The sequence below is a fragment of the Halichoerus grypus genome, chromosome 5, assembly GCF_964656455.1.
Source record: "Halichoerus grypus chromosome 5, mHalGry1.hap1.1, whole genome shotgun sequence".
In the NCBI taxonomy this organism is placed as follows: Eukaryota; Metazoa; Chordata; class Mammalia; order Carnivora; family Phocidae; genus Halichoerus; species Halichoerus grypus.
Window position 1 is genome coordinate 46,670,671 of NC_135716.1, and position 144,179 is coordinate 46,814,849.

The following is a 144,179-nucleotide window of genomic DNA, read 5'->3' on the forward strand; positions in this document are numbered from 1 at the left end:
AAGAATAGCTGAAGAAATTGGAAACAATTACTTGGAAAATGGCAAATTGAATTGGGTTTATAATAATTACTATTATATATTTTATAGACATGAAAAATAACTTAGTTAATATTTTCAAAATACTATATGCTAGGCTTTGTTCTAGGATATTAATATTAATTTAATCTTCAGAACAATCATATGAGTTAGATACTATTATTTTCCATAAAAAGTTAATTGAAGCGCAGAGAAGTTAAATAACTTGTCCCAAGGTCTTATGGCTACTAAGGGGGGGATGAGATTTGAACAGACACAGTGTAATTCCAAGACCTTTTATTCCTAACTAATATGCTATTCTGAGGGAGGGAACCCTTCTATTCTATGATTTCAAAGGAAAAAACTGGGATCTGAGAGGTAGAAATGACAATGATTTATACTAGCTCTGGTGAAAGAAGAAATGTTAAAGCACAAAGCTGTCAATAGTTAATTTAGTTGAGACATGATGCACATTGATTTGGTTGAGAAATGGTAGGGATGTAGTTGAGCAAAGGCAGAGATTTATTGCTAGAGAAGGAACCACCTGTGTCCCAAGTGAGAAAATCAGATGAAAGTGAAGAAGGTAAGTAGTGAAAGTGCCTGACTCCCTTGAAAGAGTAGAAAAGTAGTGGGAGAAAAGATCTGGGATGCTTCAGTTCCTGGTGCTGTCTCCAGAAAAATACAGTATGCCTGAAAGAACTTGATGACTGCCAGGAAAAGGGGAAAGGGAAAAAGCTGTAGAAAACTGGTTATTAGCATAAACAGAAACTTATTATCCATAAGCAATAACTCAAAGGAGTAATTCCATCACATATCCTAAGTTGAAAAATGAAGATTGATAGAGTCGCATTAATATATAGGAAGAAAACTTTGGTTTACACTAAATCTTCATCCTGAAAGCAGCTTTAGGTCAAAGGAGTATACTTTTATCTTGAATACTTACTATTGACCCTGTAATTTGCTGTGCTTATACCTGAAAAATGTAGCTGTAAATAAAGAATAAGGAACAATCCTTTAACAAAATCAATTAAAATTACTTTCATCCTGTAACATTTATAGGCTACATGAGACATAGACAAACTTTATTGACACTGGAAATTGGCATCTTCCTGGATTTGGAGTTAAGCAAATGATTTTTCCATTTCAGTGTCTTCCTTTCATTTAGGTTAAAATCTCCACTAAGAGGATTTTCCTTCCTCTTTGTTTGAAAACCCAACACATGCTAAGTATCAGGCAAGAGTAACATTTTTTGTCAATTCAGTTACAGTCCAAATATTATATTGACCACATTTATAGGATTTGGTTGTTTTGTTCTTACACCAAATAATAAATGTTCCCATTGGTATCCAGTAGGTGGCTTAATATTTTGGTTGGCAGATTATTTTCACTTGGAGAATTATTCATCTATTTTAAAATGTGTTGTAACTAAAACTGAATACTCAGGTGCAAGACCTATAGAACAGGGGTAAGATCTATTTCTTTGAAACAAAGTGCTTCAGGGCAAATGTTAAACTGATTTTACATGTGGCTACAAATGATCTGGACTTTTCCTTTAAATTGTTTATTAGAATTTGTATTTTTTTAAAGACCAGTCTTTGAAAAGTCATAAGACAAATTGATACCTCTTAATTTATCTCATTTTTGAAGATTGTGTGTGTGTGTGTGTGAGAGAGAGAGAGAGAGAGAGAGAGAGAGAACGAAGGAAAACTGGGAAGAAATCAGAGAGGGAGAAAAACCATTAGAGACTCTTGACTCTGGGGAAACAAACTGAGTGTTGCAGAAGGCAGGGGGTGGGGGGAGGAGGTAACCAGGTGATGGCATTAAGGAGGGCACGTGATCTGATGAACTCTGGGTGTTATATGCAACGAATGAATCATTGAACACTACATCAAAAACTAATGATGTACTATATGTTGGCTAATTTAAATTTTTTAAAAAAAGGAAAAAAAGGAAGCTATATAAGATGTGGGAGATTTGACACAAGAAAAGAGAAGTAACAAACCTATTTAACTAAAATTTATCCTAGTGTACCTTGAGTTCTTAAATTCTGTAATAGAACATGGATCTTAGAATTAGCCTGAAACTTAAAGAACCAGTAGATCTTTACCTATATGTAAATCAGTCTTCTAAGGGAATTATCGTAACCTAAAGGATAAATGAAAAATCAGTCACGTATTTTATTTGCCTGATCTCTAGGAAGACACTGTGAACTGGATCAGCCTTCTTCCCTCTCCCACATCTTCACAATTGGTGTCCCTCTTTGCTCAAACAGCTAGTTGTAAGATTTCTGCTCTAACATGTACTCAAAGTCTACTATAAGTACATTAAGAACATTCTTGAGATCAAAGATTTTTCCCCCCAGGAATGCAAACAGGGTACAGTTGGAACCTGTAGGGTGTGGTTTGTTCTTTAGATGTGTGTAGGGGAGTGAGTACAGTCCAGATGGAGGGCAGGGAGAGGATGGGCTGGTAGGTGCTGAGAGTCAGCAGTGGGTCAGAGGATGGCAGAATCAGGCCTGATTCCAGAGGAAGCCTGATTTCATGGAATATCAGGAGTTCTATGGGGGTGGGAGGAGAGTCCCAGGAAGAGAAACACCTGGGTTCTTCCCAGACTTGACCATGAGGCATCTGGCTCACATCACTTACCACACAAACCCTAGTCCTCGTGGATACCTTGCCCCCCACCCACCCTCACTTAAAGTTACAGTGCCACAGTGCCTTGCCCCAAGGGCCCAGCCAGGTGTGTCCTTGAGATCAAGGATGAAGTTATGAAAACTCAACATGTAACATTTATCTGGAACATGAAAGGCACTCAGTAAATGCTTATTGAATGAAGATGAGAAAAATTGATTTTTGAAAGCTAACCTGCAGTCTCATTATCTTTACAGAAATCGATCTATTTAATTAAACAAGAGACCTGGATCATCTCTGCAGTGTGGATGACCCTAAACAGGACATCCTAATAAATAACTGTATTATCTATCTACCAGCATTTCCTGTGTAGAATTTTAGGTTTTATTTTTATCAATAAATTGTTGATTTTCTGAGCTATTTCTATTAGTTGTGCTCTTATAGATAGTACCTAGTCTCTGAAGATGACCTCTAAACAATCTCTCCCCTCCTTTTATGCACATGCCTCTACTTACAGCTTGGCAGCTTACTTACATCAGAAAGTTGAGCATAACCTTCCTCACTCCCGCCAAATCTCCCAGCCTTGATTCTGTGATGGCCTTGTGACTGGTTTTAACCAAAAGAACGTGGCAGAAGTGACATTCTGGGAGTTCTGAACCAAGACTTTAAGAAGACTGGCAGCTTTACTTTCCTGACTTTTGGAACCTAGCCTTCATGCTGGGAGGAGCCCAAAGCACATGGAACAGTACTTAGTGGGTATCAAGGCTCTCTGATGGACACTCCTGCTGAGCTACCAGATGACAGTCAGAGCTCATTACCATCCATGTAAGTGAACTATCCTGACATACCAGTGCAGTTGAGTCCCCAGATGACTGCAGCCTCTGTTAACATCATGGGGAGCAAAACGGACCAGGTGAGCTCAGGATGCTTACAACATTGTAAGAGATAATAAAACAGTTGTTGTTTTAAGTTACTTAATTTTGGGATTGTTTGCTACACAACAAAAGACAACTGAAACTATAGGCTCCTTTCTTCTAGCACATCAAGATAGCTTAATTTAAAAAAAAAATTAATAACATATGACTTATAAATCCAAAAAATATTTGAGCTCCAGCATTGCTCTGTAGAAATTATAATATTAAGCTCTCTTATTAATATAACATGCAATAACTGTCTTATTAAAATAAAATACAAGAGGGGCGCATCGGTGGCTTAGTTAAGTGGCTGCCTTCAGCTCAGGTCATGATCTCAGGGTCCTGAGATCGAGCCCTACATTGGGCTCCCCGCTCAGTGGGGAGTCTGCTACCTCTCCCTCTTCTGATCCCCCTGCTTGTGCTCTCTTGCTCATGCACTCTCTCTCTCAAGTAAAAAATAAAATCTTAAAAAAAAATAAAATGCAAGAGAAAATTATTTCAATTATTGGTATTAGTCACAGAATTCATGTGTTTTCCTGTATGTGCATACTATGCATTGGCTTGTAGTAGAGATCATACTTTGCCCCCCAGTATTTGTTCTCTTCTAGTATCTGATTTTTGGTTGGACATATAGCAGCTCAGAATGGAGACTGCATTTCTCAACCTGCCAAGCTGCTATAATTTCTGCTCAAGAAGATATAAACAGGAATATCCTGTGCAAGCTTGTGGAGTCTACTTGCCTCTTCATCATTTCTTCCTACTGATGGAAGATGGGTAATGGATTTAGAACACATCTTAGATTAAGAGAACAAGGTCATATATAGGAAGGGGCCTGGCTCCCAGTGAGGTACCCTGTTCACCTTGCTCACCTTCTCACATGATAAAGAAACTGGTTCTAACTTGTTTGACCCATCATTATCAAGATTCTCTAATAAGTGTAGCTAGTCTTAATCCTTAATAACATATGAAGTGAACCAGTATTAGGCTGAAGCCATTTGCTAGTAGCCTACATTTTTATATGTATTTTTGCAACTGAGATTGCTATAGCACATTTTACCCCCTCAGTGCTCAGTTTCCTTTATATAAAATAGATATGATCATAACTACCTTCAACTAATTTTCTTCTTAAAATGCCATGGGGTCGGGGGGGGCGCCTGGGTGGCTCAGTCAGCTAAGTGTCTGCCTTTGGCTCAGGTCACGATTCTGGGGTCCTGGGATGAGCCTGAGTCAGGCTCCCTGCTCAGCAGGGAGTCTCCTTCTCCCTCTCCCTCTGCCTCTCCCCCTGCTCATGCTCTCTCTCTCAAATAAATCAATAAAATATTTTTAAAAATGCCATTAGGAAGTATGAATTATGTGATAACTAGCATCAAGATAACTCAGAATCTTCCCATTAACAAAATACTTCAACAGTTTTTCATCTCTAGTAACATATTTGAGTGTTAAACGGAGAGAATATAAGGAAAGAGAGGATACCAGTTTGGGGAAAGAAGATGTACGTTAATGTAAATGATAGAAAATGAAGCTGTCCAAAGTATTATATGGGCAAGTTGAATGATAATGTAGCATAAACATGCACGCACACAGAGGAGATGTGAAAGGACAGACATAACGGGGCAGATTAGACAATTAACTGTGAAGGCAGTAATTTTAACATTAAGATGCCTGTGGAGGATGTTACTTTAAGGCACTAGTGTAACACATTAGTATGTAATTAAAGCAGTATGTTGAGAGTGATAGTGCTTGCTTGTGTCTGTGGCAGAACATGACTGAGGCATAGGAGAGAATTAGGTTTAATATTACCATCTAAATTTAGTGAAAATAGTGAGTTTTCACTCTTCTGCAGAATAGGTGTATCCATGAGAGTGTTTTGGTACAAATGCTCAGCAGCCTAGTATCATTGCCACCTCTTACTTCCCTTACCTGTGGGAAGTACCTTTTCTAATTATAATTTTCCAATTACCATCATCTCATCTGCTGTTAGCTTCGTGTGAATGACGGTTGATAAATGCTTTATTTCCTGGATTGGTTACTATTCCCCAATGGCAAAATAATATGCATGAAAAAGGAGACACAAAAAGATACATTGAATTTATTTTTGTTTTGTTTTCTTCCAAGGTTTTTTTTTTTTTTATTTTATTATGTTATGTTAATACCCATACATTACATCATTAGTTTTTGATGTAGTGTTCCATGATTCATTGTTTGTGTATAACACCCAGTGCTCCATTCAGTACGTGCCCTCCTCAATACCCATCACCAGGCTAACCCATCCCCCCACCCTACCCCCCTCTAGAACCCTCAGTTTGTTTCTCAGAGTCCATAGTCTCTCATGGTTCATCTCCCCCTCCAATTTGCCCCCCTTCATTTTTCCCTTCCTGCTATCTTCTTCTTTTTTTTTTAACATATAATGTATTATTTGTTTCAGAGGTACAGGTCTGTGATTCAACAGTCTTACACAATTCACAGCACTCACCATAGCACATACCCTCCCCAATGTCTATCACCCAGCCACCCCATCCCTCCCACACCCCACCACTCCAGCAACCCTCAGTTTGTTTCCTGAGATTAAGAATTCCTCATATCAGTGAGATCATATGATACATGTCTTTCTCTGATTGACTTATTTCGCTCAGCATAATACACTCCAGTTCCATCCACGTCATTGCAAATGGCAAGATTTGATTCCTTTTGATGGCTTCATAATATTCCATTGAATATATATACCACATCTTCTTTATCCATTCATCTCTTGATGGACATCTTGGCTCTTTCCATAGTTTGGCTATTGTGGACATTGCTGCTATAAACATCGGGGTGCACGTACCACTTAGGATCCCTACATTTGTATCTTTGGGGTAAATACCCAGTAGTGCAATTGCTGGGTCATAGCTCTATTTTCAACTTTTTGAGGAACCTCCATACTGTTTTCCAGAGTGGCTGCACCACCTTGCATTCCCACCAACAGTGCTGGAGGGTTCCCCTTTCTCCGCATCCCCGCCAACATCTGTCATTTCCTGACTTGTTAATTTTAGCCATTCTGACTGGTGTGAGGTGGTATCTCATTGAGGTTTTGATTTGGATTTCCCTGATGCTGAGCGATGTTGAGCACTTTTTCATGTGTCTTTTGGCCATTTGGATGTCTTCTTTGGAAAAAATGTCTGTTCATGTCTTCTGCCCATCTCTTGATTGGATCATTTGTTCTTTGGGTGTTGAGTTTAAGAAGTTCTTTATAGATTTTGGATACTAGCCCTTTATCTGATATGTCATTTGCAAATATCTTCTCCCATTCTGTCAGTTGTCTTTTGGTTTTGTTGACTGTTTCTTTTGCTGTGCAAAAGCTTTTTATCTTGATGAAGTCCCAATAGTTCATTTTTGCCCTTGCTTCCCTTGCCTTTGGCGATGTTTCTAGAAAAAAGTTGCCGTGGCTGAGGTCGAAGAGGTTGCTGCCTGTGTTCTCCTTTAGGAGCTCTCAGGTTTTCCCCATTAAGAATGATATTCACTGTGGGTTTTTCATAGATGGCTTTTATGATATTGAGGTATGTACCCTCTATCCCTATACTCTGAAGAGTTTTGATCAAGAAAGGATGCTGTACTTTGTCAAATGCTTTTTCTGCATCTATTGAGAGGATCATATGGTTCTTGTTCTTTCTTTTATTAATGTATTGTATCACATTGATTGATTTGCGGATGTTGAACCAACCTTGCAGCCCAGGGATAAATCCAACTTGGTCGTGGTGAATAATCCTTTTAATGTACTGTTGGATCCCACTGGCTAGTATTTTGGTGAGAATTTTTGCATCCATGTTCATCAAGGATATTGGTCTGTAATTCTCCTTTTTGATGGGGTCTTCATCTGGTTTTGGGATCAAGGTAATGGTGGCCTCATAAAACGAGTTTGGAAGTTTTCCTTCTATTTCTATTTTTTGGAACAGTTTCAGAAGAATAGGTATTAATTCTTCTTTAAGTGTTTGGTAGAATTCCCCTGGGAAGCCATCTGGCCCTGGGCTTTTGTTTCTTGGGAGAATTTTGATGACTGCTTCAATTTCCTTAGTGGTTATAGGTCTGTTCAGGTTTTCTATTTCTTCCTGGTTCAGTTTTGGTAGTTGATACATCTCTAGGAATGCATCCATTTCTTCCAGGTTATCTAATTTGCTGGCATGTAGTTGCTCATAATATGTTCTTATAATTGTTTGTATTTCTTTGGTGTTGGTTGTGATCTCTCCTCTTTCATTCATGATTTTGTTGATTTGGGTCATTTCTCTTTTCTTTTTGATAAGTCTGGCCAGGGGTTTATCAATCTTGTTAATTCTTTCAAAGAACCAGCTCCTAGTTTCATTGATCTGTTCTACTGTTCTTTTGGTTTCTATTTCATTGATTTCTGCTCTGATCTTTATTATTTCTCTTCTCCTGCTGGGTTTAGGCTTTATTTGCTGTTCTTTCTCCAGCTCCTTTAGGTGTAGGTTTAGGTTGTGTACTTGAGACCTTTTTTATTTCTTGAGAAAGGCTTGTATTGCTATATACTTTCCTCTTAGGACTGCCTTTGCTGCATCCCACAGATTTTGAACAGTTGTGTTTTCATTTTCATTGGTTTCCATGAATTTTTTTAATCCTTCTTTAATTTCCTGGTTGACCCATTCATTCTTCAGTAGGATGCTCTTTAGCTTCCATGTATTTGAGTTCTTTATGACTTTCCTCTTGTGATTGAGTTCTAGTTTCAAAGCATTATGGTCTGAAAATATGCAGGGAATGATCCCAATCTTTTGGTACTGGTTGAGACCTGCTTTGTGACCTAGGATGTTATCTATTCTGGAGAATTTCCATGGGCACTAGTGAAGAATGTGTATTCTGTTGCTTTGGGATGGAATGTTCTGAATATATCTGTGAAGTCTATTTGGTCCAGTGTGTCGTTTAAAGTCTTTATTTCCTTGTTGATCTTTTGCTTAGATGATCTGTTCATTTCAGTGAGGGGGTTGTTAAAGTCCCTCACTATTATTGCATTGTTGTCGATGTGTTTCTTTGCTTTTGTTATTAATTGCCTTATATAATTGGCTGCTCCCATGTTAGGGGCATAGATATTTACAATTGTTAGATCTTCTTGTTGGATAGACCCTTTAAGTATTATATAGTGTCCTTCCTCATCTCTTATTATATTCTTTGGTTTAAAATCTAATTTGTCTGATATAAGGATTGCCACCCCAGCTTTCTTTTGGTGTCCTTTGGCATGGTAAATCGTTTCCCACCCCCTCACTTTCAATCTGGGGGTGTTTTGGGGTCTAAAATGAGTCTCTTGAAGACAGCATATCAATGGGTCTTTTTTTTTATCCAATCTGATACCCAGTGTCTTTTATTGGGGCATTTAGCCCATTTGCATTCAGGGTAACTTTTGAAAGATATGAATTTAGTGCCATTGTATTGCCTGTAAGGTGACTGTTACTGTATATTGTCTGTGTTCCTTTCTGGTCTGTGTTGCTTTTAGGCTCTCTCTTTGCTTAGAGGACCCCCTTCAATATTTCTTGTAGGGCTGGTTTCGTGTTTGCAAATTCCTTTAGTTTTTGTTTGTCCTGGAAGTTTTTTAGCTCTCCTTCTATTTTCAGTGACAGCCTAGCTGGATATAGTATTCTTGGCTGCATATTTTTCTCATTTAGTGCTCTGAATATATCATGCCAGTCCTTTCTGGCCTGCCAGGTCTCTGTGGATAGGTCTGTTGTCAAGCTAATGTTTCTACCATTGTAGGTTACAGACCTCTTGTCCCGAGCTGCTTTCAGGATTTTCTCTTTGTCTCTGAGACTCGTAAGTTTTACTATTAGATGTCGGGGTGTTGACCTATTTTTATTGATTTTGAAGGGGTTTCTCTGTGCCTCCTGGATTTTGATGCCTGTTTCCTTCCCCAGATTAGGGAAGTTCTCTGCTATAATTTGCTCCAATATACTTCTACCCCTCTCTCTCTTTCTTCTTCTGGAATCCCAATTATTCTAATATTGTTTCATCTTATGGTATCACTTATCTCTCGAATTCTGCCCTCGTGATCCAGTAGTTGTTTATCTCTTTTTTTTCAGCTTCTTTATTTTCCATCATTTGGTCTTCTGTATCACTAATTCTCTCTTCTGCCTCATTTATCCTAGCAGTTAGAGCCTCCATTTTTTATTGCACCTCATTAATAGCCTTTTTGATTTTGACTTGGTTAGATTTTAGTTCTTTTATTTCTCCAGAAAGGGTTTCTCTAATATCTTCCATGCTTTTTTCAAGCCCAGCTAGTATCTTTAAAATCGTCATTCTGAACTCTAGTCCAACATCTTACTAATGTCCATATTGATTAGGTCCCTGGCAGTCAGTACTGCCTCTTGTTCTTTTTTTGGGGGTGATTTTTTCCATCTTGTCATTTTGTCCAGAGGAGAACAGATAAATGAGAGAACAAAATGCTAACAGGGTAACAACAACCCCAGAAAAATATACACTAAACAAATCAGAAGAGACCTGAAACCAGGGGAAAAGAAAGGAAAAGAAAGAAAAAAGAAAAAAAGATAAAAACAAACAAACAAAAAAACAGAATATGATCAAATATGATCAGGCTGGTGCATAGATCAGTGCCACACATAGATTTTGGGCATATTTTGGTCTGTTAGAAGAAAGTGTCTCCCAAAATTTTAAAGAAAGAAAAACTTATATAAGTACAAAAATAAGGGTAAGTACAATGAAGGGATGAAATATGACTGTAAAGCTGAAAATTATAAAAGATTTTATAAAAGGAATTGATAAGAAGTTGGTTGAAAAAAAGAAGAGGATTTAAAAAAAAAAAAGGGGGAGAGAATGTGATCAGACAGGAGACTAGAACAAAGCCATACACTAGAGATTTAGGGTATATTCTAGTCTGTTAGAAGAAACTGTATCCCAAAATTTTAAAGAGAGAACAACTTATATATATATATATATATATATATATATATATATACACCAAAAATAAGATTAACTACTATGAAGGCATAGAATATGACTCTAAAAATGAAATATAAAAAAGATTTTTTAAAAAAGAGATTGATAAGGTGTTGGTTGAAAAAGGGAAAAAGAAAAATTTAAAAAAAATAGAAAAAGAAAAAAAAGAAAATTAAAAAAATTAACTTTGAAAGACTAAAGAATCATGGAAAAAAAGCCATGAATTCTATGTGCAGTATTCCCCTAGCGCTGGAGTTCTGCCAAACTTGGTCTTGGCTGGCGGTTCTTGCTGATCTTCTGGGGGAGGGGCCTGTTGCCATGGTTCCCAAATGTCTTTGCCCGAGTCGGAATTGCGCTGCCCTTGCTGCGTCCGGGCTAAGTAATCTGCTCGGGTTTGCTCTTGGGAGCTTTTGTTCCCTGCAAACTTTCCATACAGCTTTGGAGGAGGAGAGTGAAAATGGTGGCCTCCCAATCTCCACCCCGGAGGAGCCAAGAACTTGGGGCCCTGCTCCTCAGTGAGCCCCCAGAGAAAAGCAGTCACTCCCATCTCCCCAGTCTCCAGCTGCACTCTGTGCTCACCCGGCCTGTGACCGAGCATTTCTATCTCTGGCACACGACCCTGTGTGGAGTCTCCAAACCCAGCAGATCCCTGCGGTGCGCTCCTGCGCCGCTCCTCCCAGGGGAGGAAGGTGAGTCTCCCCGGATCTGCCACTTGTTGGGTCCCTGCTGGAGGAGCAGTGGCCTGACTGTGCCCCGGATCACGGTTTATGGCAACCCCGAGCTGAGAGCCCGCTCCTCAGCTCCGTCTCTGCAGCCGGCTTCCCTGCTCTGATACCTGGGAGCTCTGCCGCACTCAGGCACCCCAGGTCTTTCTGTGACCCCGAGGGTCCTGAGACCACACTGTCCCAGTGAGGGTTCCACCCCCTGCTTAGCCACTGGAGCAACGTTCCTCAGCAGAGCCGACTTCTAAAAGTTCCGATTTTGTGCTCTGCTGCTCTATCACTTGCTGGTAACGGCTGATGGAGGCTCCGTCCCCCACCATCTATCTTCCCAAATATTGGCTCGGATTCACTTCTCCACACATCCTACCTTCCAGAAAGCGGTCGCTTTTCTGTTCAGAGAGTTGCTCCTATTCTTTCCTTCGATCTCCTGTTGAGTTTGTAGATGTTCAGAATGATTTGATCCCTATCTAGCTGAATTCCTGGGACCAGATGAAATTTAGGTCTCCTACTCCTCCACCATCTTGTTCCTCCCTGCCAAAAAGATACATTTTAAATTATTTTTTAATATCAAGGGATTCTTTTTTACCATAGTACCCCCCATTTTTTAAATTACCACAATAGGGGCACCTGGGTGGCTCAGTCGGTTAAGCGACTGCCTTCAGCTCGGGTCATGATCTCAGGGTCCTGGGATCCAGCCCTGCATCGGGCTCCCCGCTCAGCGGAAAGCCTGCTTCTCCCTCTCCCACTCCCTCCACTTGTGTTCCCTCTCTTGCTATCTCTCTCTCTGTCAAATAAATAAATAAAATCTTAAAAAAATAAATAAATTACCACAATATACTCCCTCCTCACACACACACAGACATAAACACATAAGGATACATTCTCTTAATTTTATTCCATAATATGCTCAGCAGTGTTTTTCAAAAATTGAAGATGTCTCCATCTTGCATATATTAAATTTATTTCATAAAGCTCAAGTATACATAATTCTTGTCATTTTTTGTCTATTTAATATTATGACAAATGCCAGTTTTATCCCTATATGTATAAAATCGCTTTTCAATCCTTCTAAAATAGCTTATTGATTTCCTGTAGAAGTGAATTTCAAGCTTTGATTATATGCACATATCTCTTAAAATTTATCTTTCTGATTTATTGAAGCAACCTCCAGCTATTCCCTAGTTAACCATATTTTTGAAGCTAAACTGTATCTTGATGGAAATGCACAGTGTCAAAATATAGATGAGAAATATGTGGACATTTGCCTGGCTATCCATATCTTCTTAAAAATGGAAATGATTCACAAAAACCTGCGAAAGGAAAATTTGTGATTCAGGAAGAGTAACATTCAGACTGCTACAGATTGTTTCTGTCACTAAAGACTTCTCAGGCATATTGAAAGATGCAGTTTGGGATTCCCCTTTTTGTAGAGTAGAAGGAATTTCCCTGCTCCCTAACTCCCACATAGATATTTTTTCCCCAACATAGATATTAACTGGTGTCTGAATTCCTTTAAAAGTGGCGAGCTAATAAAAATGTGTTTATGGTTCCACTGTTCTTCATTCTTTGACAAAGTCGTACATTCTACTGCTAAGACCATTTGGTAATGTGGAAGTCTATAAAGGTTTTATATATGAAGAAGGCAGAGGTATCAGGTTTATAATTTCATGAACACTCTGATTGAAATCTGCACTTGATCCCGTGTTCCATCCTTGTTTTCATGAACTCACATCTTGATCCATTTCACTGCTACAGATCACAAAAGAAAGAACGACACAAGCCTAACAAGTGAGAATTTATAAATTTAGAAGAAATTAAAGAGAATAGTTTCAGTGCCATTAATTGTTTAGGTCATTCCAGGGGCACATTTTTCAAAATAACTATGATTTTAGTACTGGATTTCTTTGTAAAAATAGCATAGGTAAAATTTGTCAATTAGAAAAAATATGGTACCATGTCAAACTCATCTCATGGTACCTGCTAATCACCCATGAAGAAAAGAAGGAACTGTTCCCATGGCCATTCTCTTGTTTAACAAAGCCAATTGATTATTGTCTTTTGGGAACTTTCACCTCCAGGTTGGAATTTTTCACCAGTACTCTTGTTCACTGGCAGGTATTGGACTCCACACTGCCAACTTCGAAAAGATTCATTATTCTCCTGTGCATTACTAACTCTAGAGGCAGGCAAAAATGCCAGAACTCTCATGAACGAAATACAATCTCATGTGTTACATATTTTTTATCTGGTTCCAAGACTCCTAGAGTTAGATAAATGATGTAATTTTGAGAATTTTTTCCCTCTAAACTGAACCCCAATTTAAATCCTGAAGCTTTGGAAGCAAATGTGAAAGTGGAAATTATTTTCTCCTTATTTTGTGTAGTATTTTAAATTCTATCTGCTCTTATGTAGCTTAAAAGTATTATCTTTCCTTCAAGATCATCTATAGAGTGAGAAATGAGGTGGTATTTGGATAATGACATGTCTTAATTCATGAAGTTCATTGGCCAAAACAGATAATTAATGTCAACAAGTACATTTTTGGATTGCAGGTGGAATTCCATTAAATAATATAAGCTTACACGTTTGAGATGGTTTCAGGTGTTCGCTTGGGCAGCTGCAATGCCTTGCCTTTGCAGGTAGGGATAAGCCAGAGAGAGAGGACAAGGAGAGCAGAGAGGGAAGACTCACTTTAGCAGAGTCCTTAGGCTAGTCTTTTTATAGTGAAGAAACAAAATGTATTTGCTAGCCTGCTGAAATGTATTCCTTTTATTGATGGAAATTAGTTGTTTGATCATTAAAATGTGCACAACTTAAGTGTATTCCTGGTTGTGGTTATGTGTTTGCTTTTTACTTTTGGGTTCATAAAGACCATCAATAATTAAGCAACACCTGGAATCCCTATAGCAATTTTGAAAAGCATTGAAAGATCAAAAAAAAAATTAAAAGATCAAATATACTTTTTCTGTGAACCTGTGGAAGGGAAATGACAGCCTCATTTTCCCTTGAGGTGTTCAAAGGTAATGAATTATAAAAGTAGATAGCTAACATGGGTTTTACTTGGTTAGCTTGGGTTGTATTGCTGTTATAGTATACAGGCTATACTGCTGTAAATTCTATACTGTAAAAGAAAACACTCCTGTCTGATGGAGAAGGGGTTCAAACATTCTTATTGTATGCACAGTACACCCATCACTGATTTGTACACTACTATTCTCCTTTCCTAGAAACTCTAAAACCTATTTTCTATTATTCATATTTTGTCATTTCCCTGCCTCAATGAACTTTATGTAAAACTTTGGACTACAGATTTTGTAGGAAATATATATATATATATAATTTCCTAAAGTTGGAGTCATTTATCTAGACAGATGGTCATGCTAGTTGAACACATTGTGCATAAATGCTACATAGCATAACCAGAGTATAGAATGTTCTCTTTTATAAAAAGAGTTTGGTTGAGAAAAGTCACCATACATTATGGAAAAAAAACATACTTCACCTATGTGTTACAAATTTTTCAAAAAATTATTGAACACAAAGATCAGTGTGATAATGATTTATTTTCTTTGATTCAGTGGCTCATCATTATGTATAGTTGAGCTGAATTCTAGTTAATGGTTTATTTTAGTAATTTTTCACACAAATTTGCAGGTGGGGAAATAATATTGAGTCTGTGTTTATGTTAGGATTTGACATATGCTAAATCATTTTAATCTTATCTTTCTCATAGAATAGCTATGATTAATAGTTCAGTTTTACAGTTGAGAAAACAAACTCAGAAGCATTCAGTACTGTGCATAAAGATGTGAGTTTGAAGGCTGGTGCAGTGGTCTTACTTAAAGTACAGCTCTCATGCTATTCTTGTCCTCAGAACCTTTGGTGGTGTCCCATTATGAACCAAATAAAACACAGATCTTCAGGAGTTACCTCCATAAATGGATTTCATTCTGTTTTTCTTTACTTCCAACTTCTATAACCCAGCACTCCCTGAAAATATTCTGAGATTCCCTATCTTTGTTCCTGGTTCATGCTCCTCTCCACCTCCATATGGAATTCTTTTTGTCATCTCTGCCAATGAATATCCTCGCCCTCCTTCATGGTCCAGATCAATTGCCAGCTACCCATGAGTGTTCCTCAGTTCAGGTAGAATGAGTATTCCCTCCTCAAGAGAAAAAAATAATGTATCTTTATTACCAACAATCTTCTGTTCAGGAAATCAGTTGTATGTGTGTCTATTTCATTGCTTCTGATAAGTTATATTCTTTTAGAAAAAAGTTATGCTTTATTTATATGTATCTTTTGCTTTACCCATTATATCTTACATACAGTAAGCACTTAATATTTTTGAATTGGCTTTCTAGTTGATAGAATATTTTATAAATTAGCTTTTTGTATATTCAGAAATACTAGAAATGGCAAAGGTCTGATTAATATAGGAGTGCCACACTGATACATAATGCATATATTCTAGAGATCTTTACAATATGTAGCATGAATATTTGATAATTTTCTATTTTATTGTTATTATAAATTTAGTCCTTTGATTAATTTCTAGAAAGCAGCTCATCTAACATCAGTTATAAATATTGAAAACAATTAAAATTAGGTAGGTTTCCTGTTTATATTAAGGACATGTGGCGTATCTTTTTTTTTTAAGATTTTATTTGAGAGAGAAAGAGTGTGAGTGAGAGAGGTGGGGAAGGGAGGAGCAGAGCGGGGAGAGAGAAGGAGGGAGAAAGAATCTCAAGGTGACTCCACACTGAGCGGGGAACCCAATGCAGGGCTCAATCTTGATGACTTGATGACGTGAGCCAAAACCAAGAGTCCGATGCTTAACCAACTGAGTCTCCCAGGCTCCCTGACTCATGGTATATCTTTAGCTCTCTACACCATTCTTTCAAAACAAGATAAATTATTTATTTTTGTTATCCTAGATACTCCTTTGGCAGTGTTCAGTCATTTGTTCATAGTGACAATTGCCGGTTATAGAAATAATTTTTATAATCACTAATAGCAGTGACTTAGTATTTCAACAGTTTGTTAGGTCAGACTAAATTGTAGATCATAGAATCTTAAGGATCATTTAGTTAAGGACTTCTTAGTATTGGTTTATAGATTTAGAGATGTAGGTGATCCCTTTCAGTTTACATACAAAATGTTAGTATTTGTATGTTCTACCACTTTACTGCTGTAGCTTTTTGCATATTCTCATACATTGCTGTGACTTCCTAAAATGTCAATAACCAGTGAAATCATCCCACTAAATTTACATATCAGCCCCAGGGAGATGTAAAGACAATATACATCATTGGCATCCTGAAACCAGAACCCAGGTCTTTCAGTTTCATGTACAATTTTTCTAGATTTTATGCTAACTGATGGCATATTGAAAATTCATAACATTAAAGATAAACATAGGAAAATGATATATTGAATGACAATAAGAATCAAGCTTACTACTCATTTTTTTCATCCTTTTAATTCCTAAATTAATTCTGGAAACAATGTAGTACAAGACATGTAGTCACAACATGACAAATTCTTAGCCTTCTTTATTTCTGTTTATTTTTTTCATATTAAACATTTTCTTTGAAGCAAGTAGAAGCTCTGCATCTTGTGATAAGTCTCTGAAGTACAGAGGAAATGAGAAACTGGCAAACACCTCTAATGAAGTAAGCAATCATTTGAATTATTTTTTTGTTTAGGTAAAATATAAATGATTGTACTTTTGACTTGAACGAAATTCAGCATTTATTTTATCATTATGCATTCTGACAATGCATTTTTTAATACAACAAACAGCAAAGCCCCCACCCCCCAAAAAAAGGAAAGAAGAAAAAAGAAAAAAAAAATTAAGTGAACCAAAACAGGTATGACAAATATTAAGAACCTTACTCATTTTCTAGATAAAAAAAGGGGAAATGATTACTGTTGATGCTTCATACATATTAAGTTTTCAATGCATTTTATCAATTAAAATACTAAACAAACATTGTTACTTTATCCTATCACTATTATAGTAAACTAAAACTAACTTTAGATCAAAAATCCAATTCCCTAGAACAATTTGTTAAATGTCTGGTTCTCCAAAGGCCTGTTTGTACTCCTTCTGGTGATTTTTGTCTTGCACAAATTCATGACTCTACAATTTACAGTAATGATACATTATAAATAATACATTTTAAAATCAATGGTTCATAATCAAAAATGACCTTTTTCACATATATCCACCATCTGAGTTACTGATTGATTAAATTCCATATGTATTCTTTCTAAAACAGGAATTCAAGGTGGTTCATCTGTTTCCTGGGCTGGAAGGAGGTGATTTTCTTGAACTTTGCAAAAAATTGCAAATTTTCTGACTAGGACTAAGTATAAACTATGGCCACAAAACATATATGTATCCCTCTTTTCCTCTGTACCTCTCTTACTTTTTCACTTCCTCTCACTCTCCCTCCCACTACCTATGCCAAGTTCTCTAGCTCAGTGAAAGAAAGAATTGTTTGACTAACATGGCACTCTAGCCTAAAGCATTTCTAGAAGTATGTATATACTCCAGCAAATCTGTCCCTAAGACTCAGGTCAAGATCCATGTCAAGATCTTCTCTGAAGGGTGTGAGATTTTACCCTAATTGCAAGCTAACAAGTGAGCCTGCCAGTTTCATAGGTATTGATGCAAGATACAAGACTCTTGGCACAGAGACAAAGGACTTTATTACTTGCAATAGAGCAGACAACATTAACTTCATGTTTGCATTGTTACCCAAGTCCCATAGGCCTGGGTGAAGGGGCAACCAAGAAGGATGTATGCATGCAGTGGGGTTTGAGGAAAGTTGAGGAAACATGAGCTTAGGAAACCTCATTCCTTTAAAATGGCTGTAAGCAAACCTGCTGAACATTTGCCACAAACAGAAGTATCTCTTTATTATCTTGGAATGCAAACAAACCTCTCTTCTGCCCCAGAGGAAGACCCTATCTCTAACTAATGGTTATTCCCCATACAAGTATCTGTGAAAAGATAGTCCAGAACAAAAGCTGTCATAAGACATGTGGAAATGGGAGAGACCCTAAGAGTTTTCTTATATTGCCCAACAAATAGTGGCAGACATGATCCTGTTAGTAAGAGAGTATGTAGAGACATGAATTTATGTCCTCTGGTGTATGTTTGCATGCTGTTTTCATCTTAAGCAAAAATAATTGAAATGCAGAAGTATAATTAAAGTTGTTATGATAAAACTAGCAGAGATGAAATAATAATGCCCAGTGCTGGTGAGAATTTAGAAAACGGGTACTTCTGCTAATGTTAGTGTAATTGGGCACATTTTTTAATAGGCAAATTTGTCATTATGTATCAAAAGTCTTAAAATGCGTGTGACAAATGCTCTACGAGTTTTTCCAAACAAATCAATACAGATGTGGACCGTATTTATTAGTTATGTTTTCTATGAATTACTTATATCATAAATAAAAAGAGGTGATTTAAGCAAATTCTAGTTCACTCATATAATGTACTATAATATATAAAATAAAAACCATGTTATGGAAAAATTCTTATCACCATTGTAAAATATTCACAGTATAGGGCTAGAGGCTACAAAGCAATGTATACTACAATATTTTTTTAAAAGGAAGTACATATCTTTGTATGCAAGTATATAAATGTAGAATTACTGAGAAATTACATACTAAAATATTTATGTTAATGGTGATTGAAATGAAAAATTGAAATTACTGGTTATCTGTTAACAGATTTATTTGCTTTAGGCTTTCCTACTTTTCTAAGATTTTTATATTATTTTTGATAACTATTCATGTGTTATTTTATAATTAGAAATATGTTTTTTAACTTTGAAATCAGACTTTTTTTTTTTTTAAGATTTTATTTATTTATTTGACAGAGAGAGACACGGCAAGAGAGGGAACACAAGCAGGGGGAGTGGGAGAGGGAGAGTAGGCTTCCCACGGAGCAGGGAGCCCGATGTGGGGCTCGATTCCAGGATGCTGGGATCATGACCTGAGCTGAAGGCAAACACTTAATGACTGAGCCACCTAGGCGCCCCGAATTCAGACTTTCTGATGTGAACTAGAGTATTATTTATCCTGTATTTCTAAATGATTGGTTATAACAAAGGCATAAGAGATCAGTGTCTTTAGATCATACCTCACCATCCATCTTGGGTACAAACATGGTGTTGAAAAAAATAAGTTAATAATAAACTTAGAATAAAAATATATGAATTATTTCATAAATTGCATTTTCTTCTTTAGGAAAAAAAATTATATACTTCTGATCAAAATTACTGAATGAGATATCCAAATGTCCAGTATTTTAAATGCCAATGTTAAGAAGAGATAACGTACTAACAATTGTATGCAGTTTTGATTTTCGTTTTGGAAAAAAGGACTATTTATACCTCCATGGAATTGTTTTATGGAAAATGCTTATACATGGCAGCTTAGAGCATTATGTCATCATTTAGAATCAAATCACAAAAATTATAAAATCAAGTTAGTTTATATTTTTAAAACTAAAATATATGAATTTTAAATACTAGCAAGTGAAAAGGTTTTTTCTATTTCCAATACCATGAATTTTAATTTCAATACATACTTCACTATACTTTTGCCCATACACCAAATCTAACTTATTATTTTTTAGAAATAATAAATCATGCTTAGTCTTGCATAATTAATTCAAAGTTAATAAAATAGTGTTCACCACTGTAAAATGGGAAATATTAAAATTTGTACTATACTACAGATTTTACAAAATAATTTTAAAATAAAGTTTTAATAAAATACTAATTTAAATATTAACTTTAAATCACATCAAATTTGCTATAAAAATGATAAAATTAATTTTTAAATTCCTTACTGTGTTCAGAAATTATATATAATTCTGTAGGAAAGACCTTGGTATGCACACAAGACAGAGAAGGCATATATGTTTGGAGCACAGTGATTAAATGTGAATATTTTTTTAAACAAAAACACACACCCTAAGTACAACAAAAAGCTCATCCACCAAATCTCTTATCTTCAGCTCTTATAAAATTCATTGTCTTATGTGGTGAGCTAATGTGTTTTGTTTGCCCCCCACCCAGATGCACACTTTACTCTTCTTCCTATACTGTCTGCCCTAGCAAGCTGTCTGTCCCCTGTGAATGACATCCCGATAGCATACTCAATGATGTTTCATTCAGCCATGGTGGGAGTATTTACCCCATGGAAACCCAAACATGCTATAATTCAGAGGGGGTTTTTTTCCCCCTTCTATTCCCAAGAGCCAGTGGTTAAACATTTACCAGCATAAGGCTCTACCTCTTATATATACCCAAGGCTATTAATTACATAAATTATCAAAAAGTTTAATCTGAGAATTAGCATTAAGAGTGTGTGTGTATGTGTATGTGTGTGTGTAAAACTGAAAGGAAATCGAGGGAATTACCTGTTGATGAGAATCCCCACCACTCTTCTCCCGATAGAAAAAAAAAAAAAGTGATCAGATAGAATTTAAGATGAGGCACAGTGAAAGAGGAGAATTCCTGAACAAATGAAATAACTGACTGTTATTTGGTAGTATATTAACTCAAGTTAATGTTAAAGAGAGAATGTTAAAGGAAAGGAACTCTATTTAATCTTTATAACAGGGGAAATAAAATATGGTATTCTTGTCATCCTTACTAGTTCCTCAATATTTACTGAATCAAATCCAGCTTCCCCTCTTCCCTGGAATTTAATAGTTAGAACGAGGTCTGCTATAGTATCAATTACTTGAAGGACTATGTACAGTTATAAAAGTATTGGGAAGGACAAGAAAACAAGTATTAATCAAAACTCTTTGTAGTAATTCTTACTACTGAAAAAATATATACCTAGAACAAAAAGGGTAGATAATTCCTTTTACCACAGGTTTTTCTTTTCTTCAAATTAATACCCTTGAACATATAATGAACAGTAACTCCAAGGTTTCTGAAGGTATAATAATGTGCTTATCAAAGAAAAAAATAACTCCAGTTAAATACTTTCCTCCTTGTAACAAAAGCTGTAGTGAAGATATATCACAAACAGATGGTGCAGAGGATGTGAGCCGACTGGATGATGGCAGGATAATATCACTAAACCAGAATAAATTCCTGCTTGAGCCTGAGGATGGAACTGCTCAGAGAAATAGATAAGAAGCCAACATATTGGGGTTGGAAACACAGACATATCTGCTTAATATCCAAGTAACAGATCTCAAATTATAAGGAGAGGTTGAGGATGGAATTGAGTTGTAAGATAGGTCAAAGGGAGGTAGTCACATTCTTACTGTGATGGTAATGTAACGGCAATCCCAAGGAACTCTGTAGAGCCATGCAACCCTGCAAAGCTTTAAATAAATGCACATCTACAAATTCCACCAAGCACTCCACAGTTTCTGCAAGCCAGGATTGCTTAACATATGGCATGTGGGCATGCAGACCCTTTTATATGTGTAGATCTATATGCAAAAATGAGGAGGAATGTGGAATTGAAATGTGATAGTTGTCCTTTTGTGCTTGCTCTTTTGGGTGTGCCTATGTGTGTTAAGGATTAATGTGGGTGAGAAAGGAAGTAAGGAGAAGGCAGGAGGCCTGGTTCACTCTAATCTTCTACTTGTTGACTCCAATAGCAAAAAAAGCTGGACATCTGTATGCATTGATCCTTCCCTTACTGAAGTATAAGGCTAATGAAAAGCAAATAATGTTCAGTTGTGCAGAAGTTTAAATATAACATCAATAGAGTTTTAGATAGGTTAGGTGTAATATGTATATTTTTGCATGATTTATCATACAATTGAATTTTGAACTAAAAATGTACATATTAGAGATTTGAGATTTATTTCAGCATGAGTTCAACAACTGAATATAACTTAAAACAATTTATATATTTTATGTTTCAAATCTTTTAAACTCACTTTAAGCATCAAACAATATGGCTTAATTAAAAAACATGAGGCTATCATTAACTCATTTAGATTATTCATTCTCTCACTGACAGCTATATCTTAAATCATGTTATGATTCTATTCACCAAAATCCGTGATTTAAATTTTTTTAAAAGGTACTTTGATGGACATTAATACATTTTAAAACTCATCTGTGCATATATGAAAATGAAAGATGCTGTTAAGTTAGTATTTGGAGAAATTGAAAGAAAGAAATTTCAAGAGGCAGAGTCTGACAAAATGAATCATGAAAACAATCTGTTTTTAAGTATAAGATAATTTAAAAAGCCTAAAGATTGATGAGCAGTGCCATGCAAAAGTGTTAATTGACTACAGTAAATATTATGTGTAAGGCACAGAGCAGTTGATGGTGGGAGTGTCGAGAACTTTTTAAAAAAAATGTATTTTTATTGAAGTACAGCATACGTGTAGAAAGTGCTCAAATCACAATTACACAGCCTGATGAATTTTTGATGTGGGAGAAACCCACATAACCAGCACTCGGATCAAGAACCAGAATATTTCCAGCCCCCAGAGTTCCAACTTATGCACTGTTCGATCACGACATCTACTCCCAAGGGGTAACCTGTATCCTGAATTCTGCCACTGTGGATTAGTTTTGCCTAAAACACGTTCCTTTTCAAATCTCTCTTCTCATTCCATCCTTCTCCTCCTCTTTGTGCTCATCACCGTAACATTTATACAGCGTTTACCACATGCCAAGAGCCCTACATACGTTGTGTTATTCAGTCTTTAAGACAACCCTATAGAAAAATTTAAAAAAATTTTTTTTAAATCCTATAAAATAGATATCATTATTATTACCTACATTATATAAATGAAGAAATTGAGGCTTAGAGTATTTAAGTAAATATCCAGTAGTAAAACAGATCTTAGATTCTTATCACTCCAACTTTAAGACATCATACTAACAGCACCCACCTCGTTTCCACATGAGTAGTTTTACTCTTACAAAGCTTTCATTTCTTTGGAAAAAAAATATTTGTCAATGCACAGGCACAGAAGCTAAAATATTGAGTGTTATAGCACCTGCCTATACACACACATGCACATATCTATATATAGTATATATACATATATACATTAATTTCATTGCAGAGTTTATGTATATCTGGGGATATGAGAGAACACATTGTTGGAGAAAGATTCATGTAAGTTTTCTGTTGAGAATCACTGCAACATCAAATCAGTATTTCTAATGGGAATGTGTATATGTCAAGGCAGAAAAAGAATGGTTGAGAAAGACTGGTCTAACAGAAGAGAATGACACATTACAGTCACCTAAGGTATAATTCAGACTCTGAATTCCATGGTAGGATGTAAAAGAAGTATAATGTAGCTCAGCAAAGTGAGCATTTAGTTCTGTTGGGGTGGATGTGGGTAGACTCAGGAAGTCTTCAAAAAAAGATTATTTTTCTACTAGTTCTAGAAGGGATGATAGTGTTAAAAATAGAGTATTTGAGGCAGATAAATTAATTAGCATGATCAGGCACACAGGGCCACAATTTGGGGGGACTGCAAATAGTAAGGTGTGCATAAATTTGAAATGGAAAATGTAGAAAGGTCCATTGTAAGGCTGTGGATTTTCAGAACATAGATCCCAAACAGGTGGCCTCTTTGAACTAAAAGAGAGTCATGTCTAAATGCAGTGTGGCATCCTGAATTGGATCTTGGAACTGAAAAAAGACATGAGTGAAAAACTGGCAAAACCCAAGTAAAGTCTGGAGTTTAGGTCATATTAATGTACTATAGTTTTGACAAATATACCATAGTTTTATAAAATGTTAACATTAGGGATGAAGGATGGATGAAGAAGAGAAGGAACTCTGTGTACTATTTATGCAACTTTTCTGTAAATCTAAATTTATCCCCAAATTAAAATTTTATTCAAAATTTAAAAAGAGGGTTAGGTGTCAAAGAGATAGTTTTCTCATTTTGTTCTTTCCTCTTCTCACCATACCTTGGGCATATATTGACTTGCTCCATGGCCACTTGAAAGAGGAATATAGCAGAATAAACCCTTTACTAACAGGAGGCAACAAAAGAACCTTATGTAGCTGTTGCATCCTCATCATTTTGTCCCTTCCCACCTTCTCTCACCACTTACCCCAAGAAAAGCAAATCTTGAAAAGGAGCAGAGGAATGTGTTTGTCTTAATCAGCTCTATTACTATTACAATTACAAACTACCACAGACAGAGTGGTTTAAACAACAGGAATTTATAGCTCACAGTTCTGGAAACTGGAAGTGCAAGATCAAGGTGCCAGCAGGATTGGTATCTTCTGAGGAGTCTTTCCTTGGGTTGCAGATATCCTCATATGGTCTTTCCTCAGTGTGTATGGGGAGGGAGGGTGGGAGGGAGACAGAGCACAAACTCTTCAGCTTCTTTTTAAAAGGTCACTAATCCCATCATGAGGACCTCATCCCTCATGACCTCATCTAAATGTAATTACCTCTCAAGGTCCCCATCTACAAATATTATCAAATCGGGGGTTAGGGCTTCAAAATAAGAATTTAGGGAGGAACACAATTAGTCCATAACAGTATTAGGGCTAGGCTTACTGGGCAAATGGAGATAGATTACCTAACAGTAAGACCAGCCTCTCTACCCCAGGAGCACTCCCACCCATCCCAAACTCAAACATAACTCTGTGATTGATGAGGTGAATCAGATCCAGATGAGTTAGTCCCAAGCACATATCCATACAAATCTATTGCAGAATTGCCTAGAGTTATATATACAGGAAAAGACCTAAGGAGAAGTAAGTTTCTATAAGGGCTCATGTGGCTCTCCCCGTCTCAGACATTATCTTCAGTAACTATGTATCTCGCCAATGGGGAGATAATGTTGTAGATTGTGTCATGTATTCTGACGATACTTAACTCATTTTGAAATCCTTAAATAAGAAAATACTGTTGCCATATCCAAGCACTGCTCGTGTCTAATGCTTTTATCATTCTGAGCCTACCAGTGACATTTGTTGATACAATGGCCACTGAGATAAAAGATTTAACCACAATTGATAGGTTGAAATAGATATGTGGAGCTTTACTTCCAGTTAATACCAAACCACTCCTTTAGAGGCAAACATGGAACAATTGTGAAAGTCAAACTAAGCCATAAAGGAATACTTAATATCTAAAAAGTAAACATCCTATAGATTATGTTATTTAATGACAATATAATAAAATATTAAATTGAGGGGAGAAAAAACTAAAAAATCATTTCTGTTTGGAAACTAAAAGCATATACCATTATATTAAGGGATAGCATAAGGCAAATTAACAAACACTTAGAATTAAAAAACAAGAAAGGACAACATATTGAAATAAATACATAGATAAAACCAGTGAACTGAAGAACAATAACCATATACACATATAAAAATAAGTAACAAAACTGGAAGATAGTTCTTTAAAAATATTAATAGGGTTGTTGAATCTCTGGCAGAGCTGGTGCATGAAAAGAATAAAAGAAAAAAATCGAATGAAAGAACAGATATTACTTCAGAGAGAACAATAATCAAAAAACAATTGCAAGGATATTATGAATAACTACTAAGTAATAGTAGTACATTTGAAAACCTAGATGAAATGGATAATTTTCTCAGAAAATATACATTTCAATATTGGAATAAGAATAAAAAAAAACTGAATAGATCAGGGACTATGGATTTCACAATTCCAGAGCATTCAAGAAATAATAATAGCCAACATTTGTATAACATTTACATGTGTCAAGCACTGTTCTAAAACCTTTACATATATTAGTATATTTCTTCCCAACAGTTCTAAACATTATATGTTGTAATTGTTCCCATTTTACAGATAGGAAACTGGAGTCACAAATTGGTAAGTTGTCCACAGTCACACAGCCAACAAGAGGCAGAACAGTAATTTTATTGAATGAGGTCGTATCACACTCATCTTCTTACTCTATAGTACTGTCTCTCTAAATTGAAATACCTTAATTTGTTGATTCTAAAATGCATTTTTTCACAGTTTAACTTCTCCAAAATCAGGATACATCTAACACTGAAAACACCATTGCTTCCCATTGGCCTGGCACATTCTTTAAAAATATATCACAAATTTAGACGTTATTTCCAGTTTCATGAAAGGAAAAAAAAAATGCAACTTTCAGCATTTCAGTCAATCATTTGAGGAAGAAATATGAGTCTTAGCTATTTTCTGAAACACTTTTTTTTGAGACTTTCTAATAAAATCAAAAAGTGTCAGCATCAAAATTTACAGATGGTATTAGTGTCTTCGAAGAAATCATAAAGGTGAGACTGCTGCATCACCAATGCTTTTGTAAGCACAAAGGCTGGTGCTATACAGAAAACATAGGCCTTGAGGACTCAGTCAAAGTCTAATCATATATAGCTCTAAATAAGTCTGAAAGAATATTTTCCAAAAGATTTAAAATATTCAGGGATAAGAAATTCATTGTGGGGACGCCTGGGTGGCTCAGTCGGTTAAGCGTCTGCCTTCGGCTCAGGTCAGGATCCCAGGGTCCGGGGATCGAGCCCCGCATCGGGCTCCCTGCTCCGCGGGAAGCCTGCTTCTCCCTCTGCCTGCCGCTCCCCCTGCTTGTGCTCTTTCTCTCTCTCTCTCTGACGAATAAATAAAATCTTTAAAAAAAAAAAAAAGAAATTCATTGTGTAACTTTCTTTTCATAGTGTACATAAATTAATTGTACATTTTATAATTGTTGATATCTTGGCTTGGCTATAATGAAATGTGGTAATAGGCAAAGATTTCAATCCACATGACAGAGACTTTCACTAAATATCTATTATCCCTTTTTCCTTTAGAGACTGAATTACTTTGCTCTGCTCTACCTGTCTCTGCCTCTTGTCTCAATTTTGAGTATACTGAAACCAACTAAGACTACAGTTCCCAGTATCCCTTGAAGCTAAATGAGATCATGTGACCACATTCTGGCCAATGTTTATGGTGGAAGTGGTAGTGCAACTTCTAGGTTGTACTCCTAAGGAGAAGAGTCAGCTGTCTCATTTCTTTTCTCACATTCCTGTTTACTAGAATGTGGCAGCATTTCAAGCATCCATTTGAGACTGTGAGATGCCAGCCACATTCTGAGTTTGTGGAATCACAGAAAGAAGGAGCCAACTCTGTGTCTTACAATGAATCTGACAAGTATGTACTAAAGAATACCCAACTAAAGATTCCTGAGTTTTGATTGGTGGAAAAAGCGAAGACTTTTTTTTTTCTAGAAGGCCATATTTTATCTAGAGTTTATATGTTAATTAGGATTTATGTGTTCTGAAATTTACTAGCAAAGCATAAGAAACCAAGAAATACATTTTCAAGAGAAAGAGATATTTTCTAAAAAACAATACTCTTCAACTTTAGTTACACAGAAAACAGACGAAGGTTGAGATCACAGCCACTGTAGTTGATACTCTAATAAAAAACCAATCTCTTGGGGGCACCTGGGTGGCTCAGTTGGTTAAGCAACTGCCTTCGGCTCAGGTCATGATCCTGGAGTCCCCGGATCAAGTCCCACATCGGGCTCCCTGCTCAGCAGGGAGTCTGCTTCTCCCTCTGACCCTCCCCCCTCTCATGTGCTCTCTCTCGCTCTCTCGCTCTCTCATTCTCTCTCTCAAATAAATAAATAAAATCTTTAAAAAAAAAAAAAAAAAAAACCAATCTCTTGGGGCGCCTGGGTGGCTCAGTCGTTAAGCGTCTGCCTTCGGCTCAGGTCATGATCTCAGGGTCCTGGGATCGAGTCCCGCATCGGGCTCCCTGCTCAGCGGGAAGCCTGCTTCTCCCTCTGCCACTCCCCCTGCTTGTGTTCCCTCTCTTGCTCTTTCTGTCAAATAAATAAAGTCTTAAAAACAATATCTTAACCTTGTATCTTGCCCTGATTAAATTATGAAGACTTTAAAATATCTGAAACTTTGTCAGAGACATGGGAAGAAGAACTCCTCTAAAAGGAAACATTTTTTTCTCAATTGTTATAAAGTATAATTTATTATTAACTTTGGCAGGCTTGTGTATGGTGTGTATGGGTGTGGGTACATGCACACACATGTGCACGTGGGTGGGTATGAGACAGACCTAGGATTTAATAAAACATGTTTTAAGGTTTTAATTTAGCTTAATATTTCTAGTTTTAAAAATAGAGCCTTTTCATTCCGCCCTCCACCAAAGCATGTTGTTTTATAACATACCTTAAGGAAATGAGATGTAAGATTTTACTAAAGAGCTTATCTTGGCAAAATTAGAGTTGGGGCACTTCCAAGTTCCCACATGGAATATAAATTCTCATGAGAGATGACCTTTTCATTTGGAGTCAGATATTTGGCTAATATGAGGAGTCAGTGGATGAAGAATTACATCACAAACACGTGAAGTTTAGTAGGTGACACTGTATCACACCAGAATGAAATGCCAGTGAGTTACTTTGTTCCTTAAATTAATTATTGTCAAAAGGAACTCATTTTTATTTGCCTCAAAAAGTGTATGTTTTAGAGCAGAAATTATAACAGCTTTATATGAAAACAACCATATTTTTATAAATATAACTCTTTAGGGATCATATTAATATTAGCTATGATAATATTATTATAGATCATGATATTTGCAAAGTGTTGGGACTGATGTTAAGTACTTTGCATACATTTATGTTAATATTTTCATCTAACAATTTCTCAAGATGAGAAAACTGAGGTACATAGAAATTAACTTGCCCAGGGTCATACCAATAGTAAATGATAGTTATACAATTAAAAATCAGGTCCAAGGGGCGCCTAGTGGCTCGTCTGCCTTCTCTATTTTAAATATCCTTCTCCAGGGGGCACCTGAGTGGCTCAGTCAGTTAAGCGTCTGCCTTCTGCTCAGGTCGTGATCCCAGGGTCCTGGGATCGAGCCCCGCATCGGGCTCCCTGCTGAGTGGGGAGCCTGCTTCTCCCTTCCCTCTGCCTGCTACTCCCCTTGCTTGGTTCTCTCTCTCTCAATCTCTCTCTCTCTGTCAAATAAATAAATAGAATCTTAAAAAAAAAATCAGGTCCAAATTCAGTCTCTTCTGTATCACAAAGATTCATGTTTTGACTAAAAGCCAAATTAGAAGATATGAGGAATTTTAGTATATTTAAAATGAGAAAGGGGATTCTAGATTGATTGAAATACCTAAGGACTGCTTAGCCAAGGTACAGGAGGTATAAGTACATTTATTTAATGCTGCCTAAATACTATTTCGATCTAACCTTTCTATACATTTAACTGTTCATATTATACCTCCTGGCTATCTGAAAGCAATCACTCACATATAGACAGATAGGATTTTGTACTTGTTTTAGTAATTAGCTTTCCTCTTTTGGGCTTTAGATGTAAGCTATATAAATGTTTTTATGTATGTGTTTATACAAACATACTCAAAGATATTAAAATAACAGATGATGCTACTTATTGTCTAGAATTTTATCAAAAGAAAGTACAATTTGTGAGAAAAGGAGCATAAACATTAGTGTGGATTTGTTTTATTAGAAAAGGACATTTCTTCAAAGATAGTTCTAAATATATCTTGGGATAGAGGACATAGAAGAAAGCTAATATATCTATATTATAACAGGACAGCCCATTTAAAGCAATTTGACGCTCATTGAGTACATTCAAATGACTTTTTAAGATGATAAAACCTGCCTTGTCTTGTCAAGGACAAATGAATGGCCTGCTACTCAACCAACTGTGTTGTTTCATATAAGGATTAACATCCCTCCACCTAAATCATTAGCTTGTAAAATTGAAGACAATTTTTTGGCAGAAATTAGCTGAGGTTCCAGGCGGTATCTCTCTGCATTTTTATTGGCATGACAATTAAAACCACCTCTAATAATCAGAACATTATATTAAAAAATAAATATCGTAGTTAGGTAAATATAGAGGGTTTAAAAGGTCTGTGCTTTTTTGGTTCTAATATTAGGTGGAAAAATTTTATCAAGAGATTCTGATATTCAACAGTGATATTTTCAAATATTAATGGCTCTACTGTCCACAATTCTTCAGGAAAAATTGTTAGTCTCATATTCTATTAATACTTTATATTTGTGCTTAAAACCAAGATAAAAAATATCCTCTTCTATCAGTTTCTTTAATAGGCTATTTTTTAGAGCATTTTTAGGTTCACAGAAAACTTAGTGGATTTTTAGGGCAGTGCATTTGATACTATAATGGTGGGTTCTTCTCATTAGTCATTTGTCAAAACCCAAAGAATGTACAATACCAAAAAGGAACCCTAATATAAACTATAGACTTTGTGTGATAATAATGTGTCAATCAATGTAGGTTCATTGATTGTAACAAACGCACCACTGTGGTGCAGAATCTTGATAGTGGGAAAGGTTATGTGTGGTGTGGGAGTGTAGAGGGTGCAGTAAGGGGTAAATAGGAACTCTCAGTATTTTCCACTAAATTTTTCTGTAGATAACAGAGCAGGATCTAGTGGAATTAATTCCAGGAATGTAAATTTGGTTTAGCATTTGAAAATCAACCAGTTGGATATCATCACATTCATAGAAAGAAGTTAATAAGGTCTTTTCAAAAGATATAGAAAAAGGTTTTGATAAAATTTGACACCCATTCATGATTTAGCTTTTAGCAAACTAGTGCCAGACAGAACTTCCTTAATTTAATAAAGTTTTCTATAAAAAACCTACAGATAACATCATTTATACTGATGGAATATTATATACAGACAGTCCCTGATTTAGAATGGTTTGACTTACAGCTTTTTGACTTTATGATGGTGCAAAAGATATAAGCAAGCATTCAGTAGAAAGCGTAATTCAAATTTTGATTTTTGATCTTTTCCAGGGCTAGTGATATGTGGTATGATCAATACTCTGTCGTGATGCTGGGCAGCACCTAGCTGCAGCTCCCAGTCAGCCATACCATCACAAGGGTAAACAACCAATGCACTTATGACCATTCTGTACCCGTACAACCATTCTGTTTTTCACTTTCAGTACAATATTCAATAAATTACATGAGCTATTCAACATCTTATTTTTTTTATTATGTTATGTTAATCACCATACATTACATCATTAGTTTTTGGTGTAGTGTTCCATGATTCATTGTTTGCATGTAACACCCAGTGCTCCATGCAGTACGTGCCCTCTTTAATACCCATCACCAGGCTGACCCATCCCCCCACCCCCCTCCCCTCTAGAACCCTCAGTTTGTTTCTCAGAGTCCACAGTCTCTCATGGTTTGTCTCCCCCTCTGATTCCCCCCCCTTCATTTTTCCCTTCCTGCTTTTTTTTTTTTTTTAACATATAATGTATTATTTGTTTCAGAGGTACAGGTCTGTGATTCAACAGTCTTACACAATTCACAGCGCTCACCATAGCACATACCCTCCCCAATGTCTATCACCCAGCTACCCCATCCCTCCCACCCCCCACCACTCCAGCAACCCTCAGTTTGTTTCCTGAGATTAAGAATAGGCTTTCCAACAACCCAGACCCTTCCATGGGAACCAGGAGTCACCTTACCTTCTTGATACTACAAAGTTTGTTTCCCATAGTGCCTGATTATCCACTTTGTTCTTAAATGCAACTTGGGTGACTCTGTGTGATATGCAGTGTCTTCCCTTGGTCTTTGAATATATATATAATTATCAAACTGTTATCAATCTTATCTGTCCAGTGTTGGGAGTCATGTGTTCAGCCATTTCCCAACCTTGATGGGAATCCCTCCCTCATCAATAGGATGAATGGGAAAAGATTAAAACAGGCAGGTCTTGTACTTGAGTAAAACAGTGGGTGAGAGATTGGACCCCTAATGGAACTCAGGATACTCAAGATTCCTTCCAGGAATTGGAGAGAAGGAACAGAGGTCTGCCTTCTCTAAGCATATTGAGATTACTAATGTACAATGTGGGCAACTGACAGCTGGTAGAGCTGAGATGACTTCTGCTACTGGTAGCTGCATAGCTCTGGTAAAGTCCCTGGGCATGTGAGAATACACCACGTAGCTCCAGAAGGTGTCTAACATACCTAATGCTCCCAGGAATGTCCTCAGTATACATATATGGATGAATGAGGTTCAACTGATGGCTCTCTCCCTCATAAAGCCTACTTTCATAGCTTCTCTCTGATGGAAATCATTCCCTGCATTCCTAAGGCCTTTGTCCAGTGTGAATTTTCTGGTGCTGAAAAAAGGCCTTTGGCTGAAGGTGTTCCCCACATTCACTGCACTTACAAGGCCTGTCTGGGCTGTGAATTTTCTGGTGTTGAATTAGGAACACACATTTGGCCGAAGTCTTCTTCACATAATACATTTCTCTGTTGTAAACATTTGATGCCAAATGAGGTTAGACCTTTTGCTAAATCATATCCAATATTCACTTCATTCATAGGACCTTGTTGCAGGATGAACTCTCCAGTGTTGAATTGGGCTAGGGGTGTAGCTAAAGAATTTCCCACACTCACCACATTCATTTGGCCTTTTTCCATTGTGAATGCTTTGATGTTTAATTAGCTAGAGATTTTGTATTAACAAAAAAGTTGCCATATTCAAAATGCCTTTCTCCAGTGTGAATCCTCCAGTGCTCAATAAGGGTGGAGTTGTAGATAAAGGATTTCCCCCATTTGCTGCAGTCAAAAGTCTTTTCCCCAGTGTCAACACTTTGACGTTGAATGAGGTAGAAGCATTGGCCAAGGAAATTCCCACAACTGCTGCACTTGTAAGGTGTTTCTCCAATGTGGATTTCCCAATGTATGATTTATGGTGTATGGATTTATGGTTAAATAATTCCTGCATTCATAAGGATTTTATCCAGTGTGTATTCTCTAGTGCTGAACAAGTATCTATTGTGATTAAAGTTTCTTCCATACTCAGTGCATTTGTAATGCCTTTGTTCAGTGTGAAAGGCCTCTTTCCACTTGGTGTTCCCGTGTGGCTCTCCATGCTTCACTATGAGTAACCTGATGTTTGAGAAGACTTGAGTTGGTTGGGGAATCCTCACCCTCCCCACATGTGAAGGACTTCTATGAACATGGACTCTATAGTTCTTCAAATCTGACATCCTGCACTTCTGAAGGGTTTCTCTCCACTGTGTAGTTTCTGGTGTGGTGAAGGTTTACACTAAACCAGAAACCTCTCTCATATACACAATACATTATGACTGCCATCTGAATACACAGTTGGAAAATACCTTTCAAGAGAGGGCCACACATTGCAATGGAATAGATCTTCTGGTTAAACATATCTGCCTTGGGAGCCTTGACCTGTGACTCTCCATGTACAAAAACATTCAGCTCAGAAGGTGCTTCTTCAGCTTTTACTCTACACCAAGAACAGGTCAGGTCCCTCCAAGCCCTTCTTGCTATGGCTGGAATCATATCTGATTGGTCAGGTACTATATTAATGTCTAACAGGGTTGCCATTACAAAATACCACAAACTGAGTAGCTGAAACAACAGAAATTTATTTACTCACAATTCTGGAGGCTGGAAGTTCAAGATCAAGGTGCAGGTTTGGTTTCTCCTAAGACTTCTCTCCTTGGTTTGCAGAGACAGCCACCTTCTTGCTGTGTACTCACATGGCTTTTCCTCTATGTACATGCAACACTGATACCTTTTCCTCTTCCTATAAGGACATCAGTCATGTTGGATTAGAGCCTCACCCTTATGACCATATTTACCTTTCTAAAGGCCCTATTTCCAAATACAGTCACAGTGGGAATTGGGGCTTCAACATATAGATTTTGTAGGGACACAATTTAATCCATAACATGTGCCAAGAGCTCTCTCTGCTCCAGTTGGATAATTTCTAGGACCTGGAAGATGCAAGTCTTCTGCAGGTCCCTAAGTAGTTCTGCAGTCATAAGAACCAAAAAGCATCCAAAACGACCACTACTGTACAGTTGGATTTTTTTTTTTAAGATTTTATTTATTTATTTGACAGAGAGACACAGCAAGAGAGGGAACACAAGCAGGGAGAGTGGGAGAAAGAGAAGCAGGCTTCCCGCCGAGCAGGGAGCCCGATGCGGGGCTCGATCCCAGGACCCTGGGATCATGACCTGAGCCAAAGGCAGACGCTTAACGACTGAGCTACCCAGGCGCCCCTACAGTTGGGTTTTTTTAAGATAGAATTTGGATGGGAAAGGGAGAATGTGCCCCATACACATGAAGACTATAAAATCTAAATATTCTTCTGAAGATCCACTTGGCAAGAGGTAGCAAATTTCCGAATTTTGCATACTTTTTTGAGTCAAAATAATAATTACATTTCCAGGAATTTATTTCCAAAAAAAACCTAATGGACATGCCCAGAGATTTGTTGATTTTCTACTACTTTCCTATATGTAACATACAATTTGATACATAAAATATATGTAGGAATATATTTTGATAAGCGAATTGTTATATAACTCATATATCCCATACTGGAATATCACATCATTATTTGCAATTTGTCAATATAATAATAGCTTGTGGGGTAAATAAAAGGAATAGTATGCTAAAAGTAAATGATGTAATATGGCCCTAAGATGTCTACACATTAAAAAAATGCATTTTAGAGAGGAAAAAGTTTTTGTGTGTGTGTGTGTGTGTCTGTGTGTGTGTAGTAGAATGTCCATAGAGAGGAACTTTTGTTGTTGTTGTTAAGCAAGTGAACAAGTAATTGTGGCCAAATTGAGTCTGAAGGTCAAGTAAGTTACTTTTTTTTTGAACACAGATACCTTTGTTTTAGAAAAAATTATCAAGGGGCGCCTGGGTGGCTCAGTCGTTAAGTGTCTGCCTTCGGCTCAGGTCATGGTCCCAGGGTCCTGGGATCGAGCCCCACATCGGGCTCTCTGCTCGGCGGGAAGCCTGCTTCTCCCTCTCCCACTCCCCCTGCTTGTGTTCCCTCTCTCGCTGTGTCTCTCTCTGTCAAATAAATAAAATCTTTAAAAAAAAAAAAAAGAAAAGAAAAAATTATCAAGATAGTTACAAAAAAGCAAGATAATTACCCACCTACCTAATTCAGGAACAATAATTTCAAATGTAGATACTGTGGACTGAGACATAAAATGTGATGCAAATTGGGTTTATCTTCAGCCAAACTTTGACCTTGAAGAATTAGAGAAAATCTACTCCTAAATATTTAGATATTGAATTGTTTTTTCCCATATGGTTTTATTTTAGACAGAACAACACAAGATTTCAGGAAACATTGAAAATGATGAGACTTGCCTTGTCTATGCCAAAGGGGGGGGAAAAAGAAAGAACACATCCTGTGAGTGAGGGTGGGGGTTTCCCCTGAAGGAAATGGCCCTTCCCACTGTCCTTCCTGCTATGGAGAGAATGGGTGTGTTTTGGAAAACAAGGAGAGAAAAAACTTTTTCCACTGTCTAGGGCCAAAAGGTTGAGAGTCTTTGTGGTAAATGGGTCCACAGAGTTTCCTTGGTAATGTGTGGGAGTAATAACTAGTTATCTGACACATGGAAGTGATCAGGAGATAGCAGTGGCCCTCAGTCTATGTCAAGGTCCTTTGAGTTCAGAGAGTTACCACTGCTACTGCCAATGAAATACCGACCTCTTTCTGATTATTAAGATCAATTACTCCTGCTGGATGGAGACTCCTTTCCTTGCCTGCTGTCAGTGCTCTGCTGGTAAATGTTTAACAGCCAGTTCTGGGTGTAGGGGTAGCATTTGTAGCATTTGCAATTTGCAGCATTTGCAGTTTCCATGGTGTAACTACTCCTATTTTGGCTAATTTCAAGCTACTAATGCTAAATTACATGTTGAGAAGGGATGCACATAATTGGCTCTGGCAGCCAGTTTGAGCCTGCTGGTCTCCTGGCATGAGAAGCTTGAAGAAGAAGAAGAAGAAGAAAGATGAAAGAAGAAGAAGCTTGAAGTGACAGAACAGCAGCTCTAGTTTAATATTGAATGGGAATATTCCTGTGCCCCATTATAGATGCATTTCCTTTCTGAGAATCAGGATCTCTAGAATTGTCTCTGCAAATTAAATTTGCAAATTAAATTTGCAGGGACAAATTTTCCAAGTGAGTCCCAGAGAATGGTGGTAAGCTGGGTTGCTCCTTCTTCTACCCCTTAGTTCATGGACCTATAAACTCCACCTACTGGGGATACAGCACCATATAATGTTTGTTGATTTAGGGTACATACTGCATCTTAGAAGGTGGTTCCCTATGCTTGCAGTATCTTATCTCCAGGTTTGTACTTTAAGGGTATTGTCAAAAGGTCATTCCATTGATCTAACGTACTGCAGGGTTTTTTTGATAGAACCAGTGGATCCCTTAGTCATGTGCCCACTATTGTATCTCATTTGCCATGAAGTGTGACAAAGAGAGCCTTAATATTCCTTTCAGCTTGATTAAACTTTAGAAAGGCTCTAGGCCTTTACCTCCCTTTTCTTGTAGCATTTACTTTAGAAAAGTTATAAATTCTTTCTATATTCCTTTGACATGTAAATGTTTTTATTTTATTTTTTAAAGATGACATTTTTTTGAATGTATAGATTGCTCTAGGTAGCATTGACATTTTAACAATATTTGTTCTTCCAATCCATGAGCATGGAATATTTTTCCATTTTTTTGTGTCTTCCTCAATTTATTTCATAAGTGTTCTGTAGTTTTCAGAGTACAGATCCTTTACCTCTTTGGTTAGGTTTAGTCCTAGGTATCTTATGGTTTTTGGTGCAATTGTAAATGGGATGACTTCCTTAATTTCTCTTTCTTCTGTCTCATTATTAGTGTATAAAAATGCAACTGATTTCTGTGCATTGATATCTTGACATGTTGCTGAATTCCTGTATGAGATCTAGTAATTTTGGGGTGGAGTCTTTAGGGTTTTCCACATAAATGCAATCCCTATCAAAATACCATCAACATTTTTCACAGAGCTGGGACAATTAGTCCTAAAGTCTGTATGGAACCAGAAAAGACCTTGAATAGCCAAAGGAATGTTGAAAAAGAAAACCAAAACTGGTGGCATCATATTCCAGACTTCAAGCTCTATTACAAAGCTGTAATCATTGAACACTACATCAGAAACTAAAGATGTACTATATGTTGGCTAATTGAACTTGAGGGAAAAAAAAAAAAACAAAGCTGTAATCATCAAGACAGTATAGTACTGGCATAAAAACACAGAGATCAGTGGAACAGAATACAGAACCCAGAAGTGGACCCTCAACTCTATGGTCAACTAATCTTTGACAAAGCAGGAAAGAATATCCAATGGAAAAAAAAGTCTTTTTAACAAATGGTGCTGGGAAAATTGGACAGCCACATGCAGAAAAATGAAACTGAACCATTTCCTTACACCATACATAAAAATAAACTCAAAATGGATGAAAGACCTAACTGTGAGATAGGAATCCATCAGAATCCTAGAGGAGAACATGGGCAGCAACCTCTTTGACCTCAGCCACAGCAACTTCCTGCTAGACACATCTCCAAAGGCAAGAGAAACAAAAGCAAAAATGAACTATTGGGACTTCATGAAGATAAAAAGCTTCTGCACAACAAAGGAAACAGTTAACAGAACTAAAAGGCAACCTATGATATGGGAGAAGATATTTGCAAATGACATATCAGATAAAGGGCTAGTATCCAAAATCTATAAAGAACTTATCAAACTCAACACCCAAAAAACAAATAATCCAGTCAAGAAATGGGCAGAAGACCTGAACAGACATTTTTCCAAAGAAGACATACAAATGGCCAACAGACACAAGAAAAAATGTTCCACATCACTTGGCATCAGGGAAATACAAATCAAAACCACAATGAGATACCACTTCATACCAGTCAGAATGGCTAAAATTAACAAATCAGGAAACAACAGATGTTGGTGAGGATGCAGGGAAAAGGGAACCCTCTCACACTGTTGGTGGGAATGCAAGCTGGTACAGCCACTCTGGAAAACAGTATGGAGGTTCCTCAAGAAGTTAAAAATAGAGCTACCCTACAACCCAGCAATTGAACTACTAGGTATTTACCCCAAAGATACAAATGCATTGATCTGAAGGAGCACCTGTATCCCAATATTTATAGCAGCGATGTCCACAATAGCCAAACTATAGAAAGAACCCAGATGTCCATCGACAGATGAATGGATAAAGAAGACGTGGTATATACATATACAATGGAATATTACTCAGCCATCAGAAAAGATGAAATCTTATCATTTACAACGACGTGGATGGAACTGGAGGGTATTATGCTAAGCGAAATAAGTCAATCAAAGAAAGACAATTATCATATGGTTTCACTCATATGTGGAATTTAAGAAACAAAACAGAAGATCATAGGGGAAGGGATGGAAAAATAAAATAAGACAATCATAGAGGGAGACAAACTATAAGAGACTCTTAAGTATAAGAAACAAACTGAGGTTTGCTGGAGGGGAGAAGGGTGGAAGGATGGAGTAACTGGGTGATGGGCATTAAGGAGGTCATGTGATATGATGGGTGTTATGGGTGTTATATGCTACGGATGAATAACTGAACTGTACATCTGAAACTAATGATACACTATATACTGTATGTTAACTAATTGAATTTAAATAAGTTAAAAAAAAGATTACATTTTTTTAAGACAGCTCTACACCCAACGTGGGGCTCAAACTCATGACCCTGAGATTAAGATTCACGTGCTCCACTCATTGAGCCAGCCAGGCATCCCTGACATGTAAGTATTTTTTAAAAGCCTCCTACAAGGGGCGCCTGGATGGCAAAGTCAGTGGAGCATCTGACTCTTGGTTTCGGCTCAGGTCATGATCTCAAGTTCATGATCTAGGGGTTGTGGAATCGAGCCCCTCAATGAGCCCCTCACTGAGCCCCGCGTCAAGCCCCACTTTGAGCCCTGCGTCAGGCTCCGCTCTCAGTGTGAGATTGCTTAAGATTCCCGCCCCACCCCCAGTGTTCTTTCTCTCTCTTAAGTAAATAAACAAATCTTAAAAAAAAAAAGCCTCTTCCTGTTTTACAACCCAGGAGCCATTCTTTGAAATGTAGTCATCAAGGAAGGTAGGGCCTGTATCTCCCAGATTCTGTGGGAGGATAGGAGCCTAACTTCTGTGAACACTAATTAGCCAATATAGATGACTAATCGCAGAGAAAAACATTTGCAAATTCAAGAATAAGTCAGTGTGTTTGACATATCCCATTGATCAACCTTCCCAGTAATATCCTCTGGTATTTTTCCACTAGCTCACCCCAATACTTAAAAATCCTCCTGTCTTTTGTTTCAACAGAGTTGAGTTCATACTGAGCTTTGGCTTCTCTACTCTCTTGCAGCATTTAAAAAAGTCTTCCTTGACTATTTAACTTTGTTTAGTGCAATTTTTGCTGTGACACTGGGTCTCTTAGTCTGAGGTGATATTTTCTGAAATGCTGAGTAGGTGGCTCTAATATTGTAAACTTTTGGATTTTAGGGTTAGCTGAGGCCATGGAGGCAGGAAAGGCATGCAATACATGGAAAAAGATGGATCCTTTTTCCTTCCAGATTGAATGAGTCTAGTATAAGTCAACTTGCCACCAATAGTCTGGTACTTGCCTCAAGTGATGATTTTATATTTCAGCGTTTGTCCTTATGATTAGCACAGCAGATGTCAAGCAGACTTATTTTGGCATTATGAGTGGGACCCATGTTATTGAGCCCATACATAGCCTTTATCACTGCCGTCATAGTTACATGAGTACATTAGGACAGCACTGGGGAGGTTGATATCAATGACAAGTTGAGTTCAGCTGGCTGTTTTCTATTTGTTTGTTTAATGTCCCTCAGTGATGGATGTTCTCTGGTCCATGATACAAAGATCTTCATACTTGGTTCTCACCCAGTTAGGCATATTCACAGATCTCCTTTTCACCATTTTTTCCTCCAGATATCTGACCCATAAATAAAGCCATTTGCCAGGGCTAATGAGTCTGTATTTATTTTTACCTTAGGACAATCGCCTTTTCACACAAAGTAGATAACCAGGGGCACTGCCCAAAGCTTTGTTCATTTGATAGATTTCTCCTCATCACTCCCTTTCAAGTGGCTTTCTTAAGTGGGGCTTATAGAACTGTAATGCATTTTTGGGTTGGATCCATATTTTGGACCAACCTATCCATAAACCAAACTAGGCCTTTTCCTTCCTATTTCAGTTAGTCATAGGGAATCCTCATGCCACTCTAAATGTGGGCTGAAGAACAGTCTCTGGTATAGTGGCTGTAGGTACCATGGGTTTCTGGGCACCCTGCTCTCTCTATATATATAGGTCCATGGGATTGTGGTGGCTGGCAGTCCAAAATACACAGGACAGAACAGCCAGCTGGAAACTTAGGTAAAAACAAAAACAAACCTGAGAAACAAGAAAGAAAGAAAGAAAGAAAGAAAGAGAGAGAGAGAGAGAGAGAGAAAGAGAGAGAGAGAGAGAGAGAAAGAAAGAGAGAGAGAGAGAGAGAGAGGGAGAGAGAGAGAGAGAGAGAAAGAGAGAGAGAGAGAGAGAAAGAGAGAGAGAAAGAGAGAAAGAAAGAAAGAGAGAGAGAGAGAGAGAAAGAAAGAAAGAAAGAAAGAAAGAAAGAAAGAAAGGAAGGAAGGAAGGAAGGAAGGAAGAAAAGAAAGAAAGAAAAAGAAAGAAAGAAAGAAAGAAAAAGAAAGAAAGAAAGAAAGAAAAAGAAAGAACGAAAGAAGAAAAGAAAGAAAAAGAATGGAAACTTAGACAAAAGGTAAAGTCACAGTCCTGAGTCTGAAATCCATAGGTCAGACCAGCAGTCTGGAAACTCAGACAGGATTTCTATATTAATTTTGAGACAGAATTCCTTTTTCTGTAGAAAACCTCAGTTTTTACACTTAAGGGCTTCAACTGATTGGATGAAGTACACCCCCATCATGGAGGGTAATGTCCTTAAAGGCAACTGTTTTTAAATGTAAAATACCTTCATAGCAACATCTAGAATAGGGTTTAACCAAACTGGACACCGCCATAGCCTAACCAAGTTGATGCATAAAATTAACCATCAAGGTATTTATCTCCTTGTAGAAGGTAGGATTTTATTTACTTATTTAATTTTTCATGCTTTCAAACATTTGGACAGTTTTATCTAATAACACAAGAAACATCTCATTATATTGGTTCCCAAAGGCTTTTGGTGAAAGTCTTTTATTGTTTGTAATATAGGCCATTATTAATTCATCCTGCCTAGAATTTAGTGGAGGTTATAAGCAGAACTATCAAGTGAAGATAAATATTCCAGTAACTGGTAAAGTCTTAAGAAGAGAAGTTCAACAAACATCAAAATTATTTTAGGCATTATTAGGGCTAATAAATAGTTTTTTGATGGTGACATTTCAAGTTAATGACCAGGAAAATAAACATCTCTTATTTTTAATCCATACTTGATTTAAAACATGTCTTTGTTGATCATACACTCTGAGCGAGGCCACTGTGCTAAGTGTAGTAGAGTTTTCACAATTTCATGGCAATAAACTCTTATCCCCAAGGAGGGGAAATTAAAACACTGAAATGTACATTAAGAGTTGGTGTTACTACAGTATTTAAGAAATGCAAAAAAGAGAATTATGACCAGTCCCATTCCCATTACAGTCATCTAGTAAATCAGAATGCACATCTTCAGTAAATATCCTTACCTTGACTTCTCCGTACTGAGATGCTATTAGCCTCTGTTAAGGTAATGTTCTCCCTAATAGTGGTAAGCAATAAACTGAGCTTTTTCTCATCAACAAATTGTTCTAGTAACAAAGAATTAATTTTAAAGGGATTTGTAAAAAGGTGGGGAAAAGCGCTTAAAAATAAACCAAAGTCATTTCAACCCAAAATTTTAAAGCTGCCATTTATTTTAAACACAGTTTATGTAATGAATTCCCCTTCATTTCCCCCTCCCCTTCCAAAGGGTAGCTCTTAGATTTCATTAAAAATCAAATGGAGATTTTTTTCTGTTTTGAGACCCAGATTTTATCTGTACTTGGTGGGGTCCTGTTTGTTAATTAGCAAATTTACATGCAAATCATTTCTAGTTTCTAACACTAACATTTCTAGCTTCATTATTGGCAAATTTTTGTAGTAGTAGGGGGTGGGGATAGAATTAACATTTTCGCTTTTATTTTGTCAGGCAAATCTTGCAAAATTCCTAGGACTGATGAACAAGTAAGACCTTGCATGTATATCTGGAGGATAGAAATCAATTCCACATGTCTAGGAATAAACAACCAACTTTGGATGCAAAGAACATCAAGTGAAGTCTTTCAAAAGGTGTAATTTAAAGAGCATTTTTAGCTTCCTAATTACTTTATTGAACTTTTAACTTCCTTCTTAAGTAAAGATTGTTTCTTGTTACAAATGGCTTTCATTAGGAGACGTGTCCTTTTTACCTTCTGTTCTTGGGAAAAACAGACTATTCTGAGTAAATTGGCAGGAAAGAGAACATGGAAAACTGTCCTATTGGGGGATGAGTCAAGGCCTTGGCTTTATGTAGCTGATTTACATTAGCACTTGAAAATTGTACAAGAACCTTTAATAATCTGTTTAAGTTTTCATTAATTACTGACATCCTACTTTAGCTCAGCTATGTTTGTGATAGTTCATAATCACTATATTCCAGGATCTTCTTCCTTCTGGCTCACTACTAATTTTAATTTTTCATATATTCTTAATGGAGAAAAAAACACTTTTTCATGTGCTCTCATGACAGTGTCTCACACTAGAGAATAAAGGACAGTAAGAATAGTGTTAATCTGTATAAGATTTATGTAATATTATGTCTCTCTTTAGATTAAAAAATTGTCCAAGAAAAATTTACTGAAATATGATAGGACCAAGCTGATTAAAAGATTATTTTGGAATTGTGAGGCACTTGCAAGAGAGGTAATGTTCTTTAAAGCTGCTTCTATGCACACTCCATCCCTAATCATTCCTTACCTATTCTTTATTCCACCGTACCCTCACACACATCTACTATTGGTACAACCATCCTGCAGATAGCGTTCTTCTGGCATTAGTCACTATCAGTCTCCTAACATTAGTCAGTGCATTTCCTATAACTCGGAGAGAGCCCAATCCTTTAGTGAAACATCATGTTTTCATGGTAGCAGCTCTTAGTGGACTGTGTCCTTCATCCATCAGTATGATTACTCTACTTGTAAAGGCAAGTTATCTGTTCTGGGTAAAATTCTGTTTCCTCCTAATTCAAAAATATATGCTATTTGAAGGGTTTGTTATTACTTCTAAAAATATTTCAATGATTTCCTCTTCTTAAAATTTTAAAATCCTCACAAACCTTGCTAGGACTGCCTGATTTGGCTCCTGACCTCCTCTCTAAATTTGTCTCTTACTCCCATTCTCTCATCACTTTACTGAGATATAATTGACATACAATAAATGCACATAGTTAAAGCTTACAATCTGATGTTTTGACATAATTATACACCAATGAAACCATATCATTATTGTCAAGATAATAAACTTATGTATCACTCTCTGAAGTTTCTTAATGTCCTTTTATAATTCCTCCCTCCTAACCTCTTTTCTCTCCCTGGGAACCAGTGATCAGCTTTCTGTCACTGTAGGTTAGTTTTTACATTCCAGAGTTTTATATAAATGGAATAATACATTTATATACATTGTGTGTATTCTTTTTAATCTGGCTTCTTTAGCATAATTATGAGAGTCATTCATGTTAATTGTATCAATAGTTCATTTCTTGTGACTGCTAAGTTGGATTCCATTGTATGAATATGTCGTATTTGTTTATTCACCTGTTGATGGATATTTTTGTTGTTTCTAACTTTTGACTATTTCAAATAAAATTGGTATGAATATTTGCACAAGTTGTTGTATAGACATATCTTCCTTTTTGGGAGAATACTTAGGAGTAAAATGGCTGGATAATGTATTAGGTGCTTGCTTAGCAGTTTAACCTGCCAGGCTGTTTTTCAAGGTGTTTATATCATTTTGTACGTCTGCCAGTTGTGCATGAGAGTTTTATTTTCTCCACATTCTCACCAACACTTGATATAGTCAGTGTTTTAAACTTAGACATTGCTAATAGGTTTGCATTGGCATATTATAGCTTTAAGTTTTTTTCTTTAATTACCAGTGATGGTGAGCATCTTTTTATGTACTTATTTGAAATCCAGTATATATTTCTGATGATGTGTCTTTTCAAATTTTTATCCATTCTTTTAGTTTAGTTTTTTGTTGTCCATTGTCATCATTGTTTGGTTTCAAGTTTTCTTTACTCCAGATACAAGTTCTTTATCAGATCTATGCTTTGCAGATAGTTCTTACTAGTTTGTAGCTTACCTTTTCATTCTCCTATCAGTATCTTTAAAAGAACAGAAGTTTTTTTAATTTTAATGGAAGTCCAGTTTATTTTTCTTTTACAGATTTTGTTTTTGATATCATACTTAAGAATTCCCTAACCTAAGGTCACAAAGATTTTCCCTATGGTTTTTATAGTTTTAGGTTTTATACTTAAGTCTAGGATCAATTTTGAGTTAATTTGAATATCTGGTGCAAGGTATTGATCAAAATCCACTTTTTGCATAAGGATATTCAATTGTTTCAGTATAATTTGTTGAAAGACTATCCTTTGTCTACTGAATTGCCTTTCAATTTTGTCAAAAATCATTTCTCTATATACATGTGAATATATTTCTGGCCTCTATATTCAATTCCATTGATCTATTTATTTGTCTTGATGCAAATACCATGCTATATTGATTACTGCAGTTTTGTCTTAAAATCAGGTAGTATTAGCCCTCAGGCTTTGCTCTTCTTTTGCTAGGTTGTTTTGCCTATTCTAGGTCCTTTGAATTTCATTATAAATTCTACAATCAGCTTGTAAATTGCTAAAAAAAAAAAGTAATTTTTTTGTTTTATTGAGCTATAATTTACATACCATAAAATTCACACATTTTACATGTGCAGTTGAAAGAGTTTAAATATGTTAATAGAGTTGGGAAACCATCAAAATTGTTTTAAAATATGTTCAGGATCCCCAAAATATTCCTCTTACCTGTTGTCAGTCAGTTTCCTTTCCCACCACCAACCCTAAGTAACCACTAATTTTTTGTTGTTATGTTTCTCTAGATGTGTCTTTTCTGGACATTTTATATGAATGGAATCATATAATATGTGATGTTGCATCCAACTTCTTTTACTTTATCAGTACATCATTCATTTTTATTGTTGAATAGTAAGTATTCCATTGTATGGATAACCAGATACAGTTTATCCATTAACTTATTAGTGAACATTGGGGTTGTTTCCAATTTTTGGCATCTTTGAAGGATGCTATATGAACATTTGCATGCAAGTCTTCATGTGGACATATAGTTTCACTCTCTTGGATAGGTTCTTAGGAATGTAATTGTTGGGTCATAGGCTAACTTAACCTTTAAAAAATAGATTTCATTTTTCAGAGCATTTTTAGGTTCACAGCAAAATTGAGCACAAAATACACAGAGTCTCTATAAATCCCCTTCCCCACAAATGCATAACCTTCTCCACTATCAGCATCCCTCACTGGAGTGGTACATTTGTTACAGTTGATCAACCTACACTGACACATTATTGTCACCCAAACTCTATAGTTTATGTTGCGTTTCTTTTTGATGTTGTTAAGTTCTCTGGGTTTTGAGAGATGTACAATGACATATACCCACCATTGTAGTATCATACGAAGTATTTTCACTGCCCTAAATATCCTCTGTGCTCTGCCTATTCATTGCTCCCTCTCCCCTAATCCCTGGCAACCACTGATCTTTTTACTGTCTCCGTGGTTTCACCTTATCAGGATGTCCTATAGTCAGAATCATGCAGTCTTTTCAGATTCATTTCTTTCACTTAGTAATATGCATGTAAACTTCTTCCATCTCTTTTCATGGTTTGATAGCTCATTTGCTTTTATCACTGAATAATATTGTACTGACTGGATGTACCAGTTTGTTTATCCATTCATCTACTGAAGGGCATCTTTATTGTTCCAAGTTTTGGCATTTATGAATAGTAAAGCTACTATAAACATCTGTGTCCATGTTTTTGTGTGGACATAAGTTTTCAAGTTTTCAACTCATTTGGGTAAATACCAAGGAATGTGATAGTGGACTGTATGGTAAGAGTGTGTTTAATTTTGTAAGAAACCACCAAACTGTCTTCCAAAGTGGCTGTACACCTTGCATTCTCATCAGCTATGAATGAGAATTCCTGTTGCTCCACACCTCTTTCAGCTTTTGGTGAAATTACAGATTTTGGCCATTCTAATAGGTATATAGTAATAACTCATTATTGTTTTAATTTTCAATTCCCTAATGACATATGAGGTAGAGAATGTTTTCATATGCTTACATGCCATCTGTATATCTTCTTTGGTGAGGTGTCTGATCAGGTCTCTTGCCCATTTTTAAATCAGGTTTTTAATTTTCTTATTGTTGAGCTTTGAGGTCTTTGCATATTTTGGATTACAGTCTTTAATCAGACATGTATTTTGCAAATATGGGACACATTTCATTCTCTTGATAGCATCACTTGCAGAGCAGAGTTGTTCTTTTTTTTTTTTTTTTAAAGATTTTATTTATTTATTTGACAGATAGAGAGATAGCAGATAGCGAGAGCAGGAACACAAGCAGGGGGAGTGGGAGAGGGAGAAGCAGGCTTCCTGCCGAGCAGGGAGCCCGATGCAGGGCTCGATCCCAGGACCCCGGGATCATGACCTGAGCCGAAGGCAGACACTTAATGACTGAGCCACCCAGGCGCCCCCAGAGCAGGGTTTTTAAAATTATTTTAATGAAGCCAAGCTTATCAATTATTTCTTTCATGAACTGTGACTTTGTTGTTGCATCTAAAAAGTCGTTGCTGTACTCAAGGTCACTTAATTTTTTTCCTAAGTAATCTCTAGTAGTTTTATAGTTTCGTGTTTTACCTTTAGGCCTGTGATCCATTTTGAGTTAATTTTAGTGAAGGGTGTAGATCTGTGTCTGGATTCATTAATAAATTTTTTTTTAATTTGTCTGGTTTCACAAGTTCATATTTGGGGAAGAAATTTACTTTAGGATGAATTGTATTTTGAATGTCACTTATAACTGATTTAGATTATATTTAAATAAGACTCTAGGATGAATCAATACTGGAATGAGTTAAGACTTTTGGAGGGGCTGTTAGGGTGGAATGAAAGCATTTTGCATTTGAGAAAACCATGAATTTTGGGGAGTTCTGGGGTGGAATGATATGGATTCAATTGTGTCCCTCAAAATACATATATTGAAGCCCTATCCCCCAAAGTGTGATAGTATTTGGAGATAGGCCTTTGGGAGGTGATTAGGGTTAGATAAGATCATGAAAGTGGGTCTTTCATTATGGGATTAATGCCCTTATTGTATCTCTCTCCCTCCATGAGCACACACTGAGGAATTGCCATGTGAGCAGTGAGTTGGCACCTATCTACAAGTCAGGAAAGGAGTCCACACCAGAACCCAATCTACTAGCATCCTAATCTTGGACTTCCAGACTCTAGATCTGTAAGAAAATAAATTTCTGTTGTTTAAGCCACCCACTGTTTGGTATTTTGTTTTGGCAGCCTGAGCTGAGTCACCATCCATTTGCGAGGCATTATCTTTCCATAATCAGGAAAAGCCTAATGATTAAGCTCATGGTCCACTACTCTGTTTTGTTTCCTTTCTTTCTTTCTTTTTTTTTTTTTTTTTTAAGATTTTATTTATTTATTTGAGAGAGAGAGAGCACAAGCAGGGGGGAGCCACAGAGGGAGAGGGAGAGAAGCAGGCTTTCCACTGAGCAGGGAGGCTGATGCGGGGCTTGATCCCAGGACCCTGGGATCATGACCTGAGCCAAAGGCAGACTCTTAACTGATTGATCCACACAGGTGCCCACTCTGTTTTGTTTCTGTTTGCAGTAATCAGGACCCTCTTGGTTTTCTGTTTGTTTGTTTGTTTTTAGAGAGAGAGCAAGAGAGAGGGGAGGGTCAGAGGGAGAGGGAGAGAGAGAATCCCAAGCAGACTCCCTGCTGAGTGCAGAGCCCTACCCGGGGCTTGATCCTAGGACTCCAAGATCATTACCTGAGCAGAAACTAACAGCTAGCCGCTTAACGGACTGAGTCACCCAGGTGGCCCTGGACCCTTTTGGTTTTTATAGATAGAAACTGAACACACACACAAAAACTTAAAGCAATAAAGGAATCAACTGGGTTATGTAACTGGGACGTCTAAGGGAAGGCTGAATCATGAGGTTAAAAATATTATTAGAATTGCATCTCAGCCTCCTGTAACTCTAATGACCTATACCTGGAGACAGTCTCCTATGTAGAAGCAAAATGGGTACAGGACAAGTCTCTGTTTCAGATTCCCTGCTGAGCAGTATCATTCCTGTTGCCTTCTACACCCTCCCTCACATCATAATAGAGATACCTGAACCACATTTTCCTGAGCTCCTTATCAGCAGAGTTTCCTGTTAAGACTTTAACAATGAGTAGCACATTTTGAAGAGGTTTGAAAATTCTAAGAGAAGGAGAAGCACTATTCTCCAGCTGTAGGCAGGTGTGTGGGCAGGGAGTCTACAGACATGGGTTTTACCATCAACTTCCAGGCATCCTGTTAGAATCACCCACATTGTTGCTGCCAGCATCTGAAATGACTGGAAAGCTTTTCTGTAAATCTCATACTCCTAATTTCCATGAACTCTAGCAGTGGTCTTTCTGATCTTTATTTTCCAGCTTTTCCAAGGGCTGTGTAAGCCTCTCATAACCCATATCAGGGCCCTTCCTGCTTGAAATGCTTAGGAGAGTCTGTTTTCCTATCAGAATATTGGGGGATACAGTAAACACAATACATCCCTTATAGCTGTTGGTCTCAAAGAATAAGAAAAGGACCCCTTTTAGTATCCATATCGATTTCCTCAAATAAACATCTATTTTACTAATTATGTTATTTGCCCATATCTGCAAAAACTCACTGTGTTTAGGCTCTGCCTTTGGAAGTTCCCTATATTTACAGCATGGATGGTGGGACCCTTTGACTGTCAGACAAGAGTCACAAACAATGGAAAAGTGGAAGTTTCGAAAAGATCAGAATAGAAGTGATAACAGCAGAGCAAGATATCTACAGCACCGTTCTTTTGATCAATACATAATATCTACACTACTAAGTATTTTTGGTTTTGCCTGTTATAAAAAAATGGAATAAACTGTATTGTTCAATGAAGGTACATGGTACTTACTGGAAAGAGAGACTTCAAAATTCTGTTAGCTTTTGTATTTAAAAAAGAGCAGTTATATCCAGTTTAATTCATGTAATTATGTCTATCGATTCACTGACAGATTAATGAAGGGAGAGAAACATCCCATAACTTAAAAAAAAGAACTATAATCTTTCACCTCTCTAAAAGAGTTTAACATTTTTTTCACCTTAGCAACTAATTAATAAATAACTTCAATCACATAATTTTTATATACAGAAATGATGCACTTATTACAAACATCATAGCATTTTCTTATATGTTTCCTTATAAATTTTGAATTTTTAAAATTTGGTACATCAAATTACAAGAAATTGAGAAATAATAGAATATCACGTGCTATGCTATTTCTATTTTTATATTATAGAATATTTTAGACATAAAGTGCACTAACAATGTTTTAGTTAGGGTAAAAGCTGAAGAGTTCTTATAGAGACATAAAAACAAATGATATAAGCAAGATAGAAGTTTGTTTCTGCCTTTTATATTACTATTACAAAGCAGCTGTTAAAAATTGACACACAGTTCTTAGATTCATTCAGAAGGTCCCCAGATCTCTTCATTTTGTGTCTCTTCCATGTCTTATGGTATTATTTAAATTTTCTTGTTTGAGACTGGCCAATGCCATGTGTTGGTTGAAGCCCATTGTAAAAGAAAGATGTGGGTCCCAGAGGAGACATACCTGCTATAATTGACATATATTAATTTCAGCTGTACAATATAATGATTCAGTATCTGTATACGCCGCAAAATGATCACAATAAATCTAGTTCCCATCTGTCACCATGCAAAGATACACGATTTTTTGTTGTTGTAATGAGAATTTTAAAGATTTACTCTCTTAGCAGCATTAAGATATATAATACAGTATTATTGAATACAGTCCCTATGCTCTATATTATATCCCCATGATTTATTTATTTTATAACTGAAAGTTTGTACCTCTTGACCCCTTCTACCCATTTTGCCCACACCCAAAACCCCATTCCCCTAAGGCAACCACCAATCTGTTATCTGTATCCATTGGTTTAAGTTAGTTTGTTAATTTGTTTTGTATTTTAGATTCCATGTATACATGAAATCATATAGTATTGTCTCCGTCTAACTTCTCTTAGCACAATACCTTCAAGGTCCATCCATGTTGGATCTTGCAAATGGCAAGATTTCATTTTCTTAATGGTTCAGTAGTATTCCATTGTGTGTGTGTGTGTGTGTGTGTGTACACCCCTTCATTCATCAGTAGATGCTTAGGTTATTTCCGTGTCTTGGCTATTATAAATAATGCTGTGATAAACTTAGGGGTATATATATCTTTTCAAATTCATGTTTTCATTTTCTTTGGATAAATACCCAGAAGTAGAATTGCTGGATCATATGGTAGTTTTATTTTTAATTTCTTGAGTAATCTATATACTGTTTTGTATAGTGACTTAATTACCTAATCAATCAATTAATTAATTTATCTATCTCTCCAACATTCATTCACTAGTTCATCTAGAACTACATGCATGATTAGGGGCCTGACTGCAGGGATTACCTTCTAGGAATACTTCTGATTCGTATTATATATAAATGCAAAATTGAAAAGAGAAATGATAAAAATTACATGTGCTGATTATTTGAGAATGTAAATTAGTGATTTTTCTTAGCAATAACAGAGAGGCACATACTTCTTCACCTGGAACAATTTTAGATAGCCATTTGTTGCGTGAAATAGTGGCAGTTCTTTCAGATTACTCTTATGGCTGGCTTGGATTCTATGACTGATATTATACAGCACCCTGTATATAGTGGTATCTGTGTTACATTTGAAAGGACTGTTGCAACACATTCTGAGAACATTTCCACTGCCAGTCAAGTTTCAGATGGCTTCATTCAGCTCACCTGACAGGCCCAACTTGGATGTCTCCTAGTCACTCATCCATAGCTTTAAACACAGGCATACATTGCTTTATTGTAGGTGGCTCTGTAAGATTATAGGTTATTTTTTATTTAATGCAAGATCCCCCAAACAATTATTTTGACAACTCATGGGAATGAAGAAATACCATTTGGGAAAAAGCAAATTTTACAGCAGTGTAGAAGGTGGGACTTGATCATTGCTTTTTTTTCATCATTAAACCTGGTTTAGAACTCACTGTTTGCGATCCCCCTAAGAAAGCAGATGACTTTATTTTGAAAACTGCTGAGTATGTTTTTTACCCCCCAGTACCTCATTTAACAGTGCCTGAAATGCCCATACTCATTCTTTGTGTTAAGGCAATGTACTAAATTAAAATTCCTATGCCTATAGGCAAATAATTATTTTAGCTATTAACACCTGGATAAAAATAGCATAACCAATTATTAAGGCCTGGCAAATGGACTAGATAGGATTTGATTGGGAACAAAGGAGAAAGAAAGAAAGGATGGATGAGTGGATGGAAGAAAGGAAGAAAAGGAAGGGAGAGGAAGCGAGGGAGGGAAGAAGGGAGAGAGGGAGAGAAAGGAAGGAAGAGGAAAAAAAAGAGGAAAGAAAGAAGGAAGGAAGGAAGGAGGGGCACCTGGGTGGCTCAGTCTGTTAAGCTTCTGCCTTCAGCTCAGGTCATGATCTCAGGGTCCTGGGATGGAGCCCCAGGGAGTCTGCTTCTCCCTCTGCCCTCCCCACTGCTTGTGTGCTCTCTCTCTCTCAAATACATAAAAAAATCTTTAAAAAAAAAATGAAAGGTATGAAGGGAGGGAGGGCGGAAGGAAGGAAGGAAGGAAGGAAGGAAGGAAGGAAGCCAAGAGGAATACTTCAAGAAGTGACAGAATAGAGAATTTCATGCAGTAATAAAGCAGGAGAAAGCTTCTGGGTAAGGGGAAATATCAGAATGGAGAAGGGAGAAACTACAAACCCTTTTATATGCTTCATAAGTTTGTTTAGTGTTTCTTGTGTTGATGCTACACTTTCATTTTTAGTCTGTCCTCTCAAATGATTAAGGTCTTTTCTATTTTTTGTTTTAAACCAATTTATTGAGGTATAATTGACATGTAAAAAATGGTACATATTTAAAATACTCAATGAATTTGGGGATATGTATACATCTATTATATCATCACCATCATCAAGGCCATGTATCCATCACCACCCAAAGTTTCCTCCCGCTCCCTATATTACTGTTATGTGTATGTGTGTGTGTGTGTATGTGTGTGTGTGTGTGTGTGTGTGTGTGAAATAAGGACACTTAACATAAGAGCTACCTTCTTAGCAAATTTTAAGTATACAGTGCAGTATTGTTAGCTATAGGCAAAGGCATGCTATATAGTAGATCTCCAGAACTTATGTATCTTGTATAACTGAAACTTTGTACCCTTCAACCAGCATCTCCTCATTTCTGCCAGCCCCTGGTAAGCACCTTTCTACTCTCTGCTTCTACGAGTTTACTTTTTTAGACTCCACATATAAGTGAAATGTTACATAGCATAATGTCCTCCAGGTCCATCCATGGTGTCACAAATTGCAGACTCTCCTTTTTTAAGGCGAGTATTATTTCACTGTATGTATATACCACATTTTCTTTATCTATTCATCTGTTGATGGACATTTGTTTGTTGGCTATTGTGAATAGTGCTGCAGTGAACACGGAGTGCAGATACCACTTCAAAATAGTGATGTCATTTCCTTCTGATATATACCCAGCAATGGGATGTTGGATCACATGGTAGTTCTAGCTTTAATTTTTTGAGGAACCTCCATATGTTTCCCATAAAGTCTGTACCAATTTGCATTCCCACCAACAGTGTATCAGCATTTCCTTTTCTTCCCATATTCAGCAACACTTATAATTTTTTTTTTAAATAATAGCCATCTTAATGGGTGTGAGGTGATGTATCAGTGTATTTGATTTGCCTTTCTCTGAAGATTAGTAATGTTGAGCACCTTTTCATGTACATGTTCACCGTTTTTCTTTGAAGAAATGTCTCTCCAGTCTTTTGCCAATTCTTCAGATTGGGTTATTTATTTATTTTTTATTATTTTTGCTATTGAGTTTTGGAGTTCCTTATATATTTTAGATATTAATCGCTTACCAGATATATGATTTGCAAATATCATCTCCCATTTTGTAGGTTGCCTTTTCATTTTGTTGATTGTTTCCTTTGTTTTGCAGAGCTTTTTGGTTTATTTTTACTTTTACTGCCTATGCTTTTGGTGTCACTCAAAAAATCTTTACCAAGACCAGTGTCAAGGAGCTTTTTGTCTATGTTCACTGCTAGGAGTTTTAGGATTTCAGGTTTTATGTTTGTCTCTAATTCAGTCTGATTTCGTGTATGAAAAAACTGCTCTGCCGTCCAGTGGGTTCTACTAAAACTTCTCCAGTGAGGTCTGCACCCTGTTTCCGTGTTTGTTCTTCCTTAAGTTCTCTTCCTCATATATTATGTCATACAGAGTTTCATTATATACTACAGCTATTTTATCAGTTTAGTGATTCTTCATATTAAGCTTCTCCTGTTAAATCACAGAGAGTTCTAGCTTCAATTGGGTCCAGTACAATGCTATAGTATTTCTTACAATTTTATTTTTCCCCTAAACTAGAGATTCTTTAAAAAAAATTTTTTTTTTAAGATTTTATTTATTTGACAGAGAGAGCACAAGCAGGCAGAGGGAGTGGGAGAGGGAGAAGCAGGCCCCCTGCCAAGCAAGGAGCGCGATGGAGGGCTCGATCCCAGGACCCTGGGATCATGACCTGAGCCAAAGGCAGACGCTTAACCGACTGAGCCACTCAGGTGGCCCTAAACTAGAGATTCTTAATGGGTGGCTTGGGTATATGCCAAATTCTTTCAACTGCATCAATGGATAAGGCTTAAGAGAAGTGTCCATAACCCCTCCCCCTAATTTTTATGTATATCTTAGAAGAGAGGACCATTGCTCTCAACAAATTCTCAAAGATGTCAGTGATCAACAGAAGATTAAGGATCATTTGTTCTAATCCATAAAATGAATCTCAAACCTGACTGCATTTTAGAATCACCTATGCAGCTTAAAACTACCACTGCCCAGGCCCCACCCTAGATCAATTAAGCCAGAATTTCTAAAGGTGGGACTTGGTAGCTTTAAAAGCACTCCAGGTGATTCTGATGTGAAGTCAAGGTTGAGAAACACTGCTTTAGATGCTCACTGCCATTTTGGTTTCTTGTGCTCTTTATACTCTCAATCATTGCTTTATCATTCTTGTTTATAATGGAAGACTGCTGGGCAGAAACCAGGCCCCCTCTAGGGCACCAAAAGTGCTCTTACAAAAGTACTCTTACAGAAATTTAATACTCGAATTTTTTTAATATTTTATTTATTTATTTTCGAGAGAGAGAGAGAATGACTTGGGGGAGGGGCAGAGGGAGAAGCAGACTCCTCGATGAGCAGGGAGCCTGATGCAGGACTCGATCCCAAGACTCTGGGATCATGACCTAAGCCGAAGACAGACACTTAACCGACTGAGCCACCCAGGCACCCAATACTCTAATTTTTAAACCATTTTCCTCATAATGCCTTCAATATGAAATTACTCTACATTAGTAGTCACTCCTAAGCAATGAGCAGATGTGGGCTATGACATAAATAAATAAATAAGTCCTATTTCTTTTATGTGGAGGGCAAAAAGCCCTACAGCAGGTAAATAATGCCCTCATGGTTATGACACAGAAAAATATTCAAGATAAAATGACCTTTCAAGTGCTAGAAAATGACCTTTCGGAGAAAATTTCCCAAGTGCTGTTTAGAGGTCTCATTTAGAAAATGCCACCTAACCACTGAGTAAAGGCATGTTCTGAACAAAATGATTTTATATTTAGTTTGAACTTTATACAAGCAATTTGGCTGTTCCTGATATAGCATGCAGTGACAAGAAAAAAGAGATTAACACCATTCTTTCTAAGTACTGAAGTATAAACTGACTAAGCATGCCAAATCTAAGTGTCGATTTACTTTTTCAAATAGTGTCATGATAAATTTTGTGATATTCTTTATTTCTGCCACAAAGAGATTAAGATGTTTTTATAGAAAACCTTAAACATCATGTGGCACAAATTATGTCATATAAATAAAGGAGAAAATAAAATACATTGTTATACACATTCCACATTCTTTTCTGGTTTTCTGCAAATATTCTTAACAAAATTTTATCAATGATGTGTTGACTGGCTGTGCTTCTGAGTTCCTGTGTATTTGCTGGTAACTGCTGTTGACTAAACGTGTCCCCCGGCACCCCAAATTCATATTGAAATTCTAACCCCCAAGTGATGGATTAGGAAGGGGGGCCTTTGGGAGATGGAGGGTGAAGCCCTCATGAATGTGATTAGAATCCTTATAAAAGAGACCCAAGGGGAACCTGGGTGGCTCAGATGGTTAAGCATCTACCTTCAGCTCAGGTCATGATCTCCAAGTCCTGGGATCGAGCCCCACGTTGGGCTCCCAGCTCAGTGGGCAGTCTGCTTCTCCCTCTTCCTCTACTCTCCCTCTGCTTGTGCTCTCTCTGTCTCTTTCTTTCTCTCAAATGAATAAATAAAATCTTAAAAAAAGAGAGAGAGAGAGACCCAAGACAGCTTCATCATTCCTTCTGCCAAGGTAGGACATGAGAAACAAATGAGGAACCAGCTGTCTGTGAACCAAGAAGCCAGCCCTCACCAGACAGCCAATGTCCTGACACCTGGATCTTGTCATTCCCAACCTCTGGAACTGTGAGAAATAAAGTTCTGTTGTTTATAAGCCATCCAGTCTAGGGCATTTTGCTATAGCAGTCCAAACTAAAACAGAATCTGTTCTTGATTTCCAGCTAATTCCCTCATCCTGTCTAACAGAATCCTACTTAAACAAATGGTTTTTCTATAATGGATCTAAGGTCAGCAGTATATTCAGCCAGATCAAACTAGGACATTATTTTAAAGTATATGATTGATCATGGAAGACTGTCACCAGTGCTGTGAACCTAATGCTTTTGCCCTAAATCTGAGTAGTTTGGTGAGAAATTATTTGGGCTCAAGAGTGGAGGTAATATTGACATAAATGAAACTTCAGTTATACAGATTCTTCCTGATTTGAATTATGACCATTACTTTCCTCTGTAGACTATGAAGTCTATTTCTTAGAAAACATATTAAGAACATTTGAAGGAAAGTAGTGGGGTAACAATATTAAGGAGAAAAAAAATTAGGAGAATTTAGCCAGTGATTGACTTTAGTACTACTGAGTAGAATAGACTTAAAAGTATGTAATACACACACACACACACACTCTTTGAAATTTGGACACTTTCTATATATGAATGAGAGACTGAAATAAAGGAGCTAAAATAAAACAAAGGTTCCGTAAGTAAAATCTATGAAAAGACTTAAAATGGATTATTTCCTTACAGAAAAGTATAAGTTCATGCAGTTTTAAAGTGTATAAAAATTGGATATTGCAATTTTACTGAGAATTAAATATGAGATATTTAGGTTCGATATAAGATGGTTTTGGCCAGATAGTAGTGTATTATTTTCCTAAGGCTGTCATAATAAAGTTCAACAAACTGACAACAGAAATTTATTCTCTCACAGTTCCGTAGCCTAGAAGTCCAATATCAAGATTAGTTGGATTAGTTCCCTCTGGGTGCTCTGATTGGGAAATCTTGCCCATGTTCTTCTCTTACCTTCTGATGATTGCCAGCAATACCTGGCACTTCTTAGCTCAGACACATCATTCCCGTCTCTGTCTCCATCATCACATGGCATTCTTCCTGTGTGTCTCTATGTCCAAATCCCCCTTTTCTAATAAGGACAACAGTCACTGGATTAGGTCCTACCCTAACCTAGTATGACCTCATCTCAACTTGATTACATTTGCAAAACCCTATTTCCAAGTAAGGTCACGTTTACAGGTACCAGGTGGTAGGGTTTAAACATAGCTTTTTTGAGGACACAATTTTACTCATTACAGATAGTATTTCAAGAAGACTTAGAATATTCTTTCAGAGATTTTTGGTTATGCAAACACTTTAGAACATTTTAACATTTTTGCTCTTCAAATTATATGCTATTTTTACTATGTATTTTAATTCTTTATGTATATTTTAAACCTCATAAGACATTCTTATTTATACAGTCAGTATTCATGTAGATTCATTCATATAACTCTTTCCTTTCTTCTTGATTACTTCTTGAATTCCCCATGTGTATTTAATTTTATGTATGTGTATGTGTATGTGTATGGAAAACCTACATGCAATTTTTCTTGTCAAAGTGATATGGACAAAATGGACTAAATGTCTTTTTATTGCCTCCTTAAGAACATGGTTCTATAATAAATTCATTTAGTGCCTTCAGTAGAGGTCACTTTACTCAAGGCAATGTTTTTCAAGTTTTCAGTTTGTCAAATACCACAACTTTAATTCTGTGCTGATAAATAAAATGTACCTTTAGTCACTATTGAAATAGAATGAAAAGTTGAAGATTAAAAAGTGAGAGAATTTAATACCCAGTGTCTTTCTGTGTGTGGGAAAATAGGCACTCACAGCTTCATTTGTTGGAGGCCTTTTGACAGTATGCATCCATAGCTTGAGAAAAGGGATTTCACATAATTTATTCTAATGAATTAATAATATGTGCACGAAATGTATGTAAAAGTATTTACTGCAGCATTATTTATAATAAAAAACTAGAAACAATTTAAGGGTCTGTAAGGAAAAGTTACTGCCTCAATAGGAAACTATGTATTATCCATAGTACATCTTCCAGCATTATCTTGTTTCAGGAGAGGTATTTTCAACTCTAATTGCAGATGACTCACAGTGATGCAAAATATTTTTTTGTCTCTAGGCATGTAAATTCTACCCTCCGGAGGTTGAAATGACTCCCCACCCCGTGCCCCCACATCATGAAAGAGATGAGTTTTATTCTCATTTGCACATTCATTTCATTATTATATAAACCTCTCTCTCTCTCACTCACCCATAGATCCTCTCTTGAAGTGTTTTGTTTTTTTTAAAAGATTTTATTTAATTTAGAGAGACTGAGCAAGCATGAGTGGGGGGAGGGGGAGGGGGAGAGAATCTCAAGCAGGCTCCTGAGTGAGGAGCCCGACTCCGGGCTCAATCTCACGACCCTGAGATCATGACCTGAACCAAAACCAAGAGTCAGATGCTTAACCAGCTGAGCCACCCAGGTGCCCCCCTTGAAGTGGTTTTGTTACCTCACCAGTTTCCTCCTTTAATGTGTTAAATAAAATCTCTATCACAATTTTTAAATCTGTGCAAGTCACACAGATGTACCTCATTTTGTTAACTGCTGATTTAACCTTATTTTGTAAACTAGTGTTTAACATGTCTTAAAATGGAGGAATGGTTGAAATATCCATAACAGGGACCACTGTATTAAAATTATCTTGTAGGGGCGCCTAGGTGGCTCAGTTAGTTAAGCATCTGCCTCTGGCTCCGGTCATGATCCCAGGGTCCTGGGATTGAGCCCCGAATCGGGCTCCCTGCTCAACAGGGAGCCTGCTTCCCCCTCTCCCTCTGCCTGTTCCCCCTGCTTGTGCTCTCTTACTCTCTCTGTCAAACAGATAAATAAAAATTTTAACAAAAATAAATAAAATAAAATAAAATAAAATTGAGAGACTCTGGACTCCAGGAACCAAACTGAGGGTTACAGATGGGAGGGGGTTGGACGGATGGGGTTGCTGGGTGATGGGTATTAAGGAAGGCACGTGTGGTGATGAGCACTGGGTGTTATATGCAACTAATGAATCGTTGAACACTACATCAAAAACTAATGATGTACTATATGCTGGCTAGCTGAACATAGTTTTTTTTTAAAGTACAAAAATAAATAAAATCTTTAAAAAAATTATCTTGTAGATGAATTGATAACATAGACATGGCCTAATGAAGTGCTTAAAATTTGGTCAAATCAAAGCTCTATCACTAACTGGCAGTGTGAACTTGTGCCTCAGCTGTCTCCTGTAAACAGAGATAATAGTGATACTACTTCAACAGCTGCATCATGTAAGCTATCATATATAAGATACTCAGACAAGTGCCCACACACAATATAGAAAGTATATGCATACAATATATCGTATTTTTAAAGGGTACACAAATAGACAATATGGCCTAATTTTATTTTTTTAGTATAAAAATCCCTGTTAGTCTTTTTACTTGCTCCTTTTATTTAGTTAGTTCTCTAATACAATGGGCATATATTAATTTTATAAGAAATAAAAAACAATTTAACTAAAAAAAGGTCACAGTGATTCTGTGAGCCATTTTGACATATATAATGGAGAAAAAACAGAAACCTTCCCAGGATGAAAAAGCAATGACTAGGTCCATTGTTTTCAAATGCCTTTCTTTGTTCACTAGCTTTACTCTGTGTCCTGGAATTAGCCTGGGTAGTAAGCTTGTCACCAGTCATGCATATGAATGAAAAAAGGGGCAAAAGATAGCAAAGTCACTGCTTCCTTTATGGAAAACAGAAGCCTATGCATGGGCAGATGGTGCTTTATCCCTAATTTGCAGGGTATGTGCATCTGGTGGTTCTGCACATGTAATAAAGCCTGTGGTTGGAATGAGGAGCTGAGTGCAACCTAGGTAACTGGCTTCCCTGATAAATTGTCATGAAAACAAGAGACAGGCAGAGCTAAACCTGGTGCTTCTTTATCTTTTTTTTTTCTTTTCTGCATCAGTAATAAAATATATATGTATGCTCCTTCATTATTCTTGCCAAAAATTGGAAATTAGGAGCTTAAATTGTCAGGCTTATAAAAAAGAGTCAACAGTAGTGCTTCTTTCACCAGAACTTAATAGCACAAACCTCAGTCTTTGAGGGTCAGAACTCAGCTAATGAATGTAGATCTACTTCACCAAAGTAACCTACTCATCATGATGCTGTTTTCCTAGATTTTTGGTTAGTACCTCCATAGTATGATTTTAGTGTGATTGTCCCCAGATGGTTCCCTGTTCTGCTGACCACTCTGGAATACCCACTCATTGTGTTTGTGATCTCCATGAAATCTAGAGAGTACAGATATATTAACCAGGAGGTAGACTGCAGGAACTCATTCTATGAAACTAAGGTTGTAGTGACCTTAACAAAGCAGAAATAAATCAGTAGAAGAGAGGATCCTTTAAGTTATGGGCTAGAATAGGCCAATTTTGATGAGAGTACACTTATAGGGCCAAGGTCTGCCAGTTTGAATCAAGTGGGGGAATCCTGGAAATTAGGAGATAATTTTTGGTCCTTGACATATTCAACAAAAAAGTGAGACACAATGAAATCCACACCCTGAAGGCACTGAAATAGGACTTCACAGCTTAATAACATTGTGTCTAGGTTTGCATTATCATGGAGGAGGGATGGTTTGATAAATATTTTGTATACAAGAATCTTTTCTGCCCTCTAGGTGGTTGCAAAATATGACCAAAACAAAACCCAAAATAGCATTTTTTTTAACTTTTGTCCATTAATAATGAATGCCCATCCTTATAAAGAATTTAAGGTACTATGTGTAACTGCGAATCTCTACTTCCTAAGGTACCTTCTCACTATTTGGGGAATCTAAAGCAATGAGAAACAACAAAGCAGTCCAAAATGTATTTTACATAGTCACAGATGCTTCTGCAAGTCATACTGACTGTACCATTTTGGCAATGACAATATAGGTACAAAATATAGGGTTGCTTTTATTGAAAAAACAATTGTTTTTCCAATGAAAAACTATGTATCATCTCTAGTTTACCCATCTTGATTTGTCAGTTTGTAGCACTGGTCATTGTCTTTGAGCTATTTTGTAACTCTTTAAAATTTAGGTAAATTCTGTCCTATCTGGAAATACTTTTAATTGACTTCCTACCCCCCATGGGAAAAAAAACACATTTATAATTCATGTGAACATCCCTTTATTGCACATAAATTTATGCTTTCCTGATATACCTTTGATCTGGTTATTATTTCTGCCTTGCTCCTTTATATCATATGAGTAAAATAAATTCTTTAACACGTGTCAATTTTTATTTCTGTAGGTAAGTCATGATTTTACCTCTTTCTCAAATTATCTTTTAACAGTTTTGGAGGTTTTTCACTGAGATGGCCAGTAGGTTCTTTACCATAGGTAAACTGTTGCTAAACAGTTGCACCTTGTGGGTGGTTTAATCTCCCAGAGGTTACATCCAAAGTGGCAGTATAACTTGGCTGACTCAGTTTTCTCATTTTACTTTTACTTTCTACTACTTTTGTTTTGGTTTGGTTTTGGCTGGTAAGTTATTTCATATTCGAAACTTCATTTTATGGTTTGATCATCTGATGATCTCTGTTAATAGATTAGCGTTTTATAGAGATCTATGTGGGGTGAGATGTAACAAATGATATGGTTTGTTTTTTTAAATTGGGAATGTGGTTTTAAGGTCTCATCGTTTAGTTATTTCCATAAACTAATGAATTATAAAGATCATGTCTGTTGGGTGAAAGAAAGTCTTTTCTGTTTGTGTATTTGTCTATTTTGAGCTGAAATCAAGAATTTGTAACCAACGGGGGGGGCGGGGGAAGAATTTGTAACCATTGGAAAATAGTTATTTGATGTGAACTACTGAGTTCTGTAATTCTGTGGTTATTCTTGACCCATGGCTAACATTTGAAAATTGAAATTATAAATTTTGTCCGTGTCTGTATCTCTGGTTATATGTCTCTAATTCAGAAAAGCCTTTATTTTTTTTTTTAATTTTATTTTTATTTATTTGACAGAGAGACAGATAGCAAGAGCAGGAACACAAGCAGAGGGAGTGAGAGAGGGAGAAGCAGGCCTCCTGCCCAGCAGGGAGCCCGATGCGGGACTCGATCCCAGGACCCTGGGATCATGACCTGAGCCGAAGGCAGACGCTTAACAACTGAGCCACCCAGGCACCCCAGAAAAGCCTTTATGTTTCATTGTGTGAGGTTGTAGGATTTTCCTATATCCACTGGTATTAATAAAATAGATTATAAAATCTCTTAAAGAATCTCTACCCTGGTTGGTTTATAGAAATAAGTAAATGCTTATAAAAATAGGATAGTCCTAAAATCCTCAAATAAAAAAATTGAACTTACAGTACTTTCAGTGTGCTAGATTTAAAAGGTACTTTTGTTGAAACAGACTTAGAAATATTTTAAGAATTTAAATTCCTATGATTCATTGCAAATGAGACTAGTTTAATAATTTTGGTTTAATAAAAACAGCTTTGTCTATTCTGATTTATCAGTGTTAAATATAAGGGTAGATATTTATTCACCTGAGTATATTCTTCCTCAATTTATATAGGTTCACTGAGCAAATAAGTTAGCATTACTTCTACTTAGTGTTTAAGGATATAAAAATTATAAATTTGTGTTTAACCAAGTTCTTTATTCTGACAATTTTATTCCAACTAATTATGTTGCTTAGAATGTCAACTTGAAGATATTTCTAAGATCTTCAGATAATTTAAAACTTTGGATTGATGTTAAAACCAAGGTAATTAATGTGTATTCATTAGATAAGTAGATCATTTCTAATTTTTTAATTTTTTAAAAGATTTTATTTATTTATTTGCCCGAGAGAGAGAGAAAAAGAGCACAAGCAGGGGGAGTGGGAGAGGGAGAAGCAGGCTCCCCGCTGAGCAAGGAACCCAATGCAGGACTTGATCCCAGGACCCTGGGATCATGACCTGAGTTGAAGGCAGCCGCTTAACCCACTGAGCCAACCAGGCATCCCACACCATTTCTAATTAAGATACAACAGTGAAACATTAGGACGCCTGGGTGGCTCAGTTGGTTAAGCATCTGACTCTTGATTTCAGCTCAGGTCACAATCTCAGGTCGTGAGATTGAGCCCCATGTCAGGCTCTGCGCTGCACTGGGTTGGAGATTCTCTCTCTCCCTCTCCTTCTGTCCCCCCCACCCAACCCATTCACATGCATGTGTACTCTCTCAAAAAAAAAAAAAAAAAAAACTGCAACATTAATTGCTAAGCTTAATTTTGAGTTTATATGCTTTTTTATATGCTATCAAGAAACTGTATCTTTGAGTCTGCTAAAGAATGTGCTAATTTTGCCACTCTAAAAAGTTTAGTATATGAAGTGTGGGGATGGTCATGAGCTATGTTACACTGTGAGGATGCAGGTGTGAAACAGTTACAGAGGCCCTCTGTAAGTTCTTTGGTTAAAGTTATAATGGCTCTTCTGGAGTCTGGAATGAGACTCTATGTAAGAAGAGTTGATGAGAAATATGTCTATGTACATACATCTATTTTTTAAGGAAAAAAGTAGTATTCTCCTAGTGGGAGTGGTTTCTTTGGTCTCTGAAACCCAATGCACTTTATAGGCATATTGAGGGTTCTAAAGAGCTTTTGTGGATTATAATCATTAATATTTAGTGTATTAGAAATTAAAACAAAAACTTTAAAATGCATACTTATCAATTAATTTGAAGATAACAACAATGAATGCATTGCATATTAACAACATTTTAGTAATATTAGAAAGTTAACTCTGACTTTATGGAGCCCCTAAGATTGGTCCTAAAGTTAAGTGTCAGTTTTTTCCAGAATAGGAAAAAGCATAATAATTAACAAAATTTGGAAATGAATTTTGTCTTGCATTAATACTTGAGTTTGAAAAGCTATTTAAACTCTTAGCAAATTGTGCCCAGCTTGGAGGGACCTGTTTACTTGGTTTACTCTTTATTACTATCACCTGTAATATGAAGGATTATTCTTATTTTTTTCTGTGTAATATGCACAGATAATAAAGATTTTTTGCCTTACTGGAATAACCTTCCATGGTTTATGTTGACTTTCTAATATCCTTATTTAAGAAAACCAAGTTTTCTCACTTAGGAAAGAGTTAAGTTTCTTTACAATCATGTTATTTTTTATCTTTAATTTTAAATGTTTTATTGTCACTTTAAAATGAATGATAGTATTGTTTCTCGGGCACTCTGATCTGATTCCTATGTTAAGTTTAAAAATCTCTTGACAACTTTTGATTTCTTGGTTTTTCCAAAATCAAATCCTCAATGTAAAGTAAAATTAAATAATTTTCAGTATATCTTATACCTAAAACTATCTCTGAGCTTTCTAGAGGGGCCCTGGAAAATCATAACACCTTGTTCTTTTCAACTTGTAAAAAGAAAAGTGCTGGAAATAGTGAGGTTTATTTGATTTTTTACTACTGATGAGTTCTGTGGGAGAGTTGTAAAATCAGAAGACGTACTCAGATTGGTTTAGGTAAATGTTACTAGTATAAATATTTCAGAAAAATGTATTCAATATGGGATATTCCTAAAGATCTGTCAGTGTCCTTGTGTCCATGTCTCTATCAGTCTTGGTGCTGCTTTGGCTGATGATAGGCATGTAGGGTATACTTTATTAGTCAGAACTTCAGTTACATTTCCTTTTTTTCTTTTCTTTCTTTTTTTTTTTTTTTTTTTGGAGGGGAGGGAGGGGCAGAGGGAGATGGTGAGAGAATCTTAAACAGGCTTCACTCTCACTGTGGAGTCTGATGTGGGGCTCAATCTCATAACCCTGAGATCATGACCTGAGCCAAAATCAAGAGTGGAACACTTAACCAACTGAGCCACCCAGGTGTCCTGGCTTTAGTTACATTTTAAACTACTAATATCATTGCATCATTACTTCTTTAATTTGAATATAGCATCTTCTAGGTTAGTAGCTTTCAAGTGGGATTCACAATATTTACTTATGGAGTTTTATTAATATACAGCTACTTAAGACCTACTTCAGACTTAACTGATTCTCTCCTTGATACCCTTACTGTATTCCTGGTCTATTCTTACTATATGCTCAGTATAATCGTGATATGTCAAAATTATTTTTTATATCAAGATATTTTCCTGTAAAGATTACTTCTATCCATTTTTATAAATTGGTATAGCATGTACTACATTCTTTGAAAATAGTATTGTATTTACAGTTATTTTGTCTAATGCTTCTTTTGAGGATTGACTTTATTATTTTGTTTTACATGCCATAGAAACAACAAATTTCCTTGTCAGTTTCATTATTCTCATTATGAACTCTCATTAGATCATTCACTTTTGAAAATGATAAGTTAGCCAAGCTATTTTAAGTCTGTTGTCATCAACGGACAGTTTTTTTTATTGTTGTTGTTGTTGTATTGTTTTACGATTATGCTTCCCTGAAAGCTCTGCAATCAGCTACAGGTCAAGAGGCTCTGTCTTCAATGAAGGACTGAAAGCCCTGTTAAAAAGTAATGGAGGATAGTCTGAAGAAAGGCAGGCAAGGAGCCCCCGTCCTAAGAGGAAACTACCCCAAAAGGAAAAGACCCCGTCCTGTTATTCTGCAGCACCCTGAAAGCAGCCCTCCACCCTTTCTCATGTAAACAACTGCCTGATAGGTAGATGAGCGCATGGACAAAAACCTGATTCGGTGACAGGAGCATGGAGGGTTAATCAGATTAAAACAGCCCAACAAGCGCATAAAAACCCCTAGACTTAGAAACTCCAAAAGCAACCCTCTTGGATCCCCTCCTCTTTGGGAGCTTTGTACTATGGCCCAATAAACTTTGCTTTGCTGCCCACCACTCTTCATCTGGTCTACCTCTTCATTCTTCAAAGTGGCGTGACCAAGAACCACAGGCACTAAAGGAAAAGAAATCCTGAAACAAAGGGACACTGTCCGGTAACTTTGGATACAGGCTTCTGATGGCATCACTTAAACAAACTTTGACACTAAACCAGTGAAACTGAGTCAGGTTTTCCAGAATTTTACTCAGGAAGCTTTGGGGTTCATGAGACTCTAAACAAAAGGTACAACGAAAAAGAATTATAGAATACTGAATTAACTGATGAGAGACAATTCTAGTTTTTTATTTGGAATATTGTTGATGTTTTAATGTTCTATTTTCTGGCTATATAAGGAAGCTCTTTCTCTTTCCTCTTATACCTCATAATAACTAGTAGACTCTACTTTTATAAGCTGAAATGCAATGTTTGTAAATGATATCTTATTCTTCCTGAGCCCTCCCAAACTTCAGAAGCTCATATATAATCTTATTTCCACAGCAATATAGCTTTCTGAATAGGTCCAATGCCAATCTATCCTTTTTTCTAGGACATTATTGGTAACATTGGTTATACAACTAAGGCCTTGCCTGGATTGTCATATTTACAAGATTGATGCTCATTTATTAAGGTATAAGCAGACACTACTGAAGAACTAAGATTGACTTTATGGAACTAGTTTACAGACCCCTTTTGGGACAATTGGCATCAAGTTTACGTTGTTTCCCACTTTTACAGGTGATTAAGAAGATCACTTCCTGGCAGGCCCAAGAAACTGGATACTTTTGAATCTTGAGAAAAGAGAGATGCATCCAAATAAAGTTCTTGGTTTGGCTTTGAGCCTCAGGAGGCTTTTAAAGGTCCAATCTTAGATTCCCTATGAAAATTTTCAGGGGGAAAAAAAAAAAGGAAGGAAAAAGAACTGAAAAAGGCACATATGGCAAATTAATACTCTAGCTGCACCTATGTAAATAATGAAGTCAAATCTAATGAGACTTAGATTTCTTTAAGATTATTTTCGACCAGGGGTGTCTCGGTGACTCAGTTGAAGTGTCCAACTCTTGATTTTGGCTCAGGTCATGATCTTAGGGTTGTAAGATTGTGCCCTGTGTCTGCTTAAGATTCTCTCTCTCTGTCTGCTCCTCCTCCCCGCTCCCTCTTCCCTCTCTAAAACTTAAAAAAAAAAAAAAAAAAAGATTATTTTTGACCAAAAGAAGGGAGATTATAGAAAAAATTGTTTCAGCATAACACTGCATCCTCTATAACATGCCTTTCCAGTTTTATCTTATTCTAGCCCTGTTTATTATCTTTGAGGTATTTTGCAACTCTTTGTAAGCTGTAGATAACTGATGATATGTAAATTCTGTTCTGTCAGTTAATGATTTTAATTAACTTTTTTCCAATGTGGTAAACACAGTTGTGTCTCCATTGGCAATTTGTCTCAACATTCTCTTATTCTGTATAAATTTGCACTATTTTGACTTTTCCTTTCAATCAGTAATAACATGTCCTTGGTTTCCTCACATGAATAAAATAAGTTCTTTAATACGTGTTTATTTTTATATTTGCATAAGTCATATTTTTTCTTTTTCTGAAAATTATCTTTTAACACTTTTTTCAATGATATTGACAATGAATTGAAAATTAGTGACTGAACAGAGTATAGTGCTTGCAATAACTACTATATGGATTATAATACTATCAACAATGTAAAAGCATTTCTTTCTAATGTGATAAGTACTTAAAAATGTTGTAAACTATGTACCTATTAATTAACAAAGAGAAAAAACAAAACTATTATTTCTTGCCGTATTAAAGCCATTTTTCACCTGTTTGTAGCACTAAACAAAGTTGCCTAACGTTCAGGTCAGTAAAGTTACAAGCTAGAGATTAAAAATACATAAGCAAATAAAAAAAACTTGGGATTGAGCTAGTTTTTTGGTAATTAGGTAGATCTTTTTTTTTAATAGTCTTATTAAACCTGGGTATACATATTTTAGACTTTCATTCCCTATTGGTATTTTGGTTTTTGCACACTGAAAACCCATTGATGTGATAAGCCAAATAATGTTTCATCTATAGCATATATGGGTGAGCAAAATTTGCCACCCCAACATGTGTTCCTTTGGCATGTGGATATTTTGGACTGATTATTTTTAAGAAACAGAAGACTCATGAAGAAACTTGACCAAAGCCTCCCAGCCTCCCAACTGCCTAAAAGAATTTAGATAGAGCACCTGTTCCAGGAAGGGAGCTATCACCATAGATAACTATCCTACAGTATGAACTAGATATGGTAAACAGAGAGGAACCTAGCAAGGCCTGTTTTTATCAAAGTCCTCTCTATGTACCATGTTTCTGGATGGCCCAGCCAACATTCCTTTACCAAACATTACTCTCTCCATTCTTCTTGTGAATTGCCTTCCTTCTTTTTGAAGCCATAGACCTCTATGCCCTTCTCCTTAGTCCAGAATGACATATATACTTAATTTTGCCTGTATTTGGAATTGCTCATGTTTATGTAGATTGCGTACACGTACATAATTAAATTTTATTTTCTCCTGTTAATCTGTCTCATGCCCATTTAATTATTTGACCAACCAGAAGAATTTTGAAGGGTACATAATTTTTTTTGTCCCCAGCACATAAAAGAATTAATTTTTGTATTTCTATGAAGAATGAGCTTAGAAATAAAAATTTTATTCTCCCCTTCTGTTCTCCTTTTTTAATCACTGTAACTGGATGAGCATGAAGATTTTGATCACTGACGTGATTTATGCCACAGTTCTTAGAAGGTAAAAGTAGCTAGTTTATTTTATTATTATTTTTTAAAGTGGCTGATTTAAAAGCAAAGGTAGTTTGATCTTACTTAATAACTTTTTTTCATATCTATACTACAGTTACACTAATGTATGAAGTCATTACCCTTTAATGTTTTACAGCCAAATAGGCGTAACAGGCAAATCTTGTAGAAAGGGCTCCTAGTCAGTGTCTGCCCACTAGAATGCCTCTTTGTTTTTAAGACCCAAACATTATGGAACAAAACATGTTTTATATTTTTTCTTTGCATCTTAACATGAGTTTGTTATTCACAGAGTTTGGTTAAGGGCATGCCATTTTAAATAATGGGATGTACACTGGTGGTTAACATTGTGGCATCGAATGTCTAGTTTTTTGGAATGGATGGATCACTGACACCAAATGGGAGTTACCTGTAACCAAGTGCTATGTTTAGAATAGTTCTACAATCTTTAGGTGGAGAAATTGCCTCAAAGAACTATAAAGTGGGATTTTCTAATAACTTCTAATTCATTATGGTTGAGTCAGTAAAGCTATTGCATTATATAAATTGAAGAAACTGATTTTTTTCAGAGATAATGAGAGAAAAAGTTTTAAAATTGACTACTTATTATTTTGATATTATTATTATTGTTAATGTTCTCTTGTAGATTCAAAGGTTTACCCGTGAGTTTTCTAGATCTTTTATTTCAGTTAGGATCTAAAAATCATAGAACTAAGTTATCAGATAAGGCAGACGTTCCTGTAATTAAATAGTGAACTGAATTTGGAGGGGAAAAAATGGCAAAAGCCTCTGAGTATCCTGCATTTTAGAATTAGTGACATAAGATCAAAGCAGAAGTCCACGGCAATGCTCACTGTGTGTGGTAAATGTAATACAGATAAACTTATTTATGGATCCACTGGGAAACCATCATAAAATGATGATCACTTAAAATTAGAATGATTAAATAAATCTGTGTTTCCTTTGGCAATGATTCCTACTAATAGCAGTTCACCCACATGGCAATTTCTTGATTCAGCATTTATTTATAAATAAACCCTGAAGACTCTTACAGCAATAATGATTTTTTCCTCTCTTTTATTTTTAATTTCTTTTGAGGCTATTTTTTTCAAACTTCTTTGGCCACTGCCATTTTCCTCCTTAATTAATTTCATCAGGATATTAAATATACATTTTCTAACACATAAAATGACAACTACTTTCTAATAGGCTGAACATGAACAAGGAGCCACAGCTCTTTTTAAAAAATGAACAAGGAATTGGTTTGAATAAATTGAAATATATCTCATTATAATAGACAAAAAAAATTGTACTGCTAAACTCAGAAAAGTGGGGGTAGTTATCAGAAAGCATGCATTGTTTTTAGCCCTTTAAATGATATATGATTAAACTTAGAGAAGTTTCAGAAGAAAGTAAAGAATTTTACATTTGGGGAAGAAGAAAAGGTGAAGATGAATTGTAAGTTAATGACTTTCAGAAGAAAAGTTGAGGGATATAAAAAAGGCTGGTGAACTTTTCATCTTGTTGCTTAAGAGATAGGCCCATCTTTACAGTTTTAGGCAATAAGTTGCTGCAAGAGGAAATGATTAAATTTAAGAATTAATTTAACTAAAGTCCCCAAGAGTGTACTTTATTAGGAAATCTCTGAAGATTAATACTGATCCATTTATTGTCTTTCATTTTATATTTCAGTCTTGTTTTTGTTCATGCTATGGTCTATGACCATGGTCTGCTTCTTATACTATGCTTATTTCCTTCTATTAATGCTTTTAAGTAAGTATGAATAACAATGATTTTAAAATTTATTTTCTGATAGACTTTTTAGTTTTTCTTATGATCTTAGTTTATTTTGTTTTCTCCTACTTCTCACCTGGATTTCTGTGAACAAGAATAAATCTCTACAGGGGTGCCTGTCTGGCTCAGTCGGTGGAGCATGAGACTCTTGATCTCCAGGTTCTGAGTTCAAGTTCTGTGCTGGGTGTGGAGCCTACTTAAAAAAAAAAAAAAAAAAGAATAAATCTTTACAAAAATTCATGACCAAACAACTCAATGAAGGTATCTAACACAATCTACAATATTTAGTGTCAGACTTTGGCAGCACATCTATGTCATTAGTCAAGATTTCAGATCATAATGGCATATTAACAGCTTGCTGAAAGATCACAATAACATATGTATATAAGTCTCATTGTTTGATAGAAATGAAAACAAGTGTCAATATAATCGTGAGTAGTATTTATGTAGCTTTACTCAGCCATTTATTGAATTGATCAGTTAAGCAGGAGACCATATAATGAATATTTCAGTATTATTTTTCATTCCTCCCTCTTTAGATCTATTGGAGGGCCTAGTAAGGTACTGAAACAGTCATGGCTGCACTATTTTAACACTGTGCTTGCATTCTTGTGTTTTACTTTTCTCTTAAAATAGTTTAGGACACTTCTCAGCATTCTAAAATGTCATCCAACATATCTACAAAGTGTGACAAACATCTGTGATTTCTCATGTTTTTCATACATACTAAGTCTATATTTCCTACTTGGAGAAAGTGGTTTTCTGTGAAGCACTGGGATATTATAACATTACTGTTACATTATTTAAAAGTGTTCATTACTTCTGCTTTGTTCATGAGGGAACTGGAAACTTCAGTAATTACACAAGTATACTACTGATATGTTATCCTAGACCTGCATGTAAATGGCAGTCTGTTAATTTCACAAGGTGCTGAGGGTATTCAGTTACTGGTTGCTCATAAAGACATTAAAGTTAGGTGAACTCAGTTGCACATAACAGCCTCCCCATGGCCTCATTTGCTTCTGATGTGGTACAGTGAAATACATTCATCTAATTCCATTTAAAATATATTAGCAAAAGTGGAGAGAAAATAAAGAAAATGGAATGTAGACTTTAAGTGGTCTACTCAAGAATATAACATTCTTACTCTAGTAAAATACATCATTCTTACTCTAGTAAAATACATACATGTTTAGTGTGAAATGATAAGCAGTTAGGACAAAAACTAATTCTTGAACCAAATCTGAATAAGCTGAGTTATAAAATACTGTGATTCACATCTCCTTTCTGGATTCTCTCCAAAAGAGGAGGAATGGTTGACCTACCAATTTGTACAGATATGTACATTATTCTTAACTTGGCAAGACCAAAATGTAAAACAAAATAGTGACAATACCTAATAATGTGAAATACTGAAAACCTAACATATTGGTTATTATAGTATGTTTGTGAGAAATCACTGTACCCACTAAAATAATAATCACTTGTGTAAGTCTTTGTATATACTGAGAAAATTTTCCTAAAAATGTATTGACTTATTTTCAAAGTTATAATCTGCATGGCCTCTAGGCAAAGAGTTTTGAAGAGATCCCTAAATCATATTGACCGTGATTGTCACCTGCTGCCAAACCCAACAGTCACTGATAGCTTCTCTAATTTCAAGGCTGTCAAACACATTAAATGACAGCATGGTTGAATGTTTTCCCAATGATCACATTTGTATAAATATCTTTTGGAAAAACTTAGAACTTGAACATTTAATATGATGTAAGTAGTTTACCTATAATAGTTTCTTTACTTGTAACCATTTTGAGTTATATGAAAATTTCATAAATATTAGGCATGAGAAATCACTTTAACACTGACAAATGACAGTATCCATTATATTCATTAATGTTTTAAATTTTAACCATCAATGTATATATACATATATACTTTATATAAAGTATATTATATATTTTTAATATACTCATTATCTTTACTTAACTTTTAAGTTATATTGCTTTCAAATTTCTCTTAAAAACATTTCATGTCAAGCTGACTGTCCCCAAATTTGGCTACAAAAAGCAAACTTGAAGCTTCTAGCAGAGATTATTGGCTTCACTTAAATGGATATTTTAGCTTTACAAATATAGATGATGCAAATTTACTACAATATCTATAATAGCCTTTACAATGGATGCTTAGACTACAAATAAAAATAAACAACTATATTATATATGTGAATTTTTACATGAGAATAAGCACTTCTGGTACAAAAGTACTTTGACTGGTACTGAGCTATATTACAACAAATATAAGGGCTGATACCTGAAATTTTGCTGTTGCTAACACTTTAAGTCAGGGTCGTATATGCTTTATCCCATGGAATACTTCTTTGGTTCTAGATACCCATTTCTCTGCCCCATTTTTTTTTAAAGATTTTATTCATTTATTTGAGAGAGAGAAGGAGAGCATGAGCAGGAGGGAGAGGGAGAGAGAGAATCTGAAGTAGACTCCACACTGAGCACAGCCCCCAACATGAGCTCTGTCCCAGGACCATGAGATCATGACCTGAGCCAAAACCAGGAGTCGGCTGCTCAACTGACTGAGCCACCCAGGGGCCCCTCCCTCCCCACATTTTGTCATCTGTGAAATGTCATGCTGTATATTCCAATTGATTGATTTTGGTTTTTAAATTTTTTTTTCTTAGTGGCACATAAAAAATGGCATTATCTTAAATTGATGCTGTCTTAGATTGTAGGAAATACAATAGTGCATTACCAGAGGCAAATTAAGTTAGGAATATGATGGAAGATAAAGAGGGAAACTATAAAATAACCTCTGGTTTGTTAGTTTGTTCTATATTCAACTGCTTCTGAGTCAGGTCTTAATCTTATTAAATATGCTTTTTGTATTTCAGATTATCTACCACCATCCTCCAGCTCAACTTTAAATTTGGGCTATTTTTTTTTCTACTGTCTTTTATTTATTTTTTTAAGATTTTTATTTATTTATTTGACAGAGAGAGAGACAGCGAGAGACGGAACACAAGCAGGGGGAGTAGGGGAGGAGAAGCAGGCTTCCTGCTGAGCAGGGAACCCGATGTGGGGCTGGATCCCAGGACCCTGGGATCATGACCTGAGCCCAAGGCAGAGGCTTAACAACTGAGCCACCGAGGCGCCCCTCCTACTGTCTTTTAAAAAATACTCAGAAAATGATCAGCAACCATGTATATTTAGGAACCAACTAGAAGAAAAGATTATTATTAACTTAATGATCAAAAGGATTCTTCAAAAATTGAACTACTCTATTTTAGATGTAACTAGGTGAATACTAAATATAAAATGAAAGAGGAAACATCAAAGTATATATACAAACACAAAAATATAAAAAAAAATTTTCTCAAGAAAGTAAAAATTGGCTCAAGAATTTTTTTTTTTTTTTTGGCTGAGTTTTAGAAACTATAAAACTCTTTCCCAAATTTTTATCCTGGCTATATCAAGGTTTTAAAGGCATACTTTTCAGTGGATGTGTGCATCTCGACACACACTGTCTCCATTTCATTTTATTTCTGTTAGAAAGCAAGCAAGGGAAAGAACCTGAAGATTAAAAAAAAGAATCTTTGTGGGCTAGAGTTCTTTGTGTCCTTCACACTAGTTGGTGTAAGACAGCCTGGACAATATGTATATAAGGGTGAAATAGGTAGCAATGGAGGCAGAAAATGCTAAAGAACAGCAAAAATGACACTTAAAATAGAAAATTGGCCTGGGTGTAGTGCCTTGCATGTGAGTGTTCAACAAATCATTGGTGAATGATTGCCTACATGAGTGAAATAAGGGATAAGAATGATTCTTTCATACTATGCAATTACATATACCATGAAGAGTAAATATTTTAATACAAATAAGACAAATTCCAAGTCCTGTTTAGTCTGTCTTGTTGACACACATTTGTTCTGTGATTAAAATGTTCATGTGCTTGTATGCCCTTCCATCTGTGAGTGTTTTGTTTACATGTGAGGATCCTAGAGGGTAGAGACTATGTTTATCTAAATTAATTTTATCCCATTCCATGCCAAAGTGCATACTTATGATAGCATATTGATAATATTAATGAGAATACTGTAAATCCAGTGAGGGACTCAAAACAAAAGATGTGAGCAGCTAAAAAGCATTTGTGACTTTGGTTTTTCCAAATGCCTTTTTCATTTTTTTCTCAGGCTATTGATATAGGCAACACAATATTTTTAAGATGCAATTTTAAATCTTTTTGCAATGCAGTCCTACTTTGTTTTCTCTGCCTCTGTGCCACTCTCCACTCTTGGTTTCCAATGTGTTTACCTGCCACTAAATGCCATCTTGTTATAATTCAGATTTTCTTAAACTTGAAAAATCTAGCTCTCTTTTAAAGGAAAAAAAAATTCTCCTAGATATGCAGAGTTGACTTAATTATTTTATTATGAAGTTACTTAAATGCATATAGGTATATAAAACTAGATTTAGATTCCTTATTTTCATAGCTCTTATGGAAATATAAAACCCAAAGAAGTTTTTAAATTAAATATAAACAAAAGAATAAAACCAATAAAATAAAAATAAAATAATTAATATGATGTGGTTTTGCCAATTTGGAATTAGAGTAGAAAAACAGCATGAACTTTTGTTTTACCTTACCTCTATAACTTTTATTTTTTACTCCAGTATTACTAACGGAGACTGACTGTTCGCATAATGAATGGTATTAATGATTTCAAAACTTGTTTGCTAGTTTAGGTTAAGCAATAGTTTAGATTAGGAATTAAGTTCATAATTAATGAGACATCATCCAATACTTCTGTCTTTTTGCAATTTCAAAGATAAGGTCACCATTTTGCATTACTCAAATGTTCATTTAAAACCTAACCTAATACAATTGAAATTGGAATCTAGAACAGAAATTGATTTCTTTGCATATACTTATTATAGAATACTACTAGCGTAATCTTTCAAATTAGCACATTCAAAGATAGCTTCTTAGTGATACTTATGGAACAGGTTCTCTTGGGTTTGGCATACCACTACAGGCATAATTGACTTGTAATGTGTTGACTCAATTTTGCCACCAGTTTTCCTTAATATATATTCATATATATATTTAGTATATAATAGTATACTTAACTCACAAGTGTTACAAGAGTTGGGAAAAGATTTTATGGGAGTATAAAATCAAAATAAATTACTTCCAAATTAAGGCAACTTGGATTGTTCAGGGAAAGGGTAGAATTTAAATAGCGACTTTTTTTTTTTTCTTAAGAATGCATGGTTTGGATATTGATAAATTGGAGTAAATTTGGAGAACTAAGTCACAAGTAGAAAAATTCACGCGTTATATAAGGAACAGTAAATAATTCAATTTGTCCAATCTCAGTGTTTGAACAATATTTTAGAAACAAAATATTTTGTAAATTCGTTCCTTTACTTTCTCCAGGCATGTGGTTGAGTTCAGATGCATAGAGAGACTCACTGAAAGCTGTATCAAGCATGTGATTCTCTAGAAAGGAATGCCTCTTGGATTCACTGTCTTGCCTGGTTCAAACTACCCCAAATCCAATCCTTTCTCTTAATTCCCTAAGTATTTGGCTTCCCATCAGGTCCTTCCTTTTATGTTTACCTTGTTTGGATTTGGCAATGAAAATCTGAACTCTACCTTGGCACCCACCCAGAAACCCCATGAGACAATGCCACTGGTAAGCCTCCTTTTACTCTATTCACCACCAAGTCAACTAGAACTATGTTTGTCCAATTCCTCAGTTTTCTGCACATTTGAAGAAAGAGAGACTCATCAAAGAATTTTGGTGGAAGTAAATTTTAAGGGAAAATCAAAAATATCTTTATAGTTTTGATTTGATCTATCCTGACTAGACAAACCACATTAACCATGACAACAAAATGACAGAGTATAGGTACTGGAGATTTGCAAAGAAATTCTGAGCTAGTTATGGTTATAAGATTTGCAAAACCGGTTAAAGAATAGACAATAGTAATCCCTTGTTTTCAATAGGGTTTTAATAAATGAATGGTAGTATATACCAGGCTACACTACTTTGGGAGCCTTCCATATTTCAAAATCTATTAAATAACTAGAAAGAACCACATATTACTGTCTTCAAAGTATTTGTTGTGTCCCCATCCCATGGGCAGTACCCGTCCATATGAGGCAACAGGCATTTTGTGTTACATTATGGCCACATTGCTCACTGCTCTTGTATGATTCACACAGAGAAAGAATGTTTTAAATTGAAGTTCCACATAATAAATACATGACAAGGCATGCACTGAAGTTTGCTTTTATATCTCAGAACTATCTGCTCTCAAACTAGATAGCTAACTTAGGATATGGCAGATATAGAGATGGGTCAGTCTTTGAGTGGATGTAGGAGGTGAGATGTAATAAGTAAACTAAGTCAACTGGCAAGTGATGATCCATAGTGCTGTTTCAAATAAAAATTTATCTCGGCATTTAGGAAGAACTTACTCAGGGAATGGCCAATTTAGTTTCCACCAGTGTGTCTCACTGTGTCTCATTAATGGCCTCAGTATTATTTAAGGGAATGGGAGCAAGATTGTAGACTCTAAAATTTCTTTCACTAGAGCCAGTGAAGCAAGAAAAAATCCTTTGTTTTTTCTTTATTTTTCCTCTTTATGGGGTTGCTCTTTTCTTCCTTTAGCATTTAAAAGAAAAATGGTTACATTTTTATCCTGGGTCACATGCTTGTGGATTATAGTGTCAAATACATAAATTTTAAAAATACATAAATATGAAGTTACAATGGCAGGCACCCAAGTGTCTACATTTGGTTGCTTCAGGCTGAGCTTTGCAATTTACATTTTCTAGACAAAAAAAAAAAAAAAAAGCCAATCAAGATTAATTTTTGTTATTTCTGACAGAAAGTTCTTCAAAAGCTGTTGATAACTGCAAAAATGTTCACTGGGAATTTCAGTAAGTTTGTTCAAGATAAATACTTGTATCATTATACCTTTGTCAGCTTTAAAAATATTTTCTGTTAGTTTCCCAGAGGAAAAATTATAATTTTCATACAAGTAATGGGATTCATTTTTATCCAGATAATTGGAAAACCAATTGTCTGGCAAATGTTTCCTAGAATCTAGCAGAGAAGTATTTATTTTTAAAAGAAATTATACAAATATACCTTAAAGGTTTTTAGGGTAGAAAGGGGGTTAATAATGAAGGTATTCTAGGGAATTACTCTAAACTTATGTAAAGTCACATTTATGAGTAAGGAAAAAGGACTCCTGTACACAATCTCTATGACTGTAGTGGTCAGAAAGTAGAGGAAGTAAACCGTATTTGATGTCTCAACATTATTCCATGATTGATAAAATCTTTCTCCAGGTATAATAAGTTAATTAGTAAGGTTAATCTTGAACTATGTCTCCTCACTAGATCCGTCTCTTGCCATTTAACCTACCTATTATTATATTACTTTTTTTTATAGTTTTGCTTTTGCATAAAGAGTTTCCTCTTTTGTTTTTTGTTTTTCCTCCACTTGGCAAACTTATTCCAATGTGATGATTCAACTCAAATGGCTCTTCCTTTGTTAGGCATCAGCTAACATGCCCAGGTAGGCTTGGAGGGAACTTCCTCCTGGCTCTTTTGCTATTCTGTTTATATCTCTAATGCAGTAGTTATCTTCTTATATTATAATTTACCTGTTTGCATGCCCCTCCACTGTCTTTAAAATGTGACACTCCTTCAGACCAACAGAATAATGTATTCATTGCAATATCACTGGCACTGGATATGGTGCTTGGCAGTTCTAAAAGGCATTTAGAAATGGCTTAGACTAAATTGATACATAACTAACAAGGAAATACTACTCAGATACTTTTAAACTAGAGGAACATATATAAAATTAAAAGTGAAAGAATCAGAAAGGGAAAGGTGAATATAATAAGCTGTGATAAGAAAAACAATTCAAGATTAAAGTTTCATTAATTTTTTAAAGAGTTTAAATCCTTTCTGGAACAAAACAAAACAATGTTCAGTCTGTATATGTGTTGAGAGGGAGACAGAAAAACAGAATTTTAAACATCCAGCTTTGAGTTTGGAGGAAATGAGAGAAAGAGATCGTGAGAAGCAATGCTTGCTTTTTCTAACTCTAAACTAGGTAACATCTTCCCTCTACCTCACCCGTCTATCCACTTCAAAAAACATGCAAACATGGAATTAAAAATCTTTTCTTAGAGGAAAAACTTGCTAACCAAAGATGGGTTGATAACATTCCTCTGGAGCTCTGCTCTATTACAAAGATGTATTTGCTGTGTTTAATATAATTGTGCTTTAAATGAATTACTTATTTTTTTTAAATGCGCAACAATTATCAGCTTCTGTGTCATGTTAACCTCTTTTTCACTGTTTATTTCATCCCATGCTTTTTCTTTTTTTTTTTTTTTAAGATTTTATTTATTTGACACAGAGAGAGGGAACACAAGCAGGGGGAGTGGGAGAGGGAGAAGCAGGCTTCCCGCCGAGCAGGGAGCCCGACGACGCAGGGCTCGATCCCAGGACCCTGGGATCATGACCCAAGCCGAAGGCAGACGCTTAACGACTGAGCCACCCAGGTGCCCCCATCCCATGCTTTTTCAAGCCAAGTTTTTAATATGGCATTTTAAACATAGGAGGTTGCATTAATTTGAACTTCCACAGCACAGGAATTTGAGGTACATTCATTCTAGGCTATAGTATCAAGTGAAGACTTGTGTTAGTATCTTAGCAGATTCTTTTAACTCTAAAATTGTTAAGGTAAAGATTTATTTTTAAAGAAAATTTCTTCAAATGCACATGTGCATTTCTGTGCACTTCTGTGACTAGGAGACCGAGATTAAATATTCTGGTTTCCAATCTCTCCATCTTATTAAGAGGTCCAGGGAGCCTTTGTACAGAAATATTTTCTATTTTAATTGTACTCTCAGAACACATTACATGGGGCATAATGTATAATAAGGGGAAACTAATTTTATATTCCTATAATCTAAAGTTCTTTTGTTCCTCTTCCATGACATGGCTTTGAATTGATTTTGAAGTCTTATTTCTGGAGTTGCAAATTTTATTGGATGACTCTGTACGATCTTTCAGAATCACACTCCAACTATTTCTTTCTAATTTTAATCTTTTGAGCTTCCTGTTAGTTGAGATGATGGCTTGGTCGTAATGGGAGCACATTTATAGATGAAATACTATGAATACTCCTTCTTTCCAAAGTTTTATCATATGTTTTATCACAACATCTTGGAAGCAATTCATATAGTGATTTTGCACGTAAGCTATGAGGGTAATGAAAGGAAACTATCTTAGACTTTAATTATTTATTTTTACATAAGTCTGGGAAGATTTTTTTCCTCATTGGAAATAACTTCACTTGATTAAATAAAGTGGATTTTTAGTAGATTCTGTTAATGTGTTTTACATACATTGATGCCTCTGACAGATAGATTTGGTTAAAATACAAGGCTTCCAAACGTCATATGCAAGATGATCTTTGTAGTTTCATTTTTAGAAAATTTATTTTGTTGTGCACCTGGGTGGCTCAGTCGTTAAGCATTTGCCTTTGGCTCAGGTCATGATCCCGGAGTCCTGAGATCGAGCCCTGCATGGGGCTCTGCTCAGCAAGAAGCCTGCTTCTCCCTCTCACACTCCCCCTGCTTGTGTTCCCTTTCTCACTGTCTCTCTGTCAAATAAATAAATAAAATCTTAAAAAAAAAAATAGAAAATTTATTTTGTGTAAAAATTTCTTATTTTGTGTTCTAAGAAAACCTCCAAAAGATACCTAATATATAATATATAATACACACATACCTTTTTTAAGGACCACATAACAAATATTATACACAAAATTAATAATGGATAATATAATAGTTACATTGTCTAGGAATTAAAAATGAATGTGTATGAAATAATATAGATAGTAAAATACAGAACAACTGGCTAACAGCAAAGAAGAAATGAAATAAAAAGATGTTGCCAGGAGTTGGACAACTAACTATATCATATTTGATTAGATGATATGATCTCTAACTGCCCTTCATTCTATTATAGGTCCGAAAAAGAGAGTTATTTTCAAGAGGAAACTTTAAAAAATGAGAAATTTAAACAAGTATGTACTAATTCATTTTTAAAGAATTATATCAACTATATTTTCATTTATCTAATTGTTTCACTTCCCTGATATGAAACCAGATTCAGGAAATATGAGTCGTGTTGCCTGATACTCCTTCTTGTGCATTACTATCTGCAGGGAGACCAGTCCCACAGTTGTGAGCATATAAAGCTCAAGCAGTAGTTGTTGACAACCTCTTCCTGCAAGAACATGTGATTCTCAAATGGAAATGACTTAAAATTAAGCTTTCTCTTTTTTGAAAACTTGGAAAACATAAAACTCCTTTATGAACTTTAAAATGGAAATATATTTATTGTCTAACTAATGGAGCAAAGACAAAGATGATTCTTTTATCTTTTATTTGCTATGAATTCTTTATGTTAAATACTCTATTGGATGCCAGTAAATCTTGAAGTCTGTGATAGACTTTTCCTGCAAACTAGCATTGGTCATTATTCATTTACTCATTAATTTATTCAACTGCCTCTTTTTTTTTTTTTTGACCACTTTAGTGACACTGATTATACACAAATCCACCATTCTTGATCACTATTTTTTTTAATATTTATTTATTTGATAGAGAGAAACACAGCAAGAGAGGGAACACAAGCAGGGGGAGTGGGAGAGGGAGAGGCAGGCTTCCGGCCAAGCAGGGAGCCTGATGCAGGGCTCCCTCCCAGGACCCTGGGATCATGACCTGAGCCAAAGGCAGACGCTTAACGACTGAGCCACCCAGCGCCCCTCTTGATCACTATTTTATCTGAACTCAGAGCCCACAAAGGCAGGCAGATATGAAAACAAATAATGATGAGATAATATAAAAGTTCCTGAGCACATAAACATAGCATGGAAGGTACTAATTGAACTCAGGAAGCAGTTACTCCATCTGCCCTTGGATAAATGAAGAGAGCTTCACAGATGAGAGGATACAGAGCTGAGCCTAAAATAATACAAGTTTTCCCGGATGTGCTTTTAAGGAGAGGTGAGTTCTAGTCCTGTAGATTTATTTTCAAAGTAGAGATGTGTTTTTGATTTTTCTGATGTAATTTTATTAGTCTAGACAGCACAAGTAACTCCCTAAGCAGTGAATTTGAATAAACTGTGTTATAGAAGTTGAAGGAAGAGGTGCTATGTGGTATGTGCAATGGAGACCTCCACCTAGACACTTTCTTTTCAAAACTTTGATTACAGTTTCACAGTGTTAGGACACAGATGAGGGGTTTTCTCATTGCCTCAGTGAGCTGCATGGCTCCATTTTAAACCATACACCAGTTAGGCTGCTCCTCTCATACACCTTCTCCTGTTTCTATCTTTAGATACATGTACTTAGTAAATATAGAAAGACTTTATTGTAACTGCAACTCTGAAGGTCATAAAAGTGGGATTTATTGAGCAAGTAGTTTGGTGGTGTATAAAAATGCAGTCCACACAGTATCAGGCATCAAGTATTTAAAGTTATTCGCCCACCCGATATTAATTTGTTGGGCAGTGTTGGGATACGATGGTAATAGAGAAAATGTTAATGTCATCCTGAAAATATGATTGTGTCATCACTGTCTGCTTTAAGAAGAATTATTTCAGGGGTGCCTGGGTGGCTCAGTCGGTTAAGTGGCCTCCTCTTAATTTTGGCTCAAGGTCCAGGGATCCATTCCCCTGTCAGGCTCTGCACTCAGCAGAGAGTCTGCTTTGGATTCTCTCTTTCCCTCTCCCTCTGCCCCTCCCCACTGCTCTCTCTCTCTCTCTCTCTAAAATAAGTAAATAAATCTTTAAAAAAAATTATTTCAGTCCAAATTAAAAAAAAACTGCAATATTGGGCTTTCAAAGCCCCTTTTTTCACATTTAAGGAAAATGCTGACCTCCTAGGAAAATTGGAGTTGTCAGAGAATAAAAACACAAAGATCATATCAGAGAGACAGAGAAAGAATTTCGACAGCCAGAATCACCTCTTTGCACAATGTAATGGAAAAATCCAAAGCTGACAGAGGGTATCAATCAATTCTTAAAAACATACCAGTGTAAACAGAAACTATAATGAATCTAGAAAGACTGAAGCAGAAGGCCAGGAATCTATATAGTTAAGGATATTTCCTTGATTTTCCTTTATCAGATTACATAGGTTTCCTAAATTTGTATATTGGGAAGACTATTGTATTCTCTGTTTTGTTTTTTTTTTTTATTGAAGTATAACTGACATACAATATCCTATTAGTTTGAGATGTATATCATAGTGATTTGATATTTTTATGCATTATGAAATCATCCCCCAATAAGTCTAGTTACCATGTCATCATATAAAGTTATTAAATATTATTGCCTATATTCCCTGTGCAGACTATTATATTCTATAAGTCTATAATTACTTCCTAAATATATTTTGTGCATTTTCCAATATTAGTGAGGCCATAAATGCATTCATATTTTTCTTCAAATTCTTGGTTACTTTTTCACCAGCAATATCTAAAATGAGTATTTAATGAGATCATAAGAGATACTGAAAAATATGCACATATTGTAAGAGTTCAATGGATTTTTGCAAAATGAACACACCTATGTAACCTACATACAGATCAAGAAACAGAACCGTAACAGTACCTTGAAACTACTCTCAATGTATGATTCAAGTCACTTTCCTCTTTCCCAAGGTAACTGCTATATTGACTTCTAATATCATAATTTTGTACATATATGAACTTGATATAAATTAGAATCATACAGAGTATACATTTTTGCATATGACTTCTTTCATTCAACTCCACGTTTGAGATTCATTCATGTTTTTGTATGTATAAATTCATACTGTTCTAAACATCATTAACTTCATGGTAATTATTTTATCTCTTCTAGAACTCAGTTTGACTACAAATAGGAGCATCTTTTTCTGTGCATTATATAAAGCCATTAGCTTAAAAAACTAAGAGGTAAGTAAAGCCTTGAGATGTCAGGTTATCTTGAAAATAAAGTTGTACTACTTGTATTATTCATTGGCTAGTTAATATTTATTAAGGACTCAGTTTCCTTATTATTTCTGTATTTTGGATAAATTAAGCTATTTTGCATATACATCAATTTTCTCTTAAGTTTTATGGGAATTCTTATATTTGAGACAGCCATCATATAACCTAACCCTGTACCAGTTATTTTATTTCAGCTTTAAGTAATATTAGCTATTATGGCCCCAAAGAGCAAAATGTTATATAGTTTTAATTTTTGGTATAGATTTGGAAGTGACTCCTTATAAACTTGGGTGAGTTTTGGTGCCCCTGGTCCAGCAAAAGAGTCAATAAAAAATGACAGAGCAAAATGGTAAGCTCTGTACCAAACTGATGAAAAGCTCACCAAGTCCTCCTCAAGAAAGCAATAAAATTTCTCAGTGCTAATGGCTTTAAAGGTCATCAAAGCACTTAAGTGCTCAAAGATGTAGTGCTCACTATCTCCAAGCCCACTAGTACTTAGCTCATATTAGGAAAATTGGTTGAATAGTATTCTTTTTCACTGCAAGTTTTATTAGGCCATCTAATGGACAATGATGGAAATTTATATATTTAAAAGGAATGTGAGGATACTCCTGGACACCAAGCCCCAGGTCAAATAAATAATATGTAACCAGAAGAAATGATTATCAAAGGTACTAGAAGCAGTCTTGATATCTAAAATGGTTAATTGCATAGGATTTTCATAACATTAGCAAAATGTGACAAAATTATTTACAAGTGGGAAGTCACAAGACACTAAGAAAAATACAAATACCTATTTCATTTTTGGAATATATTTAGATTGCCTGTTTACTAAATACAGAACACCATTCCTTTCCACGATGTTAAAATAGAAGAATCCTGAACTTAAAATAAAGTGAATAAACCCTGAGGATTTGGTGTGAGAAATCCAGTGTAAGAAAGCTAGTCTACTGTTTCTGCTATGTGTAAATTGTAGTGTTTCAAATTAGGGATGCAAAGGAAATTTTCATTTCTTTAGGTAACTTACAGAGATTTTGAGCATAATCACATTTGGAAATAGAATCTAGTTATTCGAACCCATGTTAATCTTAAATGAATTTTAGGAAATCTGGAGGAACAAAGTTGGAGTGGAGTAAAATTGTGGTGGTCAAATGTTTACTATGATGGCATTTTACTGATCCTAGAGTATCACATCCAGAAATGATACTGTTTATGCAGTATCTTTTCTAAGCATTCTTCCTCAGTGGTCATAAGTTTTTTTGTTGTTTTGTTTTTTTGTTTTTTGGCATGGAGCAAGGCTATCTAGTTTTTCTTTCTTCTTTTTTTTTTTTCTTTTAGTTTTTGATGTAGTATTCCAGGATTCCAGTGGTCATAAGTTTAAAAGAACTTCATAAAAAAAAAATACTGATAATGAAAAAAGGACATTCTTTTCTGGACTTTAAATACTAGAGATAAATAAAACACTTCTAAAAGTAGAGATTTGAGAGCAAGTGTTTAAATCAGGAAGATGACAAGAAAAATCATCATGAGCTTTAAACAAATAAGAAGTAAATATAAGAGTCTTTCCAGGAGGCTACCATTGCTGAATCTTTTGTCAATTAAGGCAAAGAAAAACAACTTGAAAGTACAGAGTCAAGTTTTATCTAGGTGGTGACTGATTAACTGTCAAGGTTTACTCAAGAAGTGTCTGTGGAATACAATTATTTTATTTAAATTTAACCTAAGTTATATGTCTATCATCTATGTATCTATCAATTAATTCATTCATTTATTCTTTTTTTCAAGCAACTGCATACTTGCCATGTGCTAGACACTCTTGTAGGTATTGGAGAATAAAAGTAAGCAAAACAGCTAAAGGCCTGATCTCAAGGCTTTTATTTAGTGTAACTAAACAAAGAAACAAATGTATAATATACTTTTATGTAGTTACTATAATGTCTGTAATTTTTAAAAGCTGGAATGGGCAGTGTCATGTATGTGCTAGCTTGTTCAAGCCTTAATTCTAGGGCAGGGCATTGCTGCAAATGAAATATTATACTCCAGGAATTGTCAGAGAGGCAGAATACGAAGTATAGAGGCAATTACTAACAGGGGTTTTGTTACTGATATCTTCATAAATACTTCATGCTTTAGTACAGGCTTTTATTGATGAAATTAAAGGTATTAAAGATGTTCGATTGGGCTAAAATATTTTAGAAACCCACACTCTTATACTCTGGGATAAGAATACAGCAAACTCTGTATCTTTTGCCTTAGAGATAAGGCCAAAAACTTGGTCTATAAATTGTCTTCTGTCTAACCTCTGATTGGGTGGATTTCTAGTTGCCTGATGCTAACAATAAGAGTAACTAATCTTGCTTAAAAGTAATCCTGCCTGCTTAAGATGAGGCTTTAATAAAAGGCAGATATCAGATTACCTAATAGGACAGAGAGCTGTCACTTCATGGCTTTACAGAACAATTTATAAATGGTTTTGGTGCTTGCTTACAAGTAAATGTTTAATAAATCTTTGGATAAGTGGCAGAATTTAGTCTAAAAATGCTTTCATTATACTGTAATAGTAAGGTTATGAGGGAGTACTTTATTTTCTTGTAACTACTTTTGGTGGCTACTATTATGCATCACAAAGAATGCCAGAGTTTGTATGACCAAAATAAATCTCAGTAAGTTCATAAAAGTAGTGAAGTATTCTAAAGAAACATAAAACAAGGTAAGGTGAGTGTAACTAGGGTGCATATGAGAAGATGATGTTATAATGCAGTCCAGAAAGTCCTTACTGAGAAAATGACATCTGGACAGAAACTTGATTAAAGTGAGTGAGTGAGACCTATGGAGATAGATGAAACAAACTCAGGGCAGAGGGAACAGCAAATTTAAAAGCACTGAGATGAAAACAACTATACATATTCAAGAAACACTGTGAAGACCAGACAGTTCAGGCAGGATGAGTTGTGAGGAAAACATTAGGAGAGAAGGTCAGGGAAATAAACAGGGGTCAGATCATATAGAGTCTTGTTGACCATAAGGTTTGTTTTTACTCTGAATAAATGACAGGTCATTGGAGGAATCTAAACAGGAAGGTATTCTTACCTAACTTATATTTAAAAATTATCTCTCTGGTCATTGTGTGCCGAACAGTTTTTGAAATAGCAAGAGTAAAAGCCATGAGACCAGAAAGGAAACTATTGTAGTAATGCAGGCAAGAGGTCATGCAGGCTTGGCATACTATAATAATGGAGGTAATAAGATTGAACATATCGGGGATACATGTTTAGGTATCCAATAGGACTTCTTATTGGATTAATGTAGGATATGAAGAAAGTTGTAGAATGTGAAGGAAAAAAAAGGTGCTGGAAAGTTGGAATATTATTGCAATAAGAATTTATTATTTGGGGGGTATGTTTCTAGATGAAGCCATCAGGGTTACATGCAGAATATGGAAAAGAGAAAATAATCAATGATGAAATTGCATTTCTGGCTATGGTGGTCTAAGTGGTACGGATCAACATTCCTGCTGGGAGAAACTACAAAGGCCAGAAATATATAAAAAGAAAACAATTATTTGAAAATCACACAGTAAGAAATCACACAGCGAGTAATTGTAGGCCAAGATCTGGAAAAGAAGAGAAATCTAGAGGATTAAGTCCAGTTTGGGGGCCATTTTTCTCTATAAAGTGATGACCATTCTCAAAGCAACATCAAAGAGCCTGAAAAGCTAAGCAGATCTTCAGACACAGACTGGGAAACTCTTATGGAGAGTTCAAAATCCACAAAAAAGCATGGGCCCAGATGAACATCCTAGGCTTTCAATTAGGACTTCAAAAGGCTTCAAGTTGGGGGTGCCTGGGTGTCTCAGTCGGTTAAGCATCTGCCTTTGGCTCAGGTCATGAACCCCGGGGTCCTGGGATCGAGCCCCATATCGGGCTCCCTACTCAGTGAAGAGCCTGTTTCTCCCTCTTTCTTTGTCCCTCCCCCGTTCGTGCTCTCTCTCTCTCTCACTCACTCACTCACTCTTGCTCTATTCCAAATAAATAAATAAAATCTTAAAAAAGAAAAAAGCCTCAAGTTGGAGGAACAACAAACAGAAAACAGCCCAACCCAACTTTGAATATTTTCAATTAAATAAAGGTGATCACTGAAGATGGCTATTGCCTATAGTCTAGATTTCAAGAAGAAAACAAAATAAAACAAAACAGAAACCCAACTGATACTAGAGCTCCTAATCAACTTTACAATTTTTCATATATAATGTTCATTTAATCAATAATAACTAGCCATAGAAGGCAAAATAAAACTGAAAAAGCAAGATAAAAAGAAGACAATAGGAGCAAACCCACAGGAGACACAGATATTGAACTTTTGAGTCATGGCACTTAAAATAAGTAAGAAATAGTCTGATGCTTTCAAGGAATTAAGCGACAAATTAGAGAATTTGGGAGAGAACTGGAAAGTTGGGAATTCTATAGCTAAAAAATACAATTATAGAAGTTTAAATTAATAGCAGATTAGATATAACAGAATGAAGAATTAATGAATTAGAAGATAAATCAGAAGAAAATATTTAAAATGAAGTCCAGGGGCTCCTGGGTGGCTCAGTTGGTTAAGCGTCTGCCTTCGGCTCAGGTCATGATCCCAGGGTCCTGGGATAGAGCCCCATGTTAGGCTCCTTACTCAGCGTGGAGCCTGCTTCTCCCTCTCCCTCTGCCTACATTTGCTCTCTCTCTCACTGTCAAATAAATAAATAAAATCTTAAAAAAAATAAAAAATAAAATAAAGTCTAAACAAATGAAAGACAATTTTATAAATGGTCAAGGTCAATTAGTTATTCCTATGGGAAAGATGAAATAAAATCTACTTCATATCATATGCCAAACTCAATTTTAATTGGATCATAGATTTAAATGTGAAAGAAAAAAATGTTTTTAGACTATAACAAGATAATACCTTTATGAATTTGAGGTATAGTAATTTTTCTTAAGGGATACAAAAAACAAAAACCATGAACAAAAGACCAATAAATTAGGCTATATAAAATTTAAGAACTCCTGCTCATAAAAAACGTCATTAAGTGAGTGAAAAGGCAAGCCTCAAAGTGGGAAAATATAATTGCAACATAGATAACTCATAAAGGGCTTATATTCAGAATACATAAAGACTATTTTAATTCAATAAAAAAAGACAGGAAAGCCAATTTTTTAGAAAGATGGGCAACAGATTTCAACAGCCTCATTAAAATATAGAATATTCAAGTGGCCAATAAGCATGGAATACCGTGCTCAACCTCACTAGTATCATAAATATGGAAATAAAAAATCACAATGATCACTACTCATTCAAGAGTTAGTGATAAAAACATTAAAAAATACATCAATGACAGCAAGTGATTCTAAGGATGTGGAACTTGTTGGGATGTGCAGTGAGAAATATAAATTGATAGAGCCACTTTGGAGAAGACCGACAACTTAAAAGAGAACGCCTCATACAAAATTATTGTATTTGTTTTTGTATTAAAACTAATTTGTAATCTTAAACCAGAAAAGTTAGGAAAAGGGAAACTAAACTAAAGGGAACATGAAATTATAAGTGACTGGTATAGTTTCAGGTATGTACTTCAGTGTATTTTATTCAAATATTGAAAGGTTTGACCCTCCATTTTTTAACTTTATAAAAAGCACTATCACATATTTTTATTTTATTTTACCTTATTTTATTTATCCTGCCTAGAAAGTGTGAGAAATTCTGAATAATCTTCCAAATTCTTCCAAGATAAATGAGTGGAACCTGGCAAACTGAACCAGGCATAGAGAATATATAAGGAAATGTTAAATTATTATAGTATATATAAGCAATAAATCTTGAGGGATAAAAGAATTAGATTTGAGGTACACATTTCTAAGAGTCACAGATCTATAAGGGACCTTAAAGAAAGTGGAGTAGTTGATAGTTTATGCTATCTCTTCTCCTTATACTATGAATTTTTAATTGCTGGACCTTAGGAAGGAGAACTTCAAGGCTCCTCTTCATCCCTTGCTATTTCAACCAAGCAGTCTATACTGGGGCCTTGGGAATTCTTGCTCTCAAGAAGAGTTAGCAGCTATGGAATGGTAATATTTAAGGTTATTATTGGCTACTATGCTAGTGGTTGTGGTCACTGAGATAATTTAAAGATCATAATGGTCCTTTATGGATTTTTCACTTTTCCTATGCAAATTCTTCTGAAGGAGAAAGTTCATTTCCTTTCTGTTCATCTTACTGGGTTTTGAAAATCGAACTCAGCCAGCCTAGAGGAACTCCTCCCTAGGAATTAGGCGCAATCTTTGTCCTGTATCCAGCACTCACTCTTTTGCTTCAGTTCTTTCCTCTGGGTGGCTGCTCTTAGGTCTCCTCAGAGACCTATGACTTCAGATTCCCATCTGGGTTTTGGTGTGAAAACTGAAAGAAAGGCACAAGTCCTACTTTGAGCCTTGACTCTTTAGGCCCACTTGGTTTAGGGAAAGAAGTATTGAAGGGCATCTGGCATGGTCTCTCATGGCTTGAGACCAAAGCCCTTATAGGTAATAATCAGTGTTTTGCCTTATTCCCTACGAATATATTTTTTTCAGGCACACTGAGAGGAGGAATGAGTGAGTTAAGGGATTCGGGTATTTCTGTTTCCTTGGTGTAATTCTAACTTAAACAATTGTCATCTTTAATTGCAATGCCATATGCTCAAGAGTAGCTACCAAAAAAAAAAAAAAAAAAGAAAGAAAAGAAAAGAAAAGAAAACCCTTTTCCTTCTCTAAGAAATTTATGGTCTTGTTGTGTTACCAAAGAAATACACAGACATAGGTAGGTGTCAAGCCACTTATAAACGGACTTAAAACAATAAGTAAAATTGTGTGTGTGTGTGCACACTTACTTATGTGGTACCTACAATAGCATACGGTAAGCTTTTAATAATATTTATGTGATGAAAGTGTGAATTCATAATCCATGTGTTGCTAGGTATTCTCTTAAAATACCAAAATAGAATTAAAAACAAAACCCAAAACGATAAAGCAATAGATCAAAAAGATTTGCTGTTATTGTCCCCAGAATCAATGAACAAGAGAAAGATGCAAAAGGAGATAATACATTAATTGATCCCTAATTATTTTTCCTGTTTTTAGGGTTTGGGAATCTGTTTTATCAATATTACGCGTGTGTGTTCTATCAATAATCTTACTATGCTAGTTACTGAAACAACAGTAGAAATCAAGTGATTTTAGTATTTAAATGTTAAGTATTTTCCATATTTGGGCTACCTGTTAATTACAAAGGTCATTTGTAACTGCTTCTCTCCAGATGGTAGGATTAATCAAAGAATGAACAACAGGAAATGTTTTCAATAGAGGGCTCTTACACATGAACAGCAAAATGGCCTTCCAATCATTTTTATAGGAAATAAGATTATTGTGTCTTAAATTTGAATAGTGAAATATTGATGATCTTTTCTTGTAAATTGTTTTATCTTGCCAGGTTATGTCACTTATTAGTTGATTTATAACTGAAGCATTCTAATACAATGTTAATTTTAGTGCACTGGTTCCTTCATATTTGCTACTTTCGGGAAATGGTAAAAAATTCAACTATTATTAAATCTTTTACTATGCATATCAGATTATGTGCATTGAGATGTAAATCTAATTGAATGACTTTAAATTTTATTATTATTTTTAAAGATTTTATTTATTTATTTGAGAGAGAGGGGCAGGGGGAGGGGCAGAAGGAGAGGGAGAAGCAGGCTGCCCACAGAGCGGGGAGCCCAGATGCAGGGCTACATCCAAAGACCGTAGGATTATGACCTGAGCTGAAGGAAGCCACTTAACTGACTGCCCCTAAATTTTATTATTTTTAACACAGCATTGAAGTAAATTAACAAACATTAAACACTCCCCATATTCCACTACTGTTAGACTATGAATTCAGAGATAAAAATTGTCTTCTGCCCTTCAGGAATATCCACAAAAGTAAGTTAAAGCATTTTTCTAGAATTTTTCAAATCTTTTCAAAAAAAGCTTGAATTATCTTTATTTAGCTTAGTAGGAATTGAAGGCAAAAGCCTTATTTTGAAAACACATTTTTTAAAAGGGATGAATGCATTTTCATCAACTGTTAGAAGTTCTGTTTGCTCTGCTGAAATAAGTTGCGCATTTTTTCTCTCTCATAAATTTCTTTTGTTTTGAAATCCCCATGTGTCTTAATAGCAGTAAACTGAAACCAAACAAAAACCCAGAAAACAAAAAAGGAGCCTTATGTAAAACTGCATTGTAGAGCATCATGCAAACAAAGAATTTATTTCAGTGAGTTATTTAGACACAGCTTAAGCCATATTCTGTGTAATTTCCAACATTAAGTAACTATAACTGCCTGTAAAGGCAGATTTCAAATGTTTATAAATAAAAATTACTATGTTGGATGATAATTGCAAGAGAAATATAAGAAAACCGTAATCTTTCCTTTGGCAATGTTTTTCCTAGATAACATAGTTCTCAAATTTTAGATTCTAACTCATCAGTGTTTTCCTTTCTGACCAACATCCTCTTACAGCTCTGTAGCAATTACAGGATAGATCCTCCAGAGTAAAGGCAAAGGCAGAGATGAAGTTTAAATGCTTCATGCTACATTTTCTTGGCCTGGGATTTCATGTTGATCCTCAGAAGTGGATGTGGGCAGTAATCACTGCATTGTAGATATCTTTTTCTCAACTCTTTAACCTGTTAAGCATGTGACATGACAGGGACAGCTCCCCATATAGGTTCATGTATTAATATACAGAAATGACCATTTCTTTAAGTATTGGTCACATCACCTCCAGGAGAATTTGTGTGATTGTGAACATTCTAGTGGACTTATGCTTTTATTTGTGGCTCCTGGGTGATGTTGTCAAATTGTAATTTCATTGTACTTAATTTCCTTATTGGTGACCTGTATATCAGTGTCCTGACCTTGGGTTTTCTCTGCTCATATTTTAAACATAAAAATAGGCAATGCTTTCTGCTTTTCAGTGGAGAAACAATAAAAGGCATTTACATTTTCTATATTACAGGATATTATTTTTGTACATGCTGAGCCAGATTCTCTGAAGGCCTGCCTATGTTATAGCTTGCTTTATTTTTTAAAAAAATATTTTATTTATTTATTTGCGATAGAGAGCAAGAGAGAGCAAGCACAAGCCGGGGTGGAAGGGCAGAGGGAGAGGGAGAAGCAGACTCCTTGCCCAGCAGAAAGCCTGACAACGGGGATTGATCTCAGGCGCTAGATCCCAAGACCCTGGGATTATGACCTGAGCCAAAGGCAGATGCTTAACCAACTGAGCCAACCAGGAGCCCCTGTTATAACTTGTTTTAAAGAGAGGTACCTTTGGAATCTGTTTGGGTTTTCAGTATGCAAGGACCAAGTGCATATCACCCAAATGAAATGAAATAAATAAGAGAAAGGGACTAGCATTATTTGAATGGCTGCAAAACTAAGGATTTCAGTTAATCTGATTTAATTCTCAAAACAACTTCTTGAAGTAGAAACAATTATCCTCATTTTATTAATGAGGAAACTAAAACCTAGGGTCAGTTACAGGTCAAGCTATAACTAACACTGCCTAGTAGCTTTTAAATTTAGGACTCCCTTTTACCAAAGTTCTTTCTACCCTGCTATGCATTCTCTCTTGCCCTGAGTCAAATATCAACTGGAAAATGCATTGGATATATAGAATTTATATTGGTTTATTAGAATAATTTTTCACAGAAACATAATTTTAAGGCTACATATCAAAACAGATCTTTAAATGACTTAGTTACATTGTCTATTGCATGAACAGAGAATTGGCTGGTGGTACTTTCTACCTTAAAATAGTCCTGCCTATTAATATTTCAGAAAGGGTTTGTCCGTTTCTGAAAACTAGATTTGGAAATGAAATGTGATGGATTTTTAAACCAAATTATGGAGTTCATTGGAAAGAATAGTTAAGACTTGATACCATGTACTTTGAGCTGAATTGTGTTGTGTCCCCTCCCCACTAAATTCATATGTTGAAATCCTAACCACCCATACCTCAGAATGTGACTGTGTTGGGAGACAGGGTTTTCAAAGAGGTAATTAAGTTAAAATAAAGTCATTAGGCCCTAATGCAATATGACCAGTATCCTGTAAGAGGAAATTAAGACACTGACACACAGAGGCAAGACCATGTAAAGATACAGGGAGAAGACAGCCATCTACAAGCCAAAGAGAGAAGCTTCACAAAAACCAGCAGTGTCAAAATCTGTGTCAGACTACTGGTCTCCAAAATTAAGAAAAAATAAATTTCTGTTGTTTAAGCCACCCTGTTTATGGTACTTTGTTACAGAAGCCCTAGTAAACCAATATATCATCTTATTTGGTACTTTAGGAACTACATTTTTCTGACTCACATCTTCGAGAAGTTCCACTTGGGAATTATTTTTAAGATACAGAAATCATCCATAATAAGATACGGAAAGAAAAATATAGTCACCCAACATATTAAACAACTATGAATAGTCATATTTGTGATGATATTAAAGCAACACTCTGATGTGGTATGAGAGCTTAGAATCTCTATCATTAGGTTGGATGAAATATAACAGTTCTGTGTACCATACTGTTAAGAACATGAAACAATTAATTAGAAACCTGCAATTATATATTGGTAGTCAAATGTCTACAAGATTTGATATGAAGATAGGAAAAAAAAATGCTTTCACTAATAAGCTTACCCAGTGTTCAACATCATTGGGCTCACCACTGCTTTGCAGTAGTCTATTCAAGAGTTCTATTAATACGAAAATTTGTCATCTAGATAGAACAACAAATTAGGTTTGAATTGTTCATTAGTATTATAGTATAAATTAATTTAATAGATTGGATAGCCAATCACTTAGCCAGTTCCTGTGGCAAGTGGGCACATGAGTTTTAATGGAGAATGTATGAAGGCTGAACCAGGGACAGTGTATACTGTGGGTGGGTATGGGTAGAGCAAGGGGAATATTCAAAGAAGAAACAGGCATGCAAAGAGAGACACAGTCCACAAGCAAAGAAAGATTATTTGCTTTAACCAAGAGCTGGTACTATGTAAAAGTATGACAAGAAATGTGGGCAAGTTTGCCATTTATAAATTGACAGTATTTGCAGAGAGGTGCCCAGTGGTGATCGACATCCCTCAGGCACATAGTGGGTAATCAAGTCATAACACCAAGCCTAATATGACCGTGTACCTGATATAAGCCATGCCCTGCTTTGGGAATTAAAACATTTCTAGGAGGAAATATAAGGTATATGCATATTCCAGTTTGCTTAGGACATTCTTTGTTTTCTCTTTTTGTCCCCTAGTCATAAAGGTTGAACCCAATGAAATTGTCAATATTTGAGCATTCTGACATATAAATATAACAATTTCCATGTAGCTTAACCTAATATTAATAAAATCTCCTTTGACTTTCACGAGTATCTGCATTTGATAAATCATATGGTCATCCTAAGTTATGTGTTATTTTTATTTTCCCAGGGTTGTCTGGTAATGATTTTCCTTATTTCTTTTAACTGACAACCATAATTTGTTATATTTAGAAACATCGTTTCCTTTTTGAAACACACGGGCACACACACTCACAACTGTATTGAGAATAGGAACCAAGAATATGAGACAAATTCTTCCGCCACAAAATATGAGACCAGTAACAAAACAATACATTTATATTAAATAGGTGATGGAGATTAAGGAGTGCACTTGTGATAAAAGGTATTGTATGGAAGTGTTGAATCACTATATTGTACACCTGAAACTAATATTACACTGTATGTTAACTGGAATTTAAATAAAAACTTAGAACATAATTTTAAAAAAGATCATCATCTTAGCTTCCAATTTTTAAATACTTCTTAAGTGTTATCTATCTTTTTGGAGGGAGAAAATAAAAATATTTTAAATGAAAAGATAAATTTCACTATGCCCATAGTAGAAATTGATCATATTTCTTGCATAAAGGAAGCATAAAGATATCATTGTCTTACTACCTATAGAACTGCTTCACACTAAATTTGGTAGATATTGGAACCTCTCCTAGGACCACGACACAGATATGTAATAATTAACCTTGTCAGATGGCTAGCAGCTGAAACCAATTATATAGCAATACAGACATGTACTACCTCTCATAAAGAGAATGGAAACTTGCCTAATAAAATAAATAAAATCATTTTTACAATCACAATAAATAACCATTACTGCTTCATGGTGCTTTTACCTTAGTTATTCACTTGGTCTGATATAAAATAATCAATAATCTAAACTCCAGTGACTGAAACTAAATTACCAGGTCCCAGTACACATGCAATCTCTCTTTACTTCCAGTATTGTTATTTCTTTCATTAGCTGATATTTTTTACATTTGTTTCTTTGTCCTTTTTTTATCATCAAATATGTCAGAAAGGCCAGGGAATTGCTTTTCAGTTAAGGTTAATGCTGACATTTCTCTCCTTAACCAGTATTAAAATATGGATTCATTTTCTAAGCGCTGTTGTGCCTTACTTATTCCACTAATCATTGTTCTGCTGAACTGCAAAGAATGGTGAGAGGGTTTATTGACAATTCTCTATTGCAAGGGAAACTCAAATCCTTAAAAAATGCAAAAATATCTGCATCTGCAAAGAAACTGCTGAAACAACAGCAGTCTACTATTGTGTGTCTGTGTGGTGCAGGGGCTTTCATTGCGTATTTTTAATGCCCTAAAGCAAGTTTACCTTTTATTAGGGGTCCCTTTGGGCTTAGTTATTCTTTCTTTTTTTTTTTTTTTTCAAATTTGAGTCACCAGGCTGATTAAATACATTTGCTTAAACTTTGTTTTTCATTTAATTGCTCTTTGATATGAAATTATTCTTAATAAACATATTTGTAAATCCTAAATGCAGAAATGAATGCACTTATCATTTCTTAGCCACCCAAGTGGAATTGATATCATGTACACACACAGACACACACACGCACATATATGCACAGAGAAATTTAAATACCAAACCTTGAATGAGACTATGCTGTATATGGTCAGAATTAGACCTTGAGTGGCATAAATGGGTACTAAAAACTAATTTGTGTTTCCACAGGCAGCACTATCATTAAGTAATAAAGTCACTGGTTCATATAAAGTCCACTAAGAATGAAACACTAATTCATTTCACAATGATTGCTAAGTACAGAATACAACATGAGGAAAAGCAAAATTCATAATTTATGTAACTAAAAAATGTCCAGTTGTTTTATATGGGGACAAAAGCCTAAATCGCTGTAGTACAAAACGTTGCCATGAAAGTAAAAGAAAAACAAGGTATACCTGAAATTTTCATCTTTACCCTCCCATCTGATTCTCACATACTACTTTCACACCATTTAGTGTCTTCCTCATTTTCAAAGCACTCAGGTTGCCCCTTTTCTGAAAGCCCACCTTAGCTCTTTCCTTCTTTTTGTCTCTAATTAATTTATCTGTTCATTCAACATATATTCTTCCCTGAGTGTCCCTTTTGTGCTGGGCAGGTGCGAAGAGATACTGAGAAGAAAAAGACATAGTCGCTTTATGCTAAGAGATCATAGCTCATAGTGGATGCCGATATGTAATCAAATAATTGGAAACATGTGAAATATAGGTATATAGACAGTATAAGGTGAGGGTACAATTGCTTAGGAAGTAGTGTGTGGTGACTACAGGGAAATAAAACCAGATGGGAGTTCAGACTCCCCTACCTTGTAGCTGTTGAATTTTAGCCAGTCCTTAAACCTGTCTGATCCTCCATCTCCTATTTGTAAAGTGGGAATAATAATGCCTGTCTTGCTGTATTGTTGTATGGATTAGAGAAAATGCATGCAAAGCACCTGGAATTTCACAGATACTAAGAAACAAATGCTAGGTAGTTCATATTCAGGTGAGGACTGGCCTGCCATGTCAGCAAGCAGTTTTGAATGTTCCTTGTGTCTGTTAGAAATTATTTTAAATATTTTAAAGCAACAGAATGACAGGGTCAGAATGACACTTTGGAGAGATTAGTTTGGCAACAGTGAACGAAGAACCTGGAGATCAGAGACAAGTTAAGAGACTATTGAAATAGCTCAGGCATGAAATTAAAGGACCTGAAAATAGAGGATAGAAGGCATCCCAGGTGACTAGATTGATAAAATGGAAAAGATTTTGCAAGGGAGAAAAATGGCACTTCGTCTTCAAAAGAATGGGCACTGGTATCCTTCAGGGAGAAGGGAACTGACATTATCTTATCCCTAACAGTTGCTCACACTAAATTAGACATTTTAGGCATTTTAACTCTCTTAAATATTCTAGTAATTCTATGAGGTATGCATTATTCCCTCATTTTTTAGATGAGAAAGCATTAGGAAGTTTAACTTGCTCAAAGATGTACTGGCAGAAGATGCTTGAGTAAGCTTCAAATCCTGGTTTTTGCTGCTAGAATATATGAGCCACTCATTATCACACTAACCTGCCTTAGAGAGCAACAGTGAATATTCAACAGTCAGTATTGGGAAGTGATAGCGATAAAGGTAACAATAGGAATCAAACAGGAAAGAAAGTGTTGGGGACACACAAGGCAACAGTTTACTTCCTCCCCCACCAACCCATTCTAACACCCATGAATGGAAAACGTACTGCTCAGCTAGTGTCAAGCCCTGTCTCTGTGCTCTCCCACTGGGGCTCCCGCACACACCTCCTGCATTATGCACCTGGCCTAGATTCTCACTTCACTATTCCATTTGAGGAGTATAGTTAAGAGGCTACACAACTGATGAATTGTTGAACACCACATCTGAAACTAATGATGTACTATCTGTTGGCTAATTTAAATTTTAAAAAAGAGGCATACTAAACACATTTCTCACAGTTGAAAATTAATCAAGATTCCTCTCAATTTTGATTCATTTTTAAATTTTATTTAATTGGAAAATGGTATTCATATTGATGAGTGGGTCTCAGCACTAATTAATACCAATATTACTGTCTTTTTTATTTTTGCACATGTATGTTTTGTGCCTAATTTTTGCTTTTTCATTCTATGAACCTTAAATGGTATTTTGACTAAAAAAAGTGAATAGCATGAAACTTCGACAAGCTGTCAAATCAAAACAAAAGCTCAACTAAGCCAATGATTTTTTTACTGGAATGCACAGATCAAATACATACTGTCCAGATCACCTACTTGAATCATTTGATAACATACCCTATTCCCTAAGAGAGTTTTAGTAAAAGTAGTTCAAGCTGTTGAGTGCAGAATGTTTGAGTAAAGTCCATGTTTGTAAACAACAAATAGGAAAACTAGGAGACAATAATAAGAAAATGAGAAAGAAAAGGTTACATGTTAAATTAAGAAATATCTAACATTCAACGCAGTAACAGTAAAGCCTACTTCTCCATAGAATACTAATCATAGACATAATCTTACTTGTATTTGCTTGACATCTGTATAATTCACCTAACTGCTATTAAAAAAATCACCTAAATAGAAAACATGGACATGTTATGAAGTCATATAGAGAACAGAATAAAGCATTGTCCTCATTTCCTTATAACGTTTCACTAGTTAGGTATCTTAACAAAACTCTGACAAAACTCTATTGTTTTTATTTGTTTATTTTTCAAGGAGAGACTAAATTAATAGCTACTAAGTTTTAAAAAATAATGTTGACTGACTGGAATGATAAAAATAATTTAGCTATTTATCTTGCTTTTAGGTAGAACCATTTCTATACCATCCCAGGTAGATGGAAATGTATCCTAGATGTATTGACTTTAATAAGGAACTGCATTTCACAGCCTCTCTCTGTCTGTATAAACAGGCCCTTTTAAGGGGAAAAAATAAAAATCAGTATAGCTAATCTAAATCTCCTACTGTAACTTGTGTCCACTTCTTTCGTGTTCTCCTGGTCAGCATTTTTATGTAATAACTTTCACATATTTAAAGACACATGACCTTTACTATATTATGAGTTGTCTTTCTTTTTTTTTTTTAGGTTTATTTATTTTTTTAGTAATCTCTACACCCAACATGGGGCTCAAACCCACAATGCTGAGATCAAGAGTCGCATGCTCCTCCCACTGACCCAGCCAGGCGCACCAAGTTGTCTTAACATAGTAAATGCTCACAGGCTAGGAGAACTGTAGCGTGCATAGGCTTCGACAATAAGGGGACAAACACATTTCTTGAACAATTGTTAAAGTTTTTCCTATTTTTCCTACTTCTCTTAAAACAATAAGATGATATTTTATTTTGTAGGTATTATGTTGTATCATTTACAATAAAGCATTTTTCCCTTATTTCTTGGCTTTTTATGGCTTGTGAGACAAAACTTTTCGCCCCTTAATAGTTCTTCCGTAAGGTAGTTCTGATCCCAGCACAAAAGGAACTTTTTAAAGGGGACTTTCACAAATAAAATAACTGTTTTTGTTTATTCCTGAGCCACCTCTGAGTATTTATGTGGGAAACTAGCATTGGAGGATAAGAACAAACTAGAGGGATAGGTAGTCAATTTTGTAATGTTGAGATGCAATTCTCAGGGACTTTCTTAACAGGATCCGCTATAGTCTAACAGAGAAGCAAAGCTTAAGACAATGTAAATCTCCAAAAAGAGAAAGAAAATCTGAAAACACTTCTGGTCTAGTTATAAACCCAAGAATATAAAGAATATATCATAATAACCCTACATTCCCATATAATATTGTAGGCTTCACATTTTCATTTTTTCCCCATTCATATTTGTGGTAATTTGTGGGGTTGCCAATTTTTCAAAGCAGTACCCTGAGCTCTGGTCCTGACTTATACATGGTATATATGCTCATCACTACCACCTCTCCCATGCTAGCACATTGATATAACTAAAATAGTGGCATTTCAAACAAATGTTTAGCAAGCTAGCTTAGCAAATTATATTAGTTCACTATAAATTATTATAATGTCATTAAAACAATGATTTTGAAGACCTTATATCAACATTAAGTTATGTGAACTACATAATGTTGGGTGTGAGAACAAAAGCTTGGGAGTTACCTCGTAACTACTATTTTACTGTTTAGAAATAGTAATGAAAAATGTCTTTAAGATATATGCCCAAAGGATAATAAAGATTGCCTGAGGGCAACAAGATTACAGACTATTAATTTTCTCTCCTCCTTTCCAGATATACTGTCACATAGCCAGGCTGCATCTATAATTTTGTAATTTAAAATATTTTAATGACATTTCTCATCATTTTATAATTTCAAATATTTTAATGATAAATTTCTCATTTTATCATTTAAAATATACTAATACTAATTTTCTCAATCACCCACCGAAGTGAGGAGAGAACTAAAGAGGAGGCAGTTCTGCAGAAAAGATGAAATTTAAAATGGCCATCTGAGGGGCGCCTGGCTGGCTCGGTGCGTAGAGCACCGGACTCTTCATCTCGGAGGTCGTGAGTTTTAGCGCCACATAAGGCTTGGAGCCTACTTAAACAAATAAAAACTTAAAAAACAGAATGGCCATTTGAGGCAGTTACTGAAAAGCGGAAAGAACATTAGAAGAAAAGAGAGCAAGGTTTAAGTCGTCTGGGCCTTGACGTTCACGTGTCCAGAGGACAAGCCAAAGCCCGATTTGGCACAGGAGGCTGAGTGATGACAGCCAGAGGAAGGCAGGTGGTGTCAGGAGCTCAAATGAGCTGGGAGAGAGCTGAGCTGCCAGGTGTCAGAGTGGCAGATTAAAGCAACAAACCCAAAAGTAAAGTATCAGTGAAGCTTTTAATGACTTACTGTGATGGTAGAAGCAAGGGCCTAAACCGGAGAAAGCGCTGACTCCCCTGTTCCATTTTCTGGAAGGAACAAGCCCTGCTCGTCGGAGGACGTCACGAGGAGTAAGTGACTGCCAGGCTACTCGCAAGCAGGCCCTGGACCATCCGGGTCCCTCACCGCCCGTCCTTGGACTGTACTTCCGCCCGGAAGTTTCCACAGCCCTGAGCGTTTTCAAGGACGAGCCTGGAGAGCAAGCTGCACCGCTACTGACTGAACTCAGCTAAGGCCTCTATGGGAACTGTGAAGATTTGGGGGGTGAGTATGGAGATAACAATGCTCTTGGGGCTGCCCCTGGCGGACCCAATCCTCGTAAGCTCCCTTGCTTGTTAAACCTGCCACCTACAATCTGGGGTGGCCTACCTCTTTCTTCTGTCACCCCCTGCGCTCGGGGATCAGGGGCAGTTACAGACTTACAGGCGACACCGGTGGAGAGCCAGGTGGGTCAGTGAGAGGTGGCCGTTGTCTCACTGTTGAGGCAGTTCCAAACAAAAGGTTCCGGCAATTTTATGGACCCTGGGGTACTGAGTCAGAGTGGGGGAAAGTGACAAACTTCCCCAAGTTTTCCCTCCAGCCACTCCCATAGGGAGGCTTTGGCAGAGAAGCCTGAGGACCTCTGCCAAACGCCTCACATAAAGAGATCTAGGAACGAAGGTGTCCGGGCTAGATATGCATATATGCACAGGATATGACTGGCAGAGGATCCTGCGTCCTTGACTGCAAGCCCCGCCCCCTTCAAAGGCTGGTCTTCAAGCTCCCGCCCCCTTAAAAGACCGCGGTGCGCTGGCGCTGCACTACGTTGTGCATCTGTAGGGCCGCTTCCCCTATGAGACCTCCCTGCTAAAGCCTTTTTAATTAATTACGGCCAGGCCTAAAAGATCACAGAACAGTCTTACCAGGAGCTAACTCCTCAGACTGGCCTCAAATGGTGAAGGCTATAGATGCCATCATTGGAGTTTGGGGCCGCTGAGATTTTTGAAAAGGACAGTGACATAAAAAGTGTAACTTTTAAGAAGAGACACAATGGGGGGATAGCCAGAAACAGGAGCATTTCTTCAGTATTCAGATATGAGTATGGAGACTCATTTCCAAAAATATAAAGAATTTATAAAGAAACTAAGAGAAAATGAATAACTTGTTGGAGAGAATTAAAATCAGTTTCTTTTCTCTGCTTCCGTGAATTAATTTAAATCCCTTTTGAAACTTTACTTATATTCGCTGATCTACCCTTAGTGTAGTTAGATCTTTTTAGTTGCCTTTAAAGCACTTAATCGTTAAGGAAAACACAGATGAAATTAGGAATTTAATATCTTTATTATGAATCATGTTATCCATTTTCAGAACTAGGTCCCATGGACTAATTCTATGAAAACCATGTGAAAAATTGCTTAAAGTTTTCTTGACTAAGTTTGCATTTCCAAAGACATTTCTCAAGAACAAGTTCAATAATTTGAAAGCCATCTGTTCTATACACTGAGATAATGCAGCCAAAGCAAGGAATTGAGAAAAAGGGAAAAAAAAAAAAAAAAAGCAACCCTGTATTCTCCCTATAGGAAAGAGAAGAATGAAAATAATGTAATGGAATTTACCAGAAATGTTGAGAACTCTTACTTCTGACAAAGAATTAGAATTAGAGAACCACAACACGTATGTCTACAACCACATACATTAGTCAATATATCATTTCAAGGTTGTGTTTAATATGAATAATTTGAACTTTCTTTGACCTGATGTTTATTTTCCAACATCAAGAACCATGAAATTTAAAAAAACACAATTGAAAAAAAAACACCTTCGTTCATGTGGGTCAATTAAGATTAAAAACCATGTGAGAGGTTAAATAACACCTATATTTGCAGACTTTATAGTTCAATTATTTTCTAATCATTAATAAGAAATTATCTTATAGAATGAAATAGACCTGAAAAACAAAAAAAAAGAAAGCCTGTTAAGAAAAACAATGATCATGTGTTATTAAAAAGATGGTGGTTTTTTAAGAATAAAGTAAAAAATTGTCAGAAGAGGAGAGAATTCTTAGAGGCCTCAAGTCTCTTCTATCACCCTAATTTTGCTTAGGTACATCATTCATCAGCACTGCAGCTAAGAAAATCCAGTTATTTAAGAGAATGTCCCTCTGAACAGTCAGTGAAAGAATATTCTAAACTGCATCTGTAAAATGATAACATTTTGTGTGGACACAAAATTTATTCATTAATTTAACAAGTTATTTTTTTGAGTGGCGATTATGTTTCAGATACTATTCTAAGACCCCTAAATACAGTGAGGAGCTAGATAAACCTGCTTGGAGCCTACACACCCAAGAAGGGTAAGGATTAATCTTGGATAAATAAGTACATAAATATAATAATTTCCAAACTAATAAGTAAAAGGAAGAAATTAGATTGAGATAAGGTATGACTGTTTGGAAGGGTGAGAGAGGCTGCTTTGTAGAGAGGCTGATCAGGAAAGATCTCTCAGGAAGGAACAGTTCTAAAGATATTTTAAAAATGGACTAAGAAATAAAATCTTGGTGACTAGATATGTTAGGTGTGAAGAAGAATTAGCGTGACACTTAGGTTTCTGGTTTAAGTATTTGGGTGAAAGGCTGTGTCATCAAGTTGGAAAATTTATGAAGCAAGGTAGATTTGGAGGAAAATATTAAGCTAGGTTGTGAATACAAAGAATTTGAGAAGGCCTACCATTACATTTTTAGAGCCTATGGCAAGAGTACAAATGGAGGCCCACATGCCATATTTCTAAATATTTAAAAGTTATAAGCCAAGCTAAGAAACTGTTAAAAAAATATATACATCCTGTTCTACTTTGAAAAATATGCTTTATTCAGGAAAACTTTTTATTTATCTTGTCTCTTTTTATCTTTTTGCTTTTCTGGGCTATACTTTTGTACTTTTAATTACTATCATCATGTTGAATTGTACTCACTGAATGATTTAAACAATTGAAAATAGAATATAATTCTATTTGAAGTATGTACAATTTAAATATAAGCTTCATCCAAAGTGTAAATTGAAGGCAAAAAAGTAAGATACTTTAAAAAATTATTTTTCTTAAATTTAAAAATTAAAAGTCAAAGTATACTAAATGAATATAAAATTTTAAAATAAAATTATTAAAACTGAAAATTTTAGGAATTTAATTAGATATTATTAAAACATTTTATAAAAAAACAAACTATTATAACATGCTGTGTTCATTTAGTTGTCAACAAAATTGGTGTCATGTTTCAGGCAAATTACCTAGATCTACAGGTAGACAGTTCCCCAGTTTCCATATGCTTTACTGTTTCAAATACTATGCTAATTCCTCAGAACCTTCAGAAAGAGATGAAAAAAAAATAACTGCCAATACTGGAAAATGCTTCTTCTTTACATATTCTGAGGTAGGATTTTACGAGATAATTAAATTGCCCTTCTCTAACCTAACTACTACTACTACTTCTTTTAAAGATTTTATTTATTCATTTGGGAGAGAGAGAGAGAGCACACAAGCCCAGGTTGGGGAGGTGCCAGGGGGCGGGGGGGGGGGGGGCGGGCAGGGGCAGAGGGACAAACAGACACCTCCCTGAGCAGGAAGCCCAATGCAGGGCTTGATTGTAGGGCCCCCCAGATCATGACCTGGGCCAAAGTCAGACCCTTAACTGACTGAGCCACCCAGGTGCCCCTACCTAACTACTTCTGTAATTCAGTTGTCCTTGTCTGAAATCGTGTCTTTCTCCCATGATAGCAGAAGAACATGCCAATGCAGTTGCCTTTTGTTTTGAAAATAGAGGGCAGGAGATGCAGAGACTTAATTCCAAGGAGAATGGGCTGGATGTAAAAACCGTACTAAGTTTTTGAGGTATCTGTGGAATATCTGGCTAAATGTTCCTAGAAGGAATTAATCCTTAGAGATTTGGATTAGATTGAGAACCCCTATTTGGGAGCCATCGATACATTGACGTTTGTTGAAGATTTGGGTAAAAATAAAATGACTGAGAATTTACAGAATAAGAATAGAAGACATGAAGAACAGTAGAGAATACCAAAAATTAAGAGAGCCTGATGAGTAGGACCTAACAAAAGAGTAACAACAGATTTAATAGAAAGGTACCAGCAAAATCTGCAAAGGAAATCTAGTGAGGGTGAGAGTTTCAAGGAGAGAAATGGAATGTATTTGTTCCTTGGGACTTATAGCTATGAATATAGTGATAGCTCTGAGTTTCCCCTCAGGTATTTTATATGTCTACCCTTTGAAACTAAGGTATAAGTCAGGTCAAATTTTAAATAACTTTAGGCCTGGGGAATTTTGTACAAGAGTGGTACAGTAAGGGATAAATTAATATAAAAGACTTCTGAATGTGTCAAGATGAATAGAAGAGGACAAAAACATCTTGATATTTTCCTTCTTTTTATAGTCATTTAAAAATCTAGTTACAGGGGCACCAGGGTGGCTCAGTTGGTTGTGTCTGACTCTCAGCTCAGGTCTTGATCTCAGGGTCGTGAGTTCAAACCCCACGTTAGACTTCATGCTCGGCATGGAGACTACTTAAAAAAAAAAATCTAGTTACATAAAGAAATGACTAGACTTTCATTACATAAAGGATATGTAATAGTTCTGTAGCAATCTGATGCATCCCAAGAGCAGAAACATTTATTGGCATGCAAGTGAAAACCAGATGACAGTATTAATCTCTGGCCAGTTGGGCACTCACACTATCTAAATATTACTTAATTAGATGTTCACTTCCATCTGAACTTCTTGGATTATAACATTTTCTATTTCCTCTTGTTTTTTAAAGATTTCTTTATTTATTTGAGAGAGAGAGAGAGCACAGGAGCAGAGGAAGGGGCAGAGGGAGAGGGGGAAAGAATCCTCAAGCAGACTCTACACTGAACATCAGGCTCAATTGCAGGACCCTGAGATCATGACCTGAGCCAAAATCAGGAGTTGGCCACCTTACTGACTGTGCCACCCAAGTGTCCCCCATTTCCTCTTTTTAATGACACTGTCATTGCATCTATTGATTCCATATCATCTTCAAAAAGATAAAATTACTGTGTGACTAAATTATAAAATATGTTGCTAGTTTTGTAACTCTAAGTTATATTAATCCTCATTTTTTTGGGTTCAGGTTCCATTTTAAACTAGTTAAGTATAAAGACACAGCTAACAATAAAAGTTATTTTTGTTGTAGAATTGGGTTACTGTGATAACAGATTTTTTAAGATTCAGAAGTTCAGAATTCCATATCTTTATAATATAGAGCATAGCCAGATTAATGTTACCAATGACATTCAGAATCTTATTTTGACATGATTGAAAAGATATATCTATGTAATACTTTGTTTTCTAATTTTGTATTCCTAACCTTAGATAAATTTTACCTATTTCTGTTTTGGCAAAATTAAATTTTTTTCTTAAAAAATTCTAGAAGTAATTGATTTTGCTATTATGTCTCAATTTTTTACATTGTAAACAATAAGATCAATAGATTTATTTTAGAACTCTTTGCTGGGATAACTTACTTTGGAGAATAAAATTTATGATCCATCTTGTTATGTAAAATTTTCAGAATCAAAGATTAATTTTCAGTAATGCAGTTCTTAGTGACTGGTAGATGTAAACATCATGATTATATTGAACTTGATTGAACATGATTATATTGAACTTCATCATTGCAACATTGTGTCAAGTTTGTATAAATGCAGAAATGGGATGGCGAGACCCTCCAAAGTCCCTGCATATACAAAATTGGTCGAAAATCCATACTCTTTGGGAAGGAGATTTTCCCACAAAATGATATTTTTTGGTTTTGATTTAGCTAAAATTATCAACATGAGAATTTTCTTGGTAGTTTTGTAAAAAGGTTTAATTTCTCAGACTAAGATAGAAACCAAATGGGAATTGAAAAAATAATAGAGGGAGAGAGGAAAATAACAAAACTCGTGCTCACATAATGCTGCATTTGAAGTTTTCAACATTTATCTCTCCTAACCATCATTTCCACTTTTATTTTTCAAACATTCCTATAACTTTTCACCATTATTTCTCTTGTCAGCAAGTGCTATTGCTCACCTTGTCATTTTTCAGTCTTAATAATATGTGTGAAATATATAATGTCTTACTTGGAATATATTAATCCTTTAATAAGAAATAGTTTTATTATCAATAGTTCCATCTATTAGAAACTCCTCTCTCCAAATTTCCCCCAGCATCTTTGATGGTGTTAAAATATTTGTTTAAATATTCAGGATATATTAGTTAATAGGACTATGTTTAATAAACATAAAATATAAGAAAATGAATTCATAAGTATAAGAATTGCCCTCAAAGAATTGAATGTACCTATGAAATATAAAAGCCTTTATATAAAGTTCAGTGATGAAATTCTGCATCTTTAATCTACATTTGTTCATTCCATTACCCATTCACTCAACAAACAGAAAATCTTCTATTAGGATCTTATATGATTTCAAACAAGTACTTACTGTTTGCATCACATACATTTACTATACTTAAAGTGAAATTATTTGAAGAATCCTTGCCAAAACATCTTTCCCCAAATACAGATAATCCAAACACACTTGGTTAAGCAGAATAAGAAGAATCAGATGCACACAACTTTTATTTTTTTTAATAAAAGTGCATGAGTAAAGGTAGAATTTCAGTCTTGTCTATGTCTAAAAAGGAATGTGTTTTTATCAGTGAAATTTTAACATTTTAAACAGTTGATCTCTCTGAATAATTGGACTTACAAAGAAATTACATACCTCTTTATTGTAAGACAAAACAAAATTGCAGAAAGAAGGTTTATTCTAATTTAAACTCTGATGTTAATATTGGCTTCAGTCAGGCACGTGGGTGGCTCAGTTGGTTAAGCGTCTCCCTTTGGCTCAGGTCATGATCCCGCGGTCCTGGGATCGAGGCCCACATCAGGCTCCCTGCTCAGCCGGGAGTCTGCTTCTCCCTGTCCTTCTGCCTCTGCCTCTCCCTCTCCCCCTCCGCCAACCAGCTGTGTGCTTTCTCTCTCTCTCTCTCAAAATAAATAAATAAAATCTTTTAAAAAAAATATTGGCTTCAATTGTTATTTTTTCAGGACAATTAATGAATTTTCCATTTAATTTTATTTATCAAGAGGGTAATGTCAGTAACACTTGAAATTATTTTGATTGAAATGTATCTTCGCTGACTATAGTGTGGATGAACTATTTCTGTTAGAAAATTGAGAATTTATTTTCTATCCTCATTAAGTAAAAGACTGTATAATGGAAAAAAACACTGAATAAAATAAAGTGGATGCATAAAGAATTTGAAGCTACAAAGTTGTTGTACAGATATTATATCATACTTTCAACAAAAATAATGAGGATAGGCCCAAAGATGGCAACTGTTGAAAGGTGTTCACAAATTCTGTAACCCCAAAAATGGACAAATGTCATCTGACTTAGGACATGGAGAGAGAGGAAAGCTAAGTGCAGGATATTAAGAGGCACATAAATTCATCTCTGTAGATTAACTGCAAACTTCATGAGTTGAAGGTATTAGGAAACCCTAAAGATCACACTCAGGGAGATTTTTAAAATAGCTTGATGGACTGAAAGTCTGTTTAAGAAGTAGATGTACCTCTGGATTCCCTCCTCTTTCACCAGCAATTCAGGCAATCCCTCTCCCTCCCAAGATCAAAAGACTACAGTTTTGCTCTCCAGAGCATTTGAATCAAAGAGATTCTTCATCTACAGACAACAAGCTTTGTTAAGTATGAGGGTGTTATCCCAAAAATTCCATATAAAAGGCAAGACTCTCTAGTCCCTTCGCTGCTTGTTTCATAGAACATAGCAGCAAAGATTATGAAATGAGAGGATTCCCTTCTGGGAAAATTGACCAGTGCAAGAGAAATGATCTACAGATATTGAACCCCCATTAAAAAGCCTGTCCCTTGTTCATCATCCTGTAGTAAAGCCCAAACCCCAAGAGGCTCTACCCAAATGCAGGAATTTCCAATGAACATTTTAGTGTTTTACCGTTAAACATAAAGGGAGGGTCAAAGGGCCTTTCACCGTTGAAAAAATCTCTAATATTTTAAACAACAAAAAACAGATCCCAACAGACAAAAAGGAAATTGGAAAGAAAGACAATGAAGACAGTAGGAGAACACTCATAAAAATTGTAATTGATGTCCATAGATAAGAGGATTACTACATACTAGATGCTATAAAAAAGCGCTCCCTGGAGAGTTGTTAATATTAAATACAAGAACATTTTTTAAAAAGTAGTCAAAAACATTAGAAAACAAAGTGAAGATATTTCAGAGAAAGTAGAACCAGAATACAGAGATGAAAAATATAAAAGATAAGAAAGTGAGGAGGGGTAGATGTGGATTTTCAACATCCAAATTATAATGGGAATGGGAAATCAAGAAGGAAGAGGAGAAGAAAAAGAGAAGCAGAAGTGAGGAGAATTTCTTAATACTGAGGACACATATTTGAAGAAGAAAAGAACCCATCAAGTAACCAACATATGATTGAACAAAGATTCTCTTTATACCTAATCATTATATTTTAGACCACTGGGTTTAAGTAAAGTGCTCTAGAAGCTTCCAGAGTTGGGGAGAAAAAAAAAAAATCCCTGGTCACATAGAAAAATATCAGGAGTTGGAATGGCATCATACTTATCGACTGTAACACCATAATCTTAACAAAATGGAGGCGATACTTTATAAAATCTGAGGGCAAATAATTTTCAGTCTAGAATTCTAAACCTGGATGTATGTTTTTCTTTTGCTTCATAGCTAATTATCACAACTTAGTGGCTTTAAAAAGTCATTATATCTCATATGTCAGGTTTTCACCAGACTGTACTAAAAGTGTCTGCCAGGGCTGTGATTTCATCTGAGGCTCATCTCTTTTACAAGTTCACTGGTTGCTGGCCACATTCAGCCCTTGTGGTTGTAGGACTGACATCCCCACTTTCTGACTGTTGATCAAAGACTATACTTCTACAGGCCATTCATTGATATCTGCCTTGTGCCCTCTCCACAACAAAGCCAGCAAGAGACTATCCTCTTGTTCAGATCTCTCAGACCTCTCTTAACAGACTCACTTAAATAAGTCAGTTCCATACAGGATACTATATTTTTCAACTAACTTGAAGCCAACTCATTAGGACCATAAAACATCTGCGAAACCCTTTCTTCCATATAATAATGTAACCTGGTCGTAGGGTAATATCCCATAATATTCGCAAGCTTCTCTTACATTCATGGGGGAGAATCATATAGGGAGTGCACACCAGAGGCAGGAATTTTGGGAGCCATCTGCCTGCTATACTGGCCAATGTATTTATCAAAGTAGAATTCAGTGATTTTTAGGCATGCAACTTCTTCAAATTATCACTCATATACCCTTTCTTGAAAGCTGTTGGGCAGTGTATATGTAACTAATAAAAAGGAATACATGGAAATCCAACAGGAAGTCAACTCAGAGAATTCCAAGGGAAGTCCTAAGATAAAACATAGGACTAGAGTTTGTACAAATGGCACTGGAGCAGAAAGATGGAGTGATACAGGAGGAATACCTTCATGAAAAAATGAAATTTATATATCTAGTTACTGAGAAGAAAATCACAATAAGAATTTGGGAGTCAGGTAATAGATGCATAGTAGACTAGCAAGCAAACAAAAAATAGTGAACATTTAATTCCAGAAAAATCTTTTTAAAGTACAAGAAGTGAAATATATTCCTATAGATTCTTTTATTACTACCTAACAACATCTATGTGGACACTGACTTTTTTTTTTAGGGTTTTTTTATTTTTATTTCTTTTAAAGATTTTATTATTTATTTGACAGAGAGAGAGAGAGAGACAGCGAGAGAGGGAACACAGCAGTGGGAGTGGAAGAGGGAGAAGCAGGCTTCCCACCGAGCAGGGAGCCTGATGCAGGGCTTGATCCCAGGACCCTGGGATCATGACCAGAGCCGAAGGCAGACGCTTAACGACTGAGCCACCCAGGCGCCCCAACACTGACTATTATTTTAATAAAATAGCAAAATTATAAAGCACAATGGGAAGTGTAACTGAATCAACATGAGCTTGCTCCTTGGTGAGTCAGAAACTTCACCAGGTTGAGCTGTTGCACAAAGAAAACTTTTATTTGCAACTAATAAGATCACAGGGAAGAGCTTCCAAAGCTGTGACTCCCCCCCCCCCCCAAGAAGGTGAATGGGTTCCTTTTAGGGTTAGGATGAATATTTAAACAGGGAGCCCTTCTCATCATATGTAAAGGTGAGTGTAAGGCTGCATGTGTGCCTTAGAGAAACATGCCTATATGTATATTGCATGTTATGTAAATGAGGCCGAGTCTCCTCCTCGGTTGGAGATTTTAGTATTATAATGAGGTAAAGGTAATGGTAGATCATTCCAGACTCCATGATCCATCTGTGCAGGCAGGAGTTGGGGGTTTAACTCAAAAGGTTTGGGTGGTCTGGGCCAGGGGGCGGTCTTGTCAGGGCAGTGGCCATCACCTGAGGGGTGGTTTCCGGTTTCATTTGCCCGAGGACGTAAACTGGAGGGAAGAGCTTAAGGAAAAATGTAAGACAAAGGCTACTGAGTACAAAGAGGTGAACAGTAAATGTCAGGTCTTGGGTTCTAGCTGGTGACAAGAATGGGAGAAAAAGGAGTATGTTTACCTTTGAGCTTAGTGATGAAGAATATTTGAACTTTTTCTTGCATTGTAGGAAATTTAAAAGTTTCTAAAGAAAAATCATTAAATAGGAGTCAAAATTAGTTGTTTTAAAATATCTGGATAGACTTCTAGTAGTAATATGACTATATAAATCAACAAGTGTCCTTCCTTCTCTTCCTGGAAGTTATTCAAAAACAAAAACTGCCACAACTCCACAGGCAGCAAAATGAGGACTCACTGTAATCCCCAGGTGTTGTGTTAGAGGTAAGGGCTGCCAACAGAGCTGGAGTTACGCGGAAGCTGTGCAGGAAGAAATAAAGCTGAAAAGCCATGGAGAAAAATCACAGCACTGAGAGGGGCCAGAAGCAGTGCATCTCAGAAAGTAGTAGCACACAAAAGCCTGTTGGAAATGAAGGACTCTGTGAGGTACGAAACCTGTACTTTCTGTTTTCTAACATCAAGTTGAAAACTGGGGTGAGCTGAGTTGGCACAAGAGGTTTCCCAGGACATAGTATGATTTTGAAATCCTGAGTATGTGAAGCTATAGTAAGATCACCTGACAAACTTTTTTTTTTTTTTTTGTCAAGATGTCTTCAGTTTCTTAGGAGAAAGAGAGAAAAGAACACTTGTATGTTAAGAAACCTGTTAGTCTGAAATGCTCCTTTGGTTTGATCCCTTTGTGTGCCTCCTCTAAAACTTGCAAAGGTGTGGTTCAGAAAACCCCTAATCATCCATGGGTAAGGAAATAAAAACTAGAACAGCACAGATACAAAAATGATGTAAGAAAGCAAAGAGTGATTAGTTAATAACATCATATTGAACAGAAAAAACGTTGCCCTTGAGCAAGTGAAAAGTGTGACCAGGTATATTGTCATGATGAGGAAATAGAAAACCTTAATAAAACAGCCACACCTTAAAAAAAATGCATGAAATAGAAATGCAAGAAGCAGAAAAAAAAGATGATATATCAATAGTAGGAAATTGTATGTGAACTGGCAAAACTTGGAAAACAAGTAAAAGAAATCAAAGAAATGAAGGAAATGGAAGAAGCATTTGGGAAAGCAAACACTGCAGAAATGTCAGTAAGGAATAGAGAGGAAGGAAATTAGACAATCAAATGAAATAAAATGGCATATAGGAAGTATTAAAAATTTTAGGAAGAAAATAATAGCTAAAGGAATGGCAAAAGAAATCCCACCAGATGCATGGTTATAATCTATAAAAAAGAGGAAGAAAGTAAATGTACAGACAAATATAATTGAATGTATTTTTTTAAATCTGAAAATAAAGCATGCCTTTTAAGTAGATACTTAAATGGCACATTAAATGTCAGGAGAACATGACTTAAAATGATCAGCACAAATATATTGTAATAACATTACAAGTCTTCAAATATATGGAAATCAGGCCACTAGGCAAAAAGATCAAATCATTAATGAGGGTGAAACATATCAGGTTAGCCTCATATTTCTAACAAAACTGTTGGTGATACAGGATAAAAAGCAAGGAAAATAATATTGTCTAAAATCCTACAGTGGAGAAAAATAAGGCAAGGATGAGGAGCAAAAAGAGATATGTTACTTTTATTATTGCTCTTAGGGAAATAATAGGTACTGTCTCTAGAAACAAAGGATTAAGGGAACTGTACAAAGGATTACATTTTAATTAGAAAGGTAACCCTAAAATGAAAAGACAAACCAAAATATCAGAAGTAAATGTAGCAGACATATCACATAAAAAATAAGAATTATAAAAAATAATATGAAGGAAGTAAGAACAAAATGGCTAGTATATGTATACATGTTCTAAATAAATTCACACCAATAAATATAAATAGTCTAAATTCATCTATTAAAGAGTTTCAGATTGGATCACTTAAACGAAAACCTGACTGTTATTCACAATAGATAAATTTAAAACAAAGTGAGTTTTAAAAGTTAAACTAAAATTATAGCAAGCAAATTTGATAGAAAAGGAAAGGAGGAGGGAGAAGAGGAGCAAGAAAAAGAGGTGGAGGAGGAGGAAGAGGGGAGAAGAGGAAAGATAAGGGAGGGTGAGAAGAAAAAGCAATCAAGGAGGGGGGGATGAAATGGGTTATAAGATCAGACAAGGTGAAATTTAGGCCAAAAAAGCATTACATAGACCTAGGAAGGTGCATTAGTTAAAGAAGTACTAGGTACGATAACAGATACTATCCAGATCTCAGAGATTTTATTTGTTTACTGACAGAAGAATCTAATGTATCTGACCAGCTGATTCAATAACAGGCTTTTCCATCTGTGGTTCTGCTATCTTTAACAAAGTGCCTTATTTCTCTGGTTGTTTTTAGTTACCTCCTTTTCCCCCTCTTCCCACCCCTTTTATTTTGTAGCATTGATGTAGCTTAAATATTTCTCCATATTTTTATTTTATAAAATTCTGCTTTTCGCTTTGGAAGCCATACTCCCAAAGCTCCCCATCTCCCTTTTAACCTTTTTAATCTTGTCTTTTTCCTGCCTGGCAGCATAGATGTTTTAGGAGTTCCCTTTAAAAAAAATTTTTTTTTTTTTAATTTACCATTTCCTAAGTCATGTGTGTTTTTTAGTTTGTTTTTATTCTCTCATTTTATGGAATACAGGAGTATGTCCCCAAGTAACTTCTGAAGAAAAGTTATATAGTGGGGAAGGCTTCTGAATCCTGGTAATTTTTTATTCCACCTTTACATTTAGTCAATAGCTCCTATAGATTCTAGGGTTAAATCATTGTCCCTCAGAACATTGAAAGGACTCTCCCACTGATAAGTTGAGTGACTGTTCTCATTCTTCTGTAGGCATATTATTTTTTTTCTCTCTCTGGAAACTTGAGCGATCTTGGATTTATCTTTCTAGATTTGAAAGTTTATATTTCTTTGATTAAGTTAGTGCCTTTTTACATTCATCCCAATTAATGCTTGGTGGGTGATTTCAGTTTCTACATTTAAGAGGATTTTCACTTATTCTGGGACACCTTCCCTGATCATCCTACCCCAGACTAAAGCTTTTCCCTTTATCTGAGTCTATATGATTTAGCAACAAGAAGTCTTTAATGACCTTGGTGAAAACAATCTCAACTGAACAATATGGTCAGAAATCAGAATTTAGTCAGATGAGAAGTGAACTGGAGGAAAAGAATTGTGGACAGAGGGTGAAGGTATTTCTTTCAAGAAATTTGGTTACCAAAAGGAGGGTAAATTAGGGTTACATCTGGAAGAAACATGGGTCATCATGCTAATATCTCCGTAACATCTTATGTATCCTATTTCTGCAAATATTTATTTACTTTCAGTTTTCCCCATTAGCCAGTAAAGTCATGAGGGTCATAATACTCATGTTTATTTCTGTTTTATCCAGAACTTAGTGCTTGATACATAAACTATTGTTTGTTTGTTTCTGTGTTTGTTTGTTTTTTAGTCTATCCATACAGTAGAATTTTATCTGGCCTAAAAAGAATGAAGGCTACAACATGGATAAACCTTGGAAACATTTTGCTAAGTGAATGAGGATAGACCAAAAAGTCAAACTTAAAAAAAAAAAAATTCTTTTTAGAACAGTTTTAGGTTTAAAGAAAAATTTTGAAGTTAGTACACAGAATTTGCATCTACTCCACACGGTTTTCCCTATTATTAATATCTTATATTAGTATGGTATGTTTGTTATAATTACTGAGCTATTACTGATAAATTCATATTAACCAAAGTTCATAATATATTCAGATTTTCTTAGTTTCTGCCTAGTGTTCTTTTCAAGGAGCCTGTCTAATGTTGCATTACATTTAGTCATCATGTATACATATACTATTGGATATGAAAGTTACTCAGACTTGCTTGTTTTCCTCTTTTCTTTTTTTAATTGGCAATTTCTTTATTTTCCTTTTTTATTGAAGTATGGTTGACACACAATGTTACATTAGTTTCAGGTGTACAGCATAGTGATTGGACAAGTCTGTACGTTACGCTACAGTAGCTCCATCTGTCACCACGCAGCGGTATTACAGTACCATTGGCTATATTCGCTATGCTGTACCTTTTATTCCTGTGATTTTTGCATTCCATAACTGGAAGCCTGTTTCCCTCACTCCCCTTTACCCATTCCCGCTCCCCACTATCGTGTTTATTTTTTTAGTGAATAGATGAATTTGTGAAATATTTTGTTTATTCACTTATTAAGATATTTGATGAATTTTAAATGCTGATAGGAAAAAGTAGGTGGGGATAGAGACAATAGATGGAGAGAAAGAAGTTGACAGAGCAAGGTATGTAAGATGGTAATAAGAGCCTTGGAGAAGAGATAGGCAGAAACATTAGGTTTTCTCTAAAATTGCTATTTTTTTTTTTTTTACATAAAGTCTGGGTTTAATATTTGCATATTAAAGGAAAATTATTTAGAATCATGTGTGTATGGATGCATATACACACATTTTTATTATTACACACCACTGCTAGTTCTATCCAAAGTGACAGGGGCAATTTAAATAAATGTTCGGTCGAAGTAATTTGCTTACATTGGTAGTATAAAAACCTCAGGTATAGGGATGCCTGGGTGGATCAGTCGGTTAAACACCTGCCTTCGGCTCAGGTCACGATCCAGGGTGCTGGGATCAAGTCCCGCATCGGATTCCTTGCTCAGTGGGGAGCCTGCTTCTCCCTCTGCCTGCTTCCCTCTACTTGCACTCTCTCTCTCTCTCTCTGACAAATAAATAAATAAAATCTTTACCAAAAAAAAAAAAAAGCAACCTTAGGTATACCCATTAGCAAGGCAACAAATTGAATGTTTCTGTCATCACAAGACCATCTGAGCTCACCACCAGAGTTTGGACTAACTTTTTTGTAACATCTGATTATGCTACTGTTAAAAAAATTCACTCTTCAATGATTCAAAACCCAGAGGTAATTAAATAGAACTCAGAAGAGTCCTAATACAACTAAAACATGAGTAATATTTGTCTTTCTTTGTATTTTATTTAACAACTCATTTGACATTCTTTAGGTCTTATCTAATTATTTTATTATTACTCTGCTTGAGGCCCTGTGATAAGATGGGGTCATAGGATGAGAAAAATCTGCCTTATCAGGTGGAGTAGGGATATGCAGGCACCTTGGTCCAGGCTCACACTGTGGACTTGGCTGGTATAGTTAGGGTTTGTGGCAGAGTCCACAGACAGGAAAAGAAAGACTACAGCTGAAGTGCTGGGCTAGGGAAGTATTAGTTAAAAAAAAAAGTGCTAAGAGAAATTCTCAAAATGTGTTGACTCTAGTAGATCAAATGAACTCTTTATCTAAAAATAAAATGTAACATAAAGTGTTTCCTTTCTTTCACAGAGAATTAAAAAGCAAAAAACTATGGTAATTTTAAATTGTTTGTGATTATGTTTTTCCTGTTCACTCTTTGATCTTTTTTTTCCTGGCTTTTTGCTTATTGCTTTATTCTTATGCAATATAAGAAGTTATTATTTAACATAGGAAAAATTCAAGGAAAAAACATGTTATAGCAAAATTAAGAAATTATAAAGCATTAAAAATAATTAGAATAATAAAGATACCAAACACAAAAGCTGAAAATGAGATAAAACAACTGAGAAGTCTAGTTGATAATGGTTTTGTATGATTCTAATACCACAAAGAAATAAAAGCAAAAACCAATACAGTTCTTTAAACAAGTAGAATTATAAAATATTAATTCTAGGGAAGAATAATAAAGTTGGTAAATCAGTAAAATTGTAAACTCCTGAAAGTTAAAAACCTGTAGGAGCAATATAAAAGTAAAAATGAAAGTTAATTTAAAAACTTAGTCAAATGGACTCCAAAATTAAGAATAAGAGAGATGTAAATATGCAGGAGCTAGGATAGTTCGAGAATGCCAAGAGCCAATACTCCCAAGTCCTTAAATTCACAGTTGGGCCTTTAAGAAGCTGGGCAGGTAAAGGGATTGAATTCCTGGCCTCAGGGCATGAACAAGAGTTCTTCAGATATTCATAGAGGAGGACAAACTATCAAGTACTTCAAACTCATCCTTGTCAAAGACAATGAAGAAATAAATTTTAATAGATATAAATCCTACCAAAGTCAAATCTCTTATTTCTCTTTCTATTAAGTCACTACCAGACAAAAATGTTTTGAATGTTAAGGAGCAAAAATGTTTATTTAGCCTAATAGATCATAATATTTTTCCTTTATGAGCTCCAATTCTTTAGGATATAATGAATTAACTTCCCTAATGTTTCTCAATATTATATCCTGAACACTAGTTGAGAGTAGTCAGTGGGCCATAGGAAATTGTTCAGCAGTCCATGGATGAGCTCCCTGTTTTGGCTATTGAGACCCTGTTCCCTAGTTACATTACATAATGGTACACAGTGTTTAATAGTACATTTGGGACTGTCTACCTCTTAAAACTTCTGCTAATATATTGACTTCTTGTGACTGCTAAATAAAGTTGTCCAAAATCTACTTAGAAATGTTCTAAAAATGATTATATTTCTCTCAGGAGGTGTTAAATCACAATCCCAAATTCATGACAGTTACGAAAACTGCTGTTCCTTCTTTCTGGTTCTTCTGTAACACATTACCCCTAATACAATCTGCTAGACTCTAATGCCCTTAAGTGGAAGAAACAAGACTGTTTAACTTGCAATTATATCCTTAGCACCAAGCATAATCCCTAGCATTTAGTAGATACTTAAATATCTGAGGAATTAATGAATAAACAGAAAAAGTCACATTTAAAATCTTAGCATCTATAGTTGATATTGATTGAAAGCAAATAAATATATTGCCTAATACTTTTGCTGGTAATGTTATAATTTTGAAAAGTACAATCACATTTTCTTTTAAAAATATTAACTTTGTATTATTCCTATCAAAAAAATTGTTATGTTGAAGATGTTACTTCTAATGCTTTAATCCTTGGACTATATGCCATTGCTCTTTCTGATCCAAGTCTCTGAAATTAATGAGACTGAAAGGCAGGGAGAATCTGGTACCAAGAATGGTGCATGAAGTTGCCACTGTTAGGTCATACTGGATGTTGATTTTGGGAAGAAGAATTCATTGCCTTTATACTTAGGGCAAGAATCAGCAACAGTCCGTGGGTTGAGAGCCAACTTGGGAATAACATATGGAGTGTAGAATGGTAGCTTACCTGTAGCCTGTCAAACAGGACCTATAAGTAGACCCTGGTCTGATATGTGGTCTGATATGTGATTGTGTGTTTTTGAGCCAGTAAGACAAGCTCTTTGGCTTCATGTTTCTCCTTTGTTTAAACGAAGATTTGTAAAATAGCACATTTGTCAAAGTACTCAGGTTTTAATAAATGTATATTAAAAATGATTGGCAGATTGTTTTTAAGTATTAAGAATAAATGCAAGAAATGTTAATATTGACAAGAGTGACTATATAATGAATTCATGGCCTGGCAGAACACATTTCATATTCAAAATATCCAAACTTACCAACTCTATGGGAAAAAAGAGGTGTCTAGAAAACTAGGTGTGAAGAAAAAAAACTAGCTAATGAATTATTAAATAAGTTTTATATATTATTTATAAAATCTGTTCTAAATTTTTTAATGTACATCATTAGGCTATATCTTTTCTTCTCTCTATCTTTCTCACTTTCTGTACCTGACAGTGTTCTGTCAAAACTTTTCAGAAGTATCCACTTCGCTCCCTTTCTTTCAATTTCATCTTTCTCACATGTTGTTTAAATATTTCATAGTGACAGTCCTTTAGTTCTCATATCCATGAGGCTTAATGAAATAGTGTTTACCATGGTATTATGTTAATACCAGTCTACGTTTCTTCCTCTTTTCACCTACTAATGCTTTAATCCTTGACAAACATATGTGCCAAACATTCACATGTCTGCACATTATTTTGTAATATTTGGAAATTTTTTTTTCCTTTGCTGAAAAACAAGTTCCTTTAGACCCTATAAAAAGGAGTTTGGAGTTTGGAGACTCTCCATTTCTGTCCTTAGGTAGATCTCACTGTTGTTTGAAAAACAAACACAGGGAAAAATATTTTTATAAATACTTTAATTGAGGTTCAGCAGTTATCTGTGCTGAGAGCAGAGGATTTGGAATGGATGTCAGGGGACATATTGAGTAGAGTTTTTGAGTATGGATTCTCTAGAAAACTAGAAAAATTTTCTCTAGAAAGTTCTACGTTCTTCACAAATTTCAGTTACACAATGTAGTGTTATCAGTTATGATCACCATGTTATACCTTAGATCCTCAGACTTTTTTCATCTTATAACTGAAAGTTTGTGCGTTTTTACCTACCTCTCCCTATTTCTCCTCCCCAGCCCTGGAAACCACTTCTACTCTCTGTTTCTTATGAGTTTAAGAGAGTGGGGAGGGGGGTTGTTGTTTGCTTAGATTGCACATATAAGTGATACCATGCACCATGCAGTGTTTGTCTTTCTCTCTCTGGCTTATTCCACTTAACATTATGCTTTCCAGGTATTATGTTGTCACAAATGGCAGGATTTCCTTATTTTTAAGGCTGAATAATATTCCACCATATATACACAGGACATTTTCTTTGTCCATTGATCCATTGATAGACATTAAGGATATTTTTATATCTTGGCTATTGTGAATAATGGTGCAATTATGGGAGTACAGATATCTCTTCAAGATAATGATTTCCTTTACTTCGGGTATATATCCAGAAGTGAAATTGCTGGATCATATAGCAGTTCTATTTTTAACTTCTTGAGAAACCTTCATACTGTTTTCCACAGTGGCTATACCATTTTACATTCCCACAACAGTGTATAAGGGTTCCTTTTCTCCACAACCTTGCCAGCACTTGTTATCTCTTGTCTTTTTGATAACAGACATCCTAACAGGTTTGAGGTGATACCACATTGTGGTTTTGATTTGCGTTTCCTAATGATTAGTAATGTTGAGCATCTTCTCATGTGCCTGTTGGTCATTTGTATATCATCTTTGGAAAAATATCTATTCAGGTCTTTTGCTCATTTTTTAATTGGGTTATTTGACTTTTTGCTATTGAGAGTAAGCATTACTTAAATATTTTGGATATTAACCCCTTATTGGATATGTGGTTTGTAAATAGTTTATCCTATTCCATAGGTTGCCTTTTCATTTTGCTGAAAGTTTCCTTTGCTGTGCAGAAGCTTTTTAGTTTGATGTAGTCTCACTTATCTAATTTTCTTTTTTACATTTACTTTTGCCAAGAAATTCTGTTAGGGAGATTACCCACTGTTTTCTCCTAGGAATTTTATATTTCCAGGTCTTCCATTCAAGTCTTTAATCCATTTTGAGTTGATTTTTGTTTATCATGTAAGATAGGGGCCTGTTTTATTCTTTTGCATATGGCTATCATTTTCCCAACACTATTGGAAACTATCCTTTGAAGAAACTATCCTTTCCCCATTGTATATTCTTGGCATCTTTTGTCAAAAGTTGACTGTGTATCCGTGGGTTTATTTCTGAGACCTGTATCTGTTCCATTGATCTATGTGTCTGTTTTTATGCCAATGCCATACTGTTTTGATTGCTGCAACTTTGTAATATAGTTTGAAATCAGTGAGTGTCATGCATCCTACTTTGTTCTTTGTTAAAATTGCTTTAGCTATTCTATGTCTTTTGTGATTCCAAACAAATTTTAGGATTATCTTTCCATCTTTATGAAGATGACATTGGAATTTTGATAGAGATTGCGTTGTATCTATAGATCACTTTGGGCAGTTTGGATATTTTAACAATATTAATTCTTTCAATCCATGAACACAGAATAGCTTTCCATTTATTTGTGTCTTCAATTTCTTTTATCAGCATCTTACAGTTTCCGGCATGCAGAACTTTCATCTTGTTTAAACTTACTCCTAAGTATTTATTCTTTCTGATGCTATTGTAGGTGAGATTGTTTTCTTAATTTCTCTTTCTGGTAGTTATAGAAATGCAGATGTTTTCTGTTTGTTGATTTTGTTCCTTGCAACTTTACTGAATTTATTTATTCTACCCGTTTTTTGGTGGAATCTTTAGAATTTTATATATAGTATAATGTCATCTGCAAATAGAGACAGTTTTGCTTTTTTCTTTTCTAATTTGGGTGGATTTTATTTCTGTTTCTTGCCTAATTGCTTTGGCTAGAACTTCCAGTACTATGTTGAATAAAAGTGGTGAGAGTGGGCATCTTGTCTCATTCCAGAGCTTAGAGTAAAAGCTTTCAGCTGTTTACTATTGCGTAGGGTATAAGCAGTGGACTTGTCATATATGGTGTTTATTATGTGGATGTATGTCCCCTCTACACCCAATTTGTCAAGTGTTTTTATCATGAATACATGTTGCATTTTGTCAAATGCTTTTCTGTATTTATCGAGATGATCAATAGGATATGAAATGAATGATCTATTCACTAGGTTTGGAAAGAGACCACTTTGTGTGGTAGTAGGTATAAAACTATCCTAAATCGTTTTTAGATACAGATATATTAAGCTTGAGGTAGAAAGTTGGAGATATCAATGTGGGAATTTTACATGTGCTTGGAACTTAGAGAAGTGTCTGCACTTGAAATGTTATATTCTGCATTATGTACACATAAGTAGTAACTGAAGCCTTAGCATGGATAGACAAGCAAAAATGTATAAAATGAGAAGAAAGCCTATCACTGAGGTAAGTGAAACTGAAATAGTCTCTCAGTAGAAGAAGATGAGCTAGCTGAAAACAATTAAGTCATTCAGTTTTAATATTTAACTCCTATGATGCCCATAATGGCAGTGCAGATGATAGGTCATTTATAAAGTGGACTTTATATTTTATAAATTTATCTGTGATATGATGTCTCAATTAGACATTCTGGGAAAATAGATGGTTGATCAACATTCAACAAAATGTACTGAATATTTACTGTTTACTAGGCATGGAGACACAGACTCACTATGTTTGCCTTTAATAATTCAGCAGGAAAGTAGAAATTTAATATCCTAGTCAATCAGTAATCAATATTAATTGATTGGTGGTCCCTGCTATCATAGAGTTCAAGTGCAATGAGAAAGGCAGATTGTATGATGAATGAACAAATAATTGCAAGTATAAAGTATATATGCCAGAGCTACAGAGAAACATCATATAATTTATCCAATTTTAAGGATCACAGAAGTGAATTACAATAGGTGATGAGGGGGGCATCTGGGTGGCTCAGTCAGTTAGGCATCCAACTCTTGATTTCAGCTCAGGTCATGATCTTGCAGCTGTGGGATCGAGCTCCACATCAGACTCCACACTCAGCATGGAGTGTGCTTGAGATTCTCTTTCTTCCTCTGCCTCTGCCCCGCCCCTGCTCATGCACTCTCTCTTTCTCTCTCAAAATAAATAAATATTTTTTAAAAAACAATATATGATTAGGAATTTTGTGTTAAATGAAAGCAGAAGGTACTGGCAGGGAAAAAAAACACCTAATCCAGAATAAAAGTAGGTACTGGTTTGGGAAGACATTAGAAAAGTTGTAGATTTAAGATCATTTTACTATGAATCCAAATGAGACAAAACTGATAAGATTTATCTAGACTGGGGTAATACATTAATAAAAACAAGAAAACTAAATAAACAAGAAAACTAAATAAGAAAAAAGAAAAGACAAAAAAAATTGAAACAAAATATTTATGAGAAAGATAACTTGCCTTATATTTTAAGATATATCCCTTATTACCTTCAAGACTATTCTTTTATGGAGAGAAATTTGTGACTTATTGAAACCAAGCTAAATGTGAAAAACCCAAATTACTAATAACATGCTTTCGTTCTATTATAGATCTTCAAATGGGTAAAGCTAGCATATAAATGCAAAATCTATAAATAGAACAATCATGATGATATCTATAATATTAATTAAAACCATGAAAGGGACCAAATTGACCAATTTTTAACTTCTGAGTGTGTATTTCAGAAACTTTTCTAGTTCTGCCACTTGAGAGTTTGAGTTAACTCTTCAATAGCACAGGAGTCGTTTTTGTCCATACTGAAGGTGGAATGAGGCCTCTGAACTAAGGAATTAGGTCTTTACTGTTCACACAAAATGCTCTGAGCACTTTAGTGCAACTTCATTGAATTAGTATTGCTTAGCTCTAATTCCAAAAAAACTTTTAGAGATCAAATCATGTGTTAGTTCTAAACTATAATGTATGATTTGTGATTTTAATGTCAAATTCTTCATTGTTGCAAAAGAAAAGGTGGAAAAATTGCTTGCCCCAAGGTCTAAATCTAGAATACTGATTTTGCCTGGGCCATGACATGTGACATTTAAATCCTGGGAAGAGTGTCCGTAGACTGATTCTTGAGTTCAGTGTTTCTTTCAGTTAAATCAGAAGGCATAGTTAGCTTCAATTAATGCTTGCTTTGATCTCCTGTGAAAAAATTGAGGTAAATGTGTTTTCAGAGGAAGAAGTCATATCTAAAATTCAACTCTCAGGTTTTATAATCAGAAGTGATCATCATAAGAAAAGACAGATCTGGTTTTCATGTCATATCCCCACCTCCAATGAAATCAGCTTACTCTATGTGTCACGTTGCTAACAGATGTGATTATTTTTGGCATATTGTATTATGCCTCCTAATACAGTGGCTATATTACAATTTACAACTATGTCCTACATCTCTAAAAACAAATGGATCATGTAATCAAAGCTTATTGAACTGTCCATTAGAAACTGAAATAAAATTATGTTTAGGCTAATTCTATGAATAAATAAATGTTATGGCAGTGGGGATCAGAAGAACTTAAAAATCATTTTCAAGGTTCTGAGTCATTAATTGTGGCATTGTTTTATTGATATTTGAAAGCAAACTGGCAATAGTTCTTTTTCCCCTAGGTGCCTACTAGGATAAAGACTTCTTATTAACATTCAAAGAATATTTTAAAACCCTCATTGATCTTTTTTCACTCAGTAAATTACATTTTTTGGAGACTATGTATGCCAATATAAGAGAAGCAATTCCTATATGAAGAAATGAGCAGTGAACCCATTTTGGGGGTTACTTATTAATGGTAATAAGTTTACAGCTAAGTATTTCACCCTGAAAAAGATGCAGAGAATGAGTAAATATAGATATTGTATATTTGATAGTACACTAGCCAACTCTCAATCATTTCTCTCATGAAAGGCTGATTTTCACTGAGGAAATCTGAGGGCAGATGTTAGATAATCTTAATCTAGAGAATGAACATCTTTCTGCTGTCATGTTATTTATATAAAATTATCTTTCAGAGTTCAGAAGGCAAATAGTAGTATTTTATCTGAATGGTTTTTATCTATGAGTGACTGAGTTTTTAGAGTATTTTGTCTTGCTTTATGGTCTTGATTTGTTATGCTATGTTATAAACATTCTTAAAAAGTAAATATTTCTATATGTACAAAAAAAGTAAATCTTGCTGTATGGGATGGTTTATTTAGGTTTTCTGACTTATATTATAAAAGACCACTATAGTGCTTTTCTAAGTTATACAAAATAAGGTGGTGTCATTAGATGCAATGTGCATGGTTAAGACTTTTATTTTGTAGTGTCTGATAACTATGTGTCAATCCCAGCAATAGTATGATTCAATAGAAATTCTAGGTATTTTGTTTGGTAATTTTACTACATTTACTTATGAACAATTTATTATTAAGGTCTTTTTTTCCATGGGAAAAAAATGGGCTGAAGAACATTATATAGATATTCTGGATTATCTATATCTTGTATATTCTTATTTTCAGAATCAAGCATAGTTATAGCATATAGTACGATTTCAATTAATTTTTGCTAAATCATCAATCAGTGTCCAGATAATTGTGGTTAAGAATGTTTTTCATTTTGAATAACCCGAATATTTGCTTAGCACCATATTTCTGTGTCTTGGGAGGAACTAAATAGAACCAAGAAACAAAGCAGTCACTCAAGGTTGAGACATTTGCAAAGATGTCTTAGTGACATTAGAAATTATTATAATAAAAGTCCCATATTAACATGTATCAAGCTTCTAGTATGTGCTAGACATTGCTCTAAAGACCTATATATATGCATATGTGGTCTGATTAAATCCATATAACATCGTTAGTAATTAGGTATTATTTACATAATCTCCATTTCAAAAATAAAGAGAAACCATGGTGAGGTTTTAGTATATTAACAACAGAATTGCTTATGGCATTACCCCTCCTATAAGTAACAATTATAAATTCTGAATGAAATATAAAAACAGCTCCTGGAGAGTTGTTAACTAATTCCTAATCAGGCAAGAACTAGAGGGAATCTATATTTAAAGGTAGGGATTTGAGTCTCACTGAGTAAGATTTATATTCATGAGATTTTTCCCTGAGGGCACTCTGCAGTGCATACAGTGTGAGGTGGCTTGAACTCAAATAGAGAGTTGCATTCTTATTGGCTTAATGTGTTAGAGGATAGAGCTCAGGGCTACCAGAGCCGCTAGAAATTGAGGGAGGAAATACTATAAAAAGGGTGCCATAAGGAAGAACCCCTATTTGCTTCTAAACTTCTTTTAATCCTTGCATGACTCCTGAAAAACACGTGAAGAGATTCCAAGAATCCCAGCAGAAACAATAGCTTGAAGGTTAAAAGAACTGAGAGATGTTTTCATTTTGCTACCCCCACAGGAAAGACAGTGTTTGGAGTTAAGAGCCTTGCCAAGTTAGGAAGGCTTAGAAATACCTCAGAATTCACCAGATGTTCAAGAAGGCATAAAGCAAAGTCCCATGAACTCAAGGTGATCACGTAGTAATTTAACTCTCTTCCAGAACATAAATCAACACAGAAGCCAGAATCCCTGCTATGTATCATTACAATGTCCAGTTTACAAACAAAAATTACTAGATATGTGCCAGTTTGGTTTCCACTTGGGTTACAGAAAACTTCAGGAGAACAACAGTACACCTAACAATGAAAAAAAAATCCAGATGATCTACAAAATCATAATTTTTTGAGCCTATTAGAGAGATTAAATATGACATAAACTAAATTCCAAAGAGTAACAACCACCTCTGAAGGACATCTATAAAAGTAAGTAAGAAGAAAACAAAATTTTAATGAATTCTTAAAGGTGAAGTATGGGCTAGTGTAACAGATCAGAATTCCTGAGAGCTGCAGGCACAATAGCTTTCTGCTTTTATGGGGTGCTAGAAGAAAGATTGAGAGAAGGGAAGTACACTAGTGATCCTGCTCCTTGGTGGTATACAGGCCTGAATCCTTGCCCAGATCCTTCTTTCATAGGAAGCAAAAATCATCAGCCAGGGTAAGGGTGAAGACACATTACAAGCCTTCCAAGTTCTTTCTCATTACATATCCAGAGATCCTTCATCTACACATACCATCAAATATGCAGACTTGACTCAGGAGTGGGGTGGGTCAAGGATGTATGTGAATAAAAGGAGCAATAACAATCATGAATATAAACACTAAACTACTACATATATCCTTAACCATTCCAAAGAATTTCCCAGTGTGAAATACATTTCTTAAAAACCTTAGTTTGGGCACAGTTCAGCTGAAATATTCTTTGATTCAGTTGTGATCATAAAAATCTACAGATTGGGGAAAAATAGTGGTTTTAATTCACAAATTCAAAACTTAATGAAAAATAATTGAATGTGTCCTAATTAACTTTCTTATGTGGATGGTTCACATTTTATATATGAGTGCATGATACAATACACAACTTGCCCTCAGAAAATGAGTTATATAATCTTTTGGTTATTTCATTTCTGTGATCATTGAGAAATATGAACTTTTTTTCCTGTTTCTTGTTACTTTAATGAAATTTTTGACCTTTTGATATGCATATAACATATATATATGTTATCTTTAATTCAAGATTTAATTTTATCTTTAATTCAAGATTTTTTGGTGTTAACTTTTCTTTTGTAAGGAAAAATTGTGTTTCACTAGAAAAGTATGTAATGTTTGCTATTGAATGGTATACAGTTTATGTTATGGGACTTAGTTAATTTTTGAACCCAGAATAGAAGAGTGAAAATTCAGTGGGTTGACTTCTTTTAGGTTATTAAACTTGTCAGTGTGAATCTTACACCTTCTGTCTAGTTTCAACAGTATTTCAGAGCTTATTCTGAATTGTACTTAGATGCAACATAAAAGAGATTATAGGATAAAATTTCTTTATATTTTGAAAGGACAATGAAAATCTCCCCATCCCCCTCTCTAAAATGTTTTTCTAACAAGCCAGTCATTTAAATTAATGTTGTGATAATCACACATAAGATATATTATCTTGCTTGCAAGGCATAAAGGTTGTACAGTGTAATATACATGAGAATAATAAGTATAATTTCTTCATATGGATAATCAACAGATAAATTCCATGACTGTAAAACACCATATAATTTAGGGATGGTTTAAACAATTTTCCCCAAACTAATGAGATCAACCAAAGGCCAATTGGGAATGTTGTGATTTATTTGAATAATATTTCAAAGTCTCTAGTTTTCATTAATGAAATGCCCTGCAGGTGTTTGGAATATGGATATGCTGAAAAGATTTTATGAAATTATTTCTTTGGCATTACTTCACGAGAAATCTTAGTCATTCTCAATAGAAATTGGCTTTATGGACTGCCTGGAGCAATAGGCTTAATACATTTTTGTCATATGTTTAAAGACATGCTTGGAGAGATTCTCAGTATATTGACTCTGTTCATGCTTACTGAATATCTGCCACAAATGCCTCATTGGATCTTACATTCTTTACACATAAATTTAGCATTCATATTATAAATGTGACATGAATTATGGAAAAATTGACTTGCAAAAACTGTTTATAAAACTAAGCATCCATCTTAACAAAGTATTGGAAAAAATGAGGAAAGATTGAAATAATTATGATCTCCATCATTTTTTACATCATAGATTAATTCTGTTGAGAATTCTTTTATTTATAGTAGATTCAGTAATATATTCTGGTAAGTTGTGGTGAAACACAGTCCCATAGGGATTAAAAGAATTTAATATTTATTTATTTACTTGTTTATTTACTTATTCATACATACATACATACTTTAGAGCCCTTTTAGATTTAAACGAAGTTGAGAGGGAGGCAAAGAGATTTCCTTTATACTTCCTGTCTCCATACATGCATAACCTCCCTCATTATCAATGTTACCAACCAGAATGGTACATTTTTTACCAAGGATGAACCTGTGTTAACACATCATAATCACTAAGTCCACAGTTGGTTTGTTTCTTGGTGTTGTACATTATATGGGTTTAGACAAAAGTATAATTACATATAACTATCATTATGTCATATAGAGTATTTTTACTGATCTGAAATTCCTCTGTGCTCTACCCGTTCATCTCCCCCACCCCCAACCCTGGTAACCACTGATCTTTTTATTGTATCTTTTTATTGTCATATAGTTGGAATCGTACATTTTGTAGCCTTTTCACCTTGGCTTTTTTCACTTAGTAATGTGCATTTAAGATTCCTCCTTGTCTTTTCATGGCTTGATGGCTCATTTCTTTTTAGCACATTTAAATAATATTCCATTGTCTAAATGTACCACAGTTTATCCATTTACCTATTAAAGGACATCTTGGTTGCTTCCAAATTTTGGCAATTAGGAATTAAGCAACTATAAATATCCTTCTGCAGGTTTTTGTGTGTACATCAGTTCTCAACTCTTTTAAGTAAATACCAAGGAGTGTGATTGTATGGTAACAGTATGTCTAATTTTATAAGAAACTGTCAAACTGTCAAACTGTCAAACTGTCCAGAGTGGCTGTGCCATTTTGTATCTCCACCAGCAATGTATGAGAGTCCCTGTTGTTCTACATTCTTGTCAGCATTTGGTGTGGTCAATGTTCCAGATTTTGGCCATTGTAAAAGGTTGTGGTATCTCTCTGTTGTTTTAAAAGGAATTTGCATTTTAGTGATACTTTTAAAACTGAAGTTGAAATTTTACGGAGCCTCTCTACGGAATTGTTTCCATCATCCAATTTTATAGTATCTCCCATATTAAAACAAAACACTCCTTTGTTTTAACATCCCTCTTCAAATACAGCAATATGTGATGGTATTTGCAAGGTTTATATTTCCAAGGTGAGTTACCTAAAAAAAAAAAAAAACAACTTTAAATTAAATACATATATTGTGTACATAAAGCTAAATATATATGTTTACCAGAATGTTTCACTTTTTAACTGGGTGTTTGCTTCATATTTGATGTTGGTAGAATCAGGAAATGAATACAAATAATAGGTAGATATTCAGAGAGGAACTACCAGCAGGATTCAAAACCACCACTTAGAATTGGATAGAAATTAATTGCCTCTTTCTTCTTGTATCACATAAATATCTCTCCTCCACAAAATGAAGTTTACAAAGCACCCAGTTCAGCTCTCTGAAACTCACTTTATCCTTCCCGAATGAAAAACAATACTGATCACTTCTCTTTCTTTACAGAACATTCTAAAGAATTGATTATTTTGTTTCTGAACTTAAGGCTGTTGTACCTTATCTGGAAACCCATCAGAAACTTTTTATTGGATTTCCAAGTAGTCAGAGAATTAGTATTACTTAATCTTCTGAAATACCTCTGGCTATTTTTCTTTTCAGAATATGCCATGCTAATAAATAGCCAGCAATTTACCTGCAAATAAGTCTCTGATTACTACTATAGACTTACGCTAGACCAATAATTCACTGTTGAACCCTTGATATAGTATATGGATTCCTGTGTATGCAGCAAAGGCAATTCATTAACACATTGTATATTACCAAGGATTTCTATATACTTAATTATGCCGACTGAATGAAATGAATGTGATTGTGAAAAATGTTCAGATAACATGTCAACTTCGCTTTAGAGCAATTCAAGTTATTGAAGGCAAGGTCTTTAACTCAACTATGGGATTTATGTTAACACCTAAAAAAAAAAAAAATCACCAAAACAACAAACATGCCAACAGTACTGAATCCTGCTATAACCTAAACAAATTTTATCTATGAGCTCTGCAAAATGTACACAAATGTTAAAATGGAGAATTGAAGCTATTATAGTTATGCTAATTCTGGACCACACCCAAAGCAAAATAAAAGAAATTCGTCTTCTAAAACTGAATAATTCAGGAAACCATGTGTTCATATGGAGCAGGCTATTAAAAGAACAGTCTTTATTTAGTGTCTTATATGCCAGCATTTGGATCCAGGGCTCTGCTATATATACATAAATACCCTTAATAATTTAAGGCAAGTCACTTAGACATTTAAAAATCATCGGGGTGCGCCTGGGTGGCGTAGTTGGTTAAGCATCTGACTCTTGGTTTCAACTCAGGTTGTTATCTCAGTCGTGAGACCAAGCCCCGCCTCGGGCTCTGCATGGCACGGAGTCTGCTCAAGATTCTCTCTCCCTCTCACTCTGCCCCTCCCACTCTAGCTCTCTCCCTCTTGCTCTCTAAAATAATCATAAAAAATCATCTGATAAAGGAAATCAAAGAATAATACTGAAGCATAAATGGGCTCTTGTATAAAACATGACATAACTACTTTTCTTTCCTGAGAAATATTTGTTCTTTAAATGCTTTAAGATATCCCAGGGCACCTGGATAGCTCAGTCGGTTGAGCCTCCATGATCTCAGGGTCCTGTGTTGGGCTCTGTGCTGGGCATGGATTCTGCTTAAGGATTCTCTCTCTCCCTCTCCTTCTGCCCCTCCCCCGCTCATGCACTCTCTCTTTCTCTAAAATAAATAAATAAATATTTAAAACAAAATAAATGCTTTAAGATATCCCATTTTTCTCCATAGGTCATATCACATAGAATTTACAGAAGATTTAAAACTAGAGTATGAAAAAAAATAGTACTTATATTCAGTCCTTACAGCTATATAGATATAATAGATGATAAAATCCAAATTCGTAATTAGTTGCTAGATGTGTTATCTACAGAAATTAAACATTCATTTCAGCCACACATTAGTTGTGTCTCAGAGATTAATCATATCCAGAACCGTCTGAGGTATATGAATTGTCAGAGATGAGGATCCGTAGATGAGAATCTTCATCTGGGTCATACCCAGTGAAAGTGTTCCTGGAAGTCTAATACATGTAGTACCTGGTCAGAATTATGGGGTTATTGTGAAAATACAGAATCTGGGGCAGATCATCCAAATTGATTAATAGGTTTCTTGGTTATTTTTGTGAAGTTAACCTCTGAGAAACTTAAAAAGCAACCAAGCACAGTATAGGCCAAGCAACTAATTAAGTTAAAAAATTAAAAGGGTTCATTGGGACCATAAGGGTTTCTCTTTTTATATACATTTTTAGATCTGCTCTGCCCCTAATTCTAGGCACCGTGGTGGAATGTTTCAGTATATACACATGTTAACTCTCCAGTGCACTGGCCCCAAAATTACTTTTCTGTAGTACTTCAAAGTAATAATCATTACGTTTTTACAACCTTCTTCAAACATTCTATACTGAGTCTTGACATATCTCAGAACTGAAACATCTATAACATCTTAGACACTAAGACACTATTCCCCAACTAAAGCTTCCCATCTCTCTGACTCTCACATTCCCATATTCATACCACATTCCTTCTCAACCTCGCTTAGAATTTAGCCCCTTGCTTTCTTCTACTTCTTAAGCCCTGTGTGGCTTCATTCCTTTCTCTAGCCACAGAGGCCCACAGTGTATAACTTCAGCTATTCTGTTTTTTTCACAGCTACAATTCCTTTGCTCCCTTAGATTTCTCTGTCCAACCCCTAATGCTATTACCCAATTTCCTCTTTATCAACGTATTTATTAAAAATTCATTACGTGCTGGGCACTATAGTAAGGACTTTTTTGTAATCTGCACTGTTACTCTGTGAGGTAGATTTTATTTATCTAATTATACAGATGAGAAAATTAAGCTTATAAGAGATTAGTTTTCTTTTTATCACAAAGCTGCAAATGATTCAGAAATCCAAACCCGGGATTATTTCACTCCAAAACATCTGCTCTTTCCACAACATGAAAGTGCTACTTCCTGGAACCTTCCTACTTTTAAGAGATGCTGGGGAGTGGGGGGAGATGCCAGGGAAAATTGCATAATGATATATTGGAGCCTTAACTTGTTATTCAGTATATTAAAAAAGAAAAAAAAAATGTCCTGGGGCGCCTGGGTGGCTCAGTCGTTAAGCATCTGCCTTCGGCTCAGGTCATGATCCCAGGGTCCTGGGATCGAGCCCCACGTCTGGCTCCCTGCTCTGCGGGAATCCTGCTTCTCCCTCTCCCACTCCCCCTGCTTGTGTTCCCTCTCTCGCGGTGTCTCTCTGTCAAAATAAATAAATAAAAAATCTTTAAAAAAAAAAAAAATGTCCTTCATAGATTGCTGGCATAATTCTTCTGAAATTTTCTATAGCAGCTATGCTAATCCTCTACCTTTTCCATATTTCCATATCCCTCATCCAGTAAATGTTTATTTATTTAACTGTCTAGAGGCCCTCTGATTAAATAAGGCATTTAACTCCTTATTTACTGCTTCTACCAATGAATGACTTTCTAAAATTTCAACAGAGGTATAAACAAAGCATAAAAAAACATGAAACTAAAATAAATAGAAGAGGTGACAATGGACGAAATATGGCACCAGAGGGTTGTAAGTTAGAAAGTAGATATAAGATCTGTAATGGAGTTAGCATATTGGCAAAACCTAAGTGACTAATCAGAGAAGAAAGAAGGAGAACCAAAGTAAGCACAGAAGGAAGTCCATTCACACAGCAGAAATTCAGAAGGATCCAGAAGTAGAATCAACTAGAAGATACTTGAGTGTGGCTGAAAGTAAGAGGGTTAGATGACAATCTATATAAGGAGTAGTTAATTAGGCCCTTAGATACCCTTTCTCTACATTATAAGGTAACCACACCTTTCCTCCTTTACTCTGGTGGAAAGTGAACATTTACATTCTGGAAAGGTGGACTTAGGAGGAGACTGAACTTGGAGCTATCAGGCTCATTGGAAGGTGATAGCCATACTGAAATGTGAAGGATTCTTCCCTCTGACACAACACCATCACTCTTCTTGTTCATCCCCAGCCTTCTCTACCCCAGCTGACATCCAAACATATGCTCTCTGGGGAATGGGGATAAAGCTTGTAGAAACAGCTTTCTGGGGAAATCGACAATCCAAGAGACTATGTTTATAGATACTGATATTTGGGAGTCTCCCAACAAAAAGACCAAATTTTTGCCCAGTCACAGTGCTGGTGAAGGCTATTTACCAGTCATACTTGAATACAACAAGCTTCTAATGAGCTTTGTAATGTTTCTTCATTAATATGAATGAGCATCTAGTGATCCCCAGACATTTGAGAAAACTACCAAACAAATAATATGAAAAATAGAGAAAAGTGAAAAAAAAATCAATAAATAGTAAGAAGAAAACTTACTTAGACATATAAAGATAATGATCAGAAGAAATATCTAAAAGATTTGAAAATGGGTGCCTCTGGGGAGAGAGAATTGGGAACGGGGTGGTATGTCAGGACCCGCACTGCTATTTCTTATTATAGAGGGCATTGGACTTTTTTTAATTGTGTATGTTTATTGCTTTGATAAAAATACAGACTCTCTCGTCATCCTGCTCTTCCCTCATGTACTCACTGGTATCTGTATCTGGACCAGTCTTTATCTTTTTCTTCTGACAGAGAAAGTAGTGTTTTCCTGTCTCTCTCATTATCTGTGGCCTAGATCAGTAGTTCTCAAACTGCTTCACGTTGTAATCACCTGAGCCATTTAAAAAAATCCAGCTATCAGACATCACCCAAAGTAATGAAATCAAATATCTGTGGGTGAAACTTTGGCATTTTTTTAAAGTTCTTCAGGTGATTCCAGTGTCCAACAAGTTTGAGAACCAGTAGTCTAGATTCTTGCTAATCTGAGGTCTGCAGAATAGCGGTATCAGCATCACTTGGGAGTCTGTTAGAAATGCAGAATCTCAGATTGCACTCCAGACTTATTGAATACATCTTAACAAGATAACCCAGGGATTCCTATACAGGTTGAAGTGTTTGACTCTTTGGTCTACATCTCACCCTATTCCTTCTCTTCTGGGTATTTCATCACTGCTCCTTCTGCACCTATCAATTTCTTCAACTCTCTCCAAACACATTCAATTCCTTTATATATTAAAAAGAAAAAAAAAAAAAGAACAAAAACCAAAAAACAAACAGAACAAAAAAAATTTGAAAACAAAAACTCTAGAATATGCCCTGTATTCCACTTTTTCTTCCTAATTACCTGTGTTCCCCCATTTTCTTCATAATCCATTTTATTGAATGTTATGTACACTTTTTCTCCTTCGTTTTGGATCCAGTTGTTTACTCACTGCAATCTGGAATCTTCTACCATGACATGGGAACTGCTCTTCAAAAACAGCCAATGAATTTTAATGGACTAAAATATCCTTATTAATTTTACTATGTGTAACATTTGACATTATTGATGTCATGCCATACACAGCCCTTTTAAGCAGTCACCCCCTATAACTTCATGATATTGCTGGAAATACACATAAGCAGGCTCTCATTGATCTTGATTGCCCTAAATGCTAGATTTTGTCCTACTTTGTCAATTATTAAAAATTAATGTAAAAAGTATATTATAAATATGTTTCAATGAAAATAAATAAAATCTGTAATACCATCACCTTAAGAAAAACAGTGTCTAAATTTAAATATACTCTCTTTAGGGGCACCTGGGTGGCTTAGTCATTAAGCGTCTGCCTTCGGCTCAGGTCATGATTCCAGGGTCCTGGGATCAAGCCCCGCATCGGGCTCTCTGCTAGGCAGAAAGTCTGCTTCTCCCTCTCCCACTCCCCCTGCTTGTGTTCCTGCTCTCTCTCTCTCTCTCTCTCTGTCAAATAAATAAATAAAATCTTTAAAAATAAATAAAATAAAATAAATAAATACTCTCTTTAAATTTATCTATATGCTATATATATATATTTCTACACACTTTTGTAACCTGCATTGTCAAATAGAACATGAGTATTTTAAAATGTTATACATTATTCTACAATATCATTTTAATGGCTGAAAAGTTTCCAGTGTATGAATTAACTGCAGGTTTTGTTTTTTGTTTTTGCCAAAACTCACTTCCCCTTTGGACTTCTCAGTTGTTTCTACTTCAGTAGTATTGTAAACAATATTACCTGAAGCATTCTGATATATAATTTCAAATTTAACTCTTAAATACTAATTTCATTTTACATAATCACAAGCAATACATAGTGCACATTTCCATACATCCTTACAAACAATGGGTATTTTTTTAAATGTGTCTAATTTGGGGGTAAAATTTGTAACATTATAATAAATTATAGTCAACATTAATTGGACACTAAGTACTTTACATATTTATTTTATATAGTCTCACAGAAACTTTGCAAGTTCATTACTAATTTTAATCCTAATTTCACAGATCAGTAATTGAGGCATAGCAAGGTCATTTATGTTGGATAAATTAACACAGCAAATAGAGTTGGTGTCCTGATTAGAACTATTTATTTCTTACTATAAAATATCTTTTGTAGGTCTTTTGTATTTTTTCTTTCGTGCATTATGTTTATTCTATATTTTCATCCAAATATTGGACTTTATATTACTGATTTTAAAAAGCTTGTAGTATATAAAAATATTGACACTTTAACTGTCATATAGTTCATAGTTTTTTTTCCCCCAGTTTATTTGTTGTATTTTTATTTTGTTTGTAACAGCATGGTAGTTTGAAAGGATATAGTCAAAATCTTTCAGTCTTTTTTGTTTTGGTTTAGACTTTTGAAGTCATGTGCTCGCTTCGGCAGCACATATACTAGACTTTTGAAGTCATGGTTAGAAACTATTTTTCTGTGCCCAAATTATATTGATAGTTTATGATAAAAAGATTATGATTTCTTTACATATTTTGGTTTTTATATTGTCCTAATCCCAGTGTATTCTGAGTCTATTTACATCCTTCATTGTTTGGGATTTAGTGAGAGTATATATCAAGAGGATGGAACATGAAGTTGGCATAATAGGGAGTTTATCATTATGGGAACATTCTCTTGGCATAAGGGGTTAACACCCTAAAAAAAAAAAAAACAAAAAAAACAGCTGGGAGATGGTGCTATAACATCACTAAGATGGCTCTTAGAAATGTGCAAAAAGGCAAAAAGTGCCCATGCTATGTGAAGTAAAAATGCCAGAACTGTTAGGAAAGACAAGGAAAGAAAAACAAAAGGCTAGAGAAGTGATCATGCTGGAGTGTGTGTATTAGGCAAAACTAGAAAAACTACCAGATGACAACATTTCATGGGAGAGCTTAGAAAGCATTGCATTTACCAAAACAGTAAAGTGAAAGGGGCACCAGCATTACTGAGAAACTCAGTGTTGGCTTTCTTTTGGCCAGAACTTGTCCTTTTCTGGCCTGTTATAGGTCAGGGCTTACTAATAGCAATAGAGATGATAGGATACCCAAACAAGAAGTCAGGTGGTGGGTCTCAAACATTATAAGCCAAACAACCATAATTATTTTTTATGAGTATCAAGGTTGGAGTGAGTCAACCAATTGACATCAGCCTGTCTTTCTTACAAGTCACCCCAGTATTGACATAATGTACTTATAAATGAAGTTGTCATAGCAGTAGGAATAGGCAGTATGCATGGAACCAGACTGTCATTTACCAAGGCTGATTGATCTAGCTGCTATTGCTGCTTAAATATCCTACTTGTCCACATCATAGATGCAGAATCCCCAGTGCAGAATCCCTAATACAGTATTATCGGTCTCCTTCCAGTAGGTCACTTGGCAGGAAGTTGAGGGGCAGTGATATATTTTGTTTGGAATTCATACTTCTCAGTACAGTTTTGCCCTCTTTGGTCACAGGATATCAAATAGCCCCACTATCCAAGATCTTGCAGAGTTTTTGACTCACTGATGTGGCATCCTATATAAAATGACCTTGAACCAAAAGACCCACTTTATAGCAAAAAAAGTACAGTGGTAGACACAAGACCATGGGAGCCACTGTCCCATACTGCACTTCATAGAAGCTGACAGACTGATAGAATAGAGGCATGGTCTGCTGAATAGAATAGAACCAAGGTTCTATTTTAGAGATGATACGTTGTAGTATGGGGCACCATCCTGTAGGACACACTATATACCCAAAATCTATGACCATTATATGGTGCTGCTCCCAAATATAATATTAAGTAGGTGGATCTATGTGATGCATCATGTGGATTCCTATGATTGCTGTACCATGATGCTCATCCCTCATGATTGGAGGATTTATGCCCCCAGTTCTTAGTGTCTAGTCCTCTTTGGGAGTTGTCTCAGCTAACAAGAGCTACTTTGTTAAAGGACATACTCCCATCGGGACTAGTTTCATCTAGTAATTACCCTGGGGATATAAAAGCCCAGCCACCTATACCAAAAGGGGATGATTCTAAAGAACCATCTCAGCTTCAGACCGCCCCCCCCCCCTTGGGGTTGGTGGAGGACCAATTTCTTACTTCCTTCCCTTTCTACCACAGGTTTTGATCCTGAGAGAACTAGTACACTTTGTGCATGTTAATTTTCAATCAGAATCTGATACCTGGGAAACCCAATCTGTAAGACTCATGCATTCAATTTTATGTGCTTATTCAAATATATGATTTTCCAAGTATAGGAGGACAGCATCTAAGAAGGATTTTTTGTGTTTTATCTAAAGTGCTAAAATATAGCATGAGTCACAAATAATTTTTCCATCATTCTGAAAGCATTAACATCTTAAAGCCAGTTACTTTTACAAATCCAGTGATGATTCATAAGAGGATCTTTTTTAAATGAAGGATTTTAAACCAATATTAATTCATGAATTCCTGTCTGTGTCTGCTATTAAATATAAACAAATATCAATTGTCAGGATTTGGCTTTAAATAGATTATTTATAGATAGGTGGATGAACAAATGGCCTATTAGTGAGCAAATGCTCACAAAATTCTAAGAAAATATACAGAAATATTCAATTTTTACTTTAAAAGTTTAAGTATTTATGTAGTATTAATATCATTTTACAGTTTGTATGTTATTTATGCTTTCTTTTCATTGTTAAAAAAATGGAGGAAATAATTTTTTGGTATGTAAGAGTCCGAAAGCCATGTGCATTATGAAAAACATGGTATCTATCTCTTGTCACTGTGATGACACACGTGAGAAGTATTCAGTAAATGTTAATTATTATTCACTTTATCAGTTTTTACAAAAGTATATAAACTTGATTTGAATCAAGAGTTATGGGAATGAAGATTTTATTCATTCCAGAAAAAAAAAATCAAACTAAGCAGCTGAGGTGCTGGAAGAGGATAAGGAGAACATGAACATATGGTAGAAGAAAGATATTGTGATATCAGTTTAGGCCTCATGATCATCTACAGATTGGGAACTGTAGTAGCTATGTTTTATGTTATTTAATTGTGTTAAATAATTGGAATGTCTTGATGCTAGCTAACATTACAGTTTCTGTTCCAGGCAAGAGTCTGGCTGAATTGAAATCACACTGTCACAGTATATTATTTGATGACATTTTGTGTTTTTCCCTGTTGAGGACAGAAATCACCCTGTAACAGTACATTACCTCCTGGCACCTGTGTTTTCCCTAAGTAGGGACAGGTACACACACACACACACACACACACAGGACAAGAATGAATGCTGATTGGCATAAAGAGGTGGTAGTTGCTGTTCTTCTCTATCTCCAAGTTCCCTCTCCTTTTTATCTATTCCCACTTCCTTTTCTGTACTCATCTGTGCTCCAGAAAGCTGAGCCCTGCAGACTGCCTCCTCCACTCCCTTGTTTCTGGCTGGTGATTGGCTTCAGCCCCAATGAGATGGGCTTGCAAGAGATCTGAGGAGTGTGAAGACAAGTATTTATTTCTCCCGCTCTCTCCCAACCCAGCCCAGGCTCTGGAATGGCTGCATTTATTTATGTCTTCTGAAGGGTTTTGTAATACCATTTGCTAGTCTAGAACTAGAAGAGGTGATAATCTCCCCCTTTGCTAGTCTGTGGGGGCTTTATCACCTTTGCTTTTTGTCCTGATGCCTGCCCACCCCTTTGTAAATAATTTCTTCACTAACTTTCTTCAGTTAGGCTCTTTTTAGCATGCCATCTTTTCCTGCCAGGATCCTGGCTAATAAAATTATTTTAAAAAGATCTTGGTCCAATTTAGTACAATTTTTGCATTCTACTCTTTTTTTTTTAAACTGATGTTAAAATGATCATTCAGTGCTATCTTTTTTTAATGTTTATTTTAAACCAAATTTTTTAAAAACATGCAAATGAAAATTGCATATATTACTTGCTCTGTGTTTCTGCAAAGCAACAAATATTTAGATATTGCTTTTAATCTCTCAGACTTTATCATTTCTTTAAAGATTTAAAATATTTACACTTATTGTCCAAATATTTATATGTGTATAGGTATTATAGGCTGAATTTTGTCCCCCAAAATTCATATGTTGAGGTAACAAACCCCACTACAGCAAAATGTATCCATATTTGGAGGTCAGGTTTTAAGGAAGTGATTAAGTTAAAATGATCTCATTAGGGTGGGGCCCTTATCCAGTAGGACTGGTGTCCTTATAAGAAGAGGGAGCGATACCAGAGATGAGTTCATACCCAGAATAAAGCCACAAGAGCACAGAGTAAACAGCCATCTGCAAGTCAGGGAGAAAAAAGCTTCAGGAGAAACCAAACTTGCAGACATCTTAGCTTGATCTTCTAGCCTCCAGAACTGTGAGAAAATAAGTTTCTATTGTGTAAGTCACCAATCTGTGGTATTTAATTATGGCAGCCCGAAATAATACAATAGGATATATTTTTATGCTTTCATATAATATATATCTTTTCCTTTGAGAATAATTTTTAATACTTTCATATAATTTTACATATCAATATTCAGGAATTACTTAGATTTAATTTTGTTTTCCAAAGGTTCTAATTGATCTCCTCTAGGCTTTCTATGCTATGGTTTCCCCACCCTTATTCTTCTTAGAAAGCTAGAATTTGTTTTGTTTTACATGAATATACTTTTAATATCAGAGAAAGTCTTTATTATAAAAACTAATATACAGAGGAAATAGTTTTTAAAGTTTTTAGTCAAATTACTTAACATTTGCTATATTGTCTGTTTTGTTTTTATAATGCCTGTGTGACGCAATATCCCTTTGCAGGTTGATTAACATTTCCCTGATGATTAGTGATATTGAATATCTTTTCATAAACCGGTTGGCCATTTGTATATCTTTTCTAGAGAAATGGCTATTCAAGTTCTTTGCCTATTTTTTAACAGGATATTTGAGGTGTGTGTGTATGTGTGTGTATGTGTTTTGTATTGAGTTACAGGAGTTCATAATATATTTGAATATTTACCCCTTATTATATATATATGGTTCACAAATATTTTCTCCCATTTGTAGGTTGCCTTTCTCTTGTTGATTGTTTCCTTTGCCATACAGAACTTTTTATAGGCCTACTTGTTTATGCTTGCTTTTGTTGCCTGTGCTTTAGGTGTCATTGTTAAGGCCATTGTTATAAGTTTTCCCCCTATGTTTTGTTCTAGAACTTTTAGAGCTTCAGGTCTTAGGTTTAAGTCTTTAATCAATTTTGAGTTGATTTTTGTGTATGGTGTAAGATATGGTCCTACTTTTTCATATGTACAAAAATCACTCTTGCATATATATAAAAATCAGTTGTTCTTCTGTGCATTAGCAACAAGTGATCTGAAAAGAAAATCAAGAAAATGATCCCATTTACAATCGCATCAAAAAAAAAAAAATACTCAGGAATAAACTTAAGCAAGGAGGAAAAGACTTCTACACTGAAAACTACAAAACGTTGAAATAAATTAATGAAGACACAAATAAATGAAAAGATATCCCTTGTTCATTTATTGGAAGACATAGTATTGTTAAAATTCCCATACTATTTAAAGGGATCCAGGGATTCAGTGCAATCCCTATCAAAATCCAATTGCATGTTTTTAGAATTAGGAAAAATCCTAAAATTCATATGGAATCACAAAAGACCCTGAATAGCCTAAAAATCTTGAGAGAAAACAAACAAACAAACAAAAAGAATGTTCATACCTCCTGACTTCAAAGCATATTACAAAGCTACAGTAATCAAAACAGTATGGTATTGGCATAAAGAGACACATAGGCCAGTGGAACAAAATAGAAAGTTCAGAAATAAACCCATGTTTATATGGTAAAATAATCTTTGACAATGGTGCCAAGATGACACAATGTGAAAAGGATAGTCTCTTTAGCAAGTGGTCCTGGGAAAACTGGATCTTCTCAGTTTAGTTACTTTTGATTGATTGGTAATGCCATTTTTCATTTCAAAAAGAAAAAGAAGAGGCAGACTTTTATTTTTGTGTTTCCAGAGGGGCTTTCATTAATTATACAGAGAAAAGCATTTATAAGGTAATATGAGGGTCAATGAGAGTCAATGAGATGCTGTTTCCCCTCTCTCTTCCCTTGAACTTTGTAATCTCTGTGATGTACTGAAATGACTGAGTTTATTTGTGCAATTACATCTTTTTCCTAAAAATTCTGGAAGAGTTTGGCTGGTTTACATCATTCTGTTAAGGCAAGGATAAATCCTTTCAGTCCATTAACTTTTACAGTTTTCCTTAGAATTTGGCTTACGTAGTTCATATCTTTAACAGTAAAACAAATTTTTTCTGCTAATTATTGGTTATCCTTCTTAGCATATGTTATTATGTTATAAGAACCCTTTAATGTTTGGGGGTGGGGAGAACAGAAAATAGCTGATCATGTTAAGATCTCTCCATTCTGTAAATACTGCCTTGTCTATAGTAAACCCTATTTTTCAATATGATTAATTTTAAATTTAGGAACTGTTGGAAATGAGCCATTAGTAATCTAAAGTAAGATGGAATTTGACAAACTTAGAGACCTGAATGTACCCAACTATCTTTCATAATACTTAATAGTATCCCCTAATAATTCTTCCTAAATTCACTGAGAAATAATATAACTGAAAACCAGTTTGTCAAACCACATCTAAAGTTAGCATTATATTATACAATATATTCATTGTATTCAATATTACACATTAATCAACTGCTAATTATTCCAGACTCAGATGAGCCAAATCAACACGCAGAACGAAGCAGTAATGTCTTATGCATGAGAAGCCATTAATCTAAGGTAGTAATGATTTATTTCCAGACACTCTGGCCCCAACTACAATTTCCTTTGTACCCTACTGGACAGAGGTTTTTCAGAGTGTACACATCTGCAAAGGTCCACTGTAAACAGAATACAGTGTTTATACCAGGGTCAGCTGAATATAAATATATAAGGCAGCAAAATAGACCTTCAGCTCATTCTTCCTGCTCCCATTCCCCTTATTAATCATACTCCTCTGTTCCCAGCCATCCAGCTTTTATTTCAAATCTCCCTATGTTATTAACTCCAAAACCTCAACTACCATTTATACACTACCGACTTTCTTAATATATCTTCAGATTGGATCTTTTTTTCTGGTCTTGTGATCCTTAAAACCCATCTAACATCTCCCTTGGTTGTGTCTCTTGGACTCAGTATATCATACAATGAATCGATTATCCTTTAGTCCAACTTGTTCCTCTTTCTGTTTTCTTAATCTCAGGATATAGATACCTTTCATGACCTGCTCTTTGACTTTTCCATCTGCATTACTGTTGGTATCTTCTTCCTTGCCTGGCTGCCTTTAGCAGTATTCTAACGTATAAATCCATTAATTCACTAGGATAGCAAAATGATATTTGATCAATCTATTTCATTTATTAACTGTTACCCTTCTAAAAAGAGAAACTTTCCCTTTTCTTACTTAGTAGTACAGTTTAGATTAGATAGAAAAGTAGAATAACTGCTTGATTTTTTTCCCTTCATTTACCAGTTTTCAAATCAAG